Source organism: Anopheles marshallii, chromosome 2, assembly GCF_943734725.1.
Source record: "Anopheles marshallii chromosome 2, idAnoMarsDA_429_01, whole genome shotgun sequence".
NCBI classification, from domain to species: Eukaryota; Metazoa; Arthropoda; class Insecta; order Diptera; family Culicidae; genus Anopheles; species Anopheles marshallii.
In genome coordinates, this window is record NC_071326.1 from 90,107,893 (window position 1) to 90,248,889 (window position 140,997).

The window sequence follows — 140,997 nt, forward strand, 5'->3', positions numbered from 1 at the left end:
TTATAATATTCCTTTTTCCTACAGTAAGAATGAGTGACATCAAACTGATTGATTAAAATGAGGTTCAACACAGTGGCGATTTTGTACATCGTTGCCTTTTTCACTTGGTCTTTAATCGAAGCAAAGACTTCAAACTGTATTAAATTTTGCATATTTTGTTATATTGTTATCAAACCTTCAAACTTAAAGTGTCCCTTGGTTAAATGTGATTGAACTGATAAAACATTTAAGCACTTGAAAACAAAATCTCTGAGTAGTATGTTCCTGAGTTCCTGAGTAGGATTCCAAAGCAACTCTAATACCACATAACTTCGCCTCAAGACAGCAGCAACAACAAGACAATGAATAAGTGTTGCATGGAGTGTCACGATGTATGACATTGGTAGCAGCAACCCAAGCCTAGATATGACCGACAGCGTTCTCAATGGTTTATTTGTCTGGCGCTATCCAACGGCTTCTCGGACTTCACCTGCTGAAGAAGTCCTTTCCTGAAGCCCTGAAGAAGTCGACTGTCGTCGTCAGCTCCTCTATCCTGCTACCTTTTTGTCAGAAGTATCAACACTATCACTCCATTGGGCTTAGCACACCTCCTCTATTCATGTGGATGACCTAAAAGGACTTTCGGATTGCGTGGTCCGGTACCATTCTCATGAAATGGCCGCAATACCATGAGTTATATAATATTATCAAGGCCATAACTTCGGTCCTGTTGTGTTAGACTGGGACGATTCTAGACCAGATTAGGCCAGTTTCCGAAGAGCAGTAGTGTACTTCTCTTGGAAACTGAAAGCAATAAGCACTCTAAATTAAATGAATACCACCACCTCTCTGTAAATTATTGCTCAATAATAAATATTTTTCTACGTACAATTTTTGGTTCCTCTTCTCATTCTACCTCCCGTCAGCTGCGTTGCAAAACGCCGTTCCTGCGGATTTTTGTAAACGGCATCCAGAGGTAAAAGACTCGAAGTATGATGACGCACTTACCGTGTCTTATCGTTGTGCCTCTAGTGAGCTTATCACTGTCCCGACTCTCTCCGCTATTGGTTCGGTAGACCAATAAGTTGTCAGTGTAGCGCTCGAATTGCGAAAAGTAAACTAAGTGCAGCGTCGCTTTTGTATCGATCAAAGCAGGCAAGAATCGAGAAAATGAAAGTTGTCATTATTTTTAAGGCTGTCAAACGGCCATCATGGCATGACCCAAATTGTCAGATGTTGTTATCTCTCCGGTCTCCGGTTATTCGTCTTATTGTTTTTACAAGTTCTTATTAGAGAACAATACCTTTCTAAATAAACGTGTAACGTTATTATGTCGATCATCACACATTGTTTAACTATCTCTGTTGATACAAATCAACGGTCCGATTGAAATTAGGAAAACTAGGAACAAGTGTCAGAGATAAACGACATGTAGATGGCGCTGGCGTCGTCGCCCAGTACGAAGTGGAGTCGATCGGGCCGAATAACGTTTCGATTAGGGGTCATTGTCTGGCCAGGACGAGAAAAAAGGCATAAAGGGGACCGACGAAGGGAAAAAAGCGCTCATTATTTATTGCGAAACGATAGTGAATTTTTTAGCCCTCTCTCGAGGAAAATAAAGCTATTAAAAACTACACCGCGTTTTATGAGCCGTTCTGTTACGATAACGTTCGTAACAATCTCTTTTTTTATTTAAAAAGTAAATTCTCTTTCAAACTCTAATGAAAGATCCGTTTTCCGTTCCGTTTCTCCGTTCCCGTTGAACAAATTGGAATTAACACTGTTCTATCAGGATTATTTGTACTTGCGTTGTTACATACTTGCGAGATGCTAGTCAAATTTACATTATTTTAATACGTGCTATAAAATTTACTTTATTTTTTCTTATGTTTTGAAGTTCCAAACGCAGATGCGATATTTATAAAGCAAAACAAGAGTTTTTGGATATCACAATCAAATCCGCCATTGCAGGATGATACATGATCATGATCGCATGATACATATATGTATAAAGTTGTTTAAACCCGCAGTAAAATCTGATGCATTTCGTAGGAACTTCAAGGTTAAAGTAAAGATAATTCAAAGTACGAAAAGCAGTGCATATCCAATTGTACCGTACAAGCAAATGTATTTGCGTTTCAGGAGTGAGCAACCAGCAAGTCGGAAAGGTGATGTATAACATAAGGACAGAAGATTCTAGAAGAATACGATCAGACATAAACCAGAAGTGTCGAAGGAGCCTGCCCAACATTCTTAGTTATTCGATGAAGTCTCTTCAGTCGTCAGTGGTTTTGGGTGTGTTGTTCATACAGAAGTTGAGATGTTACGGGATTCGGATGAGGAAAATTATACAAGGGAACCATCATCATCATTCATACTTGTGATAGTCAGCACTTTCATCGTCTTCCACTATGAGGAGCAAGATGAACTGTTGTCTCAAGCATTTTAAGGTTCTCGGCTTAACTTGTACCGCATGTACTTTGGCGCATTTGGATATATCCTTAAGGAAGATGTGCGTTATGCTATTTTAAGTACCGCATTTGGAAGAACTGATATAATGGTTTGCTGATGATTCACTTCTATTTCTGGAAATTAACTGTTAGTCACAGCTGATTCAGTTTTGATGACCAGTGCTGTGTTTTATCGACGGACCTATTTTATTACACTGAATTATCGCACTTGTTACTGCATTCGTTTTGATGCTATTTGCGTAAACATATTTGCGTAAACAAGCACGCATAAATCCTAATATGCAATCGACCACAAACTTAATACTGCGGAGGATCATGCGAAGAACATTCCAAGACTTAATCAGAATCTTAGTCATTGTGATAAAATGTTAAAAATATAAGCTGCTAGACGTCGCCAGCAACTGCCACCGACTAACGGACTGGTAGGAACAGTACAGCTTGGATAACTCTACCAGGCGGTTGAGATCGCGATCCTTACCATGGAGTTCAAACATTTGCTCTGGTTGGCTGGAGTATTGTGCATTTGTTCGAGGCCATTCGGTGTTGAAGCCCAAATTAAACCAACATGCAATGAGACAATTAGGTGAGTATTACAGGCACCAGTTTTGTAGTGCGAATAAGGATATTTTAATGAGATAATCAAATATTCTATGTGCTAGGGTATATTCTGCGAGGCCTTCCCACTCTTATGCGATCAATTCCGTTGATTGTGGATGGTTTACAGGACATGTCTCGTATCGATGTACAATAACTACATGTTCCGTAAGTAATATTGGTGATTTTTTATTTAATAATGATAGGTAACTTAACACCTTTCGATTTACTGAGACCTTTACAATCACCTTTAATTACGCAGTTGGAGTACTCATTAACCTCTCGATTGATTTGTTGCCCCGGTTTCTACACCAATTCCGATGGCTTATGTATACCGGCCTGCAAATCGCGCTGTGAGAATGGTTATTGTGCAGAACCTGATAAGTGCAAATGCTTGGACGGTTACACGATGGTCAGTGGAGTTTGTAAGCCCGTGTGCAGTAACTGCCAGAATGGAACGTGTGTTGCTCCGAACCAGTGCATATGCAACAAGGGCTTTGAGCGCAGCAATGAAGGTACTTGCGTTCCAAAGTGCAACGGCATCTGTTTGAACGGGATCTGTACCACAAGTGGAGAGTGCATCTGTGCGGAAGGGTATTTCAAAAGTACGGTTATCGCGGACTATGACGGATTCGGAAACGCAACACTGTGCGTGCCGAGCTGTGATAAGCCTTGTCAAAACGGTCAGTGCGTCGGGCGTAATCGATGTCAATGTCGCGAGGGATTCCAGCCTTCACAAGATCAGTTTCAGTGCGAACCGATCTGTACAAACGATTGTGGCAATGGCGTGTGTACGGCTCCGAATATCTGCCAATGTAATCAAGGCTACCGGTACGAAGTTGATCGATGTGCACCAGTGTGTGATCCACCATGTCGGAATGGTGCCTGCGTGGAGCCCAATGTGTGTGACTGTCACGAAGGATACAAGAGACCGACGGACTCTACCTACAGATGTTCTCCAATATGCGATCCCCCGTGTGAAAATGGTTACTGTTCAGAGCCTGGAAAGTGCAAATGCTTGGACGGCTATACGATGGTCAGTGGAGTTTGTAAGCCCGTGTGCAGTAACTGCCAGAATGGGACGTGTGTTGCCCCGAACCAGTGCATATGCAACAAGGGCTTTGAGCGCAGCAAAGGAGGTACTTGCGTTCCAAAGTGCAACGGCATCTGTTTGAACGGGATCTGTACCACAAGTGGAGAGTGCATCTGTGCGGAAGGGTATTTCAAAAGTACGGTTATCGCGAACTATGACGGATTCGGAAACGCAACACTGTGCGTGCCGAGCTGTGATAAGCCTTGTCAAAACGGTCAGTGCGTCGGGCGTAATCGATGTCAATGTCGCGAGGGATTCCAGCCTTCACAAGATCAGTTTCAGTGCGAACCGATCTGTACAAACGATTGTGGCAATGGCGTGTGTACGGCTCCGAATATCTGCCAATGTAATCAAGGCTACCGGTACGAAGTTGATCGATGTGCACCAGTGTGTGATCCACCATGTCGGAATGGTGCCTGCGTGGAGCCCAATGTGTGTGACTGCCACGAAGGATACAAGAGACCGACGGACTCTACCTACAGATGTTCTCCAATATGCGATCCCCCGTGTGAGAATGGTTACTGCTCAGAGCCTGGAAAGTGCAAATGCTTGGACGGCTATACGATGGTCAGTGGAGTTTGTAAGCCCGTGTGCAGTAACTGCCAGAATGGGACGTGTGTTGCTCCGAACCAGTGCATATGCAACAAGGGCTTTGAGCGCAGCAATGGAGGTACTTGCGTTCCAAAGTGCAACGGCATCTGTTTGAACGGGATCTGTACCACAAGTGGAGAGTGCATCTGTGCGGAAGGGTATTTCAAAAGTACGGTTATCGCGGACTATGACGGATTCGGAAACGCAACACTGTGCGTGCCGAGCTGTGATAAGCCTTGTCAAAACGGTCAGTGCGTCGGGCGTAATCGATGTCAATGTCGCGAGGGATTCCAGCCTTCACAAGATCAGTTTCAGTGCGAACCGATCTGTACAAACGATTGTGGCAATGGCGTGTGTACGGCTCCGAATATCTGCCAATGTAATCAAGGCTACCGGTACGAAGTTGTTCGATGTGCACCAGTGTGTGATCCACCATGTCGGAATGGTACCTGTGTGGAGCCCAATGTGTGTGACTGCCACGAAGGATACAAGAGACCGACGGACTCTACCTACCGATGTTCTCCAATATGCGATCGCCCGTGTGAGAATGGTTACTGTTATGAACCGAATAAGTGTCAGTGTAATGATGGTTACGCTCGTTCGTCGCTTTACGACCACAAATGTGACCCGGTCTGTGAACCGAAATACGTTAACGAACAGAACGGTTTCTGCATAGCTCCGAATGTGCTGCAATGTGAAGAAAACTATCATCTAACACGACTCCACCAAAGCAACGTGATGGGATGCGAACGGATCTGTAATCCCGAATGTGTCAATGCTCGGTGTGTGGAAGAAGATCGCTGCGAATGTCATGAAGGATACATAGCACGGAAGGATATGCCCAACATATGTATGCCGGTCTGTGATCCACCCTGTGAGATGGCCCAATGCATTGCCCCGAACGTGTGCGAATGTCACGCAGGACACGAAAAGAACGAAACACACCTCTGTGTACCAGCCTGTGACCCGGCAGTGGTGGACTGTAACAACGGCCGTTGTACAGCAGTGAATGCATGCGAGTGCGTCGAAGGATACGCCTTAGAGATGGGCGAGGACAAGGTACAACGATGTGTGCCTGTGTGTAATCCCCCATGCAGTTTCGGGTCATGCTCCAAACCTAACGAATGTCAGTGCTGGGAGGGTTACAGTGAGTCCCCAACTGCCGCTTCGGTTTGTGAGCCCGTTTGTGTGGATGGCTGTGAAAATGGAACCTGTGTGGCGCCTGCAAAGTGTGAATGTCTCGAGGGATATGTGGCTGTTAATGCGAGTAGTTGCTCGCCTTACTGTGATCCTGAGGTAGTCGATTGCGAAACTGGAGGTAGTTGTACCGGACCCAACGAATGTGAGTGCTTCGAAGGATATAAGATGCAAACGACCATGCTGCCCGATCGATGCATGCCACAGTGCTCCGATCTGGCTGAATTCGCCGAATGTACATCGCCGAATGAGTCTCGTTGTATAGCGGGATATGAAGCTGTATATGAGCAGGATCTATTGAAAGAATGTGCTCCAGTCTGTGAACAAGAGTGTGATAATGGCACCTGCACCGCGCCTAATCAGTGCACTTGCTTCGAAGGATATACAGCAGGATATAATGAAACCTGTGCTTCAATCTGCGAGAAGGACTGCGAAGGAAGCAATGGAGTCTGTGTCGAGAACCTGTGCCAATGCTTCGACGGCTACAGTAACCTGGTCAACGCATACACTTGCTCGCCGGTCTGCGAGCGATGTGATCATGGCGAGTGCGTAATGCCAGACGAGTGCTCTTGTTTCGACGGCTATGAGATGAACAACCAGACAGATACATGCGAACCGGTGTGCGGGAACTGTACGGAAGAGATGTACTGCAAGGCACCGGACGAATGTGCATGTCATGGAGACAAGACTCTGACAGTGGACGACCAGAACAACATACAGTGTGTTTTGCCAGCAGAAGCTTGGCAGGTTTTACAGAAGCTGGGAATAGTACAGCTTAAGGATAGCTTGATTTTGTGGGCCATAGTTGGAATGATAGGTGGACTCGCTACACTGTTCGGTATTGCATACATCGTGTACAATAGATCTTCTTCCGGTAGCTTTTTAATAAGAGGTATGTAAAAAACTTATCCTAAATACTGTATACACACTTCTAAAGTTTGTTCAGCAAGAATTAATGACCTGATTGAAATTTTATTCAATGTGATGATATTCTTAAATGTTGTTTTTTTCTTTATTGACATTTTTCTTACAGAACCTGACTTCTGTTATGGAGACATCGAAATCGAGAAGTTCTCGCCGTGATTTCGCTCGAAAGTTATCGTAATGATCATCGTGATGTGTGATATGGTTTTTCTAATTTGTTAACATTAAATTTACCAATAAATTTAACAATTATTCAAACCAATAAAACTCTGTGTTATATTAAACTTAAGTTATACGTGTTAAAGTCATGGAACTTTTAATGTTCCTCGATCATACGAGGGAGGCGATACCAAAAAGTTTAAAAGCACTTGAAAACATACTCCTGAGTAGTTTGCTCTGATTGCAAAGCAATTCTAACGCCGCATAATTTCGCGTCGAGACAGCAGCAGCAGCAAAAAGTCAATGAATAAATGTTATTTATGGCCTGTCACGATATATGACTTTGGTAGCAGCAACCCAACGATACATCCAAACTCAGACGGGAGCGGGGGAGAGCGAGAGACGAATGTTATGCCGCGACACCATGAGTTATATGATAACACCAAGGTACCCATTTCGGTCCTGTTGAACTAGACTGGGACGACGATGCCGCCGGTTCCTAGACCACCGATTCGGCCAGTTTCCGACCAGCAGTAGTGTACCCCTTTTGTAAAAAAAGCCCATAAAAAAGAAGTGAACACCACCAACTCGCTGTAAATTATTGCTCAATAATAAATATTTTTCTACGAATATATTCCGTTTTCTTCCATACAAACTGCTGCCAGCGGTTATAGATGTCATCTATGCAGACGAATGGGGACTCCCACTCGTCCCTCTGCGTAGGTAAGGTTACACACACTCTTGTGGTATGCAAAATGGAACTTCAACAGGATATCCGCGGTTTCCCAACGAACGCCTGTTCCTATCATTTCTATTATGACAATGGAAAGAATGGGATCACCGCACACAAAAACTCCAATGAGTTGTGCATTGAAATTATTCAAATTACCATTAAACGACACACTTCCGTACCCCGTTATGGCGGACATTCATTTACGGTGCGGCAATCAGAAAACATATCGGCATCGATCGCAACATCAATTTCAATCGTTTCAATGGGAACCGGGCGAAAAACTTTCCGTTCTAAGCAAAAGCTCACCCTAGCTCGCCAGTGGTTCAATGCGAGCAGGTCAATAAATAAATCAACTCGCAAGACGAAACACCAACGAGCTAGAAAATCATCATCACGCAAGCTGTGAAACTCGGCTATTTAACACATTGATTAATCATTTGTAGGAACTAACTATTAATCATCTTCTGTGATAGGTGAATCAAAACGGATTTCGATAGAGGCGCCTAAATCAAAAGCAGCTATGATTGGTACGAAAACAATTTAACCCGTAAGCTCCTCGGTGGAATTTTCTTCTCTTGGTCCTAATGTGGCTGAATCGGACCGGTGTCGGTAGTGTGGTAGGGAAGGGAGGACAATATCAAAACCCACTTCAGTTCGAAACAACACCATCGGTCCAATCACCAGCTCCTACTGAGGGTTATAAATGTGTTGATGCAATCAATTGACAGGTAAATTTGGAATGATATATTTCCCAACCAGTGGATTGAAGAGTTCTATATGGTATGAGTTGATAAACTGGACCAAAACTCATTGAGTTCTTTGGTTTGTCTTTCAAAGTACACAATGGTTGATGCTTCAAAATAAAATCTTATCGCAAATTTGCGGCACTTTGCCAAACCGAACATGGTTCAGACTGCAATAGGTAAAGTATTTAGCCGTTATTGGATTCTGTTCAAGTTGAACTAGAATTTGCCCACAAAATTTTCGAAATGTGTGATGAAGAATTCCTGATCTACCTCAATACATTTCAGTGCAACTTGGGCACAATGCAGAGATGGTAGGAACTTTACCATTTTGAACTTGAAGCTCTTACATCCTTGCTTTACCACACCGAACCGAGCGCCGAAGTGTAATCAACTGTAGCTTAAATCTTCAGCCAGGCATACTCTCCTAATGAAGCTATTTTACGAGCCGCTAGTACCGACACAACAAAACAGTCGGTACTACAGTACGGGGTGCTCATAAATTAGCATTAATATTGCTAAGCTCCGAGTGTCGTATTTTTGCCATTTCCGCAAACTGCCATTTGCGCCCGTCAACGCGGCCCCCAACCGTTTCATTTTTATTTCGCGTGGAAAATGTTTTTCCGCCAACAATCGACGCAATCCATTGGTCACGGCCACGGTTTACGGTGGTTTTGTTTTGGTTTTACGAAGGGCGGGTGTGTGCGTGTGTGTGTGACAAATGTGGTGGGCACGGAAGAACATGGCCATAGTTTGCGCATAACGAGACTGAGCGTTACATTAGCTTTTCTTAACACCATTCTTATTCCTTGTTTGCCTTTTATCGAATCGGTCGCTGGGTGCTTGTGTAGGTGGCGGTTAAGGAGCGCCCGACCCGACCGACTCCGACAACAGTTGACGTCATGTTGCTAAGTAAATTCCCAAAGCTCGGGAAAGGTTACGCGAAACGTTTGGAGACGCCGTGTCGGCTTTGAGAACATGTCCGGTTTGGTTCGGTGAGCAGCTTTTGACAGCGCGAAAGCGATACGGTATTGCATGTATGCATGAAATGAAGTGATTATTACATTTTGCTTTCAAACTAAAGCACTACCCCCACATCCCCCCCACACACTCTCTCATCCGCCCGTTAGACGACCATCCCGTATCCCTCCGTCTTTGGGTTGCCAATTTCTTTGCCAGTTTTTCTCGAGCAATTTGTGCGCTCTAATAACTCACCTTAATGCGAACCGTCATACAAATGGCTTTATTTTCCGTCAGCATGCTAACACCCGAACAGTCGCGGCCACCCAGCAAACGGATGTGTTTGTGTGTGTATGTGTGAAAATGGGAAAATTTGGCCTGACTTGATAGCCATCAGCCAAGCCATACGGCACGATAAGGTGCTGATGCTGAGAACAAAATGACAAATGATGCCCGATTATGACACCGGTACAATCTTCTAACAATGTCATTTTCGCTTCAGCACTGACAGGGTTGATTATTTCGTCAAAAGTACGCATATTTTGTGATTAAGAATGTGTGTCGTTTGGTTTTTGTTCCTTCGGCAACTCATTATCCTGTGCCAATTTTTATCGTCTAAACATGTTTGTTTGACATTATAATTCACTTGAGCTATTATTGCCACTACGTTACGCGTACTTCACTGTTTTTGTGTTATTAATCGGTAAACAAGAGATTTGTGTTTCGTTCAGGAAAAATAATACACTCCACAAGCGGTGATATCGTTTGTCGTTACGTCAACACGAGCCCCGCTTTCCCGTGCACAACGTTTGCGGGATCGTGCGGAGTTATCTCATAAAATTTCAACATACCAAATGTTGCGGTAAGTCGAATTTATAAAGACCATCTTTAGCAAAATATATATTCTCCCCCTCTAAAAAGAAAGGCATTTCTACTTTATTTTCACACATTTTGATATGACACAAATAACGAAAGTCAGCGAGCTTTGGCTAGCCCCACCCCCGAGGGTACAATTATGACGTTTTCATGTTTCATTTCTTTTCGGGTGCGGAAAAAAACTAAATTTATGCAGCGTTAGGATTTCGCTCGGGGACGTAGAATGTGTACCGGGGGGTTGTTTTTTTTGTCTTTGGCCATATTCCCCGCGCTGTCACGCTTAAAAGCCTCCCGTTAGCTGACATTGACGAAGGTTTCCGGCGGGTATTTCTTCGGATCGATTGTGGTGGACCCGCAAGGTGGCGCCGCTGGACGCGTGCCCTGATAGCGCTCATGACGTGTGAAGTGTTTCCGGGGTAGAGGATAATTGGACAAAATCTAAATAATTGAAACTTCCCAAATGTTGAGTGGAGTAAAGTTTTGGTATTACTGGGCGCTTGTATTTTGGTTTAAATTGTCCAAAGTTTTTGACTGCAAGGTAATCTGTGCTATCAACACCAGCGCTGTAGTTTTAATTGTTGAACACATGACAGCTACCTACCTACATCGCTATAAGAACTACCTGCACAATGATTATGCTCGGTATCCTCTGCCCTAACCTTATCTGGCTCGGGTACCACAGGAAGGCCTGGCGTACGTAATCAAAATTTCCTGAGGACAGACGAAATTTAACACATCATCACATAATTCATCCTGCAGCGCCTCCCATTACATCCTTACAATAGCGAATGTCCGAAATATCCGGATACGGTTAAGTCGAGCTGTGCCGAGCAGACCCGATACCTTTTGCAAACACGGGCGGCACTTGATTCCGTACGTGTTGTCCATCTTTCGTCGGGATCGCCTACTCTGTAATTAATAATATATTTCCTGTCTCGCTCAGCAAAGGGTCTCCCGGGCAGTGGAATCTCCGTGCGCCTTCTATTCATGATCACGACGCCGCCAGTAGAATGTGCAAATTATAGGTTTTTTCACTTGTCGAGAAGACGGCGAAAGCGTACTGGCCAAAAAAGAGGGAAAAAACCCCTCATCTTGATCGTGACCGAAACCAAGACGCCGGCTCAGCTGCAGTGTACCTTCAACAATATGCTTACGAGGTTGCTTTGGTGTTCGGGAGGTTTTTTTTTGTGTGGCTCCATTTATCCCTGCTTTTCGGTGGACGCTTGTTAAAGTGCGTTTGGGCTGCATCTAGCGCGTTCCGGCCAGGAAAGATGTATTTACAGCAAAACGATGAAACAAAAGCAATCGGACAGGAAGGAACAACGACGGTAGAACCGTGGGCAGGACCATGGGAAAGAGAATTTGTCTTCCAGGTCCTCTTCCTGGCAGTCCTTTTGTTTGATCGTTCCGCAGCCGGTCAGCGTTCGGTCGCGAAACCAAACCCGGAATAAAAGTGAAAACCATGCTAAGCTTACCGGGAAGAAGTCTTCTACGTTCGCTTTTTCACACCACATTTGTTCACCGACATAGGAAATTGATACCCACGGTATAAGCCCCTGATTATGAATGATGTAAGACATTTTCGCGCATATTTTTTTCCCGCAATTTATGTCTACCCATCCAAAGATATTCAAAATATTATTAATAACTTCATATATTCAATGATGCTCCTGTTAAATGACATCGCATCATTCTGATCCTTGATAGAAATATAACGAAATTTGATAGAATGCTAATCCTAACAAGCTATTTTTCTTTGTCTCTCATCCCTTGGCTCAGGGATGTTAAGCACTCTCCTCGGGGAAACTTCAATGACCTAGCAGAAGTCACACACATTAGCGCAAGATCGCTAATCAGGCTCTAAATCCTGCGAGATTGTTTGTCACCACACAAATGTGATAAAAAGATAATGGTCGTGATGGATGGTCCGCCATAAAGACGGCACTCGTGACGGTCGGCACACCCATTCTAACGGTTAGTGCTAGCGCATCAGATTACTGCTGATATGTTGGGACAGAAACAAAAAATACGGTGGACACCAATCGTTAATTGTTGGTAAATATATCAACAAATCATTCAACTTAACAGCACTGTAGTTTATTGTGGTCAATACTGCAGTCATCGCAGTTACATAAACGGCCAGATAGGGTCCTGGTAATGACACAGCCCGGCCTACAGTTCGAAACACACGGCGATGATAGGTACATAAATGTAATGACCCCTTGGAAAAGAATCGCTCCCGCGGAACCTAGACGCCGTGTTTCATCCGAATGTGCGTACACCATTATCCATTAACGGTGGAACCACTCCCAGCAGTCATAATGCAGACACTGGGCCCGGTCCTACCGAATGGCCAAACGAGACGCGCAATGCAACCGGAAGGATAGTTATCCTATTACAACATCCCGGAACTACACCTTCAGGAAACGTACGCACCGTCAGTTGGCAACTTCAGCACCGAATGCTTCACGTGACCGGTGCAGAGCGATAATTTATATGAGCACACCGAACGCGGTCGCTCCCGTAAGAGTTGCCCGGCCCAGTCTGTTGCAAGTTCTCGCACGCTGCAGCACTGTCAGGCCGCGCAGTACAAGTAGCGAAGGAAAAAATTAATTTATAACTGAAATAAAGTGGTTTTTCATTACCATCTTATGGTCGGCAGGCACTTGCCAAAGGCGATCGGTGCGCTTCAGCAACGCGGCCACGGCAACAAAGTCCTGCGAGAACGGATTCGGGTACGACCGAAGGAGTTATGAAGCTCGTCTATAAATTATTCTATTCTCCGTCCACCGCGGTTTTGAAGACGAACGCGCACTGTGTGCGTTTGCGTATTTGTACCAACATGGCAGGACGAACATGTTTTTCCTGCGGAGCACTAGACAGCAATGTTTCCACTCCAGCGAAAGAAGTTGGCCCCTGTGCGTCATGGTTTGCTCGCTCGATGAATTGCACTTCAAGACGCTCGCCGGCGGTGCCAATGAAGCGTTCCGGTGCGATCCCTCGGAACCGGAAAACAATGCACAAGATAACCATATGTAAATGAAGGTTCACCGGGAAAGTTTGATTACTTTATGACAGCACAGGCGTAACTTTGCTAACTCGAGCTCTTCCCCCTGAAACCGTGAAACCGAGGGAGGTAAATTAGGTGGCGTAAATATTTACGATACCCAACAGCGTGCGCCACTGAATTATCGTAGCTTTATGATCCGCTTCTCACATTCTCCCAAAGGGGTGCTAATTTCCTTCGGATGCATTCGGGGGTTGATGTTGTGGTTCCGCCATTTATTGCCCACCTTGCGATTGATACAAATTAACCATCCGCTGGCATTAGCGGACTGTCAGGAAGTGAGTTTCGGTTGACTTCGGTGCTTTTGTTCGGGGTTGTTCTGCGCTTGTATCCACTTGGAAGATGTTATTTTATTTATTTTACCCTATAAAACCGTACAGCTGCACGGAAAGTACGCATACAAACTGCGTTACAGCTCCAACAAACACACCTTTCGTCCGTGACTCGCCGGAATCCTTTTTGCGCGCTGCACAAATAAATATTATTGTCAAGATTTTCCACCGAAGGCACGATTCGATGGCCATAAACTTGCTAAATGTACTGACTTTGGCCGAGCTCAACTGGTTGCCAGTTTATGGTACTTTAAATTACTTCACCGGCTTAGCTGTGAGACCTTCAGGAGCAACGAGATTTCGGCTCTGCCCGTCCTAAGTACTCGGCTGGCACCGTAGGAGGAAAACGGGGAAAAAAGCTCAAACATAAGAATGCAATTTTATGTTAGACTTGCAAACCGGAAAGGCGAAGCGAAGGCGAACGAATTTTCCGATCCTGCGACCTGTTAAGAAAAAGTGCTTGACTACGGTGAAAAGTGACTGCCATGGGAAAGGCGCGGCTCACGCATTCCACCTGCTGGCACGTATTGTCGTAAATCGATGCATGTATACTCGTACACACACTCCGTACCACGGGCTTACGTACCTTGGCACGTGGATCGGAATGTGCAGCGCAACATTGGGAACCTGTGTTTTCACATAAATTCAATAAACTACAAGCGCGTTACCATTCGAGCACCGGGGTGGGGAGTACGATTCTGGCATCCGCTCGTTCCAATTCCGTGCCCTCCACGTGGTCAGAAATCGCGAGCAAAACGTCGTCGTACCGCCGTAAATGCTCAACCCTAAACATGAATGCATCGACAGCACCACTCTGTTGCGCGCCCTTGCACTTAGCTCACTCGCACGGTCGCTCACGTACGCGAACCCCCACTAAACACGTTATTATAACACCCTCAGAATCCAGTAATTTATGGTCCTGGGGTTCATCTGCAAACCGCCAAAACGGCAGCCATACCGATGGAGAGACTATAGGTGGTCTTACCATCCCGAGCGAACCCCGCACAGGCCACAAACCACGTAACGTTCGGCAAAAGCCATTGCGATGCGGAATGGGTCTTCCGCCACATAACGGGGTTGCAATGCAATCAGCTCACGGATTCTACGACACACATAGCCCACACAACCATGTGCAGGCAACCCTTCTTCATTGGCAAGGAAATGGAACACCCACGGTCGCTGCCTTCTGACTCCCCTATCTGTTTCCGTTTCTTTCACATGCAAATAGTTCGATTAACGGAACAATAGCCGGGGCCAAATCGTTGTTGTCGCGTTCGGCTTCGCCTTTCGGTAGTTCATTTCAAAGGGATAACGCAATCACTCGTTGCCTTTTCAGTGTAGTTGTGCTCAATCCTTGCCCTATCATTTCAATAGTGACACCGTGATACACACCGAAGGAAGAAATAGGGTCTGTAGCTATGCTTTTATGCTCCAACTGTTATATTAGAAATTTATGGTTAACTGAAAGAAAGTGAATGAAATATTACAGTAAAAATGTAGTATAATAAATTCAACAAATATTTAATGCACAAATATATTGCTATTTTGTTGCGGAAAAAATCAAACTTGCGTAAACTTTGTCGTAATTAATTTCAAGCAGCGAACAGAAAAAAAACGTTTGCATAATTGTATGTAAACGCCCACAGGGTATGCAATCCGCAATACAACTCTCTGTGGATTGAACGCGCCTCATGCCGTAGCGCAGTATACGCCTGTGCTTATGCAGGTGAATGGTATTTTTTCTCGGAAGTTATGCAATTTGCAGTACATTTTGCGAACGTTCATTGCCCACTGTATTTACCCTACAATACTATTATCGTTTTTGGTGAAATACAATATGAAGCTTAGCAATAAATAGTTCGCAGCTAATATCAATCACAATTTTGCACGTTTTGTTTATCGAAACACATGCTATATATATTAGTCCACCGACGATTACTCAACACCCGGCTGCCCCATCATGTATCATGGTTATCCGACGCAAATGAAGCACTGCGACGTGCCAACATTCACAGTATTCCAGCTAATTTACATCACGTACCGGATGTACACCCGGATTATCAGGTCATGCAAAATAGAATGACGTTCCATTGCATTCCGCAAACAATCGCCCGGTCGCCGATTTATGGTTATCTGATGGCTGATGAAAATGGCGATTGGTGGTGCGAGTGTGCAATTACTAGAAAATTGAATCGATTCCCTACAATGGGAAAACCAATGATGTTTCCTCCAATTTTCCAATACAAAGCTCAATTTCTGATTATATGACAGGAAGTTGCAGCGGCTCCTGGAATGGAGTGTTGTAATTCATGCGCTGATTGCAGATTACTTCCAATCGTGTGGAATTTGATAAATATCCGAAATGTGTCAACTTGAGCTGAAATTAAACCGATAAGTGTCTGGAACATGTATACCACATGTCTTTACCATACAGACAAACACGTTTAATTCGTAAACACTCTGCTGTATTAAGTATGGATTCTCCGTTTGCATTACGGCTGAATAGCATAACATGAGTCAATTTTGCGTTTGTATTAATAATGAGCATGTGAACATGAATGTACCATGCAAATTAGTGGCACCATTCAGTACCGTGCACAAACTAGAAGAAACCACAAATCAAGCCGCTATAAGAAGCCTGCGAGTAATTGCCAAATAATTAAAAGCAATTAAATTATGATAAACTCCTCACCATTGTGCCGAACTTAAGCAAATCAGCTTTCTTCGAGAGATCGGAACACTCGTCACGGTACCTTCTTTGTTTGCTATTTCGCTTATCACCCAGAACGCTCCGCATTTCCTTCCATCTATGTCTGTTCATTAGTATTCAATGGTGCGCCTTCAAAAGACATGTCTTCCCTGCATAACCACGACGGTTGGTGCGATGGGATTATTCCTCTACTCTCGCTTGGTCAAGGATAGCAGCGCGGAGAAGCGAAGAAAGTCTATAAACAAACGAGATTACGTTGGATTCGTGCTTCTTTCTCCGAATCATCGCATCCGGCAGACACGTGCTTAATCAACAACCATCTTTATTCGCTGAGATGGAAGTCAAAACAACAGCCAGTAGGAAGGAGAGGTGATAATAATCTCCGTAAATGAGTATATGTGTATGTAAACGGGCTGGAATAAGAGGGAAGCAATCGCTACCGGGATAAAGATTGCGAAAGACTTCCGAGAGAGAGAGTTCGGTAGGTTTTTGGTAAATAGAAATAACATTCATTTTCCACTGCAAACATGTTGCAGATGAGCATCAGGAAAAAGGATACCGATATGCTCTACAAATTTACCAGCGATTAGCTATGTACTAGCGGTGATGTGTGGAAAATTCTCACATCTTTTGAGAGTTTGAAACTGTTTTGGACAAGTTCTGGGAACTCCAACATATAATATCAACGATTAAAATACCATACGTTATCCAATGAGCCATCGTTTTTTAGTGTTTGGAAAAGAAAAACACTGTGACTAGAACAGTCCAAGTCCAAACTTTTCGATACCTTTTCTAGTTTGGCAGTTAACAGCCCCGGTCCCGGTTTGTCGGTGCACTGAAATTATGTTTATGGGAAGCCTGCTTTCAAACGACGGCTGTCAGGACATTGTTCCCAGAATGAATCCATTCTCTCCGAGGCAGCTAGCTCCGAGGCATCCGTGGCAACTTTTGTTTCCTTAACCCAGGCTGCTGGTCCATCCATAAATACCGGGCCCGGTGCTACTGTTCCGAGATTCGGTTTTACAATCCGGCGCAACTGACCTTACAGTGGGGAGGGCCTAAACTTTATGGTGTAATCATTCAACCTCCAGCCGCACCAACCGGCCCCGGGCGTGGCACACCCATGTACGCCAGGCACCTTTTTTGAGCTTCGGTTTTTGGCAGTTTACAGTTTTGCTGAAGATGATGAATAATAAAGCTCGTCGTAGGAGCGTTTACTTTTACTCGCACAAAAGCCGCAAACGCAACTAACCGAAATGAAATATTGCATAATTGATATGGTCGTCTTCCGTAATAATGTTGCCGCTCGCAACTGTTGTACAATGTGCGTGCATGGGACAGCAAATGTGTCTTAAATTGTAAGAACCGCAACCACAAAGCGATCCAACTGCTTCATAATGTACAGAACTCAAACAGAACCGTTCGGGCAGACGGTTGGATTTCTTTGGCCGGTTTTACAGCTCCTGTTACAGTGAGTAGCAGATCGGCAAACTTTAACTGCACTTCACGAAATCTTGCATCGTTACAAAACGGTTTGCCCATGATAGACAAGACCGTGACCGTTACTCGATAGATACAAGTTTATCCTGTACGCAACGTTTCCGTAAACATTCCGCTCGTCGTATGCCCATCGTCGTGATGGGCACGGCGGTTGGTTAGCAACAATCATTTAACAATTGGGCCCGGGAAGATGGTCGACGGGTAGAACTGTCTCGGACGTGGATGACAAAAAGTGCCGCCAAGTTGTCAACGTAGCAGAAAAGTCGATCAGCCGATTGCAAAGACTTCTCTACCATAAATCGACTCCCGCTGTTTAATGCCCGTGGTCTGTCCCGGTGCCGGGGCCCCCAATCCAGGTTGAATGTTGTACGCTGCGTGCGCAAACATTGCCGATGTCCGGGTAGGGTACGTACATGGCGATTTTTTCGCCGCCACTCGCACAAAAAAAAGATTCCATTACTCGCTCACTCCGGTCGGTCACTCGGTGCTGGACATTGTGCTGGAGAAGAGTCACAGCGAACCCCGGTAGGAATGACTGTAATCAATCTGTCATTTCGCGAATTACCTTCATAAGTTTTCGTACTCCACTATCGCGGTGGGAGGGGGTTTTGCGGGACCGGGATATGAGAAAAGTGTCACTGGTGTGTGCACTCGAAGGGTTCGCTACCGAGAACACCTGCTGCCAGTGTGTGTGGTGCAGGAAGAAGCAGTACGCACCAGCAGCGGCCGGATCGGATCGGGGCAAACAGTTAAACATAGCACCAGACCAGATAAGTTCAAGAGCAAACTCGAGGTTGTTTCACAACGGTGTGGAAATACTTTTTTAAGATCATTACACATTGGCCGCAAAGTCTGCACGGGCACGTCGGAAACGTTGGAATGTTACTTCCAGATATTTCCTGCTCGCAGCAAAATGTCGCGTTACGGCCGCTCAAGCGGCCGAGACTTCTTACCTACGAGCAAATAATAGTAATGTGCTGTTGGGTTTGTGTTTACAGCTGTCGCCGGAACCATAAGCCTTTTTGTTCGTTTGTCTTGCATCGTCTAGGATCTGATAAGTTTTAATACGCTGGAGATGTTTGACAAACGGGAGAGACAAAAAACGAGCACCAGGCACAGAACAAGTAATTGCTCTCGTATAACAAACATATTTTATAAATTACTCGCTTCCTTCGCTGCGTCTGTCACAATGTCCGTAGTTGGTAGTCACAAGCATTTGCTTCAAGAAAGGTATAAGCGGACAAAAAAATATATTCGCAAAGGTGAACTAGAATAAAGAATTTTATGTTTACTAGTTGTATCCCGTTGGAAAGGCCATCCCATTTCTCTGCCTATTTATTTGCTTTTTATAATCATTCGCGCCTAAAGGCCTAGAAATCCGTTTCGATGAAGTATTTCCCTACTCCACAGGAGAACCATTTCAATAAGTATTTTTGTGTACTATTTTGATTACAAGAGTAGCAGTGAATGGTGCTTTTTATAGCGCCTGGCAGCTTCTTCGCCCTGCAAGCCTGGTCGGTAAGTTTGCTTGTTTATGAAAACACCGTAAACATAAATAGCAAAGCAAACGAAAATATTGATCAATAAATAAAGTCTGCACAGCAACTGCACAGTAGGAAGCACTAGAATTTTATCGATCATTCCCATTGCCGTAGATGGAGCCGGTGTGTGATGTAGACGAGCCTACCTACACCTTGCGGTTGCTCACCAAGGGTCTCCCGGTTCCTACGTGACGCACCGGATGTCCATCATCGGTTTATGTGTTTATTCGTCTGATTTTATCTTTCCCATTCGCCCATATTGTCCACATTGCGAATACTTTTACCCCCGGCCCGAAAGGTGTAGGATGCACTAGGTCTTGGGTCACTTGGCTACTTGGTCAAATACCATCATCATCGCTCACCGTTCCCATGTTACCAAACAGTGCGAACTTGCTGGCTTTCGAATTCAACACAGCATCTGGCGGCATTCTCGACAAACAAAACACCTCCGACTACGGCGCTCAGAATCGCTACAACAAAAAAACGCTGTGTGATAAAATATTGCTTTCAGAAGTTTTGCGTCAAGAAGTTACATGTGGGGTGGGAAGCATAGCACAGCCCGGACCCGCTGCTGTTATCTTCGGACCCAGCTAAAATACTCTTCTTGCCAAAACAACTGACGATAGTCGTTGTCAATCCGGCTTCGAATCGTTTCGCGCAAAATCTTCATCCTATCTCCATGCGAATATGGCGTTGATAATGAGGAAAGTTTTACCAAACCGATCGTCACGTTGCCCAACAGGACGCCGGTAACATATGGACCGATCCAATCGGATGATAAAACTAAGGTTAAGACTTTTCCCAAAGAACGGGTTTAAAAAGATTACACATTTCAAACAGGCAAAGAATCTAGCAGCAATTTGTTGTAAGAAAATGCGTCCAAAAAAGCACAAAAAACAAGCCGAAATATTTACGTACGCCTATGTGGTTGGGTCATCATTTCGTAATTCCCTTTGTTTCGCTTCTAAACCGACAACAGTTAAAACACAAAACAAAACAAAAAACTCAACAACACATCCAAAGGAAAATGGTCCAAACGCACCGAAGCAATCAGAAACAATTACTGTTTCGGTCGAAATTTTCGAATAATCGTTCGCTACTCGCATCGAAACTCGCTTTCCCCTTGGTGCGGTTGTGTGCAGCTTCAACCGGAGTAACCGTAAGCTGAACGAAGAGATTTTGTGGCGGTTTTTTTTTTTGTTTCTCGCGTTGGTTGGTATTTTGAAGATTTTGCCCATTTCGGGCTCAGCACCATTTTGAATGTCAAAGCGAGGTGCACGACGGACCCGCACACACAAGTTGCTCGCGAAAAACCCAACCAAACCGAACCCCCCACTGAAAACTGCTGAAAGCTATGTCGAGGTCGAGACCGGTGTCGTGGTACCTGATGCTACGCAAGAATATGTAATTGTTTTTGACATCTACAAATTATTTTAATTGCTGAATCAACAGTGCCAAAGTTCGCCCCGCAAGCGTTTATGTAAAGTGGATAAATCGAACGCATCGGATTTCAACAGCTGATCAACGGGATGTTGCAACCAGTTAATCTACGCCACGGGAAATATGTGGCGAATGCAATGTGTGCAATTTTAAAACTGTTGTTAACTGCGCCTCGTGAAAGTATTGTTTTTTTTTTTTGGATAAATATTAGCAAACCGTCCAGCAGTTCATGTTCACCGGGGTAGGAAACAAAAAGTCGCTGATGTGCATTAGCATGATTTATGCTGCTTTATGTGGGCGCTGTTCTTCGTGGGGATAAGAAAACAATCCATTCTAAAGCGCAATCATCTTTATGTTAAAGCGCGGAGAAGCTTTACTTTGACGAGATTGCAGTTGTGACACAAATTAGCGTACTTTAACTTCAGCTCGGTGGATTCTGAGGGCTTGGTGGATAATTGGATGGTTCCATGCAAAACGTGAATGCGGTGCTGCAAGACCCCTAATCCGCAATCTGTGGCGATTCGCCACCGGGAACCCCGCAAAGCAACGAGCATCACGGACACGGCTTCAATCAAGAATGCTCAGACAGGCGTAAACCCGAAATTGCCAAAACTGTGACGCCAGCATGATGACGATCCTTAACCACTCGGTACTTCACGACCTTACAAGAAAAGTAAAGGGACAATGCCGTCTACCCACGTGCATCTTTATCCGTTGCGACGCGTTTCTCTTCTTCATATCGCGCTCTTTCTTCGCTGCCGAGAGCTGCCCATTGCTGGTTTCCAGGCTTGCGAGTCTCGCTAGTGGCCAAAAGCTTCAGCATAACGCAACATGATACGTTAAGTGACCGGATGGTACAGACATCCTCGGACCGCGTGCAAGCGGACATAAAAATGGGAGATGCATGCAACCGAGGCACAAGGCTGGGCAGCCCGGCTGACCATATTGGCAAGCGCAGAGCGCAAACCTCTTGCGGTCGGTATCCGTGTGCCAGTACGTATGAACGATAGCAAATGAAAACCGATTGCTCACTTCTGTTTACGTCTTGTCGATTTAGATAAAAGTAGGTCACTGTGAAATTCTATACACGAGATTTCACCCGAGGGCTTTTTTTCGGGTGGGAGGGGGAGATTTTTTGACGACCCTTTTGCCATTGCTGTTACTTTTACGCAACGCAACCTTACACTCGCAAGCGGACATGCTTCGCCCTGGCGAGGCAACAAGACGAGTGCATAAAATATTCGTCCGGACATGGCCCGCTACCGGCAGTTTTTTTGAAGCTAGTCACTCCCGCCACTGCGCACCAAAACCCGTGTGGACTTCTTACATCGCATCTTCTTTTGAGGTGCAGTTGAGATTTCTCTTCCCTTTCTGCGTTCGGTTGCTGATCTGTTGCAGCCGGCACCCTGGTGCAGGCCCTCCACTGGGAGAGAAATTTTGTTCGAGCTCCAAAACGATCCGATCGGCTTTGTTATGTCAAGACCCAAAGGTACATGTACCACGCCACGGCACGTTTCAGCGTAAACACAGGAGAAACTTCCGCCACCGCGAACTTTTTTACAGCACACACATACACACTCTCCCATGTACATGAAACGGTACTAGCGTCGGGCTCAAGTAAGACGATCAACCGAGGCCACCGTGGCGAACCGTGATGGGAAACGGGCGCGCGGCTGTGCTGGGGTACGGAAATGCGAAACACGCTTCTGACAGAGTCATTTGTCATCCCTTCCTCTGCCAGCGGGGGCGATGGTCGATCTTCTTCTGGTAGCCAGTCAACTCGGCAACTCTTGCCACTCTCGCCACAACTGTGCAACGCTTGGCAGGACTTGGCAGGCACGGCACAAGATGAACCGTCACGGTATCTCGTGACTTAAATTCCTTGCCTCAATCATAACTGTCAGCCAATGAGAAATTCGAATACATTCATGTCAAATGGGCCCGCGGATCGACGGTTTTGCACGCACTTTGTCCATCGATCCATCCGATCCATCCAAAGGGTGCTATCGGCGAGTCCGAGCGTATTGGGAATTACTAACGAATTAATTCCTCTTCATCATCCGGCGTCTGACAATCTCGCTCGTCCGAAGCGCCATTTGCAGTGTGCAGATACCATGATTCATCGTTGCATCCGTTGGACCGGCTACCGGCCATTCGGCTACAGACGCACGATGATGGCGGTCTCGTCCTGGTGGATGGATTCATTATTTTTCTGGTTGATGTTAATGTGAGCAATTCGCTTTCCTATCGGCGTCGACCCGAACGGTTACGGGTGGAATTAAACTTATCGCTAATTACCGCATAAATGATGAAAGATAGCGTACATAATCGTGGATCGTTGACTTATCTGTTTCACGATAACCGTCTTACGCTTATGCTTTGCCGCGAGCACCAACATTTAACACCTTCATCGAGACAAACCGTTTCATATTTTAAACGGATTATCACTTCTGAGACAGCGGATTAACTGAGTAGACAAGTTAAGAATAGTTTTAAGTCCCCTGCTAGTTGGCCCACCGGTTAAGCCGAACCTATCTACTTCGTCCATAACCACAACACAGTGAATAAATAAAAGAATAAATAAAACACACACATACACACACATACAGTGAACATTACAAATCAAGTAGAACTGTTCGCTGCCACCCGTTTCCATTTTTGGGCCTTGGAATAAGTTAACAACGTTAAAGACAAAGCACAGCATGCAACTACCTGCATTTGAATAAAACTGTCATTTGTTTAATTAAACTTTCAACATTATGCAAATGCACCTGATGCTGATAAAGCAGCTGAGAAAATACGAAATTATTGATTGAAATGTGAGACGGTTCACACATGCAGCATACACTTGCGTGGTCAATCAGTCTTTCGAATGAGGTTCTAATTATTCGAAATGATCCAACCACCAGCGCGCTGGTTCGACTGCTGGCAAACCCAACAGCCACGGGGTTTTTTTTTTTGCAGGTCCCTCCCTCGCCCGGTTGGTCACATCCGAGGCGTAATAACACCGTAGAAGGCGTCAGACAAGAAACTGATCGCTCACATTATATTGCCAATTAACTGCGGCCGTTCTGCTGGACGGAAGCGTAGAAGAGAAACGAATCGAGCGGGCGACCCAGCGAGCGAACGGAAAGAAAAAATCAAACGAAGCCCGCATTCCCGTCAGATGTCGCAGCAACCACCGCAACGGCATTACTAGCCGTTGTGATTGTATTTATGGTACTCGGGGAATATAGAATCCAACCCGCTCGGTATGCAACAGAAACGACCACGGAGAACCCGACCGTACCCGTCGCGCTTCGGCGTTGATGCAACATTTTACGGCAGCTGCAGCTTATTTTGCGAAAAGAGAAAATAAACTTGCGAAATTTACGCGAAAATCATTCACCCGGTCTGTATTCGCTGGCCGCATTGGTTGCGCATTGGTACCATTTGGGGTTTGCGGGCTGGCCGGATGGTTTCGAGTGCCTCTCGACTTGCGTTTGCCATGTCAAAAGATCGATTGTAATATTTCAAATGAATCGCCTGCAATCCACACTCGGTCGCAACATGTCTGGGATGTGATGGGGATTTAAAGAACTTATTTTATTGTTACGATCAGCTTTAATTAAATTTTATATCGAATATCAAACGTTTAGAGTAATTTATGTTTGTTTTTTTGTTTTGTTTTTTTTCCACCTTCCTACTTTTCGAAACGCTCAGAGTTCGCCAACTTGAGCTTCATAAAATGAAGTGCAACTGCTGTTTGTAAGACTTGTAGACAAGCTCAACATCGTTCACTGGCGAGCGAAGGAAGTTGTTCTCTATACGAAGCTTCGAACAGTAATACAACTTTGTTGCTTAATATCTTTATCGTTGACGGTTGTACTCGTTTAACTACATGTACCTTCTCACATTCAAAAGTCCATCGTCCGCACTTTAGTACAAGTGAAATCAACAGCTTCATAACGAACATCATTTAACTTTCGCATCACACGTAAATCGAAATGCTACAACAATACTCCATTTCGTGAGCAAAACCCTCAGGAACTCTTTTTTTGAGATTCAATTTCGTTCTGATGTGGAATATTCTAAGGATGATGAGATAAATTACCACCATGCATCCAACAGTTTCGGATTTTGATATGAAAACAATAACATCTTCGTGCTTCTTACAGAACACAGAACACAACCCATCAACCCCATAACTTATGGACTTACTGAATCTAAGAAAAACATCTGAATTTGAAGGTGTTGAAGGTATGGAATGGAGTCGTACTGGCGAAGCATCAAAAGTTGACCACGAGTTAACAACGAGTAGCAGTCAAATGTGATCTTTTTGGAGAACTGTCCGACCTTTTTCCAGAAAATAGTCTCAAATCTTCATTATTGAATTGATGAACATTCTGAACTATGGAGCATTATTTTATGAGATAACAATGAGCCATTCGAACAACGAGAAAAACATTGGAATGGGCTTGAAATTCTCTATAGGGGGATTGAATGTACCACCACCTAGCTTACTTATCGATTAATTAGATTACTTTTCGAGCTGTTACTAAATCTATTTGTGCTTCGAACGATTCTTGATTTAATTCGCCTTTCTTCCTTGTGTTGATTTTTGCCTTGTTTTGGCAAAGATTTAGAACCCATTAGCAGTAATTGATGCTCTGTTTCAAAGTAACTATTTATTGAAACAGTTACACGGTTTACCAGTGCGCACAATGGATCCTCAACCTCTGTGCAGCTCCACAAAATGTGAGCACAAAACCCCGAAAGAGGCGAATCGATACAGTTTGCCTGGCGTAATAATGGTACCTAATGACATAGACCAATAGCGAAACTAATGAGCAACTCATGTTTTTCATTTTTTATATCAAATTCTCACACGATTTACCCGTCGCTGGCATAATTTTACGTCGTGCTGGGAGCACCAATTCTGTCGCCTGTTAGCCCAAACCGTAGGTCACGTTTTAGGGCATGGAAATTGTGTGCAGCGTTTGTTGCCAGCGTTTGGCATGCATTCTTTAATGGGTGAGCTTGCATTCAATGAAATGAGAGCGTCCAAAAGCGAACCTCGGCTCGTTGGCTCGACGACATTGCAGCATAGCGATCGCGCGCTAATGCTGTGTAATGAGATAGAATGTCATCCACTTAAACGCGCACATACTAACACATCAAAATGTTTCAGAACTATTGCACGGCGTAAGTGGAAATTGATATCGCCGCTACATTGGTAAAGAATGCCATAAAAGTAAATAATGAAAAAGCCACTCAAAGCCACATTTATGTGTGTGAAAGCGGCCACACTGCTTACTAACAAAACTTGCTACAAATAGCTACAACCTGGACGGCGATGCATTGTTTAGCGGTTTTGCGAATAACATTTATCGCATCTTCCACCAGCGATCAGTTTGTCGAACAAATAACAAGAATAGTGGCACAACATAAAAACACTCCCGAACTGCATACTGCAATCGTGGCAACACTTTAATTATATCGAAAAACACTCTCAAAACAGGTTTATACGCAATGCGAATTTTTCGTTCGTTATCTCATCAATTACACACATGCTTTCGTCAGATCGGGAAAAGTAAAACTTTGTTTTCGTTAATTGTGTTAATGATGTGCCGAAATTTGATTAGCGGCACGTTTGAGAACGAAACAAATTCCTTCCCGTGGACGGTGCGTTCGGTTAAGCTACATTTGCATTTGCAGCTGGTGCGTGCAGCGCCCGAGTTCGCTCGGAGTTCGGAGGATTCGTTTTAATGGATTGCAGTTAATTATGAAATAAAGAATGCTTCCACAGTTCCCGCATCCGAGACACGCTTGGGCTTGTTTGAATATCTTGCCGGGCTTTTGCTACTCCCATTTAATTGCTACCATTAATCCTGCGATGCAACCAATCACTGAGCGAACGGAGCTTCGATGTCGGTAGCACTGGCTCAAGAGGTGCGAAACGTTTGCTCCACAGCGATCGATTAAGAAGGAATTTTGTAGTTAATGTTAAGGGAACCGCTTCGTCTGACCGCTGATAGTCTCGCTGACAATGATCTCCCGGTTGGGGGAAATCGTCAGCACTTTTTTTTGCATTCACTATTTATTCTTTTATATAGTTTACTGATGGAACAGTTTCGCTCTTTCCAAGGTTTAGACATGTAAGGTATTTGAAAATGTGTCTGTTGAATGAGTTGAAGCCGCTATAAGCTGGAATCGCACATCGAACGGTTGGCACCAACGAAGACCTACTTCCCGCTCAATACGCAATACAATTGCAAGATTTGCTAAGCTGTAATCTTCTGGTACATTGCAATTATCACCTCAGCACAATATAACGAGACACACAACCGCCTTGAATCAACTCTAATTTTCATGTCAAATTCTACGCCAGCACTATGTAGGGCGATTCCGTACTCGGCGCACCGCAGAAGCCAAGTGTCTGTAATGCGAAATTGATCGTTAGATCTTGATCAAGCGAACCGGAACCGCGCTGTAAACATTTTTCCTGTGTGAAAAAAGAATAATCACATCGCATCGTGCCAGGTTGCTTGCCCGGGTCCCGCTTCCGTCCTGGCAAGAAGCTTCATTAACAATTCTTTCCACCAATTTTCGAGCAACATCTTTGTACGATCATTATCTGTGGCCATTTTCAAATAGTTTCACTCTCTTTCTCTTCTCTCGTCCCAGGTCGGGCGTTTCTAGCTTTTTTTTTGAGGTGTTGTTCCCAACACCCCACATCAACCCCTCTTAAGCTTAAGAGCTTGCATTGATGTTATAGATAATCTTTCCCATAACTAATTTTAAATTGTTTCGCTAGAAAGGAGGTTAGAAATTGGGAATGCTTCTGTTCTTCTATTGCTGTAAAAAACAACAAGACTAATCCTCCAGCAGCATGTATGTTAACCTAATTACGCATGCAGTGTTGAAGCCATCGATCAAACTGCGGCTGACAGAACACAAAATGGTGAAACGCACTACTTTAGCGCCTTTTTTTTGTCTGAAGTTGAGAATATCTTCCGTTTTTATTGCACGTGTGTAGAAGCATCGGTGTACGAATTATCCGACAGTCCGTTAACCATATTTTTGATTGGTGGTGTAAATTCTTCAGCTTCTCGTTGCGCAACTTTCACACAATGCCCCTTAAAGGCGTATGCTTCTCACCCTTGACCGTAAATTCCATATTTACACAATATTAGTACAGCCATTCGTTGGTCGTTGCATGAGGTGTTTGATAATAAGTTTAATTCGGGCTAATTTACTCCCATTCAAATTACATCTGGTATCGGTAGAAATCGGTTCTGCGCTGGTAAAAAGCTACCATACAGAAAAAAGGTCGCTCATTCATTACGCTTCCCTGCGTGCCGAGTTTCTCAGCAAAGCAAAGAGCGCAGGGATTCGTGCGAAAACAATCCGTTCAAATGTATTTTCCTTGTAATATGTTAAACACCTTTCAAGCTTGGAATTGCAAATCATTAAAAGGTATACTTTTTTCTTCGCCCTTCCCGTGAACGCTCTCAAAATACCAACTGTCAGGACACGCAGAATGTAACCGATTCTATGGCCGAGACGGGTTCGCTATAAACGCAATAAAGGAAACGCACAACACTTCATGAATAATGTAATTAACGATTAAGTCTGCTAAATAGTGGATATTTGTTTGCAGCGGCTGCTGGATGCATCTCTCTGCACCACATTTTCGTCCTATTTGGGCGTACTGGACGCGTTGATGGTCAGCAAATGTTTTACGTCGGATGCGTTTTTTTTTTCATTTTTGCAAGCGAATTTCACTCGCCTGCCGTTGCAGCAGAGTTGACAGAATGGAGCGGTAGAAAATAATTTGCATTTACTTCACACGCACCATACTTCAGTTGGTTCCATATTTTTCTTGTTAATTGATGCACAGAAATAAAGAATAAAAGTTGCTTTATTGTTAAATTAAACCAGAAGTAGTATACATCAGCAATCATTAAAAGTAAGTAGCAATTGCTTCAAATAGTTGGCCTTTCACTAACAAGTGCTGGAAGCTGGAAGTTCCACAAGAATGATTTTTCAGCTGCAGCTCACTTTCAGCACGTCTTAATTCATAGCTTCAGTTTAACTGGACGGCGTATAATGACACGGCACAGCGTATGCTAGTTCTATGTCGCTTATATCGTGTGTTAAACTTATTCCTCCAAAGCAACACGCCCTATACCTTCTTTTTCCTTCCTACCTGAATATCTATTCTCACCCTCAACGTCATAGTAGTTCACAAGCGGATCAGATCTTGCCACAGCTCGCGGCATCTCTCCTCTCACGCACACACACACACACGCGGGATGTCTTTCACCTTGTCAGGATGTGTAATTTGGCCATTCTTGGCGGTGGTTTTGATTTAAATCCTTGTGCGTTTCGCTCTTTCAGCCAAAGCCTTCCGCACAAATAATTGAATGATAATGATACGCTGTCAGGTTGTTGATTTTACCTTCGCTAACGATTGCTTTTGCCGACCGTTTCGTTGTTCTAATCATTCTTCTTGTTCTCGCACAGGTTTAGCTCATTCGTGGCGAAGGAGTGTTGAGGAGACGAAACAAGACAGCGCGAGAGACGGCCCGAAATAGAGGGGAAAGACAAAGAGAATGCGAGACATAATTGCGGAACGCGTAAGTGGCCGGTTCAGTGCCAATTCAAACATCACGATCCGGCCAAGGGCTGAATACCGCGGTTAATTATCCTGCAGATGGGTGATTCAATGCCGATTTTTAATTCTACAATCATACATACACACTGTTAACTGAAGACCCTGCCTAAGCGTAACTGGATTCAGATTTATTAAGTGCATGAATGTACAAAATCAAGCAATTGGATGGCGGCATCAAAAACAAAGTTCATATCTCAAGAATTTGTTTATTCTTTAGAAAAAAAAGGTAACGCTTCTAGAACGGCCAGTTGTAGAAACGAGCTCAGGTAGTGACTCTAAAATACGCCAGCGTAACATTTTGTTACATAGAATGCTTAGCAAACATTCCGTTCACTTCGACTGATACTTCTCATTACTTTCGGTCAAAGGAAACATTTTTGTGACGTCTGGTGTCACGTGATGTTTCTTTGATCGCGTTCCAAACTACTGCTACTACCACCGGCCATCAGGCCACCATCCGAATCGGTGCGTTTGTTGCATTTCTATCGTGTTATCAACTTCTGATCAAAATGCCTCCGTATAATTATGCTGCTGAAGGTATCAAAGGAAACCAGCACAGAATCATATCCAACCTGAGCAGTTGGCTGACCAGAACAGGACCATACCGAGATGAATAACAACAGCAAGTAAATGCGCGTAAGCATTCCATTGAAATATTATTTGTTTTATGATTCCATTCCCTGATCGTTAACAGACCCGCCGAGCCGGGGAACGATACGTGGCTTGACTGTTACATCGCTTCTTAACTGGCTTGCCCTTACCACTTGTCTTGCGTCGTTGTTGCGCCTTTTTAACCGTCGTTTCTTCGTTTTCTTGCTGCTTTCGCCAATGGCACACCAAGGGCCGCTCAATTATTCAATTCCTTTTGCGATCACGGCAACGCGGCAACCTCACTACTTGGCCAGTGCGTGGATTCTGATCATTCTGCCATTATCACAAGTTATATTTTTTACTGCTTTTATGGATGCATCGTAAAACTTGTTAACGGTGCGTATTTACATTGATCGTGTCTGCAAACGTGATTCGTACGGATACTACAAATATGTACTGTAAAACCAAAACCATTGCTCCAAACTTTCCTACAATACAATCAATCACAGGTGTGCATAAGTTGTCATACTTTTATGAACTGCTGCTTATTATACTTAAGCGCGGTGCGTCCCATAAACCTCTCGCCAAAACGCCATATTCGTCATCTTCATCATCATAATCATGATTGTGCCAATTCCGACAGGCTGCTCGTAATCTGTGTCAAAATTTCTGATAGGATCATGATTTGGCATGATTGGTTATGTAGTGAGATAATCAGTTTTTCCACCACCGAACGCATTGCCAGAAGCATAGTTCACCTTACCGGTGTAGGGATCGTAGTTACTATCCAGGGAAGCAGGCTGGCTTTTGCTCCAGCTCCAGGCCCCATTTTCAATAATCACGCTTGGTGTCTGCGAACAACGCTCTGTCTGTCTACCGTTGTTGAATGCTCATCTCAAATCTCGACATGAAATGGACTTACCACGACTACATACTTCATAGAACTGGAAAGAAATAGAAACACCCTACGCAAGGTTAGACGGCTCGGAAAGCTACAGAAGAATTCTAAGTCATGCATGTCAATCTTCTGATCCATATCGGAGACATCGGAGATTTGGATGATTGATCACCTACCGTACCGGTTGGTTATGTATCATATACCGATCCCAGTCTAATCGCGTTGACAGTTGAATGCTTTTGCAAAACTATACGGCTAGCCTTCCAACCCTAACTACCTACTAGACATAATACATATATTGATTTGCAGTGGCAAGCTAATAGAACTCAAAACTTCAAAAGCGCAATATTATTTGGAACTGTAATCTGTAAACTTCAAGGTACTGGTGGTGAGTATTTTGATGCTCCAAAAACTGCACTCTACGCAGCAGAACCAGAATCACCCACTCCCGATACTCTCATCAAGCCACTGTCAAAACACTCGAGTTGCTAATGGTGAAATTGTAGCTTCTTAATTGGCACATAAATTGGTATCGGTTGCGATTGATCAACTTCACAGTATAATTTACAAGTATGAATCATGTTGCTTTGGTTTTATTTCACCTAGGCTGGCTAGTAGTAGCCCTCCCAATACCCAATGTGCTAATCGTCCCGGCTCTTGCCAACAAGATGCTGACAAAGGTACATGTTGGGAGATATAATAAATAAATTATGTTCTACCGATACCGCCTTTCACGCCGATAAACCGGTTCGGGTCAACTGACGACGTGATCACCTTACGATCAATTCCCGAGCCCAACAAGTTCGATCGTGCTCCGCCTCCGTCATTTTTCGTCGTTGTCGCGGTCGCATGCGTCGAAACAAGCTCAGGTTAATCATATTTTCGATTGGGAAAAGTTGCTGGACGGACATCTAACTGTTTACCCGATCGTCAGCGCGACATTCAACATGCGCGACCGTAACGAATGCGATGATCCATAACGAAGCACGGCTCGAAACTCGGCGGAGGTACGGTCGGCTAGTTCGCCGATGTCAAACGTGTTGGAGTTTAACAATTGAAAATAAAGCCATCGCTTAATACGGTTGATATCTTAATAAGTATGAGAAAATTATGACATGTGGCATCGCATTTCCGATATGGATTTATGGCACAGTAAATCATCCTGCAAAGCAATAAAACTCATCCGTCACTACCCAATTTAATCAATCACCGGTTCGATGCTAGTATCAAACGGTTCACAATCTTGCAAGGTTTTCAAGAAATTAAAATGTGTCTTGTGCGACACTCAACACAGCACTACAAATAGGCGGGAGTCATCTCCGTTTGCCAATCGGTAAACAACTTGTGCTTCATTCTGGGCAGCTTTCCGGTACTTTCCACTCTACGTAAACATATCTTAGCGACCCTTCGGGCGGCTTTAATTTCACCTTTCCGCCAGCTTAAATTACCAGTACAAATTAAAGACACGAAGCAACCGCGACCATACCATACCATCTATGGATAACGTCATCGGCAACATCGACAGCAGGAGCCACCTAATGATTGTGACTTAAGAAAAGCCCGTCAAGAATCCACTTGTATCTGTCAACAGAAACAAAATTACACCTCTTTACTTGAAAGATGAGCAAAATAAACAACAGACTTGCAACAAACCATCAGCGCTCCTTCTTGATATTCGTGCCGTTCAAGGGATGGCGTTCGTTTTATTGCCTTATTCCTATTGCGTTTCCTGCGGTGGTACAAACCTGTGTGCCCAACCATTCGTCTGGCGTCTAGCATCCGCTCTTTTTCTCGCTTTTTCAAGTATTTATCTACACTTTTATCAATTTTCACCTTTGAACAAGACTACTACACCTTCAGCATTGCACTCCGCCAGGGCGGCGGCGTTTTCTCTACATCCCTCTACATCGTAATGGCGATGATATTTTGCAAATTGTCTCCCATTCGAAAGGCGCTGTATCGATATAAAAATGGACTCCTGTGAGAAAATATATCTATTACTAGCGCTGCTCGTTCTCACGAAGAATTCGCCGAGAAGCGTTCTACCCCTTACGTTGTTTGCAATAAAACAACTGGCTGCACAGCTTTTAACAATATTGACGGGATCATATTTCAAGCACAGCGGAAAAAAAAGTTTAATCAGGAAATCTCTTGTGCACGTCGAAGGCTAGCCTGGTTAAATACGTACAGCGAGCACTCATTGGGCAGCGGACGAGCCGAGATCTGATCAACGGTGCCGCTTCACTTAGCCACACCATGCAAAACCTACTAAATCGTTGACCCATGTTCACACTTGATACCTCGTTTGCTACTATTGCATCCGAAGGTTGCACGGTGGTGCAAAAACCCCGAACAAGCAAAACATAACGCGTATCGGAATCCACCATAGACCGCAAACTCGCATCACTGGCAGAAGATCTCGCAAAAGCAAAAGGCCACAAGATCTCCCCCGTTGTACTGTCATTCGGCCTAGGTATAGTCACGGTCGGATTGAAATCAAATCTTTTTCGCAACTTCAAGATAACATTTACTTGGAATTAATTTTATTGACATTCGTGTAACGTACTTCTCATTTACACCATTGCTTAAGCGCGTTGTGAAGCGCTGATATAAAATGGACGCTATAAGGCAGCTTATCTTGCTTGTACTTTCTGTGCTGCATTTAGTAACAATGAGCATGTTCTATTGTTACCTTTTTAAACAATTACAATACACACACACACACACACACACACACACACACACACACAAACCCAATTCCCTGTACATTTCGTTTTGGTGCGACTGCAATAGCTTAAGCAAAAGGAAAAAAAACGGCATCGTGTTATAGATCTTCTCCGCTTCGCTTACTTGAGAACGCCATTATCCTGGCTTTCACTAAGGTATGTAACGCATTGGTCCCAACGCGAGCTCGGATCATAACCCGCAGCGACAGACTAAAGCTTCCGCTCTAAGGGAGGCGAAACATTTCTTGGTGCTGTCAATTCTTGGCACGTCATCGGTACATGCTCCTGCACAGCGAGGCAGCACTACTAGCGACCATGTGACGATAATGACAATCGATAGTCACTTCTCTAGTTAATAATCAATTATGCGAAGCTTGTTACCGAGATACATCAGCTGTCAGTTTGCGGTGCATGTTTCACGCGGTCAATCAGCGTACAGCCCGGCTGCCTAAGTAGTGCCGTAGCGCTTGCTGTCCCATAGCGCTTCGCCAGACGTAGCTGGCGAGCCGGGAGAAATGATCCTTTCGGAACCATCTGTCAATATAACCGCAACACAAGACTGCATTGTTAGATACACTTTTGATACTGGATGCTCGGCTTTCGGGTTTCGCACACCCACGGCAATTCTCGACCATGCGATCGCACCCAGCTTCTCGAGCCCATTGTTGTCCTCCTGGTAACCGTGGACGAAAAGATGAAATGCAGTGCAGGCTTAGATGTGCGGCATATACATACACGCGCGGTGTATGCACCGTTAGAAGCGAGCATAGATTTCTTTTTAGCATATTGGAATTGCATTACCATAGGTAATGCGATGCAGTGGAGAAACCCCATCGCTTATGACTGTTGCATGTCTGGGCATCGCACAAAACCGACCGGCCCGGGCACTACTCGCCATCCCAGCATCCGCGTATCGTCGGTGGAAAATCAATAAATGAAAATGTGTGCTACTGGGGCGCGTATTTATGGTGTGAACTGCAAAAAACAAAAACTGGGAAAAAAAGAATGAAGAAATCAAACAAACAGTGTAGGTGTAGTAATCCCGATAATGTTAAGCTTGGGCATTTTATTCAAATTTTGAAATCAATATGTTGCGATTTTCCAGTCAGCTTCTTTTTTTGTTTTTTTGCTAAACTGAGTATCATCATTACAATGCTCGGACAAAGAAAAGGCAGAAATGCGTCCAATAGTGCGCTAAGCTTCGGAACGTATCATCAACATCAATCTGCTTTAGGTAAGAAAATTGTTTACTGTGCAGCTTCTGTTCGTTCCGGGGGCTATTTCGTGTGTTGGTGTGCGTTTTCTTTGCTTTTTGCTCAACCACCGTCTATCACGAAACGTGTGCACGGTCATTCCCGAACTATCCGAACCATTCAAACGAAATTTACAGGACGGATTCGTATTGAAAAAAAACAAACCCGTCCCGAAAAGAAAACTGCCGCTAATTTTGCCTGTTAATGCGACATTTGGAATAGTAATTAAAAGAATTTACTATTTCATTCAAATTATTTAAATTCAAATCGCCTGTCGTGAACGGTCGTTGGTTCTTGCTGGACCTCGTAAACTTTAGAATGCCCGTGAAGGAGGAAAGAAAGATATGCCATTTATTTTATTCGGTCCCCTACCATCATTAACAGACGAGGCCGGCTATTTATTACGCTCAACCATACAGTTAGCTCTACAATCTCTTGATTAGACCGTTCAACAGCTTTCAAAAAACTGGCCACCATTATAAACACGCTCGCTGGTGCTGGCACACCGAAGTGTCTCACGGTGACGCTAGCCTCAGCAAAATGTTGTTTTTGGTTCGAAAAAGGCAAAAATCAAAAGAAATTCTCTTTCGTGAAAGTGAACCCTGAACGAGCGCACTGTGGACTTACTGTGGACAAGTTTGGCAAGAACGAAGCATGGACGATGACGATCTGTTTAGCACTTTGTCAATTTTGAGTGTAAAGTATAGAGCAATAGATTATTGTTACACCATCGGCAAGCGCTTGGTGGTCCCAATCAACTGACTCCGCCAGACTCCCAACCGTGCGCACATTTCATTCTCTTTGCATAACTATTCCTTTTTAATATACGTTTAATTTTGAGCCCGTTCTGCGGCACTGTTTTAAGGTTAGATGATTGCTTTTACTATCAACTCTTACGTTACCCCTAGCGCACTAGGAGTGATGTAGCGCCGATAAGCGGTAATTTATAGTTACGATCACCTAATTTTATGAGGGTTTGATCCTTCACAAAACCATAACATTACTAAACGCGCAAGGGAGAAACGCTACAAATCTTCCCATTTATGACCTGCCAAAGAAACTAGAACCTAGAACGAAAGGTACACTAGGCTGGCTGGTGTGACCGTAAGCCTCTCGATGACACCCAAAAACAGTGCACCACGGTGAAGGGCAAGTTTGAGCGAGAGAAAAAAAGGTCAAGGATGAGAAACAATTCTTCACCACTTTAAAAATGGCTATCTAATGAAATTCGGAATGGAAACCTTTTTTTTTTCTTTGTTATTCCCTAACCTTCATCCAGTTATGTTTGTGTTTTGTGTGGGTTCGGAACGTCAGGTGTCAATTGTCGGTGGAGATAAAAGATAAACAAAATTTCAAAATAATGACTCCGGCCTGCAGCGTTTCTCAAGATAACAAAAAAGGTGGAACATGACGAAAAGGAAATGTGGATTTTCTGGATGGTAGCTTCCTGGTAGCTGAGAACCCATGACATGACGGTTGCACAAGTACCACCATACCGGAGCTTCCAAGGCATCCACTCCAGCTGTTTCCTTCCAGGAGCTTGTGAAGGTCTCCCATGAAAATGACTTACAGAATAGTCATAGAACAGTAAATTATACACACATCCGTGCTCTATATCTTCGCTGTGTGTGATTTTTTTTTAAGAAAGCGATGCATTTTCATACCTTTTTCTTTAGTTTGTGTCTCTGTGTCAGCTTGTTTCGGGGTTTCGTTACGCTCCTTACCCGCTACAAACGAAGGCCAATTAAAACATGAAGCAAATCCGCACCAATAACTCTCAAAGCAAATGTTCGAAACCACTATATGGACTGGCGGATACTCTTGAAAAGCGATGATTACGCTTTTATCACATTGCACGAGTGAGAAAACCTTCACATCTGATTGCAATGGCTCGTCATCACCGTCGTTGCTGCAGCAGCAAGCAGCAACGATGAAGGGCGCTTCAAGCAAGGAATCGCATGAAAGTTAAATTTACAAACTACGTCCTTCGGATCAACGGACGTTCACGGGCCTGCAATCATTTTGCGAAACCGGTAGAGAAAAAAAAATACCTTCGTCGATACGTTGAAAGCACCAGAAGTTCTCGCCTTGTAGCCCAACATTCTTATCCCATCGCTGCCGCTAAGACCCCGTGGGCAAGGAGGTGGAGATTCCTTGTTAACACAAAATATTCCTTCTTTCCTTTTAGCCGCAAAACAAGTTTTTCGTTACTTAATTATAAAGGAAGCGAACGAGACGCAGAGGATCGAAAAGCGGCGGCACACTTCTTGAGCGCGATACATCCGTACCATCCGATCTGCCTGGTGGCAGTCTCCACGGTGAAACCGTTTGCTCTTGGTTACCCGCCAAACACCCATCACCATCCAGCCGTGGTTAGCTTGTTTTAGCAATTGAAACGTGGTAAACGCTGCGCATAGCCAGCAGACAAACGCGTGATTGCCGAATAGATGTCGAAACGGACGGACGAAAGGCATATCTTGTTATAATATACGTAAAACTCCATTCTCCCGGACCGCGGAATGATTCCAGGCAGAAACAAACAATCTATAAATATGACGGGTTTGATATTTACGGTTTTATTACACATTATTCAATCACTAATAAGCTGGAAACATTTTTCAAGCGCATATCGTTTTCAGCACCTCTTATTTTATAATTCTTCTCGTTGATTGGTTATCAGCGATCTGGAAGCGTTTCGCAACGAAATCATTTCAGACGCCAGCCATTTCGTGTGCGCCCCTTGAACCGATCGCTCGCGCAAAGGGATATTTACGAAGCGACGGCAAACCATCGCGCGGGATTGCACATTGTTTCAGTGCTGGCAATATTTTCTGACCGAACTAATTTTATGCCTGTGCGAAGAAGCTGCTCCATCGCCTATCTGTCATCCAACGGGATGTGTGGAGTGGTGCTTCACAAAAATATGTCTTCCAATTGCGGTTAAATGCATTCGCGAACGATGCAATTGCAATCCTCCGCAAAAGCCACAATTTTCCCGTAAGTCATAGCAGGAGGCTTGATAGAGAACAAAACTATCTATCGTTGCGCGCTGCCGTGCTCTCCGCCACAAAACATAACGAGTCAGAGTTGATACGAATATGAAACCATCGTGCAAACAACGAGCCTACGCTGCCACTGCTGCTGTTGCTGCTGCTCCGGAAACCACGCTCGCACCGCACCGCACCGTTCGCCCGTACCGACGACGGCAATTCCGACAGACCAACACGGTCCGACGAACATCGAAAGGAGATAATTGATCCGGTTTCTTGCTGGTGAAGCAACACAAAAGCAGCAACCTGAACGTAACTCCATGAACAGGAATTCATCGGGAGGTGTGTGTTTTTTTTCCCCTTACGAACCGAGTGGAAACACGGCGGAGAGAATGAAAAAGGCCTCTGTGTATGCATAAATATTAAAACGCACAACATATGTTCAGCGTATGCTGCCCTTACGGCGCACGGCCGTACCTGTGTGAGTGGATCATGTTCAAGAAAAAAAGTAAGTTTACCTTTACTGGCAAGATCGCCTGCCTTTCTTAACCTACACAGGCGCGAACGCTAGCTTCAATTTCAATCCGAAGAAAAGAAAGAGATCAAAATAGTCGTTTGACTTAACTGGTATGCAGTTACAAGCAAACGATCTCCGCTCTTAGCTAGGCTTAGTTGGCCGGATTATGAAGGGCTCCGGGAGAGCCGAAAGTGCAATTGCATTTGCCATTTTAACCCTCACCCATGTACGCTTCATAACGTATGGCTTGTGTTAGTTAGAAACCGTTTTCTCCAGATGAACATATTTCTCTAACATGTTCACACAACGTGGGGAAACGTCTCGAAACTCCCCATCGAGTAATCGAGACGAATGTTAAAAAACCCTCCAAAATTATGTACTATTAAGCGTTAAATTTTACAAACCCCAAACACTCAAAAAGAACTAAAATACATTAATTTACTATTAAATGTGAACAATTTGGCCATAAACTGTCAAAACAATAATCATGTCAAAAGCGAACGCACTTTTCTTTGTGTAATAAAGCATGCCTTATTTCCTTTCCGTGCAGGTTCGTCGCTTGACGTGGAGTTGATGTCTTCTGTGCTGTCGAGCTATTGTGCACTTGTCAAGCGGCTCATCGGGCTATTCGTGTCATTTGTTTCTTTTGTGCTATGGATAGGGGTATCTACCATATGCTGGACGGTTACAAACATTCTCTCTTGGGCAATAATTCTCATCAAGAATCTGCAGCAAAAATCATCAGACATCAGTTGGTGATTTCATGCTGTTATGATACGGAAGGTATTTAGTTCACGCTGATGCTAGTCGCACCAATGAAAGCGCTCATCAACCGTTCCATTTTATATGCAAAAAGGCAATAATTTCTCCCCCGAAAACGGCACTACTTCTGTTTTTGCTCGGTACTGTCGGTGTGACCGGGTCTGGTGGAAAATCGATTAAAATTTCTCCTCGCCAAATTAGCCGCGCCTGATTCACGCGATCGATTGTGAGTGACCTGCAGGGCCCCACACTCGCGGACCTTTGCCACCAAAAGTCACAACGGTACGTGTAAAAGATCGCACAACAATAAGCAGCATGAGGTAAACAAGAGCACACTTTTCTATCACCTTGAGGCTCATCCTGTGCGTGTGTGTGTCTGTGTTTCTTCTCAAGATGTGGTTTGGGCGCTGCATTTGTTGGTTTCGGAGACTGCGGTATACTGCGGATACGGTGAGAGACTGTCCGGTGCGTCTAGCACGACTCTCTTCGCCACGATCGCGCACCAACATTGCCGTGCGAGGGCAAAAAACTCAAGATATAAATTCCAATTTAGCAAGAGCTGCTCCGACGCACATCAGACTCTTGATCACGTTCCTACCGAATAAACGGCAGCCATGATTGCATCCGCCACCACGCGTCTGTAGTGGTGCGATCGGTCCTGCGTGTCGCTCAGTTGAGCGCGCACGGCGAGAGATCTGTAAGCTCCTCTCAACGGACAGCAAGGCTGGAGAGACCCACTTCGGATGCAAGAGTTGTTCGACTAAAGCTCCGGATACGTGGAATTTCTCAGAATTGAACAGTTGGCTCAGTCTCATGGTGGAATGCAAACGGCGAGTACACATCCGTGTTGGGATTTTCCTCCAGAAAACGCATAACGTGGCTACATTTGAGGTCACGAAACTCCAATCGCAAACGCATTAGAATCACATCACAATGATAAAGTGTACACCTCCGGTTTATCGCGAGTGCGTTGGAAGATGACAGCGACAGTGAATCTGCAGTTGGGGAAGTGCTTTGGCAAATAGTGATCCGAGAATAAAATACCGTCGGGAAGAAGCACAAAATTGTGATCCCGTGAATACTTACAAAATAGAGCTGTTTGCCCATCTGTCACCTGTTTGCTAGTACTCAGCTAATGGCTGCATAAAGAAAATGACATCGGAATAAATGTGGAATTGGCGGTGCACAGCAAGTGTAGTTGTTTAGTGCTTGGCTGTTTTCTTTGCAAATAAGTGTGAATGTGAAAAGCCGTCGGCAAAAACATGAAGCTTCGGTTCGTTTTTTCGCCCCATTCATGTCTTCTGTGCAAACAATAGTGTGGTGGCTGTTGAGATGCACGTGAAGCACAAAAGACTGTGTGATGTGAGATTGTTAAAAGTTTGTTAGTGATTAAACGATACGCGTTGTGCAAAATGTGCATGTGAAATGTTACGAATTGCTGTTTGAACCGGAGCGAAAATCCGTTGTGCCGTTAAAGTTCATAACAAATTGCGCAGTGTCAAGTGCTTCTTAACACCTTTGGTGCAATGGTTAAGTTGTCTTGTATGAGATTCGATGCTGTGAACATCCAACTAAAGCGTTTGCTAAACAAGTGTGTCAACGTAAGCAAGTACAGTTTGAAAGTGAAGTGAATGGAATAAAAAAAGGAGAAGTTAATAAAAAAAACAGTGCTTTAATCAAAAACATGATTACCCACAGCCGATTATCAGCGTATCGCGTGTAATGTGCTGCTGACGAGTGGTGGCGATCGATCATCACTCAATTTCGTGTTGCGTGTGATAACTGTTGGAGGCCGTTTGTGCCGTGAGGTGTGTGCGTGCGTGTATGTGATACTGTGTTTGGTGTGAACAGGCCGATACCGGGCAATACATCAAAATGCGCCCCTCACCGGCATTGTTGACGATGATGTTCGGCACCATATTCGGTGTGTTCGGAGCCTCGCTTAGCAAATCCTTGGTAAACCAAGCGCCCGACGAGTGCCGGTGGGACGGTTACACCGAGGACGATTTGACACTACTGTGCCGGTTAAGGACTATCAATAGTGAGCTGGAAAACACCAACTTCAGTGTGTTGCATCCCGAGAATACCGTCCGGCTGCGGTTACAATGCAACGACGGGCTGTTTTTTCAAAGCAGTTTAAGTCCGGGCAGCTTCAAACAGCTCACCAAGCTGCATTCGCTGTCGATCGAGTATTGCAAAATTGCTAACCTAAGCGAAGGTTCCTTCCAAGGGTTGAAACAGCTCACCAACCTGACGCTGCGGACGCACAACACCGACTGGTCATCGATAAGCCTGGACATTGCGCCGCAAGTGTTTAACAGTGAGCTTTCGAAGCTGCAACGGCTGGATCTTAGCCAGAACAACATGTGGAGTGTGCCGGATGGATTTATCTGTCCGCTGCCGCGGCTAACCAATCTTAACCTCACTCACAATCGGTTGCGTGACCTGTCCGTGTTCCATTTCAGCGCGTCGTTGAGTACGCGGCTGTCGAAAAAGTGTGGCAGCTCCATCGTTACCCTCGATTTGTCCCACAACACCATCGACAATCTGCCGCCTGCCATATTTTCCGGCCTGGGCAAGCTAACCGATCTACGGCTGCAGAGCAACGGTCTCAACTATATCGCCGATCGTGCATTCGAAGGGCTGGTGTCCTTGTCACGGTTAGAAATTTCACTCAACCGGCTCACCAACCTGCCACCGGAGCTGTTTTCCGAGGCGAAACACATCAAAGAGATCTACCTGCAGAACAACAGTCTGAACGTACTAGCTCCGGGTATTTTCAGCGACCTAAAGCAGCTTCTTGTGCTGGACCTGTCGAACAACGAGCTCACATCGGAGTGGATCAATCCCGCCACATTTCGTGGGTTGGTCAAGCTGATTCTTCTCGATCTGTCGAACAACAAAATTTCCAAGCTCGAGCCCACTATCTTTCGCGATCTGACCAGCTTGCAGGTGTTGCGAATGCAGGAGAACTTCATCGAAAGCATAGCCGAAAACACATTCCTGGGACTAGCGGCGTTGCACACGGTTATTCTGTCGAACAATCGTTTGTCCACGATCGATCATTTTACCTTCGGTGGGTTGAAAAGCTTAACGCTGCTTTCGTTGGATTATAACCGCATATCTCGCATCGATCGTCAGGCATTGCGCAATCACTCCACATTGCAGGAGCTGCATTTGAACGGGAACAAGTTGCTACAGGTTCCGGATGCATTGTACGATGTGCCATTGCTGCGTACGCTCGATCTCGGAGAAAATCACATTTCGAGCATCGATAACGCCAGCTTCCGACACATGGCCCATCTGTACGGTTTGCGGCTGACGGAAAACAATATCGAAATCATACGGCGCGGAACTTTCGAAGCGATGAAGTCACTGCACATCCTAAATCTATCGCAAAACCGGCTAAAAATGGTCGAACAATCGTCCTTCGATAACAACACAAAGCTGCAAGCGATTCGGCTGGACGGGAACTACCTGACGGACATTGCCGGTCTGTTCACCAAGCTGCCCAACCTGCTTTGGCTCAACATCAGCGACAACCATCTGGAGGTGTTTGATTACGCGCTCATACCCACCGGTCTGCAGTGGTTAGATATTCACGCGAACAAAATCACCGAACTTGGTAACTACTTCGAGATTGAGTCGCAGCTAGCGCTGAGCACTATTGACGCCAGCTCGAACCAGCTAACCGAGATCACCGGAAGTGCGATACCGAACAGTGTGGAGCTGCTGTACCTCAACGACAACCTTATCTCCAAGGTGCAATCGTACACGTTCTTCAAGAAGCCCAACCTGACCCGGGTGGATCTATTCGGCAACAAGATCACCACACTCGATCCGAACGCGCTGCGCATCTCGGCCGTGCCCGATGACCGTCCCCTGCCGGAGTTCTACATCGGTGGCAATCCCTACCAGTGCGATTGCAATCTGAACTGGCTGCAAAAAAGTAACATCGATTCGCGGACACAGCCCCGGTTAATGGATCTCGATAGCATCTACTGTAAGCTGCTGTACAACCGGGGCCGAACGTACGTGCCGCTCGTCGAAGCGATGCCAAATCAATTTCTCTGCAAGTATGACACACACTGCTTCGCCCTCTGTCACTGTTGTGACTTTTACGCCTGCGACTGCAAGATGGAGTGTCCCAAGCAGTGCACCTGCTACCACGACCAGAGCTGGAGCTCGAACGTGGTCGATTGCTCGCGGGCTGGCTACGATGATCGACTGCCAGATCAGATCCCGATGGATTCGACACAGATTTATCTTGATGGAAACAATTTCCGGTCGCTCAGCAGTCACGCGTTTCTGGGCCGCAAACGGCTGAAGATCCTCTTCCTCAACGGCTCGAACGTGGAGACGGTGAGCAACCGTACGTTTTACGGGCTGAAGGAGCTCGAAATTTTACAGCTCGATCACAATCTGCTCACCGCGCTGAATGGGTTCGAGTTCGAGGGGCTCGATAATCTGAAGGAGCTGTTCCTGCAGTACAATCGCATCACGCTGATCGCAAATCACACGTTCGATCATTTGCACGGTCTGAAGATCCTGCGACTAGATCACAATCGCATCGTCGAGTTTAACGTGTGGCATTTGCCGAAGCAGCTGAACGATATCCGGCTAGCGTTTAATCCCTGGTCCTGCGAATGTGATTACGTGACGCGGTTCCAGGAGTATCTCAAGACGTACGAGTTTGTTCGCGATCGGCACAAGATAAGATGTGCATCGTACGTATCGAGCAATGCAACGGTCGGTGTGCACAATAGCACATCCCATGCTGCCGGTGGCAACGCTCCCGCTGCCGAAGATGCGCTACCCGATGCCAGTACCGGTGACTTCCTGGTGTATTACGATAACAGTTCCACGCTGTGTACCGGCGCAATCCCGCTCGAAAATGTGATCAACGGAAACTTGACCTCGCGAAAAACGATTCTCTCGCCGCAACCGATCGAGGGCTACATTCCGTTACTGGTAACCGGTCTTTTCGGGTTTTCTTTGGTGATCATTCTGACGCTGGTGCTGTTCGTGTTCCGGCAGGAAATGCGCGTCTGGTTTCATTCCAAGTTCGGTGTGCGCCTCTTCTACCGGAATGCTGATATCGACAAAAACGAACGCGACAAGCTGTTCGATGCGTTCATATCGTACAGCTCGAAGGATGAGGCGTTTGTCGCGGAAGAGCTGGCACCGATGCTGGAGAACGAGGACCCGTCCTATAAATTGTGCCTTCACTATCGCGATTTTCCCGTCGGTGCGTACATTGCCGATAACATCCTGCAGGCGGTCGAATCGTCCCGGCGCACGATTATGGTACTTTCCGAGAACTTTATCAAATCCGAATGGTGTCGGTTCGAGTTCAAGTCGGCCCACCATCAGGTGTTGCGGGACCGGCGTCGGCGGTTGATTGTTATTTTGCTCGGTGAGGTACCACAGAAGGATCTCGATCCGGACATTCGACTGTATCTGAAGACCAACACGTACCTACAGTGGGGTGACAAACTGTTCTGGGAAAAGCTCCGGTTCGCGCTACCCGATGTCCCCAACAACCAACGAAGACAGCATCAGCAGAATATCTCACTGACACATTCAAATGTTCGCAACAGCTATCAACTTACCCGGGTTGCTCCAAGTAACCGCACCAATAATCAACTCGCTGCCCAGCATCCGGACTCTCGATCGCAAGCACGCTCTCCTGAGTACCATTCTACCGCAGCGCAACCACTGCCGGCTCACGGTACGGAAATGCAGCAAGCGCAACAACTTCACGGTAGCCAACAGCAGCAGCAGCAGCAACAGCATCAACCGCAGTCCACACAAGCGCAATTACGAGCTTCTGCTCCGCTGAACACATCACCCAGAACAGTTGGCATCCACATCTAAAAGCTCTTTAGTGTGCGGATAAGGGTGTGACTGAGTTGTGAAGCATTTCTTTGTACATACATTAGGCGCTGAGAACAATACGCACGAGCAGCAAAACGTGTCTATGCATGTAAATATAACATATGATATTCATAACCGTCTTAGACGTTTCAGTTGTAATCTGGAGTTGTGCACGCAAATGAAATTGTGATATTAACACTTGTAAGGTATTTGTAAACACACGAAACTAAACTTGTTGGCAAGATTTTGGGCAGCTAAAGCTCTTTGTGGTTTAATAGGGCCTCCGGAACCCTATAAGCAGGAGAAATTGGAATTATTGGACAAACCTGTAAATAAAACATAAAGGTGCTAGCTACTGTTGAGCTCAGCTTAAGATTCCTCACCATAAAATACCACAGTGAACAATGCAATAAAGCACGAAAAGCGTGCCATTTCTTCATACTCATAAAACATCTGTCCACAGTATCAGTGCCAAAAGTGAAAATGGCACAACCCCTGAAGTATTCTCATTCCTGTTTCCATAGTTACTACTAAATACCAACAAAAAAACATCTAAATACATTGCGGCACAAGTGTACTATTTCTAGATCCTATGCTCTTGAGCAATGTATGAACTGTTCAATATTCTAAAAACAATAAAATCAAAATGATGGTTTCACGCTACAAAACATATTGTCGAAGAAACAATCTGATACGGTGGCGCGATAAGGCAATAGGCTGTTATTTGCTCATAGATTTTATACTCTGTCTAGTCAAAAGCATGTAAGAAACGAAATGCACATAGCGAATGATAACGAAATCGATCAATGATCGGACACTTGTGTGCAAATTTGGAAAGCTAGTACTTGAGCACTCGAACGATAAACACGGCCCATGAGTGTATTAGAATAAACGTTGTTAAAATCAATTATTCCTACTACTAATGTATACAGATAAAGACTGATGAACTGCTTGAATATTGAAGCTACGCAATTCCAATACTCAACTCCATCATTAAGTTTCCAGACTATTGTTTTTTAATGTATGTTATCAGATTGCCTTTCCAAGTAATGTTCTCCCTCTCTCTCTCTCTCTCGTTCTTTTTTTTATTGATTTTGCATCAGTAAGGCAATCATAAAGCAGTCTAAGCACTAGCAACATTACATTAACGTACGAATTGATTTGAGACCTACACCTCGTCGTAGTATTAGCGACAAATGCAATAAAATCAGAGTGAGGTAACAAAACTCTTCCATTCCTAACTACGATACGATGGCAACCACATTTGCTTAATGCAAAGGTTTTTATCGAAATGTGCGCAACAACTAGCAGAAATTAATAGAAAGTCAAACGAATACAGGTTAATATAAGTAGAATCACTTCAATCATCAAAGCATGCGTCTGCAATTGTTGTTAAAAGTGAGCACAACATATCCTAGGATGGTTTTAGCGAGGGATTTCAGTGTCTACTTATTAACGTGTCGTGTCCTTATGTCGTTAATAAATTATTGTTTGGCGAAACGTTTCGCAACAGAACTGAGTAGAGAAAGTAAACGAAATTCGATCTATTAAGTGTCCTTCACAATGCGTAGTAAAACATGAACTGCCTAATACAAAGTATTGTTAGCAAAATGTAGTATATTCAATTGAAATAAACCCCACACTACCAGGAATGCCTGTTTTTAAAACAAACTATTATCATGCGTTCGACTTTTTCTTCGTTTTTTTTTCATAAAAATTGCACCGTTCAAGAGAAACATGTTAATTTAACTCGCTGCTGGTAAGTAATCATAATTTATCACAACTTTCAGGACAATTGAAAGAAAGTTTCAAAACAAAAGACTTCAACGATTGCCCAACAAGCAACGAACCCTACGCGTGTGCATGCGCGTGCGTCTTTTATTGGTGCTTTTTAAAATTCATATCTTCTTTATCACGAAAGAGCTATGTTAACCATGCTGAAATAAAAATATATATATATACAAACTGCTTACGTTATCTCTGCGGATGTGATTGAAGTTTTCACATCGTTACTTTTCTGTTCACTGGCCGCACGAACGAGAGCGTTATCGTGTTTGCGCTTGGTATAGAATCTTTATATGCGGTTAATTTGATTTTATGTTCATCCTCCACGGAACCAGCGATAAATTGAAGCACTATTGTTAACTATTTTATGTATCTGCATCTTCAAGCATAAACGCATCCAAAACACACTTTGTGCCACAATGCGCCAACAGTGCTCGCGTGGATGAAAGCAAACATGTCGAAGCGGTGGAGCTTTTACCAACACTTCTCCGCTGTGTTCGTACGCTTCCACAAAGCATTTCGAACATACAATTGAAACAGGAGATGAACGGAAATACAAAAAAAAGGGCAGCATCAACAAAAGCATCTTCTCCGTCATCGTTATCTGATCCACTGACGCGAGCGCTTAGCAATTTGATTCAGATTTGTATCGGAAATCATAGATTCAAACGAACCGAATCCTCCTTCACTTTTGCTTCATGTACCGTGCTACCACATTGTGTAATTTTGTTAGATTGCCTTTCGAGTATGTCGAAAGCTTCTGCAAACCGAACGCTGCTGAAAAGGCATCCAACAACACAGAAGAACTATAGCAGTGATTAAATCGAATTAAAGGGTAGAAGCATAATAGCCAAACGGATGAGCGGACTAGATGCTAGAAGCAGCAGCCACAGCAACAACAAAAAATGGTCCGGATGTGCCACTTCCAACGGTAGAACTAATGAATCCAGCGAGAGCATGTAACAAATCATATTGCCCTAATGATAACCCTGCCTCACCCAGCAGAATCGCAGCCAAAATAGAGACTGCAATCGAAAGTAATGCTACATACCCATCGTTTACCCATGTGGTCGAAAGGGTAATTTGGGGCGTAAATTACGTCAACAAGCTTTCTTATGCGTCATATGCTAACTTTGGAAAATGAGCCCCCAAATCATCCGTTCTATTATTTGCTATTGCACTTTTGCAACCCTCCCCAAAAATGATACGTTGCTTTGAATAATGCCGTTCCTTCGGCCAGCTCCACAGTGGGTAAAAACCCACATCGTATCGAATTTAAATTCGTACAAACCAAACACCACACGACCCGAGCGAGAAACCGGGACCCCAAAGCACACGCTAGCACGCCCATAATTTATTCTAATTAAATAGTACTGTCCACATAAATTTTGACTTCATTTCGGACACGGCGGCTGCGGCGGCTGTTGTGATCGATCCTAGCTCAATCTTAGCTCAACAAGGTGTGGATCCTGCTCGTCAGACTGCCACAAGCGTTCCATTTCACCAATTCTACGACTGGTGGTCATTCTAAAAACCAAATAAATTGTTTCAAACCGTGAAAAATACGTAGGTTTCACCTTTTTATGCGAGTCTAACGATGCGTGGCCCCGACTCGTTATTCCCAGGGAGAGCATCCAGTGGAGTCTGTATTTCAACCCCCGGGGGCCAACCGTCGCTTTTTTCCACCCCATCTTTTGCTTGGGTTTGTTAGTTATTCCGATTCGTGGCACCTTCCCCGCCAAGACATAAATTGCTACATTAGCAAGCGGCATAAAAAAAGGGGGTGAAAGATCTTAGATGGTACCGTTTTTATTGTTATATTATTTTAATTTGGTTCACAAACTACAAACCTTCCACGCCGGATCCGGCACACGTTACCTGACGGTACTAGCGGCCAGCATCTAATTCCTTCATCTGCGACGGAATGATAATTTTAGCTCTTTCAGCGGAAATGGCATGCGGGAATGGCACGCGGAATTCATTTGATTTATTTCATCACTATTATGAAAACGTTACACTGCGGTAGCTTCACTTCACTCTGAGTGACCTCGCACTTCCGGTCGGCCGGTGGCCCGCGAACGCGAATGCCGATTCGGGGGTTCCGATTCGGTAAATGCTTTGATGTGCCGTCCAGCACCTTCGTTTTATTTATCCTTCGAAATTGACATACGCGCGCTGCGTTCTACCTTTTGCCCCCCTGCAAGCCCAATTTTCGTTTTCTCCATTTAAATATAAAACATTTCCTTTTTTATAATCTACCATTCAGCCGGGCGGGCCTGCCCTGCCGGTTCCTACAACCTTCCCGGTTCGATACAGGTAGCACTCGTTGGATGATAATTAATTCACTGTTAATAGTGTTATGCTTTTCTTTGTTCGCGTCCCACACATTAGGGATATCTACACGCATAGTTGGAAATTTCTTTAGCGCCATTTCTTCTCCGCTTGACCGTTGAGCGGCTTAACTTCCCCATAAACATACAGCGGCGCTAACGGAAGTGTTCGCACCTTTTACAGGGCACTCATCCCGAACGGGCATGTTGGTAATTGATGTTTGTTAAATTGTTTATTTGTATGCTGTATGCCACGCATTGGTTTAGTAGTTGCAATTGTTTTCTTCAAATCTACACAAACGAAGTGTAGTAGCTATTGGTTATGGCAACTAGTTGAGTTGTGCTCAGGTTCAAACAAACTATGGCGGGACATAATTGAGAGGAAAATAGTGAATTAATAAAAGGGCAGGAAAAAATAGAATTCCTATGACACTTACTGTCTACGGCACTAAATTAATGATTCTTGTGATTGTCACTTCCCACCGAGTGTTGCAAACAAAAGACAAAATTGAAAGAAAGCAAGAAAGAGACATTACGCGGAACTGCCATGCTTACGAGCACACAACAAATTAGGTAACTGTAATCCTGAAAGTCTGGTCGATTTCTCTAACCCGGCTTCTTAGTCAAGCCTGTGAACACGAACAACGCAGAACTTGATCGTCATTGGATTTTAATTGATTTTCCACCGAACGCTTGTTTGGCACAAGATGCGAAGCCTGTATACAGCTTGATTCATTGGTTTTTATCAAATCCACCACGTATATTGCTAGCCAACCCGCTCCAAAACCGGCGACTCATCGATCTACACGCATCGCGAGTTTTGATCAACAATGTTCATTGAGCCGATCTTCTTGTTCATTTTACCGGGCCAAGAATTATGCTTAAATCAATCTAGATAGGAATAAATTCGAAACAAGCGCGCGATGCCCAAATATGCATAGAAGCGAACCTCCAGATAACTGGAACCACCGGACGAAAACCCCCGGGCCCGAGGTTTTTGAAAAGGAGATAAAAAAGAACAAATCATTTGTCGATAATAAATTATTTTCCATCGTTTGGCTTGGAAGCCCGAAAACGCTTTTCAAATATGTTCGATCGATTCTGTATTTTTGTTTTTTTTTGCTTCATCTCAACATCCTCTCCTTCGCCCAATTCCATGGCCATTCCATTTTCTTTTCTTATCTTTCGTGCGTTTGCTACTTCATTATACCTATTTCCTCTATTGGAACAGCGCCGCTGTCTGCTAAATTGTTTTCTATATTAACCCAATTCAGTCATCTTGACATACCGATGACTAGATCTGCCTCCAGATTCCTTTACCCGGGGCTGAATACTTCATTCCTGCTAAGCTTCATTCCGTTACCGTTCAGAAGTTGACGGCATATTTTAGCGGAGTTTTAGGCGACAAAACGCTTTTCAATCACCAACCGAGCTCCGTCCGATCGGTTTTACGTCTATTTTTTTTTGTTGTTGCTGTTCTTTTCCTACCTGTCATGCCCTTTTCAAGCCGGCCCATAACCCCCACGTGTAATTGATTAGCTGATTGAATGCTCAGCCGAGCATCTTTATCGTTTAATTGATTTTCTCAACCCCCGTTAAGGAAGTGGCGATGTACGCGCAGTTTGATGGTGGGGCAAAGGATGATGATACATGAAAATTACTGCTACCACGCTAACGATCAACTTCAACTCTCAACTTTCGCGCAAAGGTTAAACGGGTTTCGGGGAGTAATGTTACAAAATTGCATGCACCCATTATAAACGGTTGGTGTCGGTGGGTCGATAGAACGAAATTCACCCACCACCGCATGGAACCGCACGGTTGTGTGGGCCTCGTGAAAACCGTAGATAAATAAATAAAATTCCACAAACTATCCAAAACTACGCTCATAATAAATCTTCTGCTCTGTTAATTTGAAAATGATAGCCTTACATGCCGTCATTTATCGAAAGGGTCTTCTGCTATCATGCAAGTCACGAGATATTCGTATTGTTTTTTTTTCTTCTCGTCAGACTCGTACGCTACACGGCCCCGGCAACCGCGTACCACCGTTGAACACTATGTTGCAGGTGAAGCCGAAGGAACGATTTATAAAGCAAAACCCGGACAGAAGGGGGCAGCGGACCAATGGACCAATTTAAAATGATGCCAAGTATGTAAGAGGAAGCGGGATCACGATACGACGCACACAAGTCGTCGCGATCGCTGCGGATCGATTTCACGGCGAAACAAACAGTACGCAGGACGGTGGACAGCGAGATGGAAGCACAGCGGAACCGGTTTCTTGTCATCAGCGGGCAGGATTTGATGAAAGATAGTTGATCGTTTCTTTACCGTCTGCGCGATGGTTTCATCATTCGAAGCGCGATGTAAAATATAAATATTTATAATCATCTCCAGTAACATGCAAAAGGTTCACCGGTCGGACGGTTTGGGTGTATTGTTTTTGGTTCCTTCTCCAAGCTCATCGGATCGGTTAGAATTTCACGGAATGACAGCCAAATTTATCTAACCAGAAAAGTGTGCCTTTGCGAGCATCTACCTTATTAGTTTGTAATTAAGAGTCATATTTTGTTGCCCTTTTTTGTTCTGTGCGCTCTTCATACAAAGAAAAAAAACGAAACAAAACAGTCTTGAATAGCATGAATGCATTTCTCAACCCGGTACACAATCGAATCGGGTTCGGTTTCTAGGGCTCGTTGCTTGCAAACCCAAAAGAAAAAAAAAACTTCATCCACAATCACGCCTCTGCAAATCCAGAAGCAATAACTAGCTGGCTGCATACAACATTAATTCGCAAGCCGATCGGGGACGGTTTTTTTATGAATTACGCTACGATCGAACCTCAAAACCATTCAAACACAACGACGCCGTCTGACATAAACACCGAAGTTGGTGGAAGCTGTAACACCAACAAAGACTACGCGACTCCGCACCGGTGCCGACACGAGTCACCGGAGGTTGGGTACGAGCGAACGGCAAGCATGCTGATGTTGATGCAAATCCCTGATCATACCAACGAGATTACCGGACTCCAGGACTTAGGGATCGATAGCTTCTTCTTATCGCACTGGGAGCTACGTGTACGTACATGAATGTGTTTTCCTGTGTTGTATTTATTGTTTGCGACTTTGATTTGTAGCTGGTTGTTTCTTCGCATTACTCACCTTCACCCTGGCCACCATCGGGGTGTACCACCGGCTGTCGGAACAAATAACATTGTCCCCATGACTTCTACTGTCCACCCACTGCCAGAGTGCTGCATGTCGGCAGCAACCCCTACCGAACCGAACCGTGGGGACCCGGCAGTCAGTTTGGTTTGCTGCTTTTTTTTTTGTGCCTTTGGCTGTCGTTTCGATCAAAGACTGCAGTCTTCTCGCTTTTTGTCCGCGGCTGATCGCTCCAAATGCCCACAGAATTCGTCGTTGCCCTTTGTCAGGCGACAACGACAACGAGCGATTTTATCTGCGAGTGAAGACATCTTACAGTGTCGCCTGCAACAACTACACCATAAGTTGTCGCTTTTTACCATCGGGAGACAATGGGTAGCAGCCCGGGTCCGGGTATCCGGTACGATACAGAACCCAACTAGTCTTCGCATTACTTATATTTTGCTTACGCTTGGACATAGGTTTGCGCGTGCGTTTTTCACGCGACTCTTTGCACCATGACCGTCGGTCAAAGCACTTGGACTGGGTAATAACAATATTGTCTTCCTGTGGCTATAGCTGTTCAATTTTACTTGCTGTCTTCGCTACGTGCTGCCCATTGCTTTGTGCGGTTTGGTCTAACATCACAAATATTCCTTCATCGCGAATGGTCTCCGTTTCATTGGTGGATGTATTAACTGTCGACGTACTTGTGCAGTTAGCTCAGCTAATCAAGCCTTGCTTTTGCAGTGCTTAAGAACGGGCGCACTAATGGTGCAGTTCCATTTCGTAAAACTTTACCACCTTTTGTGAAACATAAATCTTCACAAATGTGGATGTTTGCCCCAATCATTTATATTACCAGTACCATCTTGATCAACGGAGGTGTTTTTGGCACAAAAATAAAACGAAAAATAAGACACGAACCCATGACAATGGAATCGAATGACAAAAACCATACACAATTTCACGTTTCCTCGGACGCTGGAAAACATTTGAATAATACAAATTCCTTACTTTGCCGGTATGTATTTTGAATAATTCTGCAACAGCATGAATCGCTAAACAAACGAATGCCGGAATGTTGCACAGTATTTACATCATGTTTTTTTTTTTTTGCAGACAAGACAGCAAGTCTTTTACTTTTGGTCAAGTTGCACGTTGATTTGAAACATTTGCAACGTTTTCTCTGTCACCGGACACAACGGATGCCCCCAATACACGTACGAATTGATTATTTTCTGCATACGTACAGCCGAAATTTTCGATAATTTTATTCCACTGCGTTCGATGATTGGTTGCAGTCGAACAGACCGACCGGCCCGGTAGCTCGCATTAATGCGTTACATGCACTTTTGTTTCCATAAAATAGTCCATTCCGATTTGCACCACACCATTACACCGGTGCGGACGGGGCACAACAAGAAATAATTCGGCAAAAATTTAAATAATTCGTCGTCAAACCGCTCGCCTAACTTGCTCGAGGGGGTCATCTGTTGCTACAAGTCGGTACTTGGTGTCCAACTCAAACAAAAAGCAAAAAACAAAACATTGTTCCGTTTTTCTTCCCATGATTGGATTTATGGTAACGAGGTCAGGAATTTGCTTGCGGTAACAGATTACAATATTCGTTTGCAATAAAAGAGAAATGCAAATTGTGACTGTTTGTACATATTTTTTGTTTTGATTTGTTTTGCTTGCTTGTTTATTCGACTGACGGTCAAACTGCTATAAACCATGCCCAACATCCGGAAGACAGTGGAAGGATACACCTTATCCATTGCTTTGGAAAACAAAGTGCATAAATTCAAGCAGGCAATTAAGTTGAGTAAGTTTCAACTCTAGAGTAACGTCATTACAACGCCTGTATAATGTATTGTCCAAACAATTAAGCACATCTGTCAAATGTGGAGTGATAAAAAGTTCCATGTATGAAGTATAACAATAAATACAGGAAGATAGAATTAACCGCTTTTAAGATCTTTTAAAAAGGGCGGCCCGGTGGCATGATGGTAGCGGCGCCGGTCTTAACACGAACGGACCGGACCGGAAAAAAAGATCTTTTAAAAAGCACTTTTGGCTGAATGTTATAAGGTTATGAAATAGCTGAAACATTATACCGTGCATCTAATGCAGTTTCTAAAAAGCTACTCTAATTCTTCTCCTATCAAACGGATTCAAGTAGCGGAAATAAAAAAAAAAACGCTCGTAATAATTCAACCATTGCTGGAATTGCATTAAACGACTAACAAATCTTTTTTAATAATGCCATATTCAAAAGATGACATCCAATGATATCGTCATTTATTTGAACCGATTAACATCAATATTAAAAAAATCCCCATCAATTTTGTAATGATGTAAAACCAGCAATGATGAAAACAGTTTTTTCTATCCACTGGGAAACTTATCCGGATTCCTCTGCATCCATTGACGGGACACTTGATAGTTTATGATGCAAATAAAAAAGTAGCAATCTGTTAGTATAGCAGGTATGCAATTAATAACAATACCTTGCAAACCAAATGGAGCTAATTACATGCCATAGCTTGATTTCTCGAACATTAGAACTGATAAACATCGCTACGCTTAAGTGAACATGTTCACGAAATTCGTACTACAAAAGCATGAATAGTGCAAAAAGTTTATTCAATCCTGTGCAATGGGACCATTCGGATTCCCCTGCAGACCCACGGGGTACTTAATGATTAGTGTTATTTTGAGTTTGCTACTAAAAGATACACCAGTAAGCTGTGCTGGTGGTTCTTCGTACTCTATTGCAATTAAAAAATATGTCTGCATCGATACACCGTACAAAGAAACGACACTTCATTCGTGTAAAAGTATCCCGCGAAGAAACGCGCCGACGATGGTCCATTTAATATTGCACGTTCCAAAGTTATACGATAACGTTATGGTGAAAATTCTGTTGTTCTATAAATTCAGTACCTATCAACCATTCCTGTTTACCATAGAAGGAAATGGCTGTGAGTTCATACGACATCCGCCACAATTTGGAATTGACAAGCATGTGTACGATATTATTGAAGAAACAGCTCCAGAATTGTTAGTTCCTTGCCCAACGGGCGTAAGTAGTACATTAGTAATATTCTGCAGTTTTATTTCGATTGCAACTCGCTTTCTTGTTGCAGAATCGCACCTACAACATTACTTGGTCCCTTCAAGATCGTCACGCACCGAAGAATGTTCCAGCAGGGGAATACAAACTTCAATTTAAATTGATAGCCCGACCCGATGTCACCTTATTTGCAATGGATGTATATGGTATAGTGCGCAATATTGGAATCGTATCCGCCTTTATGACGTAGTGATGATAATTGTAACGATTGAAGCACAAAAATTAACACATCTTCCAAAACGTTACTATTGCTGGACTCTTGGCATTTACAATCTGGATTCTTGAGCTTCCTTCACCTTCCTCTACACATATCGGGATAATCTGTTCTGCTCAGCCCCTAGCTAAACAATAATTACTGGAAATGATCCCAGAAAAGAAGAAGAAACCAATTTCATGCTTTTGATGATCAAATGATGAACTCAATTTGATGATCTTTCGAATGAGCAACTAGCAGACATACGACACCTGCTTACAAATGCACCTGCAATAGAATGACTCTCTCAATGCGTCCATCTTGTCCCGTCAGCCCTTGCATTGGCCACAGACAATCCGAAACAAGTAGCGGTACCAACGGACGACTGTTCTGACTATGGTAATGCATAAGGCGATGGAACAGTAAAACTAATTTATGCCGCACAATCGTAAAAGTTAAAATTAAACACAATTTGTACTTATTCCTGATTGCATGACAACACATATATCTCTTAGTGTAGTGGTGGTGCTCGCAGTAAACACATCCCACTTCGTACTAACCTTTTCTACAATGTTATGGACCAGCAGATCAGGCGTTCATGATAAAACCAAATAAAAATAATTGTATGTAATAAAAAACTAAAATCAGTTAACGCACTTATTAAAACCACTAGCTTATCACTAGCAGAGCTACAAATGATTCAATTTTCTTAGACCTTTTACTTTTAATTAGTGAAAAACAATCCAAAGCGCAATCGTCGATTCATTATATATTCAACACACGTCGCACTAATCTGTTCCTCAAATTACATAGACCATTATATCATCATTATATTATTATAATTTTCAAATATTCGATGCTAATACAAACTTTAATCGTTCAAAAGATTAAACAGTGGGACCGATCAACATCACAATTAGAGCTAAAAATTAATGCAAACCCTTCACTACATTTACACCGCAAAGCGGCTGGGAAAAACAATCAATCAATGTGGCATACGGGTTATTCTACTCAGTAATATGGAAGCATTCAAAGTCCTTCACAAGCTGACGGGATACTTTATGATTCTACTTATTTTAACTTCATTACCAGTAAGCTGTACCAGTGGTTCTTCGTATTCTTTGAAAATTATAAAATATGTCTGTATCGATACGCCGTATAAAGTATCGACACTTCATTTGTGTAAAAGTATCCCGCGAAGAAACGAACCTACGATGATTTCCGTGTCTGTTCATGTCCCAAACATATACGATAACGTTATGGTAAAAATTCTGTTGTTCTATAAATTCAGTACCTATCAACCGTTCCTGATTACCATAGATCGAAACGGCTGTGAGTTCATTCGATATCCGCCACAATTTGGAATGGACAAGCATGTGTACGATATTATTGAAGAAACACTTCCAGAACTACTAGTTCCTTGTCCAACGGGCGTAAGTAGTACAACAATAGTATACTGTAGCTGTAGTTCGGTGCTAACTCGCTTTCTTGTTGCAGAATCGTACCTACAACATTACTTGGTATCTTCAAGATCGTCACGCACCGAAGAACATTCCAGCAGGGGAATACAAATTTCAATTTAAACTGATAGTACATCCGAGCAACACCTTATTTGGGATGGATGTATATTTCGCAGTTCGTAATGCTGGAATTGTCTCATCGTTCATGGCACAATGATAAGAATAGAACGGACACATCTTCCAACACGTAAATATTGCTAGGCTTTGGATATTTATGATCGGGGCTCTTGAAAGTTTTCCTTCACATTGTACAACGCGTTACTGGAGAATCTTTCCTTTCTTGTGGTAAAGGTAATATTAGGAATGTACGTCCATACAAAATGATTAAAAGTGGTTACAATTTACCAAGATTCGCATACCCAGGGCTATTTTTACAAATTCTATTCCATTTCCATGTCAACTAATGTCCCTGCTTATGTGCTGGCTTGCGATCCACGGTATCCTCAACACACGTCGCACTAATTCGTTCCTCAAATTACATAGACCAGCGGATCATTATAAAACTGTTTTCAAATAATCGATGCTAATAAAAACTTTAATCGTTCAAAAGATTAAACAGTGGGACCGATCAACATCACAATTAGAGCTACAATAAATGCAAACCCTTCACTACATTTACACCGCAAAGCGGCTGGGAAAAACAATCAATCAATGTGGCATACGGGTTATTCTACTCAGTAATATGGAAGCATTCAAAGTCCTTCACAAGCTGACGGGATACTTCATGATTCTACTTATTTTAACTTCGCTACCAGTAAGCTGTACCAGTGGTTCTTCGTATTCTTTGAAAATTATAAAATATGTCTGTATCGATACGCCGTATAAAGTATCGACACTTCATTTGTGTAAAAGTATCCCGCGAAGAAACGAACCTACGATGATTTCCGTGTCTGTTCATGTCCCAAACATATACGATAACGTTATGGTGAAAGTTGTGCTGTTCTATAAATTCAGTACCTATCAACCCTTCTTGATTACCTTAGAACGAAACTTCTGTGAGGCCATACGACATCCGCCACAATTTGGAATGGACAAGCATGTGTACGATATTATTGAAGAAACAGCCCCAGAACTACTAGTTCCTTGTCCAACGGGCGTAAGTAGTACATCAATAATGTTTATAGTTTTATTTCGACTGTAACTCGCTTTCTTGTTGCAGAATCGTACCTACAACATTACTTGGTACCTTCAAGATCGTCACGCACCGAAGAACATTCCAGCAGGGGAATACAAACTGCAATTTAAATTGATAGCCCGACCCAATCTCACCTTATTTGGGATGGATGTATATATCTCAGTTCGCAATACTGGAATTGTCTCATCGTTCATGGCAAAGTGATAAGAATTTCAAAAAATTTAAACGATCCTAATAGAACGGACACATCTTCCAACACGTAAATATTGCTAGGCTTTTATATTTATGATCGGGGCTCTTGAAAGTTTTCCTTCACATTGTACAACGCGTTACTGGAGAATCTTTCCTTTCTTGTGGTGAAGGTAATATTAGGAATGTACGTCCATAAAAATGATTAAAAGTGGTTACAATTTACCAAGATTCGCATACCCAGGACTATTTTTACAAACTCTTTTCCATTTCCATGTCAACTAATGTCCCTGCTTATGTGCTGGTTTGCGATCCACGGTATCCTCAACACACGTCGCACTAATTCGTTCCTCAAATTACATAGACCAGCGGATCATTATAAAACTGTTTTCAAATATTCAATGCTAATACAAACTTTAATCGTTCAAAACATTAAACAGTGGGACCGATCAACAACACAATTAGAGCTACAATTAATGCAAACCCTTCACTAGATTTTCATCGCAAAGCGGCTGGGAAAAACAATCAATCAATGTGGCATACGGGTTATTCTACTCAGTAATATGGAAGCATTCAAAGTCCTTCACAAGCTGACGGGATACTTCATGATTCTACTTATTTTAACTTCGCTACCAGTAAGCTGTACCAGTGGTTCTTCGTATTCTTTGAAAATTATAAAATATGTCTGTATCGATACGCCGTATAAAGTATCGACACTTCATTTGTGTAAAAGTATCCCGCGAAGAAACGAACCTACGATGATTTCCGTGTCTGTTCATGTCCCAAACATATACGATAACGTTATGGTGAAAATTCTGTTGTTCTATAAATTCAGTACCTATCAACCGTTCCTGATTACCATAGATCGAAACGGCTGTGAGTTCATTCGATATCCGCCACAATTTGGAATGGACAAGCATGTGTACGATATTATTGAAGAAACAGCCCCAGAACTACTAGTTCCTTGTCCAACGGGCGTAAGTAGTACAACAATAGTATACTGTAGCTGTAGTTCGGTGCTAACTCGCTTTCTTGTTGCAGAATCGTACCTACAACATTACTTGGTATCTTCAAGATCGTCACGCACCGAAGAACATTCCAGCAGGGGAATACAAATTTCAATTTAAACTGATAGTACATCCGAGCAACACCTTATTTGGGATGGATGTATATTTCGCAGTTCGTAATGCTGGAATTGTCTCATCGTTCATGGCACAATGATAAGAATAGAACGGACACATCTTCCAACACGTAAATATTGCTAGGCTTTGGATATTTATGATCGGGGCTCTTGAAAGTTTTCCTTCACATTGTACAACGCGTTACTGGAGAATCTTTCCTTTCTTGTGGTAAAGGTAATATTAGGAATGTACGTCCATACAAAATGATTAAAAGTGGTTACAATTTACCAAGATTCGCATACCCAGGGCTATTTTTACAAATTCTATTCCATTTCCATGTCAACTAATGTCCCTGCTTATGTGCTGGCTTGCGATCCACGGTATCCTCAACACACGTCGCACTAATCCGTTCCTCAAATTACATAGACCAGCGGATCATTATAAAACTGTTTTCAAATAATCGATGCTAATAAAAACTTTAATCGTTCAAAAGATTAAACAGTGGGACCGATCAACATCACAATTAGAGCTACAATAAATGCAAACCCTTCACTACATTTACACCGCAAAGCGGCTGGGAAAAACAATCAATCAATGTGGCATACGGGTTATTCTACTCAGTAATATGGAAGCATTCAAAGTCCTTCACAAGCTGACGGGATACTTCATGATTCTACTTATTTTAACTTCGCTACTAAAAGATCTACCAGTAAGCTGTACCAGTGGTTCTTCGTATTCTTTAAAAATTAAAAAATATGTCTGCATCGATACGCCGTATAAAGTATCGACACTTCATTCGTGTAAAAGTATCCCGCGAAGAAACGCACCCACATTGGTTAATGTGTCCGTAAATGTCCCAAACATATACGATAACGTTATGGTGAAAGTTGTGTTGTTCTACAAATTCAGTACCTATCAACCGTTCCTGATTACCATAGAAGGAAACGGCTGTGAGTTCATACGACATCCGCCACAATTTGGAATTGAAAAGCATGTGTACGATATTATTGAAGAAACAGCTCCAGAACTACTAGTTCCTTGTCCAACGGGCGTAAGTAGTACAACAATAGTATACTGTAGCTGTAATTCGGTGCTAACTCGCTTTCTTGTTGCAGAATCGTACCTACAACATTACTTGGTACCTTCAAGATCGTCACGCACCGAAGAACATTCCAGCAGGGGAATACAAACTGCAATTTAAATTGATAGCCCGACCCGATGTCACTTTATTTGCAATTGATGTATATTTCGCAGCTCGTAATACTGGAATCGTTTCCGCATTTAAGAATCATTGATGAGTAGAACAAAGGTACATCTTTGAACGAAAACAATTATTACGTCGTTTTATACATTGCGTTTCGAACTACTCGGCAAAGCCTGCCATAACTGGTTTACTAGACTTAGATTTACCCCCTTCTCCTAATTATCAGTCCATGTGGCGTGGGAACGGTTCAGAGACCTTAAAGCCGTGCGAGAGAGACCGATCATGCCTACAGAGTATTATGTTATTGCACTGGACAGCAAATTGCACCTGCAAAAAGACTCTAGTATTTCTCGTAACAGAGTCGTTTATTAGTGTTAGATATCTTTTTACGGTCGATAACGGTCGTGTTCCTGTGCAATAGCGAATGTTTAACCGCAGAACAACCGAGAATGTCCGATCTAAAAAGAACAATGACCGAGAGAAACCGAACTCAGTGAAGTAAGCTCAGTGAACGAGGACGTGATTTTTTAGCTCCTAGGATTAAGGCAAATCCAAGTCATTTAATTTGGCAAATCAAATCAACTACTATGCTAAAATAAGTCATTTATGTGTGCTTTACTGTAATCGCGCAATGTTTCATGCACTGCATAGAACGATGTTACAAATCGAAACAATTAGACTGACGGATACAGATGTTCATTATAAAACCATTAAAAGAATACATCGCATGAAAATTGATACACTAACAGAACATCAGAACTGATAAGCATCGCTGCATGAACTATATTTAAGAACTATGCAAATCAATCAATTGTGCAGTATTTTCAGTGACATGGGATCATTCGGATTACTTTGCAAACTGATGAGTTACTTGCTCATTTGTGTTGCTTTAATTACACTGATAGTAGATATCCCAAAAAACTGCGCCGAAAATTCTTCGTATTCTATATCCGTTAGAAAATATGTCTGCATCGATGCACCATACAAGGAAACGATACTTCAATCCTGTAAAAGTATCCCGAAGAGAAACGCACCTACCATGGTTTATGTGTCTTTAGATGTTCCAAAATTGTACGATAAGGTAGTATTGAAAGTGATAATGTTCTACAAATTCAGCACTTATCAACCATTCCTGATTTCTATCGAGGGAAACGCTTGTGAATACGTTCTGCATCCGCCACAATTTGGCGTAGAAAAGCACGTGTACAATGTTATTGAAGAAACACTTCCAGAGCTGTTAACTCCGTGTCCTGCGGGTGTAAGTAGTACACATATAATTATCTATCCTGTGTTTGTAGTTCAATGCTGATGTTTGTCTTTTATACAGAATCATACCTACAACATTACTTGGTACTTTAATAAACGACACGCGTTGAAGAACGTTCCAGCAGGGGAATACAAACTGCGATTCAAACTGTTATCACATCCAGGCAACACCTTATTTGGAATGGATGTATATATCTCAGTTCGTAATACTGGAATCATTTCCAGTTTTATGACCCAGTAATGAATAATATGGCAACTTAATATATACAACCTTATCTTCTAATGCGTGAATAGTAGCGAGTTGTTTTTATTTCTTCTGGAGGTATGATCCAACGGTATGAATGTCGAATCCAGCTTCTTGGGCCTTTTTTAAAAATTTTTCTGCCTAGTGCATTAATTTTTTCCCTACCGTTGCTTTAAAACAATCTAATTTAAGTTATATTATTTCATATCTGTTGGGAAAAATTCGAAACATGACAGCAGCTCGCTAAACCTCCTGTGTCAAAACGACAATTATTATTCAAATAAAAAACGCACTCTATTAGACTAGCGTACGTGGAATTAATAATAAAACCTTTTCCAAAACCAACTGGAGCTAATTACATGGCATAGTATAATTACCTGAACATTACAGTTAATCGCTGGCAGAGCTACGCTCAAGTAAACATCTCCACAAACGAAAAAGCAATGATTAATTCAAAAATACTTATTCGTTCCAGTGAAATGGGATCATTCGGATTCCCTTGCAGACCCACGAGGTACTTGATGGTTGGTGTTATATTAATGTTGCTACTAAAAGACACATCAACAAGCCGTGCCGGTGATTCTTCGCATTCTTTGAAAATTATAAAATATGTCTGTATCGATACGCCGTATAAAGTATCGACACTTCATTTGTGTAAAAGTATCCCGCGAAGAAACGAACCTACGATGATTTCCGTTTCTGTTCATGTCCCAAACATATACGATAACGTTATGGTAAAAATTCTGTTGTTCTATAAATTCAGTACCTATCAACCGTTCCTGATTACCATAGATCGAAACGGCTGTGAGTTCATTCGATATCCGCCACAATTTGGAATGGACAAGCATGTGTACGATATTATTGAAGAAACACTTCCAGAACTACTAGTTCCTTGTCCAACGGGCGTAAGTAGTACATCAATAATGTTTGTAGTTTTATTTCGACTGTAACTCGCTTTCTTGTTGCAGAATCGTACCTACAACATTACTTGGTACCTTCAAGATCGTCACGCACCGAAGAACATTCCAGCAGGGGAATACAAACTGCAATTTAAATTGATAGCCCGACCCAATCTCACCTTATTTGGGATGGATGTATATATCTCAGTTCGCAATACTGGAATTGTCTCATCGTTCATGGCAAAGTGATAAGAATTTCAAAAAATTTAAACGATCCTAATAGAACGGACACATCTTCCAACACGTAAATATTGCTAGGCTTTGGATATTTGTGATCGGGGGCAACGCGCTACTGGAGAATCTTTCCTTTCTTGTGGATCAGTATTTAAATATTTGGAATGTACGTCCATAAAAATGGTTAAAAGTGGTTACAGTTTAACAAGATTCGCATACCCAGGGCTATTTTTACAATCTCTTTTCCATTTCCATGTCAAGTAATGTCCCTTCTTATGTGCTGGTTTCCGTTCCACAATATCCTCAACACACCTCGCACTAATCTGTTCCTCAAATTACATAGACCAGCTGATCATTATAAAACTGTTTTCAAATAATCGATGCTAATAAAAACTTTAATCGTTCAAAAGATTAAACAGTGGGACCGATCAACAACACAATTAGAGCTACAATTAATGCAAACCCTTCACTACATTTACACCGCAAAGCGGCTGGGAAAAACAATCAATCAATGTGGCATACGGGTTATTCTACTCAGTAATATGGAAGCATTCGAAGTCGTTCACAAGCTGACGGGATACTTCATGATTCTACTTATTTTAACTTCGTTACCAGTAAGCTGTACCAGTGGTTCTTCGTATTCTTTGAAAATTAAAAAATATGTCTGTATCGATACGCCGTACAAAGAATCGACACTTCATTCGTGTAAAAGTATCCCGCGAAGAAACGAACCCACATTGGTTAATGTGTCCGTAAATGTCCCAAACATATACGATAACGTTATGGTGAAAGTTGTGTTATTCTACAAATTCAGTACCTATCAACCGTTCCTGATTACCATAGAAGGAAACGGCTGTGAGTTCATACGACATCCGCCACAATTTGGAATGGACAAGCATGTGTACGATATTATTGAAGAAACAGCCCCAGAACTACTAGTTCCTTGTCCAACGGGCGTAAGTAGTACAACAATAGTATACTGTAGCTGTAGTTCGGTGCTAACTCGCTTTCTTGTTGCAGAATCGTACCTACAACATTACTTGGTACCTTCAAGATCGTCACGCACCGAAGAATGTTCCAGCAGGGGAATACAAACTTCAATTTAAATTGATAGCCCGACCCAATGTCACCTTATTTGGGATGGATGTATATATCTCAGTTCGCAATACTGGAATTGTCTCATCGTTCATGGCACAGTGAGAAAAATTTCAAAAAAATTAAACGATACATCTTCCAACACGTAAATATTGCTAGGATTTTAATATTTATGATCGGGGGACAACGCGCTACTGGAGAATCTTTCCTTTCTTGTGGATCAGTATTTAAATATTTGGAATGTACGTCCATACAAAATGATTAAAAGTGGTTACAATTTACCAAGATTCGCATACCCAGGGCTATTTTTACAAACTCTTTTCCATTTCCATGTCAACTAATGTCCCTGCTTATGTGCTGGCTTGCGATCCACGGTATCCTCAACACACGTCGCACTAATTCGTTCCTCAAATTACATAGACCAGCGGATCATTATAAAACTGTTTTCAAATATTCAATGCTAATACAAACTTTAATCGTTCAAAACATTAAACAGTGGGACCGATCAACAACACAATTAGAGCTACAATTAATGCAAACCCTTCACTAGATTTACATCGCAAAGCGGCTGGGAAAAACAATCAATCAATGTGGCATACGGGTTATTCTACTCAGTAATATGGAAGCATTCAAAGTCCTTCACAAGCTGACGGGATACTTCATGATTCTACTTATTTTAACTTCGCTACCAGTAAGCTGTACCAGTGGTTCTTCGCATTCTTTGAAAATTAAGAAATATGTCTGCATCGATACACCGTACAAAGAAACGACACTTCATTTGTGTAAAAGTATCCCGCGAAGAAACGCGCCGACGATGGTCCATTTAATATTGCACGTTCCAAAGTTGTACGATAACTATAAAGTGAAAGTTACGTTGTTCTACAAGTTTAGTACCTATCAACCATTCTTGATTACTATCGAGGGTAACGCTTGTGAATTTATTCAACATCCGCCGCAATTTGGATTTGAAAAGCATGTGTACGATATAATTGAGGAAACCCTTCCAGAGCTGTTAGATCCTTGTCCAACGGGCGTAAGTAGTACAACAATAGTGTTCTGTAGTTGGAGTTCGATCGTAATTTGCTTCGTTTTTTTTTTGCAGAATCGCACCTACAACTTTACTTGGTACCTTCAAGATCGATATGCGCCAAATCACATCCCAGCAGGAGATTACAAACTGCAATATAAAGTGGTAGCAAAAACCAATGTCACCATGTTTGGAATGGATGTATTTTTTGCAGTTCGTAACATTGGAATCGTTTCCACGTTTATGACCAGATAATAAAAAACAATTGGTAGCTCACAATACAACACAACAACAAACATACAACGTTTTCTTCTTGTAAATGAATATTACACTCCTTGATTATATTTAAATGGAAGACATTGTTTGGCACTAAAAACCAAAATATTTGTAGAACTGTGAAACGCTCCGGCATAAATGGAGCAGTGGTAAGAGTAGCACATTCCGACACCACATCGAGAACACATCTCCATTTTATTGCCGCTTAGCAATGTGCGCGTACTATTAAAATGCTTAATTACACTGACTGATCATATGTACGAAACTCCAAAGTTGATAATAATTACTGAATAATAACAGGAAGTGGTTCCGAACGCGAAAAACAGAACAATTTTTTGCTTTAAGAAAAAAATACCTACAGCGAAAAGGTCAAATAACTAGAATATGCCACAATCTCCCGAATACACATGCAACATGAGAAGTTAAGCGGCAAAAGTACTAAAAGCCCGTGCAAATTGAACTATTTTTAGAATTTTACACAGCGATGAAGAAGATATTCATTGTCATAATCATTTCCAAATGACCACAGCAAATGCAGAACTTCTATTTTTATTTTTAAACGACTTGAGAACTGATAAACATCGCTACCAGAGCTGCAGGCAACTGCATGAATATTATAATGTGTAACAATAACTGGTACAAACAGTACTTTCGATCCAGCGAAATGGTGTCATTTGGATTCCTCCGCAGGTTGACAGGGCATTTAGTAATTAGTATTGTTTTAACTTCGATACTAAACATTGTGTCACCTAGCAACACGGGTACTGCTCCGTATTCTTTGAAAGTTAAGAAATATGTCTGCATCGGTACACCGTACAAAGAGTCGACGCTTTATTCGTGTAAAAGTATCCTGCGCAGAAACGCGCCCACTTTGGTCCAATTGACATTAAATGTTCCGAAACTGTACAGCAACGTTGTAGTGAAAGTTATGATGTTCTATAAATTCAGCACTTACCAGCCATTTATGATCACTATAGTAGGAAACGCTTGTGAATTCATTCGACATCCGCCTGAATTCGGTATTGAAAAACACGTGTACGGTGTAATTGAGGAAACAGCGCCAGAGTTGCTAGCTCCGTGCCCGATAGGGGTGAGTAATGCAAGCAAACTAAAGCTGGTGTTTACTGTTTTAATTTCCTACTCGTTTCCTTCTTGCAGAACCGTATCTACAACATTACTTGGTACCTTGAAGAACGACACGCGCCGAAGCACCTTCCAGCAGGGGAATACAAAATACAATTCCAGCTGACAATCCAACCCAACGTCACCTTATTTGCGATGGATGTATATGTCGTAGTTCGTAATGTTGGCATTGTTTCCACCTTCATTACCAAATAATTAAATGGCTTTTACTATTGCACAGAGTTAATGTAAGTTGCTGTATTTCAAAGCTAGTTTGATAAATTGGGTATTCGACAGTGTTTTGCTTTTAACTGAATGAGACATAATCCTAACAAACATAATCCCTTTAAATATTGGCTTCATCGACTTGAAATTACGAAATGAATTGCGTTCTTGCATTAGCCATTGTATTAAAGGTGTGCCATCCTCATACGAGATACGGAAATAAAACGAATAGTTGATGTCCTTGGGTACGAAAGTGGCCCCTTGGTTTCGTACCACTCCCAGAAGAATATTAATAGAAGAAGATCGTCGGAGCCTCGTGTTGCTTCAACAGAGGAAGCAGACACTTAGGTAGATACTACTTTAGGCAGATCTTCCTCAATAGTAACAGACCGGGCAATTCGTTGGTTACATTATCAGATAATCCCTGGAATCTCTGAGGAAATAAGTAAGTGACTTCTCATCTTATTTTTGAAAAAAAGGCTGACATTATTTTTTATTGTTAAAGGAACGGCCAGGTGAATTACACCTGACAACAAATTACTGAGGAGATAAACCTAATGATAGAATTAGAATGAGATTAAAAATAAAATTAAAAGAGCAAATTACAAAGCAAAGCAAAGAGTTTCCAAAAAGTAATATGAAATTAGTTTTTTTAGAAATACCTTTAGTGTAGGCATGGTAGGTCCAGATTGAGATGGAGTGAGGGCGATGATGCGTCCACCAGAATGGCCTGTAGTGTAAGCGGTTTCCTACTGGAACTCCTGCAGCAGGCAAAGACCGCGAAGCGGTTGTTGCGCCGTATAAATAAGCAAGCAAGTGGAGTGCTAAAATCTCAAATTTATCTAACTTTTTGTATTAACATTAACAGAACATTCGACCATCAGTCATTACGAACACGCTTCGAAAAAATTGTCAGAACATTTGAACTGATGAACGTTGGTATAAAAGCGATTATTAAGTGAAATCTGTCATCAATTCTATACCGCAAACCAAACAACGCAGCAAATAGCTAATTCTACTCAGTGAAACCGGATCATTCAGATTACTCTGCAGAGTCCTCGATCAGCGTATGAAAATTATGTTTTTTTTATATAAATTTAGCACTTATCAACAATTCCTGATTGCTATGAAAGTATACGCTCGAGAACTTATTCTACATCCACCACATTTACGCATAAATAAGTTCGTGTGCGGTATTGTTGAAATAAAAAAAAACAACTCCACATACCCTGTGTTTGTACTTTAACTCTAACTTGCTTTTTTCTTGCAGAATCGATCGTACCTACTACCTTACGTAGTACCTTCAAGATCGACACGCGCCTAATCGACACACGCCAACTTCGTTATATTTGCAACGGCTGTATACGGCGTTGTGCGTAATAATGGAGTCGTTCCCGCTATTAAGTTCAAGTAATGAACATACTGGTAGTTGACAGCACAACAAAGCAACAAATATACAAACATTTCCTTAAATAGGTGAATATTACAACTCTTACTTTTAGTTAAATGTAAGACATTGAGTTCCAGGAATTCGGTTCGGTGAATTGAACACATTACAGAAGGTGTGGTTTTGATTTTATTCGTCTGCTTTTACTTTTATGTTATAATAAACAAAACAAAACTAGACGTAGGCACAACTGTGAATCGTTCCGACATCATGTGCGCGCCTTTGCAGGCCACGGCGCGTTAACATTCCGTATACGGACCTAAGATTGGTAGTGAAGCACGTTTATGTGGGAGCTCCTCACAGTTCAGAGGGTTGTTGATCAGATTCAAGTAGTCGAGCTCCTCCGGCAGATTACTCATGTTCAATTCTTTCACATTGTTATCATACAGATATATTGCTTTCATCGAGTGCATAGGTCTCAGGTAGACGTCCGTTATGTTGTTGTTCGAAACAAACAACTCACTCAATCTTATGGGCACCTCCCCTTCCGTAGCGTTCAAAGTGATCAACTGATTTTTCGATAAATCCAGCAAATTAAGATTGTTCATCAGGCCGAATGCGCTGAAATTTACGTGCACCAGACTGTTTCTTGCCAAATGAATCGCCAGCAGCGTTGCGTAGTAGTCCTTACAGCTAGGTGTTTCAAGTTCCTGTTCCGTCTCCTCTAGCTTAATGTAGTACTGACGCCATGAACAAAATCCATCTCCACTACCGTGTTCTAGTGCATCCAACGATTGGGTGTGATTCTGAGACGGAACATGCGCATACAAGTCGGTCATGTTGTTATTTTCCAAGAAAACATTCTTCAAGTTGCTCATCGTTGCCATTGTGCCAAAATCTAGTTTCTTGAGCAGATTATCGGAGAGAAATAATTCTTCCAGCTTTTCGCAGCATACCACACCGGGTGAAATCGTAATCGTTTCGATCCTGTTGCCTACCAGATACAGTAGGGAAACGGTGGAATTTTTCAGTAGGTCAAAGCTAAACTCGGTGAGCTGCGAATACGTTATCCAGAGTATGTCCAATCCGTACAGCTTCGATACCGTGGGTGAGACGACACGCAGCGACGTGTACTCTGCTCGGAAATCTTGCATACTAAGGTTGTCTTCGAAATGCACATCTTCAACCTCCGTGCTCTTCACATGCACCACACTGGGGCTCATCTGTGGAGGGAAAACTACTCGCGTCACATTCGAGTTGCTTATCAGCACCTTCCAGGGCTTTATGTTCGACAGTGCGTTTGTTAGATTGAGCACATCGATGGAGGCCATATCGAAAATTAGCTCCTCGGTGGTGTTCGCCAGAAAAGAATAGTTTTTAGGTTCGCTTGCGCTGGTGAGATTGACGATCGTGTATGAACCATTCGACCCACCGACCTGCGCAATAGCCGTTGAGCTCGTGCCGAGTTCGAGCGTGATCGTCACACAAAACAACAGCACAATACTAAACGAAAAGCGCACGATTTATAGTAGCTAGAAATAAGGAGTATGTTCACTGCATACGCACCTTCCTAATCGCAACATCGTTTTGGAACAAAAGTCACTCCAAGCGATTTTGCACGAAACGCGCCGTTCGGACGAATGATGATCGTCCGTAGCTATCCTTCGCATTTTTATAAACACCACCGCGCATCCGACTGGACGGTAATTTACACATTATTTTCAAATTTACACTCTAATTGCGCAGTTTTCAGGCAAGCGTGTGAGGAGTTTGATATGATTTTAAGTGATGTGATATGCATGTAAGGCTGTTGGCTGTTATTGCAAAAGTTGAAAATGGAGCTTCAGCTAAAGAGTTGTTAATTGTACAAATCGCACTGCGCTTGCTGTGTAGGTCAAGATCGACCCTAGATTATCTCACAGTAGACGTTTTCTTCATGATAAATATCATCATTTTCACTTAAATTAAACAATGTAACAACTCAAAAATAGGATATTCTGGGAAACACATCACACATCATTAACCTTCATTAGAACACTAATGCCACTCGCAAAACAGCGACTCGTACGATAGCGTATTACCGTTTCGTCATGATATCGTTGATTGCATTAAAAATGCATAATTGATCGAGGCATTGCATGTCTCCACGCGTCCACTTAATCGTCACCAAACGGGCAACGTCGCTCAAACACTCAAACATCCCACATCGGTAGTGCCGGTGTCCGTATTGCTTCATAAAGCAGTGCGCTAAAAATAAACGCACTGTATGAACATAAGCAGGGCCGGCCTGTGTGGAAATTTGCCTTCCCTTTTTTCTTCTAAGCATAACGCACACAACGAGCCTCCCAGTACGCATTATGCGTGTTGGTGAACATCTCATTGGCCATAATCTGCGATAAAATGAATGACAAAAGAAGAGCGATTGCTCCGGCACGTTGCTTCCTTGTTGGCAGTGGAGTAGAACAGTCTGAGATTAGATTTCGCAGCGGAATCACACTGTTTTTCAGGTAGCTTTTAGTGCGACAATGACAACACTAGCACTAGACGATGTGCTCATCGAGATTGGTACGTTTGGAAGATTCCAGCTTCGGCAGTTTCTGCTAATGATATTGCCGCTCGTCTTCAACGCTTTCTCCAACCTGTCCTACGTGTTTACTGCGGCCGATCTTAAGTACAGGTGAGCTTGATACTCTGTAAGCACACCACAAAACACACACACACGTTGGTCACTCATTTTGGTGATTTGTTTTCAAGATGCTACATACCGGAGTGTGAGAATCGCAGCGATGCAGTGTACCGAACCGAATGGTTACAGGCGGCAGTGCCCTTCGAGCGCAACCAACCGGCCGGGTGCGAACGGTACGAACCGCTTGTAAACATCACCAGCGACTATTTACAATGCCAAGCGTCTGATTTCAACAACTCCGCTATCGCGCGGTGCTTCGACTTTGTGTATGAAGATAAAGCGGCCACAACGATTGTGAATGAAGTAAGTGATCGTTGCCGTTTTTTTTATGACCAAACCCCGGAACAGCTGATGGTGCGAAGCAAACGTACGATGTGAGATGAGCTGCCTTCATTGGTCGCAAACATATCTCGCCGCCGCCGGCCAATGGTTATTGCGAAACGGCACTAATAAGCCTTCTTTTCCGTTCGCTTTCAGTTCAACTTGACTTGCGATGAGAACACGTGGAAGATAACTCTGGTGGGCACGATACACAGTGTCGCACAGGCGCTAGCTCTCCTGCTCGGAGGTTTATTTTCGGATCGATACGGCCGCAAATGGGCCTTGCTGCTCTGCATCGGGCTCGGTTCGACCCTTGGCATCGTACGATCGTTCTCGGTGAACTATGAGATGTTTTTGGTGTTTGAGTTTCTGGAACCGCTGCTCGGTTCGACCATGTACACTACAGCATTCATCCTTGGCCAGGAGCTCGTCGGTCCGAAACATCGCGTATTCGCCAAGAGCCTGTGCCTGGTCGTGTTCGCCCTGGGGGAAGCGGTAATGGGAGTTATTGCAATGTTCGTGCACAACTGGCGCTACTATCTGTTGGCCCTGTTTGTGCCGGGCCTGGTGTCGCTTTCCTTCCTGTGGATTACGGCCGAAAGTGTCCGTTGGTTACTTTCCAAGGGCCGGAACCGGGAAGCCATCATCATACTGGAAAAAGCTGCCAGCACCAATCGTCGGACGCTGTCTGAGAGCACGCAAAAGTATTTCGCTACCAATGACTATCAGCGCGAATCTCCTCAGCCGCCGGTGCATTCTTCTTCCTTTTTCGACCAGCTCGCTGAAGTGTTCCGATATAAACGACTGATCGTACGGTTAGCAATCTGTTCCTTCTGTTGGTTCACTAACGTCATGGTGTACTACGGTCTCACGTTGAACTCTGTCACATTGGCGGGTGATAAGAACGTTAATTTCATCTTGATAACGCTTGTCGAAATACCTAGCGCGGTGAGCATGAACTTCATACTGAACCGATTCCCACGACGAATGACACAGTTCGTGTCGCTAGCACTATGCGGCATCTTGTGTTTGGTAACGCTAGCCATTCCAGAAGGTAGTTGATCTTCCGGTACCTTCAAAGTCTGTAATTAATCGGTAGTTGATCCTTCTTTTTTTTTTTTAAACTTACAGATGACAGCTGGATTCACACGGTCATGTTTCTCTTCAGCAAAATGGCAATATCGTTCTCCTTCGGCGTGCTGTACATCTACACAGCGGAAATTTTCCCCACAAACCTGCGACAAAGCTTACTGTCCATGTGCTCCATGATCGGCCGGCTAGGGTCCATAGTAGCACCGCAGATGCCGCTGCTGACCAAAGTTTGGAAACCACTACCGATGACCTTGTTCGGGTCGATTGCACTACTATCAGCATTCACAATTCTAGAATTCCCCGAGACTGGCAATATTCGGCTGCCAAACACAGCGAGCGAGGCGGAAAATCTCAAACAGAGCAGTTCAGACAGCGATCGTTCGGAGAACGAATAAAACACTCTGCAATGAGCTACCATAAGTGTACTGCTATGCTTATTGTTGTTAACCTACAGTATACAAATAAATTACAGACCACTTAAGCCATTATAGACCATCGACATACTAGTTTGATCTATATTACGGAATCCATAACAGTGTTCACTACTGATAATTGCCAATGACACCCGGACGATCTTTACCTCTCCTAGACCAGCAATCAGCATTGATCGGACAACACTAGAAACAACTGCTGAATCATTAACCACCAAACAGTTGTATGCTTGCAAGATCCTATTCGTGCAGTCCTGTACTGGACAGGAATCTCTGCTACTTAACATACCGGTACGGGTACAAACATGGAAGGGAGTCAAGTCGCAGATTAGCTCAGCTTCGCGAAAGCGACTGCTACTGAAGTGATGTGTTGGTAGTCTGGAGAGGGTTCAAATTGACTTTATAATGATTAGACGTTATCAGACCCAGCAAGTAGGGCTGTGGGACAGCTGATAATCATTCAAATGATTTGCTCTTTGCTTTTATCTCTAAATGAATTTGGATTCAAACACTATTTGCTTTAGTTAAAAGGGGGTCTCTGCACGCGGAACCTAGCCAAGCTACTTACGAATATTCTCATTTACCGTTCGTAGTGTTCGTTCGACTCTCCTTAAGAGTGGTGTAAAGTGAAATCAATCAAATTCAATTAACACGCCGCCGATAATAAAACAATATTAACTTACGCCCGACGCATTCGGCGACGCTTCTCACGGTTGGCGCGGAGCACGCGCAGTGAGCATCGTGACGGCAGACCGGTTGTCAGATAGATGCCAGTCGAAAATAACTTTCATTCATCTGGTGGATGAAAAACTCACCGACGACAGACCGTCGTTTTAGACTCTCGTGAACCGGCACGCTGTTGTGCTCGCGTGCAGTACACCGTATAATTCAACGCTGTCATCTGCTGTCACGTGGAAAACGTTCTATAAAGTAAAAGTGCTACATACAATCGCTGATAGAACATCTGTGCAAACGGTCATAATGCCTCAATCCGAGGACGATGTGGACTTGGACGAAGTGCTGCACGAGATCGGTCAGTTTGGATTGTTTCAAATGAAGCAGTACGGGCTGATGGCACTGCCGATTATGTTCAACGCCCTCTTTACGCTCAGCTACATCTTTACGGCCGGCAATCTAGAGTACAGGTTGGTGCATTTTGCAAACCGTGCAGGGCCCGAGCCCTTGCTACTCTCATCTGGTTGTGTTTTGTTTACCATTCGCAGATGCTTGGTGCCGGAATGTGAACTTCCTTCTACCGACGTTTATCAACCGGGTTGGCTGAATGAATCGATTGGGCTACATTCTGATGAGCGTTGTCAACGGTTCCAATACCTGCCGAACGACACGCTCCAGCACGAGGAGTGTCTGAGTGAGCATTTCAACACTTCTGCCCTGATTGCGTGTGATAGATTTGTTTACAGAACCAATGAAACTACAATAGTGCGTGACTTTAACATAACCTGTGCGCAAAACGATTGGAAACTCACGCTGGTTGGCACGGTCAATAACGTGGGACAGTTTGTGGCACTTCCAATCGCCGGGTACCTATCGGATCGGTTCGGTAGAAAGTGGATCCTTTTGGTGAGTGTAGCCGGTAGTGCAGTGTTCGGTCTGCTGCGCTCGTTTGCAACCAGTTACGAAATGTTTATCGCGATGGAGTTCCTTGATCCGGTGATCGGTTCCACCATGTACACAACGGCATTCATTCTGGCGCTTGAACTCGTGGGTCCGAAAATGCGCGTCACCGGTAATAACATCATTTCCTGTGCTTTTTCCTTCGGCGAAGCGCTGCTTGGTTTGCTGGCCATGTATTTCCGCGATTGGCGCACGCTGTTGCGCATTTTGTACATTCCCGGCCTTCTGTCACTGCCGCTGCTTTACACAACCGCGGAAAGCGTACGGTGGCTGTTGTCTAAAGGCAGAAAAGATGAGGCATTTAAAATATTGAAAAAAGCCGCTACCGTCAATGGGAAATCACTGTCCCAGGTTGCATTGGCCAAGTTTAACTCCACTGACAACAAGAGCAACTCGGCGAAATCATTAGACAGCAAAACGTATGCCCATTTAATGCGCGAGGCTCTAAACAATCCTGGCCTAGTGTTGCGTGTCATCAACTGTTCCTTTTGCTGGCTCACCAACACGATGGTCTACTTTGGCCTAAGTCTCAATTCCGTGTCACTGTCGGGCAACAAATATCTAAACTTTATTCTCGTGTCCCTGATCGAGCTTCCCGGATTCTTTTTGATGCAACTAATTCTCGATCGAGCGGGGCGCAAGAAGACACTGTTTGCAACACTTGTCCTCAGTGGACTATTCTGCATCATATCCGTATTTATTACTGGTATCGGTAAGTAGCTGCCACAGTTCGTTCCATGGCTTGTATTAATTTATGCTATGTCATGCACCTTTCAGATGCACCAGCCCTTAACCTGACGCTCTTTCTGCTCAGCAAACTTAGCATTACGATGGCATTCGGCACGCTGTACATCTACACGGTGGAAATGTTTCCCACCAACCTGCGCCAAAGCCTCCTCTCCACGTGCTCCATGTTTGGACGGATCGGTTCAATGATTGCACCGCAAACACCGCTGTTGGCTAAATTTTGGACACCGCTGCCGATGATTTTGTTCGGCTGTCTCGGCATTTCCTCCGGCATAGCCGCACTTCAATTTCCCGAAACGCTGAATAACGAACTGCCAAACACACTCGAAGAAGCAATGAATATGCAATCGAATAACATTCCCGCAACCGATAGGTGATCCGACGAGTATCCTTTTTTATAATAAATAATGCAATTTTCTAAACGCAGCCTAGATTCCTTTCGTTCGCATCATTCGACCACTCTCATTTGTTGCATCTCTGTCGTTTGGATTAATTTTTTAGACGTTCGTAAACTACCCTTGTGGTACCACATCCAAACGAGCATTAATCCGGAAATGAATGTGCCCAGCCCAAACAACCAGTACGTGCCAAAGCGTACGTACACTACCACGGCCGCCGGCCCTATTATGCGCGTTACACCACCGATGCTTGTGTACAGCGCCATCCAGTTACCCTGCGGCCGTGTGCCCAGCAATTTTGATAAAATTGTTTGACTAATCGCTATTCCAACCGAAAACGATATACACAACATGGTGTACGAAACGGTTAATTGATATTGATTGATCGGAGGGATGAAATTACACCATTCCTGTTCCACGGGGCAACCGCCAACGGTGGTTCCGTTAGCAGAGGAACTAGACATCGGGATTGTTTTGCTACCTATCGGTATCATTACCACTTGACTGATAAAGAGCGGCAAAATGGCAAAAAACAGAAACACATTGTGCTCTTGAAACCGTTTGCATAACTGGGGCAACAGTAGGAACACTGCGCATGAGCATAAAGTTCCGCCGGTCATTAAAATTCCCAAGTAGTACAGAGATTCCTCGTGGCTCCATCCGAACTGATCAAGCGATATCGGTGAAAGGGCCCTAAAAAGAAGGATGATAAAAATGGGACTCATTATTTGCATGTCCAGTCAAGCCTGTTGGTAATTGAAAAGAAAACCACACATACGTTTGAACAGATACGTAGAAAAACATCAGCACACTGTAGCCGATCATGACCGTCCAGATGGAGAACATTTTCAACGGTTCGTACGTGTCTGCCGCTTTGCTGCGTCCTGTGGTTTTCATTGCTTCCTGGGCAGCAATAGTGCGATGAACAAAGCAGGACGGATTCAGAAGTACGATGTAAGCTACTCCACCGATCGCACAAATCCAACCCGCCATGGTGTACATGTTAATCCGCAAACCGTACCACATCAATCCCTCCTTGCCGATCGCTGATAGTCCCGCCTGGATGATGGGGCCGATTGCAAGCCCGAAGGTCTGAGCCAACGAGCTCATCGAGATGGCACCCGTGCGTTCGGACAGCTTGGTGGCGGTCGAAATGTACGCTCGGCTTAGAGTATTAATTGATGTCGATATGCCAAAGACAAATCTCGAGCACAGCAGGACGTACTTCCGATGTGGCGTTGGAAAAAGCTCCACGATGCTGTACAGTGCGTTGGCAAACACAAACAAAGCTGTTAGTAAAACAAACGGCACTCGGATTGATGATAATCGGTTCGAGCACCAGCCGATAAGCGGACTAAAAATTAGCTGACCAGCCGGTGGTGCCGCAAAAACGACACTCAGAAAAGGTTTCCCAACCGTCGGATCCATCTGGGTGAGGAAAAATTCTTAATTATCGGAGTGTTTCCTCTTCCACATCAGCATATCGTATGGCCCCGTATTCTTACGTCTTGTAGGTAGGGCCAGAGCCCCGTTGTCACCACGCCAAACGACAGAAACATTAAAAATCCACTTAGATACACTAATCTTATCGTGATCCATCGCTGCCGATATTCGAAGTCACTCTCCAGCTCGCTTATACGGTCCTTTTCCGTCTGTACGACGCGCAACCAATTTCCGATCGATGCCATGACCGTGAGCCACAAAAACGAAATGTGCACTGTTCACTCAACCGTTCAAAAATCCGTCGATACTACCGTTCCGCTGTTAGGCAAACTTGTTGAACTAGCAGTCATATTTTGCAATCAAGGTAAGGAGAAAGCACTCACTAACATGATCCAAAGGGCACGCAAAATTTAATTGGATTCACTCCCCACGCCATAACGTTGCCGATAAATCAAACATCGCCATTCTTACGATCCGGGCGCCCGCGCGGAGAAATCGCACATGCGTACGAGCGCTACGTTCGATCGACACTAAGTCAAGAACCAGTTTTGCTTAGAAGCGCTAGAAGTCTCATCGGTATGGCAATTGCAGTGCCCGCTAAATCTACCCCCCCCTATGCTTGTTTTGGTCATGTTTGCCCTTCAGTTTACTACCGGCCTGTTACAACTTATCAGTTAGACCGGATTATTGCACACACGTCGCCGGCACTGATACTCGGTAGCAATCAATAGCGGCACTAGACTGGGCGAAATATTTCGGAATGACGAACCACAATCTAGCTGATAAGGAATTGATGAGATCCGTTTTGTTTGTTTTTTTTTTTTTCAATGCAAATATGCTTCATTCACTGCTGCTTTCTTCAGCAACCTGCACTCTGCTTGCACTTTTCGCTTACCGACGAGGAAAATATCACAACAAAACACCGCTTCCTTTAACCACTCTAATATAGATAATTTGAGCAAATAGTTGCTTGCCAATTGTGTGTAACGCTAGTCGGATCAGCTGTCTCCAGTTGCTTTGGTATTTCCATTAAGCTGCTGATCAGTAGCTTCGTCGGCTGTCTTTTTTTGTTCTGCTGTATGCTCCTGCTTCGCGATCACCGCCACTAGCTCTTCTCCCTTACAACTTACGTCGTACGGGATGGGAACTAATCGTTGCCTAATGAGTACAAAAAAAAGAATGCTTAGTTGCTATCAACACCGTAAGGATCTTGAACGATAGTGTGATCTTGCCGTACCTCATTTGCCACAACCATAGCATAGTAATCGCCATCATGACCGCCGTACTGCCAAACGTCCAGTACAAACCGTACTTGGTGTAGATGGTCGACAAAAACACAGGGCCTAGTGCGCGCGACAGGCAGCCCGACCCGGTCATTATGCCCATCCAGGTACCTTGAGGACGTGGTCCAAGAACTTTGGAAAAGATAGTGGTAATCAGCGTAACCCCTATTGGATACCCGATAGCCGTGAAAGCGTAACCTATGAGGAACTGACTGATGGTCATCCCTCTCGTGGTTTTGCACCATTCCTGGGTTGGAGGACAGCCTAACAAATCCTTCAAGTCATCCGTTGTATTCGGGCCCGTTGCGGTGATCAGTCCACCATAATCAAAATCCACTCTGGTCAAGTTCGAACGTACGTCTGTAAAATTGGACCCGTAAACATACGCCGACGCGCTGTCCTCCATTCGCATCGCCGTTAGCGTTTCATTTTCCGCTAGTGCTAGCTTTGGTGGGCTATCACTCATCGGGATGTAGACGGCGCGCCCTAACACCATGAGGAAAAAGCCACCCCATATCAGAACCTGCTGCTCCGGAATCCTCTTGCATAATGGATCAATCATGAGAAAAACGGCACTCGCCAATATCGCCCCGACAGCCATAATCCAGGCCATATAGTACAGCGCTTCGCCCTTCGTCCAGGCGAACATATCCATCGTGAGCGGCGTGGCCAGTCTGTGGTGGTAAATGGGTTAAAACAAAAATGTTAGTAAAAAGGTGCACACGATGCAATGGCGCTTTCCAGCTTCGGTAGCGTATAACGTACGTTTCGAGGAATACGAAGTTGAAGACCAGAATGAAAAATGCACATATCAAGGTCCAGGCAGATAAATAATCAGGTTTCATCGATTTCCACGTTTCCTTCTCCGACTGCAAGCCCTGCTGCATCATGGCTTCGCGGGCAGCGATCCGCTTTTCTTTGAACACGAACGGTAAGAACAGGCAAAAGTTCAAGATGCCCATAAAGACGTTAATCCATCCAGTGGCGGTGTACATATTGAGGTGTAATTTGTTTTTGATAAGCGGCAGTCCATCTTCGCCGAACATCGTGACGGCTCCTTGCAGCACCGGTCCAACGATGAATCCAAGCGTTTGTGCGAGCGATACCATCGATACCGCGCTGGTCCGCTCCTTTACCTTGGTGGCCGCCGAAAGGTACGAACGACAGACAGCCACACTTGACGAGCTGATCCCGATGAGGAAACGCGAGTACAGCATCCAATATTTTTGATGCGTAGGAAACAGCTCGAGACACGCGTAGATGCCACTGGCGATGGAAAACAGCGCTAGCGAGCACAGCAGTGGTAGACGGATCGATCCTAACCGATTGCCCCACCAGCCGACGAGCGGGCTGAATATCATTTGTCCGACAGGGTTCGCACCTACGATCCATCCCAAGAATTCCTTGCCGGCGTGAGGATCTAGCTAGTCGTTGAAGTTCAGATCAGTAACGTTTGCAATGAGCGTTCACATTTCCCCCTTGCTTCTCAAACATACCTTGTCTAAATATGGCCACACTCCCGTAAGGATTATGCTGAATCCTAGTGACATTAGAAACATCGTATAATAAATAATGCGCACCGACGTCCAGCGTTCGGTGTACTCAGTCGCCGTTTCCAGCCCATCGTCCAAGTCATTCTTGGAGGGTTTTTTGAGCAAACACTTCTTTAATCTCTCCATAGCTGATAATATCACTCTGCGCTACGATCTACGCTGTCGAAAAGAAGGTTTTGTTAATAAACCGCTTGATCGTGATCTATTATTTGCAACTGCAATGGGAAACGGCTGTTGGGTTGTTAGTTGAATGCAACACTACGTGGCTGTACACGTCTGAGCCTCATGTTATCCACATACTTCATGCAGGAAATGAGGCCTTTGTTTAACGGGATCTTAAACAGGGCACGGTTCAAACTACAAATAGATATCAACTATAAATAGTTGCTGCTTAGCAGCAACGTACAGTTAAGTATGCACGGTTATCACATTGCACATTCTGCTGCTATACACTTATTCTAAGAAGTTCACGTATTATGTTAGGCAAACAGCCATTAAGTTAGCCCTTACCATTTCTTGGTGGTTGTTAATCGCATTCCGTTTTTCACACTGACTGATCGCAAACTGAATAAATTCTAGTTCAAATCACTTACCTTAAGTTCCGTTCCAATTGAAAAAGCTACGATCAAACTGTGCGCAATCCGTTCATTCGACGCATCTACCACTGCGCTCAATCGTCAGCATAAGCCAGCAACATACTAGCAGCTCCCAAAATTACATAAAACTGAAGAAGCCTTCTATTGATAACATTAAATCGGACAGTTTGAGCCGTTATCTAATCGCGACGCAGATAACCTTGCACATTGCCGAAGTCAACGAACGGGGTGTTACAACATTCCGCGGGTTCAGTTCATTGTTTACAGCACTGTGGCAATATTATTTAAACAACTAGTTAAATAGCAAAATAAATTTTGTTTGCTTTTTTTAACTACGATCGTTTTGACAACACAGTGACAGTTTCAGCACAATTCCAGCTGTTTTCTCACTTTCTACTGTTCAAGCAAACATGCTGCTCACTCGAGCAGATCCTTCTCATTTCGTAAAATTCAGAATTCAATGAATCTGTAGCAAGTCGTGCAACAGATTTGGAAAATCATTCATTTTCCTTTGTTTTACTGTGCTTAGTAGCGAAAATTGCTGTTTTCTTCATTTTTCAAGTTTGAGTTTTATTTTCATTTTCCAGCATGTCCAATTTCTCATGAGGAAAGCCATTTGTGCGTTCTGCTGAAGCCTCCAGCACGGACTTGTAAACCAACGAGAATGCCAATCTGTGGACGACAGCTCGTAAACACGAGCGCGTGAGCAGCTGTCATATTTTGCCGCTACCAAAAACATTAACAAACTTTGCCGAGCTAAAGTATTGGCGTAAAAAAGTGAATTTCGCATTTAATCATGTCCATTGGCGTACCAATCAAAGTGCTGCACGAGGCGGAAGGCCATGTGGTGACCTGCGAGACCATCACCGGGGAGGTGTACCGTGGTAAGCTGATCGAAGCCGAGGACAACATGAACTGCCAAATGACGCAGATCACCGTAACCTACCGGGATGGACGCGTCGGTAACCTGGAGAATGTGTACATCCGCGGTTCGAAAATCCGGTTCCTGATCCTGCCCGACATGTTAAAGAATGCACCCATGTTCAAGAAGCAGGGTGCCAAGACAGGGACGGCTGGGCGAGGCAAATCAGCTATACTGCGAGCACAGGCTGCTCGGGGCAGAGGTCGTGGAGCCGGCGGCGGTGGAGGTGGGGGTAGAGGCGGCAACAAAGGAGGATGGCAAGGACAAGGACAGCAATCTTCCGGCCGTGGACGCGGAGGATTGTAGAAGCATTCGTCTACACCACTGCTTAGCTTATAAGAATTCATGTTAGGGCTACGGGCCGATATCAGCTCGCTACAAAGCTAACTTACATTCAGGATAAGAAGAAATCGAGAATTGCACGACAGCATTGACTGAACCGGACAGTTCCGAATTACTGATACACGGATTGAAATGGTGGAAACGTGTAGCTACCCGCATATGATAACTCGCTAGAATCATAAAATGGAATGAATACAATCGAAATGAACTGAAAATTTCGTAAAACAATGTGTTTTTTTAAAGAGGCTATAACAATCGAATCCACAGACAAACGGAACCATTTCGATTAGACTAAACTAATCATTACAACATACAATGGTATCCGTTAATGTAGCGAATTGGCTGTAATTTGTTTCCCACAACAAAATTACATACAGAGCAAAAGGAAATAATTCACCCCTAACACTGAAAAAGGTGGATTTCAAATAGGGTGGTGAAAATGGGAAAAGGCACAATCGCCGTAGAACAGCACAAATGTCAAAATGAGTATAACGCCCGGCAACATAAACAATACGCGACAACATCAACTGATAACAGAAACACGCAATTAATTTTTCCAAATATCGCCACCTTCCAGTGATCTTTGTCCGAATTCGATTCACATTACATGTATTCATTGCTGAGCAAACGGACCGCACAACTATTGTGGCAATCGTCGTACAGCAGCAACATTCGCGCGATGGCTACACGAAGCCAGGCTCGTATTGCCGTAGCTCAAATGCGGTCCACCAATGATAAGCAGCACAACTTCGCACAGATCCAAACCATCACGGAGCGCGCAAAGGCCAATGATGTGCAGGTAGGTGTATGGTTCCCTTTCCTTCCATTCCGTTCAATATGACGTGCGGCATTTAGTTTATTTTCTTTCCAGAATGTTGCGATTTCGTTGGAACTCATCGTGAAGAAACATTGAACTTGTCCGAACCACTGACGGGTCCCACCGTCGAACAGTACCGGAAGTTGGCCCGCGAACAAAATGTGTGGCTCTCGTTCGGCGGGATACATGAGAGCATCGTCGAAGAGACAAACTCCGGCCAGCAGGTGAACAACATCTACAACACACACATACTGATCAACAATGCTGGGGAGCTGGTGGCAAGCTATCGGAAACTGCACATGTTTAACGTCGTTACGCCCGAGTTTAAATTTCGCGAATCGGAAACAGTCAAATCCGGGCCGACGTTGGTGCCACCGGTGGAAACTCCAATCGGACGGATAGGACTCCAGATCGTAAGTGATGCATGAGTGTGTTTCTTTCATTGCTTACAATCAATACGTTTGTTTCTTTCTTTTCGCAGTGTTATGATATGCGTTTTGCAGAGGCGAGCACAATATTAAGGAAACAAGGAGCGGAAATCCTCACCTATCCGTCCGCTTTTGCTATGTCGACGGGGCGCGCCCATTGGGAAGTGCTACTGCGAGCGAGAGCTATTGAAAATCAATGCTTTGTTGTTGCGGCCGCACAAATCGGGTTTCATAACAAGAAGCGCGAAAGTTACGGTCACGCACTGATAATCAACCCCTGGGGAACCATCGTTGGAGAAGCTGGCGCCCAGGATCTAGATGTGGTCGTTGCGGAGTTAGATTTTGGCAAGCTACAAAGTGTACGAGCCAATATGCCTTGCTTCGAGCACCGTAGGGACGACGTGTACAACTTATCGACGCGTGTAGGCCTTCCGTACACGGCTAGCACGGCCAGCGATGCGAAATATTCGTTCGGAGGCATAGATATACCGCCTGAAACGATTTTCTACGTATCTGAGCATTGTTTCGCTTTCACCAACATTCGCTGTGTTGTGCCAGGACGTAAGTGGACTTCTATTAACAGCGACAACTCATAAGCCTATTTTTTATTCCCCACATTAATCACTTCTTTTCAGATGTGCTCGTGTCATCGAAACGAGCTGCAGCTCGTCTGCCGGATCTTAATCCGGCGGAAATATCCGATTTCTTCCAGACCATTTGCAAGGTGGAAAAAGCAGCAGAACGATTGTACGATGCCACTTCGTCCACCGTCACGGTGCAGGATGGTCCGGACGCCGGTCAGACCGTTTTCCATGTGCACTGTCACATAATGCCGCGCCATGAAGGTGACTTCCCGGAGAATGATCAAATCTATGGTGAGTTAAACCGGCACGACAAGGAACCGGAACGGTTGCGACGGCCAGTTGCAGAAATGGCGGAAGAAGCAGCTCGTTTTCGTGATACAATGTCGAAGATGGGTTTGTGAGTGTGATAGATTGATTTCCAAATAAATATTTCTAGCGTTATTTAAATGTAATATGTTTAACATTTTAAACAGCCAGTTCTGGCAATTTTTTCCCCCTTTTTACATAAACAATTTAATCAATTGTGGCAGCCTACAACACGCTAATCAAACCCAAATTATTCATACTTTCATGAAAGCTTCATTGGGATTCTTTGGTATCATGACGAATCAGCTATTCCAACTGGAAGGGTAGGAAAAGATTAGATTAATTGATGTTTTCAAGTCCGAACCGGGATCCCACTTCCTTTCTTCGGGGAAATTTGGGTTGCGTATAAATCATTGTTTACCGAAAAGTTTTATGCTTTTCCAAATCTTTCGCCTACGGTTATTGATATCGATTGGGAAAGGGGAGGGAAAGGGAAACAGTGTAGTTGGGGATTTGCAAATGCGCAGAATATCCCTGCAGCACACGTTAGCTTATTTTCGATTCTGATCGTGTTACACGAGAACTTTTCCTTGACCCACTCAGCTCCTAATGTGGGCAGCGTTGGCGTATGCGGTAAGTTCGTAATACGGTAAATATTATTTTTATACGACTGGGAGATTAACGCTGAAGATGAAACCAGCATTCACAAAAGGTCGTCATCGAACGGCATGAATTGAATATTGAATGATTTTCAGAATTTGGGGTCTTAGCTTGTTTGCCAGCATCATTTCATTTGCTGCCCGTATCTCGGGGCTAAAGCGATATCGAAAAGCGGGATAAAGCTTTCCGAAAGAAAGAAAAATGTTTTCAAATGGCGGTAGCCGGATATTCGTTCCGTCAACAGCGGAATTTAATTTGGGGATGAATGTTGGTACGGTTAAAGCTCATGGGCAAGCACGTTGTTCATTTACATTTACCGAAAGGTTTGATGAGGCGAGCACGCGTTGCATGTGTGTTCCCAAAAGACAGGATGTGCCGCGTGAGGTTTTGTGGGATGTTATCTACAATTTCCGCTGATGCGTCTTGTACCATGAGTGACAACCACCGGAAGCGACCGGAAGATTAAAGTTAAGTGAGCGGAACAAAATAAACAATTTAGAAAAGTTTACCTCTTCCATGCGAAAGATAATCTTAGGATAGATGCGGCACAACAGCATCAGCACCGGAGCCGAAACGAAACGGATGAATATATGAGACGTACATTCGGCCGGCGCAGGACTCCGTAAAGTGTGCACGAAGTCATACACTTCGAAGATATCTTACGACCGATATCAACCATGACAACGGAACCGGATGGGCCCTGGAGGGTAAGGGTATGTTTACGGTCAATGTTGGTCTTAAATTTAATAAAATTACGCCCGGTCGTCCGTGTTCTGCAGTGCCACTCGACCGTGTCCGGGAAGATGATCTGTTGTAAAGATGCGTCGGTACGCATTAACTGCCTTTTTTGTGATGCTGTGACGCAATGTTCCACTCCGGCCCAGGACGATACAACGGCCGTTGCTAGGAATGGTCTGTCGCTCAAACAGGATCTTTTAACGGACCCTTGCGGTTAGTTAGGGAATTCATCATCGCTCTAAAAGCCTGCAACGGTCCGGAACGGAGAATAAAAAGCTCTGTGTGTGTGGTGCTTGTGGCATTTTTTTTTTTGTTTTGGGGGCCGGTAAAATTCATCTTTCATTTAGCAGCGACAAAGAAACAGATGATTAGGTTACGCTGCTCGTAATTAAAACGTCATCTAGACAATATTTACGGACCTGGCTGGCCGGTAGGCTCGCTATGCCAGCGTCACTGCATTTCCGGTAGCTTCCGGTGGATTTCATAAACAACTTAATAACAACCACCGTACACTACCGGGCCGACCACAACCATCGTGATGATGGTCTGCATCGTGCCAGCCTCGGTACCGAAACCGTTTCGCCCTTGGGTTGGTTTAATAACCATAAATTTACCTCCCGAAATCCACCGACCGGTAGCAAATCGTCGACCAACAGCAGCAACACACCATTCCGACAGCACGGCGTTGTGGATGGCACGCCAAAATCGCACCACAGCCACCAGTTTCAGGCTATTCGTGGTACGTTCGTTGAACTCCCGTACACCCTAATCTGATTCGGGCAATATGAAACGCCGAATGCGGAAGAATTATGACCCGGGTCAGGTGAGAGCTTTCACTCGCCAGCCGGTATTGGCACCGGGGAGATAAGAGATAAACAATGGGCTATCGCTTTACAATCGAGGATCGAGGATAATGTGATAAACGACGAGGACTGGCTTTCAGACCTGCGGTCAATACACCACGGCCGACGCTCGTCCAGAGTAACGTGGTCGTTGAAAGGGAAGATCCAGTGTCCTCGACTGTATGTAAGGGATACATAATGACTTACGTCACTGGCCAGTAGGACTCGGTTTTTTTATGGTGTAATATTTCATGGTTATCGAAAAACCAAACTCTCTTTTGTAGCGGAGAAAAAAGATGGGTTTACTTGAATACCTCGGAAAAGTACTCTTTTTAAAGTACGTTTCATATTTGCCAGCAGTGCGCCGAACTTCGTCGAAAAGCTTTCACTGAGATTAAGAACAGCGCACTGCTTCATTTTCAGTCGACTCTTTGACACCCATTGTTATCCGTGAACACAAACACTTCTTCAACTTTGCGGCTCGGTTACACCATCAAGCAAGATCCATTGATACCAGACTGGGAACGGTGCTTAGTTAAACTTTGGTTAATAAGCGTCATTGTTTATTTTTGCTCGCATGGAAACCAACTTCTCGTGTGGTCACAGACGGTGTCCTGTGTACCAACAGGGAGAGGGCCGTATGACGGCTAGAAGCAAATCAGCTCCGCACACGCAAACGGTTCCTTTACTTGGCACACTGCTCTAATTTAATAACGTTCGGCAGTGTGTTGTTTCGCGTAAACATTGCACTTAAAAATAATTTACATTCATAATCGTTTTGTACACAGCAAAAAGGGTTGACGCTTTACAGTGCGGTTCGATTGTTGGGTGAGCTTTATTGATGACTTTCCCTCAAAGATGGAACACTAACAGCCGCTTATATCAACATTCTGAACCGAAGCAAGGTTGCTTTAATTGAGAAAATAATGTTTCCAGAGTATAGGGTGTCTATGTGGAGAAACATTGGATCTGTAGAGGAACAAAATTAGGTTGGATGACTAGATCTCTATTGTTATAAATTCATAGAATATGTCGATAGAATAACACACAATCTCAACAGAACTAAACAGAAGAACGAGATGAGATAGATTAACTACAGAAAATTTGTGTGAAAGACGTCTAGGTGCTTAAGCGGTGACTAAACCAGGACTAATGACTCGCAAGGATGTGAAATTGGTGGGACTAGAAAGAGATCCTCTATTACGAGTTGCTTCCATATGTCCAAGAGCTTAATTAATAGAACTTTACTGTCAACAATATGTTTTAAGGTAGCATAATTAATCAGAAACGATCAGAATAGGCCTACAGAAGGGGCATTGTGTTCCACCAGGACAACGCCACACACGTTCGTAGTGACTTGCCAGAATCCCACCCCGAGGTCCTAAAATGTCACCAAGCGATTATTGCTATAAAATATGATTTTCTTTTATGGCATTTTTTCTTTGTTACCGACAATCATTCCTTGAAAGCCCAATTTGCCAAGCCTTATTGTTGGAAAACCCGGACGGTTCTGTAAGTCTCTCCCGTCAGATGGAGGTCTGATAAATTGTCTTCTCCCGGTGCATGACACAGTAATTGCATTTAATTGTGCATTCTACAGGATGATAGACGACCCATGTCTATGGGTATGGTCACGAAGAAAATGCCACTGCAAAATAAAGATACATACGCTGCACCGGAGCGAAGCAAAGAGTTAAGGATAATTGCAACCATTTTATGCACTCCTTAAGCCTCGCTGCAACCGGGCTAGGACGCAGCGTGTAATTGAATGTAATGAAATAATTAATCTACTGTTTCCTTCCTGCTTCCATCCAATTAATGTGCAGGAACGGATCGGAGCATGGGATCAATTGTGTTCGATTATGCAGCGGCAATCAGGAATGGGAATTAAAAATGCAATACTGTACCACGGTGGTAACGATATTTTTAAACTGATGTCACTGTGTTTGTGGAATGATTTTACGAAATCAACTGTGTTATATTTGAACTAGTAAATTAAAATAGATGTTTTATCATACTGAGCATTGATTAATAAATTTAATAATACTAACAAAAATAGATAACAACACTAAAGAGCCATTGCATGCACCCCTACTTATAAACATAACTACGCAGAAGCCAGGCATGAACAATGCTGAAATAAATGATTCCATTGAACAACCTTTAAATGGATTTAACTTGAACTTGACACTTGCCATTGGCAGTGGTCGGTAACGACAGGACGAACCGTAATGAGTTCACAGTAATTTCCAACGAGCGGTAAATAATTCCTCCGTTAAGCTTCAATTGAATCGAACAATTACATGTGACAGCAGTTAAGCGTGGGTAATGGAACGTAGCGAAACCGAAAGCAAATAAATGCCGATGCTAGAGCGTACCGGCCGAGCGATGGAAAATTACTGGCTGCCCGATAAACTGGGGCTGGGGCCGACTGTGCTGGAACACTTTCTTGAAGATCCCCGCAGAAATGTCTTCATGATGGAGGGAAGCAAATAGTTTTGCCCATGCGAGCCACATTGTTTAGTGTGTTTGCAGCTGTAAACCATCTTGGGAGTGAAATGTTTGAGGATTTTTAAAACAATTCCATACAGGGATAGTGGCGCTGGGTATTTTTTATTTGCTTAACTGAACGTAGTCTAAGTTTAATCTGTTTCTGTAACTGTTTTCGTAATATACATCAAGCCATTTGCAAATAAAAGCACACCAGCGAACAAAACAAAAAAGGAAAAATGGGAACTGCTTTCAAATGCAAATGTCCTAGCCGGTGGTTGTTTTGACCCACATCATGTTGTTTTGGAAAGCGAAAGTTGTGTTTTATGACCCAAGATACGGGCCAACGTTGAATAAAACAAAAACCGATACCGATCGCGCTTAGCCGCTATTAACCAATAGCATAAATTTAATTCCACTAATCGATGTGTTACCCTTTTTTTTGCTTTGCGGATGAGCTATTGCAATTTGTTTTATCTGTTTTTGAGTCGATTATTTATGTATACTCGAGCGCTGTTTGGAGGTTTCGGTTCTGGCGCTGAATATTTATCATTGCAAATGCTAATTTGACAAGTTACCCCAATTTCGGTAATGATTTCCCCATTCGGAGCCATCGTGTTGCGATAAAATTCATTGCGCTCGTGGATATACTGCGGTTGGATTCGACTTCAATTGACTTTATTTTGAAGTGTTAATAATATTAGCTTTTGGCTTAAATCTGAGTAAACACGGGAAAGACTCGTACAAAAAAGCTCTTCAAATTCGTTGCACTGGGCGACGGCATTCGCATTTCGCTGGAATCGTAGAATGGAAAACCATCTAGCAGGCAAAGTTTAGCAAACATTCGTCTCGAGAAAAATAAACCCACACCCACATGCTCTCGCCCGAAAAACCATCAATCATTGATCGATCCAATGACCAAACGGTTCTTCCGAAATGTGTGTATTGCCCGTCGGGGCGGCAGTGGTTGGGAAATGTTTCACTTTCCAATCGCCCCCATCCACCTTAATGGTTTTGAAAAGCTTCTTCCTCTCCCATCCCCACTGAATATACAACTCCTGCGCTGCTGAACGTGAAAATAGCATCAGCACCATTTTTGGCTACCTCTTCAGGGGGCAAATATTTGTCCTGGATTGAGCTTCGATCCAGTGCGGACGCTTGAATGCTGCACAATTCATAGCAAATTCGTAAATACCAACAAATAAATTACCTGCGATAAATATTTGCATGAGCATTTTCGCATTTGCGATTCTCGTGTTCTGGGTGTATAATGTATTCGATGGTTTCCCGGAATTTATACAAAACATTTGGAGCTAGTTCGAGTGGATTGGTGGAGCTAGATCTGGGTATTATGGAGTTGGTGAATGAAATGTCAGAGCAACTTTTCAAACTTTCCATGGTTGTTGGTATTTTGGGGTAGCTAAGCTGTTGGTAAATTTTAAATCAATGCCATTGCTATCCGCTATCAACGGAGGCATGTCGAATTTGCCTTTTATGGATCGTTATTATTACAAGCAAAATCCTCCAAAAAAACACATGCTTGTTACAGGATGAGGTGCTATCAAACAGTGCTGGTTGAATGGAAAATATTGGTTTGCGTGGCTCAATAACACGGTTGCCTTATCGAGATTCCCGGTACTTGCAAATAATAATTCGTAAAACTAAACATCAGGAAGCCATTGAAGCGATGAATCCTGTTGAATCACTACATGGAGCTGGCGGAAGATTTAATAACCCGCCAATCGCATGGATGCTGTATGTCCGCAGTACGAGTCATTCACAGATAAAAACCACCTCCCTGTAGCAGACCGCGTCACACACACACACACACACACACACACACACACACACACACACACACACACACACACACACACACACACACACACACACAGGCAATCGACCGGAAGTTGCTGGCCAATTGTGGGCGTAAAACTGGACCATGTGTGAAGACCGAAAAGCATAACGCACGATATGGTGCACTTTCACCATCCCGCAGCTGCGCTCATGAACATTGTGTGTGTGTGGTTTTGTGTGGCTCGCATTTGAACTTTCATGTGAAATAGTTTGCAGCAGTGATTATATTTCAATTATGCACATCTGAATCACTGAAAGGGTAATTGATATGAAAATGCAACCGGTGGATGGAGAGAATGCGTGCAGAAAAAAAGATGTTATGAACAATGCATCGCTTCCTTACAACGGATAAAAAACACATAGCTGACTGTTGAAATAACTATTGTGTAGCTGGTAAATGCCCGATACAGTACAGAATGAAAATCGTGTAAAAATGGATGAATCATTAATGAATATGTTTTGGGAGGTTGAGCGACTATCGTTAATTAAAAGAAAAATTCAAATGGATGAACCCACAACAATGCTTCATGCAATAATTAATCCATATTGTAAAAGGATTTTTGAAAATAAAAAAAAAAACACTTGACAGTTCAAGGAAAATGCTGAAAAGCTCGTGAAATGTTGTTGAATTAAACACCACTACTTTGATATGATTTAAGGGTGTTTCAATCAATCACATTAAAGGGCATCAATTGGAAAACGCTACAGCAAATAACCTAGTCGACCGAGCTTTTTCAAACATAGAGACATTAAAATATAAGCCACTAGTAAGCTTTTGGCATATTAGTTTAACTCATATTCAACTTCATGCTTAACTCCTTCTCTTGATTTCACGTTCGTTGGTACGTAAGTGACCCTCCCAGTTTAAAATCTTCAACAGTTGGGCCCTCGTGTTGCTTTCCACAGAGGGAGCAGACACACTCCAAGGGGTAGAGCACTCCGATTACTTTCACGGTTGAAACGAATGGTGAACTTCGTTTACTTCATGAGAAAATCGCTGTTTCCTTACTTCCTCCGCAACATCAAACTTGTGCCAGGCAATGAAGAATAACAGCCCCGGCAGCTATGAGGGAAAAAGTCCGCCCTAACAGAATCATCCGTGATGAGCTAATAAGGCTTCGACAGCATTTGGCGTTGAGGTGGTGTTGCAGGTGTTTGTGCAAAATCTTTTCGCGAAGTTAATTTTAGGGGGACACCATTTTTTCCCTTTAAAAAAATGGCGTGATCCAAAAATATTTCCACTCGAATTTTCAAAAGAAAGGAAACAAAATGCGCCGGTATTCACACGACTGAACCGATCCAAAATCCGTACGCAGGACTGACTATCCTGGCCACGTTCAAATAAAGTCAAAGAAGGCCAGAAATGGCCAGTTCTACACCTCTTGAGGTTGTTGTGCCGACGAAGAAGAAGAAATAGCTGCCTATCCTGAAACATTTTAGCATTACTTAAATGCATCCTAAAATGAGATAAACGTTTTTCAAAATTATTCACTTTTCGCGCTTAATTCACAGGAAGCATCATAACTTGTTGAACAAATTTACATCCTAATTAACATACGTAGCAAGCGAACGGCTTAGAACAGCTGTTAAAGCACTCAACTTACTCCCAATGTATCCCATTGCCTCGTTCCAGCAATACTTTCCGTCGCCAATCCACTCTGGATTGTAGAACAAAAACTTTTCATCACCCCCAAAAAAAACCGTTCATTTGCATACGATAACCTCTTTAGGGCTGGCTGTTCCGATGTCTGTTTGAAACATATTAAAGTCTTCCAGCATTGCCGAAATTGCTTCATCTGCTCATTTACGAAGAAAGTTGCTGAATCAATTACTCGCCAACGATGGAGGCGCATGGTTGTTTATGATATGAAGAACAACAAGAACCCCTTGTGTTACGATAGCACAGCAAAGCAACATTGCAATTGCAATTGACAGCACGGGCATACGCTTTACGGTGTCATTTTCGCCACACTTTAATCTTCATCCCTACCACACACAGACGCTACCTTGCCCTTGACCTCTTCCCAGTGTCCCCTCGTCGGTGCACACCGGTTGGTGGTGTACATAAAAACATGCGCCCGTGAGCTGTAAGCTGCCTGTAGATGTATTGCCTCTCGTCCATATGCATGTAGAAACACTATCTGGTGTTACCGATTGCCTGCGCTAAACACAGGCGGCTTCAGCACGAATGCACACGGATGGATGCGGTCCGTTGTCAATGTGGATGATGTAGCGTGCCGACACGCTGGCGTCTTGATGTAAAGCCTGTTTCGGGAAAGAAACTTCCTCCACTTCACGCGCAAAGCCGACGGTGGTGGGGAGCGAGCCGCGGAAGTGAAAAAGCAGAATCATGCAAAAGGGGATTTTTATCCCCCGGGTTGTCTGTGTCGTCTTTGGCGACGTGAGCACGTGTTGGGTAGATGTTCGTGGCTTACAAGGAAGCTGTTCTTATTTACACGACCGTTTGCTCTTATTTTCTGCTCGCTTCGTTCGTCAGGCTCAGCAACGAGAGCAGCAATAAAAAAACAATCTTATGGCGCCCTTTTTGCAATGTGGCTCTTCTCTACCTCGCACTCTTCCCGTGGTTGTATTAGAGGCGAACACTTGTTGAATGTTTTTATCCAACAGCTCAACAGCTGGCATTCATGCGCTTGTGTTTACCGTTCGATGGAGAGAAAGATTCTCGCAGAAGAGACTCGTTTTCGTACCATTCTCTCGTTGCTAATAGTTGTTTGCTCAGCTGTGTTAGCTTCTAAACGCTCGTGTCCGCGTCTGCTACAGCTCTCTCGCATACAGGGATGTCGAAAATTACTGGCTAAAGTTATTAAAATAGTAATTTGTAGTGGCTTAAAGCTGCATACTTTTGTGTTCATGTTTGTTCACCTGATTTTACAACATTATGTTCTTGCTAATCGCTTTATCTGAAGCATGAGATGCATACGCTCACATCACCGGTTTGAGATGAAGAACCCTGCATCTTCTCTCATGCTCGCACGTGTTGCGCGTTGTCGGGTTCAGCGCGAGTTGTTGGCGGTGTAACACACAAATGGTAGCTCCTATCAGCTCGTATCAGCACCGAAGATGTCAGTTACGTTTCGGTGTCGGACTGCGTAAGGTCGTCCCGCAGCTTCTGCAAATCGCACGGTACGTTACGGAATCAGTGCACGTTTGTCGTGACCGTTGTGATAGGCACTGCGAAAGCGTTTCCCGATATGCGCATATGTTTTATGATCGAACCGAGCACACGTGTTTCTGAAGTGGTGTAAAATATTGCAGTGAACTGGTACGATAAATGTGAAGTGAAAAATCCTACAAATATCTCAAACCGCGTCAGAGATTGGTTACAATGGCCTAATCTGTAGATCAAATTAAAAAATGTACAAATCGATTCATGTGCGTGTGGAACTACGTATCTAAATCAAGCAATTAGACTGCTCGCCGGAAAGCTCCCACCTTGGTCAGCACATTTCACAGCAGAAAGGGATTTCAGCAGCAACAAATAGCACTCCTTTTCCTCAAATAATATCAACCACATTTTTAACCAACCAAAATACCCACAAACATCACTGTGATTCGCTGCTCGCTACTACCCGTGCCCGTGATGGTCGAAAGGTAAGTAAATAAGCCGAAAGGTGGGTTTATTCTGTGGGATTTAAGATTTCGCTCCCATTCCCTGCCGCTGTTAGCTTTACCAGCATCCAAACAAGTGGTCCCGAGTGTTTACCCCGTGGGCACTTTCTCGTAGAGCTGAGCAGTCCGGAGCATTTGTGCAACTTTACCCACACCGTGTGCATAGAAACGTAGGCAGGCAGTGCAAGTGCATCGTGATATAGCGACAAACCCTTTTATACTAGAATCCCACAGCAGAACTTCCTAACCGGCAGTAGGAAACAAAAAATACAAAAAACCCGGCCTGCTGGGATTTATTTTGAAAAGACACACAACAAAAACGTAACGCCATTGTTACCTCTTCATCCGTGCGGACGCTACTGTTGCTTCTGCGGCTGTGGTCAAACGCAAGGCAATACATTTCGCACCGAAAGGAATAACTTATTTTTAATCATACATTATCGTGTGACGGCCGTTTTTTGACGCGTCGTACTGTCAACCGCCCCTTGTCGGGGTAAAGTGAGTACAACGTGCTGGCATCCCTGGTTGTGAGTATTGATATTGTACCAGTTGTTGGTGATAATGTTGGTGTAGGTTATAAATCTGCCACATCTCTATGTGTTTCGCTCGTTTTGATACCTATTGTTGTATTTATAGTAGAGTTGTTTGGGGTTGAAACTGTTGGCCCAAAGTACAAGTTATGGTACTGAAAATCAGTTTATTTCGGCTACTTAGATCTTCCCCAAGGAGATGGACGAAGTTGGGATGATATGACTTTAAATTCGCTCAGTCATGCTAGTTTGCATCACAATACTTAACCAGTGGGTGGGGTGGGGAGGTAGTGCATGAAGTGGGTAGGAGAACTTTAGAAAGCATTTTAATGAACCTTGAAATAAATAATTCGATTAGCTGCACACAGCTCTGACATGTTTGTGCTGTACGGTGTACCATCTGGCAGAGTTTAGGAACAGTTTGGACAAAGTCATTAGCAAATGAGGAGGGTTTATGTCTGGCAGAGAGCGAGAAAGAGTATTAAAGTTTTTTCGTGACGCACCATTGCACACCATTGTATTGCGGTGGTTGGTTTTAATGCGTTATTATTTGAAAGTTTTGGCTTAGAAACTAGAAAATTTTGAGTAGTTTTTCATACTTTACATTTAAAGCCATCTCGACCAGATTGCTGCCAGCTTCATTTAAAAAGATAATTATAAACGTTTAGTGCAGTCAACTTATGGCTACCCTAAGCCTCGCTGTGCCCATTCACTCATCACATAAACGATAAACATGTGAAACGATGCGTCGCAACGAACGTCTGGCCGCGTTTCCGCTTGACAAAGGACAAAAGACGACAGAAACAGAAAACAAACGCTGCAAAACAAAGACCGGTGGCTGCCGAGTGGGACCCGGAACATATGCCCGGAAAAGTTCGCCCAACAATCCGTTCTTTAAGACTCCGACCATTGCAGGTTGCAGGTATGATGTGTGTTTGCAACAACGGAGCAACATTCTTTTTTTTTCTTCTAACCCGGATTGGCCTCCGGGACCGGTTGGTAAAAGTCAAACTACAACATGATGATGTATTGTTCCGGTTCTATTTCCGCTTAACAACAACGCGACGTGGCCAGCGAGTGTGTGGCGTGTGTGGAGTTCAATTAAAGTACATCATCATCATCAAGCACGAGTCTGAAACAGAGCCGGAGAAGTTGAGCCGAGACTTGGATGCGTGGTTTAGCGTGGCTAAAGTTTCCCTCAAAACATATTTGCACAGGGTGATGCAACGTGGAGCGGGTAAATAAGGGGCAGGAAGTGCGATAGGAAAAATGTTAGAAAAAAAATGTTAGATGAGGCATCGTTGAGCTTCCTTGCGTCCTTCGTCCGCAGCGTCCGAGGGCAAGCCAACTCATGACCACCCGTTGAGAGCGGCATATGTTGACGACGTGAGCTTAATTGAAATTGATTTTTCTTCGCCTGCTCCAGTAAAGCGCGATCGCTTGAAGCCCACACACACACACACATACATGTGTGCATATGTGTGTGTGTTTATGTACGCACTTTTAATGATGATAAAGACATCATGGTGATGGTGGTTTCTGGTTGTTTACGTAGCAATGCCACAGGCCAATAATGGCGAAAAGTGTAGATTAGTTCCCGGTCGGTCAGGACACGAACCGCGGCACAACATATGGTTGCGGGCCGAATGCTTGTGTAGCCGGGCGGAAGTGTAGTGTAAGTTTGTTTTACCGTTCCCTTTTCGATTGGTGCTTCGGTAAAAATGGATGACATTCGTTTGAACTCACAGTGGATTCAGGGGGTTTTTTTTTACAAGAACGATTTCCGGTTTTTTTCCGGCCACGGCCATCTTACGACGCTTGTTTCAGCGCGTTCAAGGTTAATGGATTTCAAAGTATGTTTGAAGAGTAATCACCACCAACACCGATGCATCCGTATCGCCTCTCTGTCATGTGTGGAATTGAGATTAGCGCCATCGACCTTAGCCGCAGTAGGTTTTCCGGTTGGCCTTGGTGGTGTTGGTCGATCAAATTAAGGGAAATTAGTTAAACCGGTATGTGGTGGAAAATAATTTAATGTAATTTTGCCGTGAAATGTTTGATTGAAACATTTTTGAGGCGAATGTTCATTAGTGCTAACGCGACAGTTTGAGTGTTGCTCACATAATCACATCAATATAAAATGATCTGTGAAAATTTTAAATAAAATGGGCATTTCATGCGCTTCCCAACAAAAGATATACGGCCCGGTTGTTCTACCGTTGATAAAAAATACGACCTCAAAGTCGAGTTTTGGCTCAACAGACAGAAAATTCATAATTCATTAAGAAAATTGGAAACAAGCTACTGGTTCTGATGGACAATCCATTTACTATTTCCCAATAAAAATAACTCAAATTTAGATTCGAGTATTAGAATAAATATTTAACGTGATTCCTCGAAGATTTGTCAACTACAATAGATGTTTAATGAACTGTTTTAGGTTATTTCATGAATAAAAAAGGTCAGTCGTATACGGGGATTTATGAACCTTTGAGGATTCATTAATATTTTGGACGCATGATTTAAACTACTTTTTGCTAGGGATTTACATGAATAACTCTTCTCGAAAATTTCGTTAGAGAAACACTACAACAAAGCGTCAAATTATTAATAATGCTGGAACCTTACTTCGACAGACATTACATCGAGCGAATATAGTACGGCATTACATTCTACGATTTGGTCGATTCTTTATTGTTATTTGCTGTTTAAAACACATTTCAAACACGAAAAACGTGCTCTGCATTCCAACTCCCATATAATGCGTCAGGCAATCTTCAATTATACTCAGCAAATTGGCTCCCGATACATTTCCTGTTTGTGCCCTCCTTGTACGCACAGCAAGCGCATACAATATCATTTTTACGAGTGCAATATTGATCTGTCGGTACCATCTCGCCGACCGACCCATACCAAGTGAATAAACGTTTTTCTACATAAACCTTCTTTAACATTCCTTCCTTCTCTCTATCTTTTCCCCTTTTGTTGGCGAGAAGTAGCACGAAGCAACACAGTTAACAAATGTACTGCTGCTGAATGTTATTTCTTTAACCGCGATCAGTCCGATCCAAACGCACCATCGGTCCAAACACGTCCCGGAGTGGCTTCGGATGGTTGAGGTCGAGTAAAACTTGATTTGATAGAGTGTTGCAATCAATTTAATTTTCCCTAATTGAGTACATGTGTCACTGTTGCCGGCACCCAGCCCAATAATTGATAGAAGAAGACTCCGTTCAATTCCCGTTCGGTCCGCACGCTGCGTCGCAGCTCGTATCTTATTGCGCTCGAGTTTACAGTCGAGTAATGCAATGGGTGCAGAGCAGAGTGTACTAAGGCGGTGTATCCGAATTCGCACGGTGCATCCGGGCAAAGGAGAACTCTTCAAAACGGTGGCAGTGGTTAGAAGAATTGGCTATCCTCTAGTGCTCGCTAGTTCCGTTCCGTGCAGCAAACTCAATTGCACCAAACAATAAACGGAAGATGGGCACCGCCATTGTGAAGATAAATTATACGCTCCTCTGCGCTTTTGCTCGCTTATGTGTGTATGTCATCGACTTGCATCAAGTCCGGCGGGTGGATTCTTTCCGCTTCACAACATTGAATTGTAACGATTCTTGGAAAAGTCACGACCGGACTTCGATTGGAACCGGAACGCGGTGGTGAGCGCTGTGGAGGAATGGTAAAATGAAATAAAAATCAATAGAAAGTTGTTGATAAGGCAAACAAACCGTTCCGGCGTTTGGTTCATCTGGAGCTTATGGCTTATGGAACGAACAGAAGGGAAATATCTTCTGATCCAAACGCAGCTCTTTGCAGAAAACTGCTTCCCTAAGTTCCACAGTATAGTATTCATCTTTTTGCGAAAAACCAATAAGCCCCGCATAAGTTTGGAAACAAATCTTCGCTTTACTGCGGGAATCGGCAATCTGCCGCTGACGGTAAACTTCTGCTAGCGAAGCCTGTTTCTTTGCCGAGCATCTCAACTGATAATTAATTATTGAAAAATAATAAACAATATTTATCGATGGACTTTTTGTTTCACTGAACAAAGTTCACCTCAACACACGATGTGCTGCACTATAGCTTTAGTTTAATTAATTTACACCACATAAACAACCCAATCAGGGGGTCACCGGTGTTGGCTGAGCACACTGAACGCATGGACGGATATCGATAGGAAATTCAAGCACATGCAAACAACGGGATAACTCCAGCGCATACATGTGGCACGTGCATATCTGCCCTTTTACCTTCCATCGTTACGCTTCACGCAGATGAACCATAGAGCGGATCTCTAAGAAGCCACAGAAACGGAGGAAATGAGATTTTATATGAAGCAAATCTGCTAGCGGAGAACGTCTGTCATCCACAGCGGAATAAATGGGAAATCGACTCGACTGCATTATGTTCGGTCGCTAAACTCTGTTTCTCTAGCACGCTTCTTTAAGCGCTATCGATGGCAAAACAGGAACTGCTGTATCGCACGTTGCTGGCGGAAGTAAAGCGATCTCGGCTGCATCCGAAAGTTAATGGTATGAAATGCGATGTGTGAAGATTTTTCCTTTCAAAGTTATCGATTACGATGCCATGGTTGGATGGCATGGACATGGAGACGGACATCTAGATGCAATGGAGAGTTAAAAAATGTTATCAAAGATGCTGGAAAGAGAAATGGTTTGATGTTCAAATTGGATGACGGCGTCATTTGTGTAACTGGGAATATTTGTTTATTTTTAATTATTCACCCATGCAATGCACATCTTCTAGTGCGGGATACGTTTTCTGCATTCTTAGCTCTCTTTCGATCGAGTATATATGGTGGAAAGTATTTACCTTTGATGCAATATTCGATCGACGTATTTCCCGGAACGGAATTTATCAAGTCAGCAGAAACTATTCCAACATCTCAGGAAGAACAGGCCCGGATGCACGAGTAAACGATTCTAGTTCCTTCCGTGAATTCGATTACGAGTACGAGTGTCTGCTGGCAGGATGCAGAATCGAGAATCGTAAATTAGCACGCATCCTTACCCGTATCATGAGAAGTGCACCGCATGGCAAATGAAAAAAACCAACGTTTGTTTGCTGGTTCCTGGTTCATTTGATTCAACCATTACGGTGGTATGATTTTAACGTACAATGTGTGCTTAAGCTACCACACGAAATATGTTTGTGGTACGAAATGTTTGAATAAAAACATGCAAAGTGCTGGGAGAGGAGCAATTCGAACCATTTTTTGTTGAGGAGTTAAAAATTTAAAAATACACACCAGTGTTCCGCTCATTATAACAAAGGTTAAAAAAAAACATTGTGGAATGAAACACCACCCAAAACGATACATAAGCTAATCGATTAAACTCCGTTCATTAATCTAATTCATCAAACGTCAAATGAAATTATCTTCATCAAAATGCTAACCATGCTCTGCGCAGGGAAGCAATGGCTTAATCCGAACCCTTCGAAATTTTGGTAAATTTTTACAACCACTCCCTGTTATCGATAGGTACGGAGCTATGAATCCGCAAGCTGTTGGAACTTTGTGACCTCTTGCCACCCGGGGGCAGATATCAAAGCTTATTATCATGTCGATCGAGCTGGGCATAATTTTTCCCGGGACCTTCTGTCTTTGGGCTTTGTTATGGTACAGGCAGCCGTAACACTTGAGCAAACTTTACCACACTGAACCAAGTGCAAAGGCAAGACGAAAGCATTCTTTTCTGGGAGGGCGGACGAGATGGAACCCGATGAAGAGTGATTTGGGTCACGCACAGTCAGCAGTGAATGGATGTCATCATCATTGGCAAGTGGGCATTTGCGGGTACATGGCATTAGCTGGCTAAATCTGCCATTTTACGCCTCGTTTCATATTTTATAAGTTGTTTTAGGACATTGCTAGTGCTTGCTTGGCGCATTTGCAATCATAGTGTGGTAGCCTCGAGCACGACGGGAGCAGTCATATCCCAACGAGTAGCATAATAATGGTAAAAGTTTATGTTTCCTCAGAAATGCCTGAAAGCCGGTGCGGTTGATGGCGGTGTAGATGTAGAATTTTTAGGATGCCGTGAATAAAGAAGGAGATCATTTGTGACAGATGGGATTTTTGACAAAATTTTGAACCAACGCATGTTCAGGTGAATTCTCTTCAGTAATATGTTGGAAACATGGTTGCAACAAAAACAGTTGCATTTAAATATGTTTAAAACTGATATAAAACTGACATATGATTTTCAATCTTATTTGGCATTAGAAAAAAATACCAGTGGTTCGCATTTATTTAATCATATTCGTTGTAAGATTTCACTAGCTGAACAGCAAAAAGTATTCAAAAGCTATCTAGCACTTTGAAATTGTTTATCAAAATCAAAAAGAACCACCAATAAAATGCATTAAAAATGCTTCGGAGATTCTTCAGATGTTAATGGAAAGAAATTAATTATAAGAACGCTGGATCCAATACCCCCTAACTTTAATTAACAGTGAAATAGTTCTAAAAATAGTGCGTCAAAATCGTCAAAGTTGAGATAACATTTTCACACTCGGGCTAAAGCTATCGTCATGCTCGTCATTCTGACCGCACTCCGGAAAGTGCATATGACGACGTGATGGATGATTTACGACGTGGAAAAGGCTTGCGTCAGCCACCTCTCATACATTTGCGGTTGCATATGCTTCGAGCAGTGTTGAGCGAATTTCTGCTACCCAAGAGAATGTTTTTTCGGAATACCCAGACTGCGCATAATGTGTTTGCTTTAACATTTAATTTGTTTTAGGTGGACTTAACGCGCCCTCAAGAATTCTTTCCATCATCGTATAGAAATCTAATAGCAATAAATCGCTCTCTACCCACAGAAACTGTCAGATATTTGTTGGTATTTACAGGTAAAACTTCATGACAATTTATTTCCCCCCTTGACTCTGTTATTGTTTTGCAATTCCATGTGGACTTAAATTAAAAAAAGTGCTTCATTCATCCGTCCAATCTATTTTGCTTCCATTCATGCGATTCATTCGACTAAGGGGGGAGTAGCTTTCGTGCAGATGAATTAATGTGTCAGCTCTGCTAGACTTTTGTGATGATTTATTCTTTGCTATTTACCAGCAAAAGCGTCTCGAACGAAGGAACAATATTTTTCCACCGACCAATCATTTGTGGCGGTGCTGTGTTCGTCTATCTTCGCCTGCTTGGGCACGGTTTATTTCAATTTTTCTCAAAAAAAAATCCGCAGATGTAGCCGCAAAAGAAAAGGAATCCACTCTAAAAGATGGTATCTTTTTTTCTAGTGTGTGTGTGTGTGTCGTAAATATACAGAAGAAAGCATTTTTTGAAAGTGGTCGTCAGTTGGTTTGTTGAGCGGATGATGGAATGTAAAACGATGATGAAAAATAGCCCTGCTCTCTTCTATCTTTCTTTCGCTTTCTCTCTCTCTCTCTCTCTCTCTCTCCACACTGATCAGCCTCAACTATTTCCACAACAATGCTTGAATATGTCCGCATGATACGTGGCGTGGATTATTATTCTGTTGAAATTTTGTACCTTCGGGGTACGCAAGACTATGGTCTGTCGCGAATTTCCAAAAAACCGTGCATATTAGGTTTCCTTTAGACGCTAGACGGATGATACGTTTTGTTCGCTTCACTGGAATTAAACGTCACTCGAATTGTTTTCGGTGCCGCTTTTTTCCCACAAAACCCGGGCTAGCTTGCCGCGCCAGTGATAAATATTGTCGTGATTTGACAGGATAGCTTTGTCTGGTGAAGGTATAATGCGAATGCTAAAGATCAGCTTGAAGCTTCACTGAAGCCAAACTAAGCCAAAAACCCACGGGTAGATCTATCACGTCTTGCAAGCCCCTTCTGGCAGTCAGCCGAAAGATATCCCGTGTTGACAGTTGGCGTGTTGTGGTTTTAGTAGACAGAAGCTGGCGATAAGCTCATAGCCTTTGCGGTGCCAAGCTATCAGTGACTCAACTTGTATTATTCAAATATTCATTTCAGTCCCAAGTGAAACCTAAGCGTCGCAAAGCTTTAGCAACTGTACGAAAATAGTCGAAATCCACACACTTGAAAGCGGCGAAGAATTGATCAATAACAGCTTGAGGGTAATTCTCACCCAACGAAGCCAATGTTGATTAGCACGCACAATCGAAAATGTCTTTTTATTTCTGGGTAGTACCCGGTCTGTGACATCAACAGTCAGTATAAAGATTGAAAAACATAAAATAAACCTTTTTCTTGTCCTTTGTTACATGTTTAACAAAAACCGTTTTCACTCAGTCAATTATGGATCCATCTAGAATGATGGGTTCCCACCTCATGCGTGCCTTTTCTTGATCATTGGCAATGGCTTTGGTGAACAAATTAGACGATTGTTGATTTTTCTTTGCATAATCAATTATGCTGTGCAATGTTTTCGGCAACTATCAGCACAAATAATTATACTTCGTCGAAAGGTTGCTGTGTTGACTATCCGGAAAGCTCTGCGTACCCATCTACAACCAAAATTCACCCAGGCGTTTGAGCAACCGGGCGCCTCCATTTAATCCTACTCCTCGCGAGCACTGTAATCAGAATTGGTAAACATCAAACTGTAACGCCGTTGGGAACTCTTCTCCAGTGGCAGCGGTTGTTTGTGAAACTATTTAAGCGGCATTCTACCCACCATATCATGCCGACCAATGCAAAAGATTATTCCGGAAAAAGCTATTTTCAGCAGCGTAGCCCCATTAGACAGATAGCAATGGCGTTATTGGAGAGCAATCGAGGTTCGATTTGGGCTTTAGGCCGAAAGTGTGATGATTTTGGGTAAACTTTTACCGCCCAGAGGCTATTTCTTGCCTCGTGCTCGATGGCCGACGGGCGAAATCAATAATGATTCGAACGCGGGCCAGAAGTTGTTTACCTAGCGAAGGACTTCCCTCCATGGTTGCGCCAAAAACCTACTGTGACGTACATGCACTGTATCCGAGTGGAAAACGGCCACCAATATGAATCTTCCGTTCTGCACTCAGCTGCCCTTCCAATATCCCGCCCGTTCCAACGAAACAGAAAGAAACGCGGTGGTACCGCTATCGTTCGGAAAAGTTTCCGTTTAATCCGTCAGTTTGTTTAGGAAGTAATTTAGTCAACGAGCTGGAAAACAATTCAACAAACCCCAGAGCTGCACGAACAGTTATGCTTTGTGAGGCTAAATGAAGGTGTTGGATTGCGTCGGAGTCTTTACAGCTGTCGGTGCGCAAACGGTGGTTTTGGGAACGTTGTTGGAGCAGAGTGGGTGTTGCTTTCGTGTTTTACCACATTTTTTTCATTCCCTACCGAGCTTAACAAGAAGTTTCTCGAGCGAAAAGGTGAAATTGCGGGAAAACAACAGGTATTGTACTTTTGGCACTGTAAAAGCAAGGCAGAAAGATCCTTTCGCGCTGGTGTGCTTTAAATTCGTGAAGTGTGGTAAAAGTTAAATTGATTTTTTTTGTCGTTCCGCGTATTAGACCATTCCACATCGCACATCACGCGAAAGATTGTGGTGCACGATTAGTGCCGGAAATGGGGGTAAACTCGATAGAATAAAAGAAACTGGTTAAGCCTACAAAGAGACAAACAACAACAAGAGATACACAAAATACGCCTTGATTATCCCCTTCCGGGAAAAAAGTGAAGCATTAACATAATATTTTTCCCCCCCAAGAAGCACTTTACAACAAAGAGCATTGTGGAATGGGGGGAAATAAAAAAAAACAACGCTTATACCACGAATATTGCGTAGGATTGTTTGTTTCTAAAAATGGGTTCCTCCCTTACGGGTAGATCTAAAGATTACCTCGTGCGCAAAAAAAAAAAATAGGACCAAACTGCCAGGCTTCCGGATTTCGGGTGAATAATTTATGAGGTGGAATTGAAAATTAATCCCACAGCCCAGCAACGCATTGAAGATGCAAGATGTTATGTTCCGCACTCGGTTCCGGAACATCCTCAATAACGTATTGGCGTGTGGTAAACACGTAGCCACCAGCCGGCATGGAATGAATCGAAATTACTCCAACTCAATTCCCTAATCAACTCAAGTCTCAGTGGCAGCTGTGCTCACCGACATCCAGAAATGTAATTCCCTTTTGGTGGGTTTCATCCACCCATACCGGTGGCTTTGTGCGGGTGTTTTGGAACGGGGACAATGCGGATTCCCACATCAAATTGCGATTTTTGTTGTCCAATTGATCGTTCGAAGTGTGGATGGAATACCTGCAGCCAAGTTTCGTTTCCGAGTATCGGTTTCATCATGGTGGAATGTATTCTTTCCTTCAAACCATAACAAATCCAATGATGCTTACATCTTCTTCTCGCGTCCATTCAATTGAACTGGTGGCTTCCTGTTGTGTGTTGACTTGCATACCTCGAGATGTTTTGATTTAGGAATGGCACATAAAAAACCCCCCCCCATGTGCTGCTGTCAAAACTGCGTGTCCGGGATGGATGATGACCTGAAGAAGTAATATTATTAAGCAAGAAATGTATCCTCCAATAAAGCACAACATGTGCTTCGTAACAGATGGTACAGGAAATGAAGTTGAGCTCCCACACACCCGCTATAAAACCACAGGTAAATGCAAGGTAAGCTTCTGTGTGGATAGGGCAAAGAAAGGGGATAAATCAATTTTTTATTTATTCTTCTTGGTGAAACCATAAAAAAGCCCCACATACGCAAGACGTAATAAGCGACTAATCCGTGAAAGACCCAACATAATTTTATTGTACAGCCCACTAACACGACCATTGGCAAATAGGGTGCCATTGTTGGACAACGCTCTGCAGCAAATAAGAGAGCCCACATCATGTAACAACCACAATGTGATGTGGCATGCATGGTATCCAAGACCTACGTATAGTCCGGATGATTGTAATGCTCAAATGGGACGACTCAGCATGACGAACAGCGAATCATCCACCCTTAAATCCATTTTGGCAACAAAGGGCTATTTAACCACAGCTGTGGACACGCAAACCGGCTAGGTAGACAGCCCGCCAACCACCTGTAACACAGTAACGTGCCGACGCGCGGCTATGTGTTCAGCAATTCCGTTGAATAATGTGAAGATAATGAAGCTTTCGCTCCTCTATCGGTGCTTAAAATTCATGGTATTACAATTCCCTGGAAAATTGCCCTCAAATGCTTCTCCGTCGCACAACCGAGAGAGAAAAGGAAAAGCCATAATGTGGTTAATAAGAGAACGTACGAACGTCATTCGTTCAGTATGTTAAATATCAAGCAAAGTAAAATGATGGAAAGAACTTTTTATGCGGCGCATCACTCGAAGGAAAGCTGTCAACAACGAAAGAAAGCAACAAAAAAAAACACACTTTGTTGTCTTTTATTTGAGTGTCGAAAGGAAACAGCTCGGCCGCGGAAAGTTCCGGTTGGGGCGGATAAATGGTTTGTTTGTTTATTTGCAAGCGTGGGCCAGCAATAACAACAAGCTCTAGAGAAGAGATCTAACGGTTGCTCCCAGGCATTTGGTAACGACTTTGTGTGACTTCCCATTTTCTTTCTTCACGCCCGAAATGGCAACGGGCTGCTGGATGTCTTCGCCATTTCTCGGGATTCGTACGGCTTAAAAAATATGCTGAACATCGCAGTGTGAAGCCGAGCGAAAAGCACGCGAATTGTAAACAATTCCGCTGTCACTCGTGCACCTCCGACGAGGTGTCTTCTTCTGACATCCCGTGGTAGTTGGCCAGTGGGATTGGATTTATGCGTTGATTGATCTATCAAATCTAGCGCGCCAAACTCGTGAAAGATGCCTTTGAACGCCAATGCTTCGCCGTCTGTCAGCTGTCATTCTTCGTTTCGTCGATGTCGTCTTCGTGCGACACATTTTGTCTCGCATCCGTGTTCCGTTGACGAACAGTTGACAGTGATTTATTTGCCGTTCGATTTGAGCCTGCATGATTGCTTCATTATGCTCCTGGTGGGAATGGTGCTGTTCCAAAATGGCATACCAGATGATATCACGCGATGTGCGGTTCCTTCTCGCACTCGCAGGACGCCACACGATCAGGCGAATGGCTGATTGCAGCGACATATTTCTGAATAATGCTAAGTGCACTGTGTCCGCGATGTCAAAACCATTAAACAATCAATAATGCTATACAAACTGATTGTTGAGGTCAGGATAATGCGATTAAGTTGTTTTGCTCCGTTTCCGAATGAATGTGTAGCTATCGTTCCCGCTGGCAATCGAATCTAATTAAAGATTAATGTTGTCACACCCGGACGAACACAGGAAGTAATGTGGATTTTTATTTAATTATACAGCGATCTATACATCGGCGTTGGATTGAAAACAAATCCTTTAAAGAAACACATCAGCATGTTTGCCTTAAACTCAATTACTCCATTGCGGATGCGTAAACCATCCGCGGTATTGGATTAAATAATTTATGGCAATTTTTAGCTTAAAGCAATGACATGTAAATGCTCAATTTTTCTACCCATATTCCTGCTTACATATTCTCCTTCATTCAATCGATAATCCCTGGGCCAAAGCGAACAATAGGACAGTAACATTTCCGACGTCGTCCAGCCCATTATTCAATGACATTTTCACAGAAATCGTCATTAGTTCGCTTTCCATGACTCCTTTGTTTCGATACCACATTCAAAAGCCTGCATGAAATGGGGTTGTTTCCTGGCGACGCCTCAATTCCGGCATTTGGGAAATGTATATGCTTGCAAAAATTGTGCTATACTCAGCTCTACCTGAAGCAGAACTTTCCTGCCACAGATGTCGACCAACCAGAAAAAAAACAATACTGCACCTAAAAATAACCAAAAAAAGCCTCCGATTACCTTACCTTACCAGGGCCATGGATTCACAGTGTATCATCGTTACAGGGAATTTCATTTCCGACGTTCTTCTACCGAAGCCCTGCCACTGATTCGAGGTTCCATGGAAACAATGAAAAGCTCATCCATTTTTCTAATGGACCGAAGTTCGTGTTGGGGTTTTGGTGTTAGTTTTCCCTCTTAGGCGCGGGGTGCGGGATGGGCTTCCGGCGGCAGAAAAGCAGTTACGGCTCATCATTTCGAGCGAAACCAGACGATGAACGAAAACGGCCCTCTAAATGGTGATGGGGGAAATCGAAATCGAATCTCGAAACATATGGTCGATGGTTTTTCATTTCACATTGTTGACGTTTGCTGAACGAACGGCAGGAAAGGTTGTTGTTTTTCTCTAATTAAACTCTTCTTTCCCCCTCAGTTTGGGACAAAATCAATAACAGAAGCTTGGTGATCTTGGGCGGAGATCCTTTCTACCGGACTTTAAACAGATTAATAGGCTAGAACTGATAACCGACAAAGACCCATAATCTTGAAGACATTAGGAAATGATGAAGCCAAAAACCTGCTTCAAACTAATCAGTGGATTCTTTTTACACTTTTCCCCCAACAAAAGTGATGATCTGCTTAATATCAAAGATCATATTGTGATGCAGTTCAAACATCTTCCAAACATTAATGGAACAAAGCCTCATCAGCCTGTTTGCCACAGTGCCATAGGGCTGGGTGCGTGTTTATTTGCGTCTCCAGGGATTTTGCATTCTATGTTCGCTACAGTGAAAAGATACATTTTCATACCGTCCCTCTTTGCACCTGTCGTTCGCTAAGCTATTCTTGGTCCGTGTGCTGGAGCAGTGGAAAAAATCACGCTTCCAACAACGCATGACCACCCTGATTATGGAGCAGATAGAAGTTTCTCTGGTATTTGCGCAGGAATGCCGTGATCAAAAGCGAATCCCTTTCGAAGAAATAACCTTCCCGAATCCCGTTTCTCCTTTTGGGTTGGAACTTTTTCTACAAGGTCAGGTAAAGCAGATTGTTGATGCTTGACGTTTATGTAGTTTTCCGATCGAGTGGCACACAGCCACTGCAGAGGCGAACGAAGGGAAGCGTAGTACGCGTAAAAGATTGACAAACCCATCAAAGGCTTCACGGAAGATAGATGGTAAAACGACTTCCCGCTATCCCTTTTTTCACTTAACGGTGCGGAAGAAAACGTAGCTATTTATGCAAAGGCAAAATAAAAGCGTTTCGCATTCGTCAATCGGAAGCGACGGAATAACAAAGACTTCCTGAGCGGGTATTCTGTCAACTTCGCCCAACGACATCTGGAAGGGGTTTGAATTGAGTGAACAATGTCAACAGTGAATAAGGATAATTTCATTACGAGCAATGCGGCAGGCATGCGGAAACCGTGCAACGAGCACAAAACCCTTTGTCAAAACAGTTTTGTATCACTTGTTTAGATAGGACACTTGGAGAATACCAGATTTTGGACACCGACATCGCTAGGTGTTGTGTAAATGTTTTCGTTTCTTGATCTTAGATTGAATTCTTGAAATTCGATTCCAAGGCGAAGCTAAAGAAGCTAGTTAAGATAGCGACTTTTTAATATAATTTAAAGTCTTTTATAACGTATTAAAACACTTCCAATTTAAAAATTAGTTAGCGATGACTATTTGTACTTGAAAACAATCGTGTAAATGTAAATTATAGCATCAGTCTTGGTGATGCTTTTTAACGCTATATTTCAAACATGGCATAATAAATAAGGGAAAATACATTTTAAACAGTATGCAACGCAAACAGTAATGAAGAAAAACTAAAAGCACCTTCATAAGCTGAATTAAATGGTGTAAAATATTCAAGAAACCTTTTAGAGCACCTGAACTAAAACTATATTCTGCTCTTTTCCAGTTCCACGCCATAAGGTGACTATGGGAGAACCATTTACAGCTGCTGCTCTTTCTCTTTGGTCCTTTTCCCAAAAGCTTCACTCTTAGTTCGAAGATGAAATAAAAAGTTTTTTCCTCACCTCACTCGTTAAAGTCGTACAACCACGTAATGCATGCTCCTTTGGATAAAAGCCCAACTGTTGGCGAAAAAAACCCCCCTAACGCACTCCAGTGAGTCCCGGGAAAAAAAACTTTCAGCCAAAGCACACGGTTCTGCTATTTTCCCGCCAAAGTGATGGCGTGCGCTGATAAATGGTTCACTTCTCACCGGTAAACTGTGATAGGTTTTCTCCGGGGGGAGGGTCGGAAATGGAACAGAAACTACCCGATGCCTCCGTACGCGAAACGTGTGCCGTTTGTTGTCGCTGTGAAGTTTGGTCGCAGGGCTCACCACCAAATGGTTTAGGTTCGGGTCGTAAATTATGAGCATCGTTTATCATCACACCTCGCCGAATCGTGTGCCCGTGCCAGACAACCCGGCTTGACACTAACTTCTTGAGCCATTTTTAAGCAGGGCGCTTTACGTGTGCAAGTAGCGTTGATGCTCGGGCTTATGGGACACACGCGCTCCTTGTGTATGGCGTGGTCGTTGAAGCTGCCGAAATGCAAAAGGGAGATGAACAATCGATCGTCTGAATGGTGTGACAGCAAGGCGGCCTCCGGCAACAGCCTCCATGGCTGGTATGGGGTTCGTGCGACATGCGTCGTTCAGGAAATGCTCAATTCATTTAAGCGATTCATTCCACCATCGTCTCAGTTTCTCACCTCTAGTGACAGCGAAAATAGCTCCAAGAATTTGAGTAAAAGTTTGAGATTGATATTTTTTCTACATGGCTCAAACTTTGTCCCATGCTCCGGATACAGACCTGTATATGCGTGTATTATGCATGAGGATAATCACGACATTATGACGCCTTACTGTGCCGTAGTGGATTTAAAATGACTTGCAAATGGTAGCAGTGCCGGCGTTAGGCTTCCACCCACCCAAACCTCATTAGCAGTCGAGATTATTTCGGAAAAGTTATGACAAAAATTCTGTGCAAACGGTACGAATCTGCTCGCGAAGATAACCAGGTACATGAGCTTACAGATTGTCCCAACACGCACACGTTTGAGATTTTAATGAGCACCAGCACGTTGCATGAAAAGCATCCGACGAACAGTGAAACAACACTGCGGAACACACAGACAGCCATTCTCCGTCGGTTAATCAGTAATGATCCGTGTAAAGAGTAAGTCGCTGCATCACGGGTGAACAGCATGGCATGAGCACATAATCCTACGGTACGGTCGAGTCGGTCACGAACATTCGCCTGTGATGGCCCGTGAAGGAACGGGTGAGTGTCTTAAAGCTGACCAATCCACCTACCACCGGCACAGATTGATGAACTGGCGATGGAAGTGAAATGTACTTTTTATTACACGACTACACCCTTACAATCGAAAACCACGAACCGCAAACGCACCGTGCCGACAGGCATTCGATCAAAGTGGAAAGTGACCACGTCCCAGAACGAGCTGCAGTAAGATCGAAACAAGATTATGCTCGCCCATGAAACCGTCCCACTTTTGTGTAAATGTTTAATAGTAGAAGATCTCTACGGTCTACGCCGCAGTCGTACGTGACACCGACGAATAATGCGATAATGGTGCATGGTGAGAAGCATTATAATACGATTGTCCTTGCCATGCCTTTCGCCGAACACGAACCCGACGGTCGATTGGTCGCGTCGTCGTTATCAATTCTGCAGACGAACTCTCGGAAAGTACAAACTACACTTATCCTTCTACGCCACCGGCTTTGGATGGTGTAACGGAAGCACCCCAAAATGCTAGCTGCTTGTTTGCTGTTGGCAATGGGAAGGATGAGAATTTTGGATGATATGTTTTTTGGCGTTTCTTTCCACTTTCCTCTTCCTGTCTCACCGATGCCAGAACTCCTAATGAAGGATTAGAGGGTTACGCAATTTAGCGAGACCGGGCTTTTTTTTAATGCTTCCTCTCAACTCTGAACGCTCGAACATGGAGACGGTCGATGCTTTGGCAATGCTACCGCCAGCGAAACCTTTCATGTAACCGTACTCGAATGGCGAACATTAAGGCGGATAGTGATGAACAAAAGTGATCAAATATTAATTAAACGTAGCCTACGGGACTGGCTGGAATTTTCATTAAAGCCACCACAACCATGAAAGGTACGCGCAGATGAACGCGTAAGCCTTCATCCTGGAAAGCCTTCTACCAATTGAATGTAATGTTACATCAAAGAGTAAATTTTTAATAAGACATCATATTGCAGCCACCTTTCGGTGCGGGGCAATGGAGCGAAGTGGACCAAACTCCATTTACGCGCCCTTTTTTTTCTACGCGTGTGATAATTCATGGCCAAAATTGCCCGACTTCCCGTTTGCAAGCTGACCAACACCGAGGCGCCATTTGGCCCCCTTCGTGTTGCAATAAAATAGCACGTAATTTGGGACGCCCCAGCGGCTGGCGTAGTTTATCGTCAGGTCCTCCCCAGGATACCCTTTCAAATTAATGTTTACATTCAATTGCTATCCATTTTCCCGCGTGTACACCCGGCTATATGGTGAATTGCAGCTATTCGTTGAAAGAACAAAGAATATCGTACATCGATGTGGATGAAACGCTGACAGTGTTAGAATGGCGGTCCAATTTCTCAACCAACTCTTGCGTTTCATTTCTGCACACTAACCGTGCAGCGTACACATCGCGCACTCTCAAGCAGTAAGTTTTGTGAGTGTAAAACAGACCAAACCCGGGCGTACCCGGGGACGATAAGTTTACCAGTGCGAAAGAATTTATATTTGGCAGCTGGGGATAGTCGGACCGGAATTGAAATTTATTGACTCAAACCGAACGCACCGGAATGATATCGGTGCGGTGTCGCACGAGGTTTTTTGACCATACAAGACTTATGGTTCAAGACTTCACACACACACACACGAACAGAAGGTCTATTGCCTCAACCGCACCGCAAGCGATTGGTTGAAAGTGAAGTAATAAAAAAAAGGAAACAAGGAAATCTTAAAGGAAATAAAAAAGCACACACACACACAGTAGCTTGCCATCAATTTCCGGCCACCGGACGTCCACGTTGGTTCAGTTTGATCGACCTTCCCAGTGGCGGGTCCGTAAGACTCGTAAGTCCAGCGAATGGAAATATGGGTTTGGGGGTTTTTCTTTACGGTTGGAAGCCACCTCCACCACGAGCCAAGGATGGGAGATGTTATTTTTTCTTTTCTTTTTGGCCACTTCTAAAATAGAAACCAGGTACCATGGTTCAGGTCCACTTCCAAAGCTGGCAGGACAAACCCGCGGTGGAAACCTTTCCCATGCCAACTTCATCAAACCTTGAATGACTTCCGATTGATGGCTTGTGTCGATGAAAAGTCAAACGGCAATCGATCGAATCGATAAGCAAATTGATGGTTTGTCACGAGGAAAGTTAAGCTTACTTGCCATACCGGGGTATAGTAATTGTGAAAAAAAAATGCCGAGTGCTTTTGTTTTATTAGCAAACAAACGTGGCGGGTTAGGGTGCTATTTGGATGATAGGAAATGGCAATTTATGAAAAAGGCTAATTATGTTCAACATTATATTCTAAAATCAAATTCTAGCAATATGCCTGAGTTTGACGCTCTGAGCTTCAATCATGAAAGAAATGTTCAGCACACCAGTGCCAGCACTAAATAGCTCATTTAGCTTATGGTGCTGGCGTCCGGTTTGTCTTGCCACTTACCGTACCACAAAAACGATCCTTGTGGCGTACATAAATTCCCCTTCTCCTCCCTTCCCCCCTTCCCCAAAAGGCGTGGACCAGGTGCTTCGCTTCAAGACAGGACAAACTCGGTATGTTTGTGACAATCGTCTTCGATCAGCTCGATGAAGCAGAAGAAACAAAATGTAATTAATTAATTAATTTCTTACTCATCGAGAAGCGAAGCGATCCTTGCGATTGTGCTAGGGAAACCTTTTGCATGCTTCACCGAAAAGCAAAGATGGTTGGTAAATTATCTCGACAACCAAAGTCACCGTCGGTCGGAGAAGGGATGTACTGGCAGCAGCGGGCCAGCGACTTGCCTTTCCGGGGTCAACGTTGGAACGCGCTTCGGTCTCTACTTGGTTGTGATTGATTTATTTTGCCGATTTCTTTTTGCACCCACCGACGGAAAACGCAATTTACGATCATCGGGCCGTACTTTCCATCACGATAGGGAGTCTATCGTCTTCAATCCAAAATACACAGCACTCTGGGGAGCAGTTTTCGGATGCTTTAATTTGAATATACTTTTGCTGTCGGTTGATTTGATTGTTCGCCACATTACACAACAGCAGCAACACCAAAAAAAAAAAACGCTTGAAGAAATTAAAAAAATCCCTTTTTCGATAGGGGCTGTTTGCATTTTTTTTTGCCTGACAACAGCCCATTACTCATTTCCACAGCTTCCGACAAATGGCTTTCTTGCACGGGGCATCACTTTACGTTGATCGTATCCCATGGCGAAAAGTCAAAGAGCAGGCACAAAAGGCAACCGACCAGGGAACCCATATAAAAAAAAATCACATTAAGCGGCTCTTAATGCGACTGACGATGTGGAAGGTGAGCATTTGGCATGCTTCATCTGGTTTCTGATGAATGATGACCGTTCTGAGCAAAAGGGGGCCTCTAGAGTATCCGTCCCAGGTAACTTCGCTCTGCTGATTGCAAACGTCCGTAGACGAATATATAAATTTCCCACCGCGTCACTAGCGGTGTATTGTCTCGACGAACGATATTTTTTTTCTGGGGTCACCATTCTTGAAGGAGTTTCCATCCCAGGAGCAGTTAAAAAGGCACACCCAGCCACAAAGGCGCGGACCTCGTGCGGCAGTGTTTGATGGTGGATCGAAGGAGGGTAGCTGTGTATTTATTTACCCATGACAAAGTATCCGCACGCCAAACGCTATTCTGCCTACTATCAGTGCAGGAATAATGGAGAATGCAAACGTACGTAAAAAAATGGACCGACCCAACATCGATGAAACCCGAAGCCCCCGGAATGTACTGGTGGAAAAAGTAACGCTATCGAAGATTTTATTCCCGTTGGCCTATTCGATTCTCGTCTATGTTGCTCTTTCCGAAATGGGAAAGCATCCAATTGGGGCTGCTATTTTGGTGTGGTTATTTTGCAATAAAAAAAAACGAACTGGAAACGTGACGAACGCAATGTTAGAAGCCATTTTAAGAAGATTTCGTCTCGAGCGTAACGGCGCAAGAAAAGTGTTCTCATCAAAATCCATGAAAAAATAACTCCCTCGTGAACAATACCGTTGGAAGTTGATTGGAAGACAGAGAGCTTTTCCATTTTTCTTTTCGACCATCGATGATTGGAAAATGAATTGTAGCTAGATATGTGTGTGCTCGCGCGCGCTTGTGTGTGTGTGTGTAGGTGGGTGGACACAAGCCGCTGTAGCTTTTTAAGGGAAGCTGAGTGGATAATGGAGAATTTGAGAAAATCGCAAGGGAAAGCAATTTTCGTCCCGTTGATTGAAAAGAGTACCTCCACTGGAGGATTGTTTTACTTTTTTTTTGTTGTTTTGATAAGTTAGGAATATGATTCTCTCGATGGGCCGGCAGCTTCAGTAGTACAGTTCCCATTTTTGGCCTTCTCGACGACAACCGAGCACGATGGGAACCGGTCGGAAGATGATAATTTATTTTCCACTTTAGAAATGCTACCGGTTTTCCTAAGCCTCCCGGGTAGGCTTCCTTTGCCAAGTCCGAGCTCGCACCGAGAGCTGTTGGATAAATATCGGGGAAAATGAATATCGTGTTTGCGCTCCGGAACCCGCTTTGCCAGGTGTTGGTGAATAATATACGAGCACACTGGCCGGTATCCCAACAGCACCGCAAAGAGCTAGAAATAAAAGATCAAATGCTGCCAAACGGAACCGACGATCCTGTCCCGAGTTGCTGTTATGGTAGAAACGACCCACGTACGACCGTTTCCGGGAATTCCATTGCTGGGACACTCGGGCTGATGGGCTTCTTTGAGGAAAAGCTTTCACGAATTTGTCGTGCTTCGTATAATTAAAACCTCTAATCCAGTGTGTCCACAGTTTTGGCTCGCTGTACTAAATCCCCGAGGGCTGTGAGTCCTGCCAGTCCCCAAAATGTCGTTTGCATTGCATAATGAGATGCAGAATGATTCGCAGCGGTACTCATAATTAAGTAATTGTTTGAACAAATGTGCCATGTTTGTAATTTTGATTACATGCTACTCCACAAACGGATACGTTCCTGGCGTAACGTCTTCAAATTAAAGGACATTAGGCATTGTATGAATTCTTACCTTGTCGATAACTTCACCCCAAAAGAAGACATGCGTTTCAATGGCTCTCAATTCAATGGCCAAAGTTTATTTAATTGACATGACTTGAGACAAAACGTTTACAAAATAAGCCTAACACAAAATTAACCTCCCAACTCAGCCATCAGTTACTGAAAGTCAACCCATCGCAAGCTTGATCCTGCGGCATTTCTTGACCATCGCAATTTTTCATCGCGCACCGAAACAACCGAAGGCAGAGTGATGGCATCGCAGCTAGTGCCTTCATGTGAATTGACAGGTCGCTTGCCCCCCGGGGGCCGGAGGCGATCAGCAAATGATTAATGTGGCCAATGAAGGGAAGGAAGATTCATTACACGGCATGGTATCGATTTCTGGGAAACGATGACGACCATCCCGAGATGTGCAGTGGCTCGAAAAACTCGCCCCAAAGCAGAATCGTGTCGATCCAAACGGGCTTAATGGATTAACGGGCGAAGGTCGTCGATAACCGGGCACAGGTTTGCTTCCCCGAAAACACCCGCCGTTGGGGGAAACTTTTCTGCATTCGTGGCTCGCGCACACGGTTGAACGTTCATTTCCTGTTGGGCGTAATGGAAAGGGCCGACCGTTTAGTTCGGCCGTGGTTAGAAAAGTTTCCCTCAAGCTCTACCCTCACACACCTTGCTGTGGGCGACTTTTTTTGCTGGAAGCACTGGAAGGCGCGCCGAAAAGTGCGTGACGTGATAAATGGTGATGGTGAAAATTAGCTCACGAGAGCTGCGGTTTTGGAACCTTCCACATGATTCGATGTTGCCGGTCGATGAACTGCTCGTTATGAAAGTGTAAGTGTTTCCTAACCACAGGGGAATTTTTCCGAAACAAATTCAACCAGTCACGATGACCGGCGGTGGTAATTTTGAACCTTTTCTCGCTGGGTAATGGTGGACATTGAAGTGAATGAAACGATCGAAAGAAATCAGATTCGGATCATGATGGAATTCCAGGGATTCGCATGATTTTCAATTTCTTTCTTCGCGTCCCGTGCTTTAAACGACCAAGCGGGAAAATCGGTACACGAGAAGACAGATTACAAATAGATTACGGACAACCGCTCTTGCTGTGCTCGTGCTGCTTCGCATTACGGTGGTCAGTTAGGTAATGATGATATCATTTATTCTGTTCTCTTCTTGGGGTTTGCTTTTTGTGCGGTTAACCCCTTTGTGTGGGTTTATTTTTCTCCTGTGCTTTCAAACAAATGCCAGCAATTTAACGAATAAATTTCCACCATTCTTTCTATCTTCCCATCTGGTATGACCTTCGCCTGAAGGTATTGGAAATTATTTGTTTTATTTATATTTATGTGTTCTAGCGCGTCCCTCATTAAATACGCCCGTTTAAATTAATGACACAAAAAAACCCGTACCGCCATGCCGCTATTAAAGCTACGCATTTGTCACACCCTTGCGGCTTCGTGGGACGATTTTCGATGGAAGCGGTATTTAATTGATACCCCGCTGTGACGGGATGCGCTATGGTTGATTGATTTATGAACCTAAAGGACGGAAGCACCGGAACGGGGATCGCCGATCGGGAGCAGCAGAAGCGGTGGAAGTATTGTCCGGAAAATTGAATATTTTACTGCCAAGTTTGGCTTATCCCCTGCGGCCGTAAACTTTGACCTTGGTGCGTGACGAGACTAGCGTATCGTAGTTTCTCAATTTCCGGTTCGTTGGAATTTGAAGCATCTCCTGATTTGCTTTTTGGCTCATCAAGCGTGGAATGTTCAAACGCTATGATTTGAATCTTCCCGCCTTTAGTTGACGGGATGATTAACGGGCAAATGAAGTGAAATTGAGATCTCAGACGATGTCCTTTGCCGAACTTGTTTTTTTTTTTTTTTTATTCGAACAGAACGACATCCAATGGGTCTATTCTTGCTTGTATACACACTGGCAGCCGTAGCGTACAGTTGGTTTGCAAATGGCTTTTCAACCAGAAAGTAATTAAAGCAATTCATTATGAGCTTATCTTGCCAGTTGAAATGAAAACTAAACAGATCGATTCGGGTGTATGGAGTGCCATGGATAGTTTGTTCGGTAAACCAATTAATTTAATGTGTTTTAGAACTTATCCCTGGCAAGGGCTTTATCGAAACGCTTAAAACCCATTCGTATAGGATTAGTCAGCCTCGTAATGGTTATTGGAAAGTGCATACCGTACGGTGGCTTTTCCTAGCAATAGCTACTTTGCCCAATCGAACATGCTTTCACAGATAATGTTGAAACTGATAAGCTGGCAAATTTTCCGCATGGCTACCAAAATTCACTAGACACGATTCAGCAGTTTATTCTGGACAACCGTTCATATCTTAGAGGGGTTCAGTTCATATCCTTCCATCAACTGTAACTGTATCGATGGAACGTGATTCTTCACATGTCAGAAAGTCGACTCGACTAAGGTTTATCGTTTGCAGTTTCCTCCTAGCTAGAAATCAAACAGAACCACATAACCCGAACGGCGTCGTTAAGATGTTCTCGCCCTGCGGTTATGGCCAACACATCGACACCCAGCTTTCACTCGGTTGAAGCCGCTCATTAGTATTCGAAACATTAACATAATCCCGGGCGCGATGAGCAAGTGATCCGACAAAAACCAATCTAAAAGTCAATGGCGAGGGTGGCTTCTTGAAGTAAGGCTAATGGTGTAAAGATGATAAGAGAGAGAGAAAGTCCGTCCAACAATTCCAACACGGCACTGTCCGGATAACGTACGGTTATGTCTGCTGTACCTGCAGATCAAAAACTGTCGTTGTTCATTCGTTATGCTTTCACTGATGTAAAACGATTGCAATGAGTTGATTTCTTTCTCGTTGCTCGTTAAGAATGCTGGTCGATTGTTTGGTTTGCAAAGAAGAAAGCTTATCCATACATTCCTGCAAAGCCAATAGTTTCATGATTCTACCGGAAACACAACCGAAAGGTGAGAAGCTAACAAGTTCCCCGTTTAAGCCGAATGACATGCGACCACAAAAAGACAGATGGTATCGCAGGTCAGAACACGGGGTTATCAAGCTACATAAATATTCCACTATAATGCCATACAATGCATATATTCTGAGGTAGATCTGCTGAGGATTGGTAAGCTTTTCTATCCTTTCTTCGGAGTTGGAATGAAAGGGCAAAGAATATTATCTTTGTGGAATGTTTTCAAAGCATGGAGACATGGACCTGTGCAAGCAGTGCACCTCAGTATATTTTCAATTTCATCTATCCTGTTTTAAGCAGCCGATTCAAGATGCATCGACTCTTTACTGTCTACAGTAAACAACTCCATAGAATACACTCGTAGCGCTGTATGCGTATGTTCCACTGGACACTAGACTAAAAAAACCTGTCGGTTTGTTCCAAACAATGCCAGTAACTTTTGTTTACACAATTTTTCTGTGCAAAAAAAAACAGAACAATTCCACCACCGAAAAGGTTTCAGTTATCTCAGCACGTTGTTTAACCTTTTCCGAAACTAATTAAGTCGACTCAGTTCAGCTACACTCCAAAATGGAGGCGCCCAGTTGTTCATCGGAGCAAAACTTTGTTACCATGGTAACGCGTCGCGATAGTACGGTACGTGGCGTGGCAGGAAAATTGTTTTGTAACGGAACAACAGAAGATCGCAGCGACGGATAAGCGGGCCAGCAAAGTGGAAAAGAAACTTTCCCTTAATGAGCCTTTCCGGAGACAATGCGCGTTATGGGAAAATACGTAACAAAACGCCACCTTGCGACTGGTTGGTTTTTACTCCCGTCGGGGTTTCAGTTTTCTAAGCTGTTTGGCCAGAAAAGAGGGATATATTGGAAGTATCGGCGGCTTCCGGTATCAGCAACCCCCGGGTGCACGTGTTGATGGTGTTTGATGGCTGGTGGTGAATTGTTGGCGACCTTTTCCGTTGTTCCGCTCGGGTGTTGACAGAAATTATTTACGATTCCCTCGAGGTCTTCCGGAGACTTTCCTTGGTGGCGAGTCATTAATTGCACCCTAGCTGTGGGGCACGGATCGGGAAAACTTTCCACTTGAAAGCAAAGATGGAGGTTTGCACGAATAGGGAAACATAAATCCTATCAGCTGCTGATGGTGATGTTTTAAAACCGCAACCAAGGAAAAGGGAAAGGAAAGGACGAAAGGCGAGTTGGCGACATTTAGGCGTGTTAAATGGGTTTATTTGCAATAACAAAGCAAAACAGTTACCGATACGAGGAAGTTGGTGTCCATCCAGACGCCTCCAAGTAGTGGTAGAGATAACAAATCGATGTTGTTTTTCTCTTGCAAGTTGAAAGTTTAAATTACATTTCTTACTATTTTAATAACACAGCCCACTGACCATGGCAAGAGAGTTAACTGAACTGTGGGAATGATGGATGAAAATTGACAAGCAAATATGCTCTAGCCAGGAGCTATGATACAAATGCCGCTGTTAAATATTGGGGCAGACTATTTGCAAAAGGAAATTAGCAGGATTTTCGCAAAGCTTCCCATAATCCTACCTTCGGCACGATCGGCCCACAAAACCGACACGGTCCTATTTGTTCATTCGGAGCGTAGGCTTTGTGTAACAATGTAACAAGGTTAGTCCGAACCCTTCGCCATTCGTTCCCAATTCGCACAAAAGGTTCAATCTCATTCACAGAACAAAAACAATCATATTACATCGCAAGTTTTAATTATAGGAAATGAAGGGCGGCTGGAGATTTCGAATACCTACTCAAAGGTTCAACAGTCGCTGTAATGGACAGCACAGTGTATCGATTTATGGACTTGCCGCTTTTGCTAATTGAAGCACGATAAGCAATCCTTCATCAAGTGCCAGCTGTCTCTAGTGGATTGGGCGAAATTCGACAACAAATCTTCCCGGACTCTTTCCGCTTTTAAATCCCCTGGCTGATGAATTAATCCCCTGGCTAAGCGCATAATATACACGTGCCGGCATACGGCTAGCGCCAACATAAATCAATGGATATCCACGAGCGGGTCGTGAGGACGGTTCAGTGCGCGTGAACATCAAAAACATATTTTATTGTGTTCCGCTACGCAATCCGTCTATACACCGCGAGGATGGAAGCGAACGGGAGAAGAAGCCTTCGGTGTCATACTGATTCCCGACGCTAGAATACGAGACGTGCGCGGTGTATGAAATATTCATCGCATAGTCTGACAAGTTTCGGAGTCGTCCGGCGACATACACGATCACTACCTCGAATGTTGGCCATTGTTTTAATGCGTACCATTTTGTCGGTATAATACCGTGTCGCCTTTTGTATTTTGCTTTGACGTATGAACATGAACAAGTTCGGGAGGAATTATAATGGTGTATATTGTGGGAGTCAATCCATGAAACCATTCCCAGTGTATGGTGTACAAAACAAAGATCGGAATGATTCAATTGTGGTGACTAGAGCACTATCCTCTCGCGGACGATGCTACTAGCGTTATTCTATGTATTTTAGATGGAAAATATCACTCTGATAAGAGTGCATTTTATTTCTGCATAACATATTATTTTCTACAAACTTTTCCCGGTGAGGGAATTATGATTATACCAGTACCATAAACTCCCACTAGTATCCGCAACAGGAAACACTGGTTGGAAAATGTCATAACCATACGGTAATCCCATTACCAGTAGCAAATGCACCGTACCTTTATCAAATTCAATCAGCATTATTTCGACCGACGATTGATTATCCACAATGGGAACAAAACTTTCCACCCTCCCCCAAGATTCTATAGCTCATTGTTACCTGATGAGTGAAACATACGTGCCGTACGTAGCGTAAGAGATGTTACGTCAACCTTCCACACCGGAGAAAATCCACAACGAGCGAGGTGAATTGAATGACGTGTTCGTTTTACGGTACAATGAACAGTGGCGCCCGTCCTAAGCAGAACACCTACGTTTTGCCCCTTCGTGGCCGCTCGATAACCAACGTTCACGGAGCAAATTCAATTAAAATCCATCCCATCTTTTCCGTCAATGCATCGTCACAACCGAACGATGTAACGCCAATTTCCTAGACATTTCTTTTCCTTCCGCCAAATGCTAATGGATCTTGCGCGTCTGAGGTCGAATAATGGTTTTCGTCTCAATTAAGGCTTTGCACTGGTTCGGGGTCTTCGCAGTGGCGCCAGCTATTTGTGAACCATGCTTCCAAAAGAAGTTGTGCGCGATGACGAAAAGCCGGCAGCAGAATGTTTGTAAAGCTAATTTTATTCGATACGGCATTGGTGGTGACGAACCGCATCGATCCGTCACCGATTGCAGTGTGGCGTGGTGTGTGATTTTCCTGCGGCTGACTGTTGTGGAAAGCGATTGTGCTAGAAGTTTCAGTGACCGTTGCGAAACGGTTCAGTGAGATCTTTAACTGACACTCAGTTGTTGACAACTCGCAGTTCGTGTTCGCGTTCGATAACACCGTGACAGAAATGCTATCGGTCTGACGTTGGGCAAAGTAGTATGCCATGGAATTGATGTTGTTATCATGAATCAGTGTGAATGAAAATATTCGTTACCACCCGATGGCCCTGAGCGTAAAATGTATCTCCTGATCGGTGCTCTCTTTCAACTGCAATCTCAAGACAAATAGCAAGCATGGTTTGTCAGCAAGTTCAAGTACCGTGGTACTCACTGGCAATACTGGTGAAACCGTCCAAACCCAATTACTGAAATACGAATTCGTTAGCCATGAACTTGTTACGGGTAAAAAGTAAAACCATGAGGTTAACTAGAATGTTTCGAAGGTAAATTGCTGCATGCGGAACGGAACGAACGAATGCAATCAATCGGATTAGTGATCCGGAATGGTGAAAGGACATGCAACGAACGTTCCCGTACGTACACGTGAGCATCCTTTTGAAGGATGATCTACAGCACACACAATATTGCAAAGCGGTGTCCGAACTTCATCATAATGGTCAATGATGAATGTTTGATAGGGAAATGTATGTCACATGGAGGTAAAAGAATAGAAGGATGATTAGCAATAACCAACACTAATTAAAACGGATCCACCGTGTGCTGATTGCTGGTGGGTGTTTGAAGCTACAGTTTTGTTGAACCAATAATAAACAAAACATAAAACGCAAGCTGCATCACGTGTAACAAATAAAAACACCGGATTTAATCTCGCTCGATACAGTGTTTCATCGACGAAAATTGAGTATAGTTGTTACGCTGTTACTACCGACATTAATGCTCTTAATGTCGGTAATACATTTCAAGTAAGTGCGAACTCCAGCATAATAAACACCCTCTCCTACCAACACCAACAAACAACATTAGATTACATCACACCGATTTGTATAGACTGATGCGCGCTAGCGTGATTAGATAGTGCGGCCATGCGGCATTTTCGTTCCCGTTTTTGCCGGCACCCGCATCAACACACGGTGTTGATTGACAGCCCAGATATTATCGTAGATTAAGTAACACCACTGCCATGTTGTACGACATCATGTCGCCAGCAGGCTCACGTATCGCGTCCAAAGTGCTGCTAATCAATTCGGCATCCAAATTCAATAATCCGCTCGGTCCCGATCTCGGTGACAGCCTGCTTTGACCCCCTTTTTGCTCGGCTTCATAATGGCGCCCGGAAACCCCTTCGGACGATCACCGGCACTCGTTCAACCCGACACCGGGCTTACCAGCTGGGAAATGTGATTTGTCCCGAACTGCCATCCCGAGGAAAAAGCGGGTTTTTTTCCTTTTTTTACTGCATAAATCGAAATACTAATGTAAACTCTTTCTATTTCCTCTTTTTTCTGCTGCCCCCGATCAGGATCTCGACACATCAATGACAGCGAAAAAACGCAACGCATCGATATAATGCACGAGACTCGTGAACGCGAAAGAGACCGATAAAACTACGCAATCTGTGTGCATCTGAAGGATTGGCTTCACCGGTACACGGCACTCGGGGCGGGAACAGGGAAAGGCAGCAAAAAACTACTGCTCCCACACACAAGCCGTCCATATTTTGGATGCTGTAACATCCCCCAGGACATTCGTCATCAAGATAATCGTTTTGAGTGTATGTGTGCGCTTGTTGGTGAACCGGAGCGGAGGTCTGGTGTGAAAGATGTGCGGAGATAAACACGCAACGCTCTGCACAGCCCACCACCAGCACGTGCAGTAGTAGCACCGGCTTGGGACGGCAGCGTGGTCTGCCGGAGACACTCATCCCGACGGGACGCAAATCGAACAAAGACAGCTTGACAGTGCACTCGCAGTGACAAGCGCTAGCGGACGTGTGTGATCGTAAATATTTTACGTTCGCGTAAGGCACGACGCCACGCAATGCTGACGCCAGTGTCCGGACTGGTAAGCTTGGTGGGCGCTGTAACGGCAGCGGCCGCAGCCTCAACGTCCCCGGCGGCAATGGCGTCACTAGTGCTCGATCACACCGAGCTCCCGTTGCTGGAAACAGCAGCGCCGGGCACCGCAATACCCGGCCGTGGACTTTTCGCCACGAACGCAACGAATCTCACACTGTCGCTCGAGGAACTGCTGCTGTTCGGACGCTCCAATAACTCCACGGTGGCACCGGCCAGTGCGGACAACGATATTATCTTCACGAACAAGCTCGTACAGATCGTGTTCTGTGTGCTTTACTCCAGCATCTTTGTGCTGGGCGTGTTCGGCAATGTGCTGGTGTGTTATGTCGTGTTTCGCAACAAAGCCATGCAAACGGTGACGAACCTGTTCATTACGAATCTCGCCCTCTCGGACATACTGCTGTGCGTGCTGGCCGTACCGTTCACTCCGTCCTACACGTTCATGAGACGGTGGGTGTTTGGGAAGCTGCTATGTCACACCGTACCGTTGGCGCAGGGGTGCAGTGTGTACATATCGACGCTAACGTTGACGTCGATCGCGATCGATCGGTTCTTCGTGATCATCTACCCGTTCCATCCGCGCATGAAGCTCTCAACCTGCATCACCATCATCGTGCTGATATGGTCGTTCGCGATAATGGTGACGATGCCGTACGGGCTGTACATGAGGCTGCACGGCGTCACGTTCAACGGCACCGACAGCACCACGAACAGCACTACGAACAGCGCCATGTACTGCGAGGAGCTGTGGCCCTCGGAGGAAATGCGGAAAACGTTCTCCATCGTCACATCCATACTGCAGTTCGTGCTGCCATTCATCATCATGGCGTTCTGCTACGTTTGCGTGTCGATACGGTTGAACGATCGGGCCCGCACCAAACCGGGCAGTAAAACTTCGCGCCGCGAGGAGGCCGATCGTGATCGCAAGAAGCGTACGAACCGGATGCTAATCTCGATGGTGGCCATCTTTGGCATTTCCTGGCTGCCGCTGAACGTGGTCAACATGTGCAACGACTTCAACTCGGACATTAACAGTTGGCGGTTTTACAATCTGATCTTTTTCATCGCCCACCTAACGGCCATGTCCTCCACGTGCTACAATCCGTTCCTGTACGCATGGTTGAATGACAACTTTCGCAAAGAGTTTAAACAGGTGCTACCCTGCTTCGATCCGTCCCGGGGCCGGGCGGGAACGGTCGGGGGGAACCGGGCCGGTGGGGGGTGGCGTTCCGAAAGGACATGCAACGGCAACAACGATACCGTGCAGGAAACGCTCATACCGAGCTCGCAAATACTGCCCAGCAGTCGCAGCTCGCAACCGCACCAACAACCGCAACAGCTGAGCTCATCCTCCAGCCAGGGCCAGAGCAATCAACCGACGGTGGATTCGATTCTGCTCTCGGAGGTTGTCCCACCGCTGTCGCTACCACCGCCGCTCACCGGCAACGCGCTACCGAGCGTACAGAGCGCGGAGACCGTAATCCTACCGTCGGGCGTGCTGGAAACTCCGTTCGATGTGCAGCTCATACCGAGTGCGGGACAGCCGGTCAGCAACGGCACGTCGGAGGCGTCAAATCTCACCACATCTGCGGGCGTCCGAAACGGATTAAGCCATGCGTGTACGAACCCAAAACTTTCTTCGCTTATACTCATCAACGATGGTACCACGGCTGACTCGAAAGTACCCGCTATACTTTAAGTAGACACACCGTAAATGCAGTCGGTAGGTATAAAACAATGGAAAAACTATTTTCTTCAAGATGACTCACTACAATTATGTGCCCTCATACCAGCAAAAAAAAGATAATAATTAGATAATTGAAAAATTCTTTATTTCCCTCCCTTCGGCTGGCAGTTTTACGATTCGGACTTATCTCGCATTTATGGAAATAGCTAGAATAGAATGCCAGTAGTTCCGCTAATGCCGTAATCGTTGCACTTTGCTCCACTTTTCATGGCGCTTCGCGGTGGATATGGAAATGTATTCAAATGTCTTTCTGTGCCGCCAGGGTAGTTTCGCGTTTGCCTTACCAGCAAGTCTTATTCAAATCTCGGTGCTGTTTGTTGTTAATGCAATACCATCTCGGTCTCGGTATACGAGTACAGTTTTATTTTTTTTTTTGCGGTGTTCTGCTGCTAGAAACAGCACTGAAGTTACGCTCCAAATCGTTTGTGTTTATCTCAAAGGGGATAAGCAAATTATTTGCTTTTTGTAGCAGTGATTTGAAACACTTGGAGTAAGAAATAATACTTCCGTTGGCCGGGCATGGTTTTGTGCTCTGCTACACTTATCTAGCGTACTTTGTCGCAAAGAACCACAAATTACGAACATTGTTTTGCGCTATTGAGGAAAATTGAGAGTGAAATAAGTTCTTCTTGCATTAGGAAGTCGCATTTTTCTCATGACCAGAGTTGAGCTGATGCAACATAAGTGTCATTGTTCCATGCTAATCGTAGCATAAATTTGTCGAAATTGCGATATCTCATTCAAATGTACCCCCGATAGGAACATTATAATTTCCAGCTTTCCGTGTCCGCGCTCACTCGTGTGCACTGTAATTAAAGTAAATTGGTTTTCATTTAGCAGCCCGGCCCAAAGTTTGCACGTGCGGTAGGATATCCGGTTTGCGTCATTTCAGGAAAGGACGCTAGCCATAAAAATGAAATCATGAGTTTTTTTTTTATTTTGTTGTTGCCCGCCCGCTCTTTGCCAGAATTGTACCACTAATGCTGCCGGCCACCGGATTACGGTGACGGAAAAACTCATAATGCACGGTATTAAAAGTTGATAAGAACCAAAATGTTTGGCTCCGGTGAGGGAAATTATGTTGCCAATGGAGGATGGGTGTTATTTTGGCGAGTCCAACATTTCGGACCGACAATAAAACGGTGCCGCTTAACGCGCAATGGATGAGATGAACAGAACTGATGCGGGCTGCTACCTTTTTTCGGTGTTGTTTGTTCTCGCTTCTGGGTGCTTTTTTGTGCCTTGCCGGGTACCGTGGCTGTGTGAGTGAAGTTTGCGCGACAGACAAAATGTTGAACAGTCGTGCGGAAGTCTAAAAAACTGTTAATCCTACTAACGCGCTCCCTCCGCGTCGTCTGAAACATTCCGGCCCACGCTCGAGCTGAGGTATTGAATTGAGTTTATTGTCAATTACGAAAATAATCGAACATATAACCGTTCCGTTTCGGGGTGCGTAGCGATGTTTGGGGCTAGAATGCTTGGGGCAAACGACAATTTTAATCGCTTTCCAAACAACCGAAGCGCACTGGCCGTATCGGATCAAGAAGTGGTTCTGTTTCCGCAACATAGAAAAGGATTAGACGCAACGAGACGATGAACGAGAGGGGCCAGGTGTGTTAAGCTGGGTGCGTAAAATAAGATTATCCGATATTCAATTTCAATTGAAGCCAAAACTGATCGTGGTGAATCATTGACATCCTTCGGTCTGAGCACAACTTGCTCTCAGAAGACTCCAACACGTGAGCTTTTGGTTAGTGGCGCCTGCACTCGCAGAACTCGCTGCTCCGTATGATGCATTGGTGGGGTTAAAATTCACTCTCAACAGAAAATAAACAACATTAAACATGACTCATCGTCTCTCCCAGGTGGAAAACCATCGCCATGCGCCATTAGAAAGCACCGCCTAAATCAGTGTTAATGGTGTGCTGTTAATGGAGTTTCCGTACGAAGTCTGCTCTCTAGTGGAGGTAGTACACTTTTGATTGTGATAACGGACGGTCTGGCCTACGTACAGAAGAGCCGTGGAGGTGACGAAATTTACGTTCAATAAATTAATTCATTTCCCATTGCTACCCCAACCATGTTCCGCCGGAACGATGCGTACTGCTGGTCTTGGTATTCACTTTCGCCTGGTGGCACAACAGCATTGCATGCCAGACATTTATCTTACATATCATTTTTCGAGCGAAAACACCATTATATTGTGCTGAGACGCTCACCATCAACAATGGACAAGACTTTTGGACAAATAATGAGATGTGTTTTTGGCCATGGTCGGAGTTTTGTTCGTGGTTTTCTGCACGCAATAACCTTTCCATTCAAACAATATGGCACAATGAGAATTAATGTCTTTTCTCACAAAAAATGGAACAGAATATGTAGAGTGTTTGAGCAACTTGGCAATAGAGAAAATTTCTCCACAAACTTCATTTCTTCCAGCCATATCCATACGATTCGAGGATGTACGACAATGTAGAACAACAAATGAAGAAAATTCCAACTGTGGGTGAGATTCGGTCAATCCACCTCTTAACAGTTGACATAAAATGTGGCCCATTTTCCATAACCTCGCAATAAAACAGCAATCCAGATACATTCGATGAGTCCGAATGGTACAAAAAGTAGTCCCTATTTTTCATTCCAACCGTACCGTACTTCCGTGGGTAGAGCCGATAAAAAGCTATCCCCTGGGATACTTTATGAGCGTTATCACTAGCATGCTGGATGCCATTTATTTATTCAAACACATAACCACCATCTTCCGTATTTGTGTGGCCTGCTTTTTTTTTGGTGAGGTAACACTAATATTGAGGTAGATCATCCCAAAAGTTAGAAAGCTTAAGCTTAAGCCGGTATGTGTCAAATAATCGAGCAGATTTCGAGCGGCGAATCGGTAACTGGTTGCATCAATCACATATGGACATAGATTTTTGACATAAAGAATGACATTAGGTATTCTGTACCGAGATTTTCAGGATATTTATTTTTTATTTTAGTTTAAAATTGTATCTACATTTTTTATATACATAGATACTTATAATAATTAACCTTATTTATATCTCAGTCAATTGAGCCGTCTCAACAAGAAAAGCCAGTTCAAAAACCTTTATGAGCATATTAATCCTACTCGGTATTTACATGTCTTTCAAAAGATTGGTTCAAGCATGTTCAAACCGTTTTTTATACTCATACTTATGGGAATACGTAAATACAAGCTAAGAAATTTCCTGAAGTATCGTGAGTCAAAAACAATTTTATGTGATTTATAAAGGATGAAATTCCTTTATTTCAACATTAAAAAAAACATTCAACTAAAAAAATTATCAATTGTTGAGTCGAGCGAAGAACTCAAGAATTCAATCCGATGCTGACAACTAACACGTCACCCGTCACGCCACATGTTAAAAAAAATCAAAGGATTATATCTCATTCGCTCTTTCGTTCTCATTCGTTTAAATACTGTGATTAAAGAAACATCCTTTTTGTGATCCTAGCGACAACATGTAAGTATAAGCAATTAGGTTGTTAATGTATTGTTAAACACGTTGGTAGCTATGGCTATTATGTTTGATAGCCAAAAGTATATAAGTTATATGTAAATCAAATGACTGACTTTCAAGAAAATACCCGGCAACTAACGTGTTAAGCATAGATTTGAAATTTTCGATAATTGATACATTACATAGCATAGCATCACATAGCATTGATACATAGCACTCTCAAGCATCCCATTTTCCAAAACTGACATTCCAAATGGTGCAGGTAATTAAGATCTCTGTTTATTCTTAACAGCACATGCTTAATTTTAAAGCAGTCGGTGAATCTCGAATCTAACAGAATGCCTGGGTCTTTTATATAAAATTCCATGTACAACGGTAAACCGCAACGGGTTTAATTAAAGTAAAGGACTACAAAATGTTAGTTACTCTAGACTGCTTAGTTTGGGTTCCGTGTAAAAATGTATAAATGCACGAAACAGCTCCATGAAGTAGAAAGTAATACATCACCATATTTTTTAAAAGGATAAAAGCTACGAGGGTGAGCTAAATTAAATGAGCTTGCGCATCACAACGCAACAACAAACGTTATGTTCATCTGTATGCTATTATAATCGAGAGAAATAATCGGAGGACGCAAACTTCGGTTCAGTTTCAAAGCATAATTTATGTTTCGTGTTATTTTCAAGGCAATATTTAAGTGATGTTTAGACTTTATAAACTGTGAACTGGAAAACTGCAAGTAAATTGAAATAATAATTTACCTTTTTTGATAAATTTTTTTTAACTGATTTTTTTATAAAAATAATTATTGTTAAACACCAGAACACCAGAAATTAAAAAAAAATTATTAATTATGCGTATTTATGTATTTTTTTTTCCTTTTTTAACATCCTAAGCCTATGGGAAATATGGCCTAACCTAGTTTAAACCTGCTAGAAAAATGCTTTGTTTTGATATTTGTCGAGCAGCTGTCGAGCACTTTCATAAGCAAAACAATCTAACCATCGATTCCCAGGCTTATCTGGCTTGGCAGTTTGTATGGGAAGCTGTAAGCTTATAAGCCTGGAAACGTCAAAACGCATACAAAAAACTGGCTTATCCCGTGATCTACCCCATTGCTGTGCAAAACTCCACCCTCAAGGTAGAAGTTCGTCCAATAATCGTTCAATAAATGGTGTCTACCGGTGTCTACCGCGGGAGGGGGGAAGGAGAAACCCGTCGGAGGAAAACAAATTTCGAACCCTTTTTCTGTCCTATTTTGTTGCATGCCAATACTCCATTCCACCGTTAACCATTCGTGCGTCGTTGACTCGCCGAATAGCTCACAAAAGAGTTATATTTCACCGCCCGGAAAAGTGCTACCATAAATACCGTTTACTGTCAATTTATGCTATTTGATTCGGCTGCCGTAGAAATTCTGTCTGTGGCACAAAGAACTCCAGCGTTTTGTCGCAACTCCAGCACCGAACAGTAGGACCATCACAAACGATGACACAGGAGACGCGGGAAAATATTGGTCTGTTGAATTCACCGCAATCGGGCGTGGTGGGTAATAAATGAGTATGATTTAAAAAATAATATCCAACTTTCAATGGAGCAACTCCAGTAGCAGGAGTGCTGGTTGAAAAAGCAAACAGAGTTCAAGTTTTATTTCACCGTTTAGAAGGTGGGACCGATATTTCGAGGTTTTCATCGCGCGTTTGCGCCATGTAACAGTTGATACACTTTTGATAATGTGGATACGAATTTACTGAGGCACTTCATGCAATCGAATCCAATTTCTTTCTACTGAAATCGTTGTCAGAATTGCATTTTGATATAATGTTCTTGGTAATGGGTTTGATGTGGCTTAGATGCTATTTCCTACTATCTAGAACAGCTTTTACACTCCACCTAAGCCAAAGAACAATGCAACAGGCAATCTCGGCCTGCTGAGATGCTCTCATGACAGTTTCTTCTACCGTACCGTTAAGCTTCAGCAAGACGAGACGAGAGAAATTGAACGAATGTTCAATCCTTCTGTGGAATGTTCAATTGCTTTGCTTTGGGTACAACGGAAGGCTCATAAAATCGTTGAAGTAGCATTTCTCCTACACGAGCTGTCTCAAACCACTTCCATCTCTGGCATCTAGTTTCGCCAAGAAACGGAGCACCATTCTCACAAAACTGTTTCCCTTCCGAAAGCCCCGGAGGGACCGTTTACTCGCTCCGTCCAAAGAGCTATTGACATTGGCAGGGCGTTATCTCGGTTTTCGGGTGTACGATATCGGAAACGATTCTTCGTCCTTTTATTTGCAACGTTTCCGCCACTTTTCAGTACAAGTCGCAGTCGTACGGGGTGAAATGGAGAACAATGTCAAAGTTTGCACCGAACTTGTGCCGGGTGACTATTTGACTTTGCACAACTCGTGGTTCCGCCAGGCACTGTTTTACGAAAGAGCATGCATTTCGGGAATGTTTTCCTTCGCTCTCTGCTCGCTGGAACTGGTGCGTTTCGCATGGGTTGCATTCAATTTAAATTTGATTGCACTTGGCAGCGGCACTTGGGCGTGGAATTTGATGTTGGATCATACGCTTCCTCACGAACAAATGTTGAAACGAAGCGTTTCCGTTTCAGCGAAACGGTAAACCGTATTGATGTTATCACTTAAAGACGAATTGAATATCGTCTTCAACGGAATATCGTACCACTAGCAGCACTTCCATTACGGCAAACCATCGTGTTCGGGTGTCTGAAACTTAATCCGTTCCAGCGCGACAGCTTTCCAACCGTAACCCATTAGCAAGTCAATTGATTAGAAACATGGAGAGCTTTACTGCCGGCGATTATAATGATGATAATGATGAAGGTTTAGGCAGGTTCTAGTGGAAGCGTCCGCAACGGGTTGACGGGAGGCAACGTGCGTCTCATTAAGCAGATATCATTAATCTTACCCCAAGATACCTTGCATTGCAAGAGATGACCGCGAATGCCTCACCTCACAATGAAGGCAAAGGATCAAAGCAATTAGCTTTGTTGCGTTATCGCAATAGCACGGTGGCGCCCACCAGAATAGTAATTCCTGCGATTTCATGATGAATTTCTCCACATTCGTATTCAGTTTGCTTGGCTGAGTGTAAATCGAACACGATAAGCAGTAATGCACATGGAAATTATTACAAAGGAGGGCTATAAATATCACAAGATGTCGATATGCGTTGGACAGATATTCCATAGCTCAGTTTATGGCAATTGATCATTCATCGAAGCAATTGATAACGTATTTATACGAATGGCTGTAGATTATTAATACCGAATACCTAATCAATGTGTGTCGACTATGCGCCGAACCGAACACTGATAGGATTTTCAAAATCCTTGCTCCAAACTTTAAGGGTATTATAACACTTACTACAGATAAGTAAGCATTATGGCACCAAGAACTGGCCTTAAGCGACTTAAAGCCTTTGCTTCATCGCTTACAGAATACCCCATTGTATCCTCAGCTCAGTTTTCGCTCAAAACGCATCGCCAAAGCAGGAAATTACGTTGAAAACTAACGTTAATAGAGCCACATGGCTACACAAAACGCTACTTTCCAACGGCTGTTCCGGTACAGGATTCAACGGTGCTCGTGATCTCATAACCGTTGCGGTGCAACTAGTGGCCATAATTATTATGCGAACAACTTCATCTACAGCATGCACCACCAATGCAGAGGAACCGTTGTGAGCTCCCAAAAGGTCGGATAGCTTATGTGCAGAAGAATGATTTCTGCCGTACGCGAATGTCCGGTTGGCTGGCTGCATCTCTAGACAATCCTAAAAGTGGGTTCATGGTTCGGTGCGTCAGACAGCAGAGAAGAGGTTTAATATTCGATGAGCAAAGTTAAGCTTGTCGTTCGGCATGGCTTCATAAGTGAAACCAGCTGACGCTTCTGTTGCATTCGGTGTTGCATATTTCAGCAGCTAGAAATGAAGCACTGAATCAGAGCACCATTATGCTAGGGCAGTTGTTAGATCACGGAAAGAGCTTTCCGACACCTGACACGTGAGTGAGAGGGAACGAAAATGAGCGCCTCCTAGCATCTTGGTTGCGAAAAGTGGCCACAAGGGATGCGATTAACTCATTAGCCGGCTTCCGAAAGCGAACAAACCCCGGACGAACAGTTTACGTCGACATCTCTGCTAGCCGACGTACTATTCCAACGTGTCCGACAACTTGAACTTAATTCTGAAGCTGAAACTGACACGGCTGAATGCACTCGGTGATTCCGAAGAACGTCCCCAACAGTCATGTAAAAAAGTAACATTTCATGCATCCTGTTTTCCAACGGTTCGTTTTAGCGAGCAAAAACGCCTAACCTAAATTCCCATCACAGCACTCCGTTCGTATGGATTTCCGTGTTGCCTTCGAGATGGGTTGAACCGTGGATTGTCAGTCGAAGCTGCCTTAAAGCTATGGTCAGATTATCTGGATCGCTCCCGATTGGACATGTTGGGTGATGCTGACTGGTTTTTCAGTCAAGCGTGAAACTTCATGTGCTCGGTGAAAAAAAACATGGCTTCCAGAAACGAAAATGTTACCATGGCCAGGAGTTCCCTACCCAAGGGGTGCATTGACTACCGGGACTGGGATTTTTTGTCCGTCTATCAAATCTCACTTTATGCTGATGAGTTTCCGGCAGGTTGCAACCGGCGGAAGGTTGTTTTTCTCTTTTTTACAGTCTTCCGATCGTTTCCATTATCGTAAGCATGGTAGCAGTTGCTACGGTACCGGTTCCCACAGACATTCCAGAGTTATCAGACAGCAAACATTCACCTACAAGCCAGGAGGACGATATTTTTTTTTTGACAAACTTAGCTTTCAATGATGGGATACACTTTCAGGCGTTAGCAATCATCCATTCTTAAAGCATTGCAGGCAACGGATTTTTTTCCGATTCCTTTAACCATGTAAAGCTGCTCGTGGATAGTTGTAGTTCTAAGCATGGTTGTGCGTAATCGAAAACCCATTAAGATTTACGGTCGTGCTTCATTAGGTTTTTGAAGATTTAAGTAATTTGGTGTGATGGTGATCGTTCACTAGAATTGATTGAGGTTTTATTTATTAAATTCCTTATTAACACACTGCGTCTGTAGACAATGTTGAGGCTGCAAGCGCGCGTAAGGAAAGGATAGAATGCGATAATCACTGACACAGCAAGGTGGAGCAAATCGCTACCGAAAGCTTCAACGGGAACAGCTTTTTATCGAACGTATCGATTACATCATCAGCGATCTGCTAGTTTAGAATGTGGGTGCTATAATACGGCGCAGAAGGACATCGGCGTCGTAGGGTGGCGGAGCGAACGAAACGGAGACGAACAGTCGCGAGAAAAGAAAATCCAATCCTAACGAGCACCTTCGTACTTGAACGCGATACGCCTCGCTGATGGTGAAACTGATCCAGTCTCCAAGCACTAGCTCGAGTACCGAGCAACCGTTCCCGTTTGCTCACTCCCCATCCCCACCCGCAGCCTCCGGTTTCCACTCCATTATGGACCGTGGAGGACTACCGATCATCGCAGACACATCGTTATAGAGATTTTCAACCAATTTAAAATTAATTCACTCGACCGTAAAAGTTTTCCTACAGGAAACTCGATTATATTGCCCGCGTGTTTCTCACTTCCCTTTACATGTGCTTGTTTCCCCGTTGCTCGATCGGATACAGTAACCTTTTCCGCGTGGTGCGACTGTGTATCCGTGCGTGGGTAGAAATTGTAAGCGTGGATCGTTGGGTAGAATAGGCACGCTCGGCAGTGACACACTCGTGGTTTGGTCGTGCATTAATTATCCTTTATGGGCAACCCCCTTTGCAACCGCTTGTGGCCGGATCCGCATTTCGATACCCGGGGTGTGCCTGTGATTGTGAGCAGATTGTTTAAATGAATGAAATTATTTTCACCTATTACTAACCAAATTATGAAGCCATCTAGCATCGATGGAATATCGGATCGGTTTAAAGACTTACCGGAAGGGAGCTCTTTAATGTTGTATCCTAATCATGGTGTTTGCAGATAATCCAACTAACACTGATTTCCCGTCAAGCGATGAACTACATTAATTTTGATTCATTGACTGCTGTTGTAACGCTGTTTGATGTTTGCAACAAGTCGATAATCAGGTTCGTGGAGTTTGTGAGCAGGGGACTGAGGACGTGCATAAAATTTATCCAGCAACGTTTTAAACAAAATGACACAACCACGCCATTAATTAAAGAACACACACACACACGCACAATGGCTGCCTTATTCATCCAACGCTACCGAAAGCTTTTTGCAGCCGGGTTGACAACTAACTAAAGCAATATTATGCCATTATTTCTTGAACATAAACGGTACACTATGCAGCATGCGACAAAGTAATTAAATGGAAAATGGTTTGATGTTTCACTCGACAGCTGAATGGCATTGCGGGACTTAAGGTAGCTCATCAAAATTCGTGGCAAATAATAGCGAATGCCTCTCGGTTTGTTTTTTGCAGCGCTGATTGCTATTTTGTCCGTTGGCCACTCAAAATTGACGTCACTTTCAAGTGCACTGCAGATGAAGCGTCGTTACAAGCTCGCTGCAAAACCGCGCACATAATGCATACTAACGGACCGGTAATAATTAGGGTGAAATGGAGCAACAGGGCCAGTCGCACCAGGCGCACGTTCGCAACCGCATCCATTCTGCATTCATAAAGGGTGCCACACAAAAGATGGAAGCTTTCGTTCCGCATCCACCCGGTCTCGGAAGAAATAGAGTCTTTCCAGGGAGTTGGAAGAAATAAATTGCATCCCACCGAAAGCAGCGGTCTCGTTATGTAATTTGTCGCCATTCTATCAGCGTCAACGTTATCCTCAACCATTGCGGCGACTACAGGATGCACTTGTTTGTAAAGAACGCGAACCACGCTGCAAGACCGTGACGAAGAGTTAATTTTGAGCCAAAAGCATGCCGACGTCGCACTCAAGGTTTTGTTGTGTCCCGCCTGCCTCTTTCGCATCACGGTAGTTCCGGGCGTGTGGAGCAAAGTTCACAACTTACCTAGAATCCCCGAGGTGTACGAGACGACCTTTGCCTAAACGACTCACGGTTGCTTGTTTGGGTGTTTTCGTTGGTTAGAAAATGAAATTTACACTCTAGCAAATTGTATTATAGTGGTGAGTCTTTGCATGATGCTCCGGTTTGCACTGTCGGTGGGTGCTACAGATTCTAGGAATCGATACTACGCCGAAGCAGCATACAGCTGAAGAAGTTGTACAAAATGGCGCAGAGTACATCACCTAGCCATTTTCTTCCGACCTGTTGAAGATGACGAATCTGTTGGGTATTAGTTTCCTTTCCGAAATTTGTTTGTTATTAGAAGCTACGAAGAATGCCCATTACGAAGCGATACAAAAACAGAGCTTTAGTTTCGTGCAGCTGCTACCGTTCGTGCAGGATGCTTACAAATTGAGCAAGCGAAAAGTTTAATGATTGATCATGTCTACCAAACCAACACAACAAAGCCATTATTTAACGCTAAACGTAACTGTTAGCCTAATTGCCGAGTAAACGATCAACTGTGCAACATCCGATCATTCGGAGTTAATTCATTCCTAGCCCCGTAGTGTCGTTAACATAAAACATCGATAAAAGAACTCGTCTCAATTTAAAATTCCTTTCACCTGCCCTTTGACCTACTTCTGCTAATGTCATTAGTTTCCTTAATGAAGCTCCATGGACATTAAATTTGTGGCGGAAATGCGGAATAATCAATCCTTCTATCGCCTTTTTTTCCCCCGTTTTGCCGTATAATATCTTCTCTGCGGAAGTAACCTCGAACCGGAATCAAACTGCCAACTGTCATTGCATTCGTCGCCATGAACGAACGAACGAACCGAAGGAAGATTCGTTTAACGTCGTTCGGTTACCTCCCTTAAATGGACAGCCAAAATCACCTTCCATCCATTGCTGTTGGTCGGGTCGGTTTGAACATAGTCAGCAGGTTGACCAGGCCCAGCTAAAAACCATCGTGAAACGTGAGCGTCAAACGGACGGAAATACTGAATGGATGGTTGCCATTTCGGCAGTTCATGAATATAAAATACTGTTTTGTAGCAAACGCGTTCAGTCTCACCACTAGCCGGACGAGCGGGAATGGTATTTTTTGTAGGGCAGAAGCATTCTGCGGTACATCCGGCACCGTAAATGGAAATTCATCGTATCTAGCAGATGGTCGAGGTAAAAGCGATAATAACGTTTGTCAACATTGTCCTGTCTCTCGGTGCGTTGTCGAAGATCATCGTAGGTCCTCGCTTTCGCCAAGGGTATGCTACACCGAGACCACCGAATGTAATGACGTTTAAATCGAGCTCGCTGCCCGATATCACACTCTTTAAAGCAGATAACACACTACGGATCACCGGATTGTGGTTCTTAAAGTGACATCCATAGTCTGTTGTGATGGAATGCAAACTTCCAAAGATCGTTCCTTTCTAGGAAAATATGCTTTTCGGCTAAGGTAACACACAAGAAAGGGTAATCGACAATGAACATCCTTCAGCGGACTTACGTTGGGTAGCTTGAAGGAACCGATCAGAGGACGCAGCTCATCAAATATTCAGCAAGCTGAAGCATTAATTATTAATGCATGCGCGACGTTGACGTCGACCGTTCGGTTGGTTGATGCAAATGATCATCTTGCACGGTCCACGGTCGTACTCCGTCTATCTTCTGTGCGCATTAGCTTACATTGCATTGAAACTTGCAGCAGCTTTGATGGTACAGAAGAGCGACGAAGAAGATGAAGTCGTTTCCGTTATCCGTGACGTCTTGGAAATGCCACAATAAACGACATGGTAGTTCAGAGTGCTTTTTCCTTTTTTCGTTCCTCGATCATGATCCGTACCAAGCATTTCATGCAAATTTTGACAATGTAATTTGCATCGCACTAGCCAGCGATATTTCGGGGCAGCTCATTTGGCAGATAGCTTGGGACAGATGAGCCGTACGTTTATTTTTGTATAAAAATACAATTAGAAGGCATTCGTCTCAATCTGGATGAAGTTTACTACGCTAGTTGCAGGCTGAATCTAATGGGATGGCTCATCCAATCTGGTTTCAGATAATGGTAGGCTCAAATATAGCTGCAAAGCACGAACGACAATCCGCCTACTGGATCAACAAGAAGGAATGCAAATTTGCTATAGTTTCCATGATACCCTTAAGCCAACTTAACAGGTGTTAGTATGGATGAAGCGAAAAGGGAAAACGGCATTAAATGAAAAACTTTCTCAAATCAATTATCAAACCAAACCGCAACTACTGGAGACTATGTTACAAACTGTTTACTTACCAGAATCCGTAGAGAAACATTTTTGTGTTGTTGTGCTTTTGCCGTATGGTCTCCCTTAAAGTGCCGACATTTTCAGTCACGACCGATGAAAACTTCTCCAAAACAACCCAGCAACGGTAACGGTTGCTGTTTGCTAAACAGTGCAAACTTTCGAATGCTTCCGTTCGTTCGGATGGCCAAACCCAACACGACAAGTGTCTGATAATTTCACCAAACTTTACACACTAATAAGTCTTCGTACGCATTAGTGGACGAGCGAAGTCGTAATCAATTTTCCCAACTCACCCAGCAGTCAGCACAGGTGGTAAACCCTGCACGAAAGTTTGCTTCGGTTGTCTAGGGTGATGGAAAATGCCTCGAAAAGGTGGTTACTTTGTTAACTTGCCATGGTACGGTTTGAAGAAACTTTTGACTTTTCCTGAATGGAACGCTTTCAACGGAATGGGATGGAAGCTTTTCCACGTAGCTGATTGGCTACTATTTGGTAGACGGCCACAGCAATATCGAAACATCGGTACCGCATATAACAAGTAAGCATGACATTTCTGTTGTGAGAAAATAAATCTAACAATCATTAATTTTTGGAGTAAAGGGCATCAATCGCAATAAGAACCTTAACCAAAAGCTGTATTTACTTCATAATTCTATATTCTTTCAGCTAGTTGTGTAGTTGAAGGGCAAGTTGTAAAACATTTGATTGCCATGCCTCATTAATTTACTCAATTTTATTTCCTTTCATTTCAGAGCCGGGGACGTCAAAATCAATCCTTCGGTGGAAAAATTAAATTCTATCATCTTATCTCCCCAAGGCCATACCATGGGAGAGACTCCTACGCACACCGACCAGAAGACGACATGAGTTGACAAATTTACGGTACATCACAGATCGTCATCAGATCATCGGCAGCAACATTCACCGCACCGTGTACATTGCGTGTTCGGTGTGTATATGTATGTGTGTGTGTGTGTATGTGTGTGAGTTCTGTTTCCAGTCACCCTCGGGGTGTGAAATGAAATGGATTTTCAACGGTTTCAGCGAAAAACGAAGCGAACAAGAAAAAAAATGAACCAGTGCAAAGCTGTTGTGGATTAAATGATGTGACATAAACGAGACGACATGTGCGCAATGGTTTGCCAAAGGGCACGTTGTGATGTGTCTCATAACTCCTCGTTTGCAAAAAAAAAGAAGCAAGAAAAACATGGTGGCTGGTTGGAAAACTGTTTCTATCCTTCCTCGTGCCGGGGTTTTCGTTACGGCGGGGATGAGTGTCTCTCGTTACCAGGATACGACCGAGCAACTGCAAAGTTTTACAGAAGCTGTGCTTAACGAGATTGCGAAGGTGCAATGGGCGCCATTGCTCACCAGTGCACGTGGCTGCATGGTGCGCCCTTTTGCCCGCGCAACACCAGCACGGAACGAACGAATAAACGAAGTAAACAACTGAGCAACGAGTCGTCAAAATGATCGACTTTACCTACGTGAAGATGCAAAAAGTCAAAGGTGATAGAAAACTTTATTTGATCGTTTTAGTGAAACACGCTTGCCGGGGATTGTCACTACCCCGTAGCGAATGGATTAAGAGCTGGCGAAGGTAAACATCGACATCTCCGTTAGGTGAAGTAGCAGTGTGAGAAGCACTGCTTGAAACCGTACGACAAGGAAGTTGGTAATCAGTTCCTGAACCGACAACTCCGCCAGGCGGAATAAAAATAGTGAAATTATTAAGCCACAGACAGCGCCAGACAGGGCGAGGCACACTTACCAGCACGAGGTGCTGGAACGAGCAAAACGACAAAATGGCGACGTTGTATCCTTTTCGGTATAAGCTATAATGTGTACATGAACT

The 140,997-nt window shown here is 43.7% G+C and overlaps 20 protein-coding genes across 20 annotated transcripts in view; 18 read left to right on the plus strand and 2 right to left on the minus strand.

Annotated features, from left to right (window-relative positions):
• The window catches only part of LOC128706714 (multiple epidermal growth factor-like domains protein 10), a 2,687-nt gene extending 2,631 nt beyond the window's left edge, over positions 1-56 (plus strand). Inside the window, exon 4 of the mRNA XM_053801656.1 lies at positions 25-56. Coding sequence (XP_053657631.1) covers positions 25-56 — 32 coding nt within the window. The remainder of the gene's footprint in view (positions 1-24) is intronic.
• Positions 57-3,020: 2,964 nt separating this feature from the next.
• Positions 3,021-7,008, plus strand: LOC128718791 (multiple epidermal growth factor-like domains protein 11). Its single transcript, XM_053812407.1, has 5 exons — positions 3,021-3,033; positions 3,175-3,212; positions 3,307-4,040; positions 5,289-6,817; positions 6,959-7,008. The coding sequence occupies exons 1-5, from the start codon at positions 3,021-3,023 to the stop codon at positions 7,006-7,008; spliced, it is 2,364 nt and encodes a 787-aa protein (XP_053668382.1).
• A 34,173-nt stretch (positions 7,009-41,181) lies between these two features.
• Positions 41,182-45,183, plus strand: LOC128715803 (toll-like receptor Tollo). Its single transcript, XM_053810723.1, has one exon. It carries the CDS (start codon positions 41,182-41,184, stop codon positions 45,181-45,183), a length of 4,002 nt encoding a protein of 1,333 aa, XP_053666698.1.
• Positions 45,184-55,109: 9,926 nt separating this feature from the next.
• On the plus strand, positions 55,110-55,776 carry LOC128718792 (uncharacterized). The gene is made up of 2 exons (XM_053812408.1): positions 55,110-55,535; positions 55,600-55,776. Exons 1-2 carry the CDS (start codon positions 55,110-55,112, stop codon positions 55,774-55,776), a joined length of 603 nt encoding a protein of 200 aa, XP_053668383.1.
• Positions 55,777-56,798: 1,022 nt separating this feature from the next.
• Positions 56,799-57,456, plus strand: LOC128718794 (uncharacterized). The gene is made up of 2 exons (XM_053812409.1): positions 56,799-57,212; positions 57,277-57,456. Exons 1-2 carry the CDS (start codon positions 56,799-56,801, stop codon positions 57,454-57,456), a joined length of 594 nt encoding a protein of 197 aa, XP_053668384.1.
• A 525-nt stretch (positions 57,457-57,981) lies between these two features.
• On the plus strand, positions 57,982-58,638 carry LOC128718795 (uncharacterized). The gene is made up of 2 exons (XM_053812410.1): positions 57,982-58,395; positions 58,459-58,638. Exons 1-2 carry the CDS (start codon positions 57,982-57,984, stop codon positions 58,636-58,638), a joined length of 594 nt encoding a protein of 197 aa, XP_053668385.1.
• Positions 58,639-59,186: 548 nt separating this feature from the next.
• Positions 59,187-59,844, plus strand: LOC128718796 (uncharacterized). Its single transcript, XM_053812411.1, has 2 exons — positions 59,187-59,600; positions 59,665-59,844. The coding sequence occupies exons 1-2, from the start codon at positions 59,187-59,189 to the stop codon at positions 59,842-59,844; spliced, it is 594 nt and encodes a 197-aa protein (XP_053668386.1).
• A 525-nt stretch (positions 59,845-60,369) lies between these two features.
• On the plus strand, positions 60,370-61,039 carry LOC128718797 (uncharacterized). Its single transcript, XM_053812413.1, has 2 exons — positions 60,370-60,795; positions 60,860-61,039. Exons 1-2 carry the CDS (start codon positions 60,370-60,372, stop codon positions 61,037-61,039), a joined length of 606 nt encoding a protein of 201 aa, XP_053668388.1.
• A 741-nt stretch (positions 61,040-61,780) lies between these two features.
• On the plus strand, positions 61,781-62,455 carry LOC128718798 (uncharacterized). Its single transcript, XM_053812414.1, has 2 exons — positions 61,781-62,206; positions 62,276-62,455. The coding sequence occupies exons 1-2, from the start codon at positions 61,781-61,783 to the stop codon at positions 62,453-62,455; spliced, it is 606 nt and encodes a 201-aa protein (XP_053668389.1).
• A 524-nt stretch (positions 62,456-62,979) lies between these two features.
• LOC128718799 (uncharacterized) lies at positions 62,980-63,606 on the plus strand. Its single transcript, XM_053812415.1, has 2 exons — positions 62,980-63,363; positions 63,427-63,606. The coding sequence occupies exons 1-2, from the start codon at positions 62,980-62,982 to the stop codon at positions 63,604-63,606; spliced, it is 564 nt and encodes a 187-aa protein (XP_053668390.1).
• Positions 63,607-64,133: 527 nt separating this feature from the next.
• Positions 64,134-64,791, plus strand: LOC128718800 (uncharacterized). Its single transcript, XM_053812416.1, has 2 exons — positions 64,134-64,547; positions 64,612-64,791. The coding sequence occupies exons 1-2, from the start codon at positions 64,134-64,136 to the stop codon at positions 64,789-64,791; spliced, it is 594 nt and encodes a 197-aa protein (XP_053668391.1).
• Positions 64,792-65,305: 514 nt separating this feature from the next.
• LOC128718801 (uncharacterized) lies at positions 65,306-65,968 on the plus strand. The gene is made up of 2 exons (XM_053812417.1): positions 65,306-65,719; positions 65,789-65,968. Exons 1-2 carry the CDS (start codon positions 65,306-65,308, stop codon positions 65,966-65,968), a joined length of 594 nt encoding a protein of 197 aa, XP_053668392.1.
• Positions 65,969-66,653: 685 nt separating this feature from the next.
• On the plus strand, positions 66,654-67,327 carry LOC128718802 (uncharacterized). The gene is made up of 2 exons (XM_053812418.1): positions 66,654-67,079; positions 67,148-67,327. Exons 1-2 carry the CDS (start codon positions 66,654-66,656, stop codon positions 67,325-67,327), a joined length of 606 nt encoding a protein of 201 aa, XP_053668393.1.
• Positions 67,328-71,248: 3,921 nt separating this feature from the next.
• LOC128718803 (organic cation transporter protein-like) lies at positions 71,249-73,217 on the plus strand. The gene is made up of 4 exons (XM_053812419.1): positions 71,249-71,400; positions 71,478-71,712; positions 71,887-72,784; positions 72,862-73,217. The coding sequence occupies exons 1-4, from the start codon at positions 71,249-71,251 to the stop codon at positions 73,215-73,217; spliced, it is 1,641 nt and encodes a 546-aa protein (XP_053668394.1).
• A 1,017-nt stretch (positions 73,218-74,234) lies between these two features.
• LOC128718805 (organic cation transporter protein-like) lies at positions 74,235-76,012 on the plus strand. The gene is made up of 3 exons (XM_053812420.1): positions 74,235-74,398; positions 74,477-75,594; positions 75,666-76,012. Exons 1-3 carry the CDS (start codon positions 74,235-74,237, stop codon positions 76,010-76,012), a joined length of 1,629 nt encoding a protein of 542 aa, XP_053668395.1.
• Positions 76,013-76,083: 71 nt separating this feature from the next.
• Positions 76,084-77,721, minus strand: LOC128709196 (major facilitator superfamily domain-containing protein 8-like). The gene is made up of 3 exons (XM_053804180.1): positions 77,539-77,721; positions 76,812-77,461; positions 76,084-76,726 (listed from the first exon to the last, which is right to left on the minus strand). The coding sequence occupies exons 1-3, from the start codon at positions 77,719-77,721 to the stop codon at positions 76,084-76,086; spliced, it is 1,476 nt and encodes a 491-aa protein (XP_053660155.1).
• A 753-nt stretch (positions 77,722-78,474) lies between these two features.
• Positions 78,475-80,438, minus strand: LOC128707167 (major facilitator superfamily domain-containing protein 8-like). The gene is made up of 4 exons (XM_053802114.1): positions 80,256-80,438; positions 79,525-80,183; positions 78,714-79,433; positions 78,475-78,634 (listed from the first exon to the last, which is right to left on the minus strand). The coding sequence occupies exons 1-4, from the start codon at positions 80,436-80,438 to the stop codon at positions 78,475-78,477; spliced, it is 1,722 nt and encodes a 573-aa protein (XP_053658089.1).
• A 1,263-nt stretch (positions 80,439-81,701) lies between these two features.
• On the plus strand, positions 81,702-82,136 carry LOC128706837 (small nuclear ribonucleoprotein Sm D3). The gene has a single exon (XM_053801778.1). It carries the CDS (start codon positions 81,705-81,707, stop codon positions 82,134-82,136), a length of 432 nt encoding a protein of 143 aa, XP_053657753.1. The 5' UTR covers positions 81,702-81,704.
• A 643-nt stretch (positions 82,137-82,779) lies between these two features.
• LOC128708097 (nitrilase and fragile histidine triad fusion protein NitFhit) lies at positions 82,780-84,402 on the plus strand. Its single transcript, XM_053803055.1, has 4 exons — positions 82,780-82,971; positions 83,028-83,402; positions 83,471-83,978; positions 84,053-84,402. Exons 1-4 carry the CDS (start codon positions 82,780-82,782, stop codon positions 84,400-84,402), a joined length of 1,425 nt encoding a protein of 474 aa, XP_053659030.1.
• Positions 84,403-124,517: 40,115 nt separating this feature from the next.
• Positions 124,518-126,254, plus strand: LOC128709552 (prolactin-releasing peptide receptor). The gene has a single exon (XM_053804559.1). It carries the CDS (start codon positions 124,518-124,520, stop codon positions 126,252-126,254), a length of 1,737 nt encoding a protein of 578 aa, XP_053660534.1.
• The last annotated feature ends 14,743 nt before the right edge of the window (positions 126,255-140,997 follow it).

What these genes read in the sequence shown, in the direction of transcription:
- LOC128718796 (XM_053812411.1), top strand. Translation starts at nt 59,187, where the DNA reads ATGGAAGCATTCAAAGTCCTTCACAAGCTGACGGGATACTTCATGATT. An exon ending in TAGTTCCTTGTCCAACGGGC is followed by an intron (nt 59,601 to 59,664) that starts GTAAGTAGTACA and finishes TTCTTGTTGCAG; the next exon opens with AATCGTACCTACAACATTAC.
- LOC128718805 (XM_053812420.1), top strand. Translation starts at nt 74,235, where the DNA reads ATGCCTCAATCCGAGGACGATGTGGACTTGGACGAAGTGCTGCACGAG. An exon ending in GCCGGCAATCTAGAGTACAG is followed by an intron (nt 74,399 to 74,476) that starts GTTGGTGCATTT and finishes TACCATTCGCAG; the next exon opens with ATGCTTGGTGCCGGAATGTG. An exon ending in CATATCCGTATTTATTACTG is followed by an intron (nt 75,595 to 75,665) that starts GTATCGGTAAGT and finishes TGCACCTTTCAG; the next exon opens with ATGCACCAGCCCTTAACCTG.
- LOC128718803 (XM_053812419.1), top strand. Translation starts at nt 71,249, where the DNA reads ATGACAACACTAGCACTAGACGATGTGCTCATCGAGATTGGTACGTTT. An exon ending in CCACAACGATTGTGAATGAA is followed by an intron (nt 71,713 to 71,886) that starts GTAAGTGATCGT and finishes GTTCGCTTTCAG; the next exon opens with TTCAACTTGACTTGCGATGA. An exon ending in AACGCTAGCCATTCCAGAAG is followed by an intron (nt 72,785 to 72,861) that starts GTAGTTGATCTT and finishes TTAAACTTACAG; the next exon opens with ATGACAGCTGGATTCACACG.
- LOC128707167 (XM_053802114.1), bottom strand. Translation starts at nt 80,438, where the DNA reads ATGGAGAGATTAAAGAAGTGTTTGCTCAAAAAACCCTCCAAGAATGAC. An exon ending in AACTTCGTATTCCTCGAAAC is followed by an intron (nt 79,434 to 79,524) that starts GTACGTTATACG and finishes TTACCACCACAG; the next exon opens with ACTGGCCACGCCGCTCACGA. An exon ending in CTATGGTTGTGGCAAATGAG is followed by an intron (nt 78,635 to 78,713) that starts GTACGGCAAGAT and finishes TGTACTCATTAG; the next exon opens with GCAACGATTAGTTCCCATCC.
- LOC128718802 (XM_053812418.1), top strand. Translation starts at nt 66,654, where the DNA reads ATGGTGTCATTTGGATTCCTCCGCAGGTTGACAGGGCATTTAGTAATT. An exon ending in TAGCTCCGTGCCCGATAGGG is followed by an intron (nt 67,080 to 67,147) that starts GTGAGTAATGCA and finishes TCCTTCTTGCAG; the next exon opens with AACCGTATCTACAACATTAC.
- LOC128718800 (XM_053812416.1), top strand. Translation starts at nt 64,134, where the DNA reads ATGGAAGCATTCGAAGTCGTTCACAAGCTGACGGGATACTTCATGATT. An exon ending in TAGTTCCTTGTCCAACGGGC is followed by an intron (nt 64,548 to 64,611) that starts GTAAGTAGTACA and finishes TTCTTGTTGCAG; the next exon opens with AATCGTACCTACAACATTAC.
- LOC128718797 (XM_053812413.1), top strand. Translation starts at nt 60,370, where the DNA reads ATGGAAGCATTCAAAGTCCTTCACAAGCTGACGGGATACTTCATGATT. An exon ending in TAGTTCCTTGTCCAACGGGC is followed by an intron (nt 60,796 to 60,859) that starts GTAAGTAGTACA and finishes TTCTTGTTGCAG; the next exon opens with AATCGTACCTACAACATTAC.
- LOC128708097 (XM_053803055.1), top strand. Translation starts at nt 82,780, where the DNA reads ATGTATTCATTGCTGAGCAAACGGACCGCACAACTATTGTGGCAATCG. An exon ending in CAAAGGCCAATGATGTGCAG is followed by an intron (nt 82,972 to 83,027) that starts GTAGGTGTATGG and finishes TGCGGCATTTAG; the next exon opens with TTTATTTTCTTTCCAGAATG. An exon ending in TCGCTGTGTTGTGCCAGGAC is followed by an intron (nt 83,979 to 84,052) that starts GTAAGTGGACTT and finishes ACTTCTTTTCAG; the next exon opens with ATGTGCTCGTGTCATCGAAA.
- LOC128715803 (XM_053810723.1), top strand. Translation starts at nt 41,182, where the DNA reads ATGCGCCCCTCACCGGCATTGTTGACGATGATGTTCGGCACCATATTC.
- LOC128709196 (XM_053804180.1), bottom strand. Translation starts at nt 77,721, where the DNA reads ATGGCATCGATCGGAAATTGGTTGCGCGTCGTACAGACGGAAAAGGAC. An exon ending in TCTGGCCCTACCTACAAGAC is followed by an intron (nt 77,462 to 77,538) that starts GTAAGAATACGG and finishes TTCCTCACCCAG; the next exon opens with ATGGATCCGACGGTTGGGAA. An exon ending in TTCTACGTATCTGTTCAAAC is followed by an intron (nt 76,727 to 76,811) that starts GTATGTGTGGTT and finishes CCTTCTTTTTAG; the next exon opens with GGCCCTTTCACCGATATCGC.
- LOC128709552 (XM_053804559.1), top strand. Translation starts at nt 124,518, where the DNA reads ATGCTGACGCCAGTGTCCGGACTGGTAAGCTTGGTGGGCGCTGTAACG.
- LOC128718799 (XM_053812415.1), top strand. Translation starts at nt 62,980, where the DNA reads ATGGTTGGTGTTATATTAATGTTGCTACTAAAAGACACATCAACAAGC. An exon ending in TAGTTCCTTGTCCAACGGGC is followed by an intron (nt 63,364 to 63,426) that starts GTAAGTAGTACA and finishes TTCTTGTTGCAG; the next exon opens with AATCGTACCTACAACATTAC.
- LOC128718791 (XM_053812407.1), top strand. An exon ending in GTACAATAACTACATGTTCC is followed by an intron (nt 3,213 to 3,306) that starts GTAAGTAATATT and finishes TTAATTACGCAG; the next exon opens with TTGGAGTACTCATTAACCTC. An exon ending in CGGTAGCTTTTTAATAAGAG is followed by an intron (nt 6,818 to 6,958) that starts GTATGTAAAAAA and finishes TTTTTCTTACAG; the next exon opens with AACCTGACTTCTGTTATGGA.
- LOC128718792 (XM_053812408.1), top strand. Translation starts at nt 55,110, where the DNA reads ATGGGACCATTCGGATTCCCCTGCAGACCCACGGGGTACTTAATGATT. An exon ending in TAGTTCCTTGCCCAACGGGC is followed by an intron (nt 55,536 to 55,599) that starts GTAAGTAGTACA and finishes TTCTTGTTGCAG; the next exon opens with AATCGCACCTACAACATTAC.
- LOC128718795 (XM_053812410.1), top strand. Translation starts at nt 57,982, where the DNA reads ATGGAAGCATTCAAAGTCCTTCACAAGCTGACGGGATACTTCATGATT. An exon ending in TAGTTCCTTGTCCAACGGGC is followed by an intron (nt 58,396 to 58,458) that starts GTAAGTAGTACA and finishes TTCTTGTTGCAG; the next exon opens with AATCGTACCTACAACATTAC.
- LOC128706837 (XM_053801778.1), top strand. Translation starts at nt 81,705, where the DNA reads ATGTCCATTGGCGTACCAATCAAAGTGCTGCACGAGGCGGAAGGCCAT.
- LOC128718798 (XM_053812414.1), top strand. Translation starts at nt 61,781, where the DNA reads ATGGGATCATTCGGATTACTTTGCAAACTGATGAGTTACTTGCTCATT. An exon ending in TAACTCCGTGTCCTGCGGGT is followed by an intron (nt 62,207 to 62,275) that starts GTAAGTAGTACA and finishes TCTTTTATACAG; the next exon opens with AATCATACCTACAACATTAC.
- LOC128718794 (XM_053812409.1), top strand. Translation starts at nt 56,799, where the DNA reads ATGGAAGCATTCAAAGTCCTTCACAAGCTGACGGGATACTTTATGATT. An exon ending in TAGTTCCTTGTCCAACGGGC is followed by an intron (nt 57,213 to 57,276) that starts GTAAGTAGTACA and finishes TTCTTGTTGCAG; the next exon opens with AATCGTACCTACAACATTAC.
- LOC128718801 (XM_053812417.1), top strand. Translation starts at nt 65,306, where the DNA reads ATGGAAGCATTCAAAGTCCTTCACAAGCTGACGGGATACTTCATGATT. An exon ending in TAGATCCTTGTCCAACGGGC is followed by an intron (nt 65,720 to 65,788) that starts GTAAGTAGTACA and finishes TTTTTTTTGCAG; the next exon opens with AATCGCACCTACAACTTTAC.